The sequence below is a fragment of the Falco peregrinus genome, chromosome 1 (genome assembly GCF_023634155.1).
Source record: "Falco peregrinus isolate bFalPer1 chromosome 1, bFalPer1.pri, whole genome shotgun sequence".
Taxonomy (NCBI): Eukaryota; Metazoa; Chordata; class Aves; order Falconiformes; family Falconidae; genus Falco; species Falco peregrinus.
Genome location: NC_073721.1, coordinates 76,687,689 through 76,795,343, shown reverse-complemented (window position 1 = coordinate 76,795,343; position 107,655 = coordinate 76,687,689). Strand labels below are relative to the sequence as shown.

General features: G+C 40.9%; 3 protein-coding genes, 1 long non-coding RNA gene and 1 other non-coding gene across 9 annotated transcripts; 3 read left to right on the top strand and 2 right to left on the bottom strand.

Annotated features, from left to right (window-relative positions):
* Nucleotides 1-2,219: 2,219 nt before the first annotated feature.
* On the bottom strand, nucleotides 2,220-2,332 carry LOC114010299 (U6atac minor spliceosomal RNA). Its single transcript, XR_003551688.1, has one exon. It is a non-coding gene; the product is annotated as a U6atac minor spliceosomal RNA (small nuclear RNA).
* A 1,336-nt stretch (nucleotides 2,333-3,668) lies between these two features.
* LOC129785233 (uncharacterized) lies at nucleotides 3,669-7,301 on the top strand. The gene is made up of 3 exons (XR_008748985.1): nucleotides 3,669-3,770; nucleotides 5,013-5,086; nucleotides 5,631-7,301. It is a non-coding gene; the product is annotated as an uncharacterized LOC129785233 (long non-coding RNA).
* Nucleotides 7,302-22,113: 14,812 nt separating this feature from the next.
* Nucleotides 22,114-25,595, top strand: SRP14 (signal recognition particle 14). Its single transcript, XM_055794476.1, has 5 exons — nucleotides 22,114-22,254; nucleotides 22,587-22,659; nucleotides 23,030-23,142; nucleotides 24,302-24,334; nucleotides 24,703-25,595. Exons 1-5 carry the CDS (start codon nucleotides 22,231-22,233, stop codon nucleotides 24,790-24,792), a joined length of 333 nt encoding a protein of 110 aa, XP_055650451.1. The 5' UTR covers nucleotides 22,114-22,230; the 3' UTR covers nucleotides 24,793-25,595.
* A 695-nt stretch (nucleotides 25,596-26,290) lies between these two features.
* On the bottom strand, nucleotides 26,291-63,775 carry EIF2AK4 (eukaryotic translation initiation factor 2 alpha kinase 4). Its single transcript, XM_055794467.1, has 39 exons — nucleotides 63,531-63,775; nucleotides 61,620-61,735; nucleotides 60,474-60,576; nucleotides 58,949-59,122; nucleotides 58,075-58,155; nucleotides 57,419-57,567; nucleotides 55,581-55,696; nucleotides 54,451-54,608; nucleotides 53,505-54,040; nucleotides 53,032-53,141; nucleotides 52,299-52,456; nucleotides 51,546-51,958; nucleotides 50,717-50,786; nucleotides 49,552-49,632; nucleotides 48,205-48,327; nucleotides 47,611-47,715; nucleotides 47,338-47,395; nucleotides 46,543-46,622; nucleotides 45,722-45,823; nucleotides 45,085-45,135; nucleotides 44,041-44,277; nucleotides 43,341-43,416; nucleotides 41,670-41,791; nucleotides 40,390-40,439; nucleotides 40,128-40,296; nucleotides 39,517-39,633; nucleotides 38,734-38,799; nucleotides 38,017-38,187; nucleotides 37,297-37,431; nucleotides 37,044-37,151; nucleotides 36,159-36,287; nucleotides 34,482-34,568; nucleotides 33,051-33,163; nucleotides 31,500-31,558; nucleotides 30,274-30,371; nucleotides 29,846-29,914; nucleotides 29,241-29,285; nucleotides 28,019-28,143; nucleotides 26,291-26,810 (listed from the first exon to the last, which is right to left on the bottom strand). Exons 1-39 carry the CDS (start codon nucleotides 63,681-63,683, stop codon nucleotides 26,756-26,758), a joined length of 4,968 nt encoding a protein of 1,655 aa, XP_055650442.1. The 5' UTR covers nucleotides 63,684-63,775; the 3' UTR covers nucleotides 26,291-26,755.
* A 4,198-nt stretch (nucleotides 63,776-67,973) lies between these two features.
* GPR176 (G protein-coupled receptor 176) lies at nucleotides 67,974-104,403 on the top strand. Of its 5 annotated transcripts, none has more exons than XM_027777276.2 (4): nucleotides 68,828-68,963; nucleotides 96,348-96,419; nucleotides 99,460-99,712; nucleotides 101,386-104,403. In XM_027777276.2, exons 3-4 carry the CDS (start codon nucleotides 99,468-99,470, stop codon nucleotides 102,491-102,493), a joined length of 1,353 nt encoding a protein of 450 aa, XP_027633077.2. In that variant the 5' UTR covers nucleotides 68,828-68,963; nucleotides 96,348-96,419; nucleotides 99,460-99,467; the 3' UTR covers nucleotides 102,494-104,403. The 5 variants fall into 5 exon arrangements, with proteins under 5 accessions (XP_055672393.1, XP_005230777.2, XP_027633077.2 ...); XM_055816438.1 differs by lacking the exon at nucleotides 96,348-96,419 and adding an exon at nucleotides 74,685-74,776 and having other exon boundaries at nucleotides 68,855-68,963; XM_055816431.1 differs by lacking the exon at nucleotides 68,828-68,963 and adding an exon at nucleotides 93,320-95,892.
* The last annotated feature ends 3,252 nt before the right edge of the window (nucleotides 104,404-107,655 follow it).

The following is a 107,655-nucleotide window of genomic DNA, read 5'->3' as shown; positions in this document are numbered from 1 at the left end:
CACTCAGAGAGCGGTTTTGCTGCTTCGGCAGCAGCCCTTGAGGCTGCATTACCACTGAAGGGTAGCCTCACCAACTCTCCATTTACACTTTAAAACCTCTACACAGGCAGCAGCGGAGTCAGAGATGCAGCTGCAAGAAGAAACCACACACCACAGTTGTGCAGGTGCATGTGGGCCCCAGTAGGAAAGAATATTAACTATTTCCTGGTAATAGGGACACTGAGGTCCTTCAGGCAGATAAAATAATCTCAGCACAGTTCAGGACACACAGCCTGTGTAGGAAGCTACTATCCAAATGAATACACAACTGTGCTTAACAGATCCTAGCTTAAATGGCTACAGACTAAATATTCTGGATTCTCCTTCAGATTCAGCTAAATTTGTGCACTGCATGTCCCGTATTTTCCATGTGGCCTGGAAAGCTTTCATCCTACGACTTTTCATCCTACGACTGCCATTAGTGCTAGTTTAAAGCTTTGTGTCTGGAAGGCATAGTTGATATTTACCCCAGTATTCCAAGATCAGATCCATTTTTTGTAACAAGCTAATCATATTATTTGCATGTCTCCTTGACAAAAAGTTGCAGCAGGATCATTCTTTGGGTCCATTAGGTACCTGGGAATTAGAACAATAATTCACAACTTACGCTTTTTTAGGAGAGTTCTATCTTTTTGGAAGAAAATTGTCTGTTTTGTTTCTTCTAACATTATTTAATTACAATTATTGTCTGAAATGGAAACTGCATGATTATTTGCAAAACTAAGAAGGCATGTTTCCCTTCTCTGAAAAGACTGATGTGACAATCAGGCCTCCAGTATGAATGTATACATAAACTACTTTTAAAAATCATTTTCTATGAAACTGCTTCCAGTTATCTGGTTCACTAGAATACCAAGATGCAAATCTAGGCAAAGTAGATTATTTTTTTTTATATACAGTCAATATCTGTTAACCTATAGTAGGATTGGCTGAGCTGAAGCTGCTGCAGGAGATAATGAAGTTCTGCTGAAACACAGCAATGCTCCAATAAAGCCTGATAATGATAATGCATTAAAATAACAACATGTGGCATTGCAATCCACCCACACATCATCATGCATCACACCAAAAATGTCATGATGTGCTGACGGTTAAGTTTCTCTTCTAAAATCACAAAGCTGTCAGTTCTAGCTGCCACGCTCACAACAAACTGTGCTTTTTCATTTCATGTCTTTGGCTGGTCTTGACTGTACCCAGGATCTTTCTTACTTGAAATGGTGATGGTGGATGTTCTTTAAGCATTTAAAAATGGGATTCAGAAAAATACTTAGCCATCCAAGTTTCCACTCTTACAGAGCCCCACCTGAACAGTAGGAGGCTGTAAAACTAGGCAGAAAATCTAGTAAGAAAGAAGTCTGGCACCAGATTTCCATGCCTTCTGCTTTCAAGCAGAGCAGAAATTAGCCTCTGTCTTTCAATTCTACTTGAAATATAACTTCTGCAGGTTTTCCAAATGCCTTTGCACTTACAACCATTTGAAAGCTTACATTTGGCACAAGTGTCAGCAGTGGTTTAGGGTGGTAGCTGGAATGATGGCAGAAGTGGAATTTTATCTTCCCTCTATGTCATGATAATAAAATAGTTATGAAAACTTTTTTATATATTTGCTTTCTTGTCTGTTTGATAAATAAGATGAGACATTCACAATCACTTACCCTCAAGAGCTTCCACTTTTCCTGCCACTGGTGGAGCTAAAGTAAAGATGAAAAATTTTAGGAAAAATTGCTTGAATGGATCTAATCCATTGGCTAAATCCAAGGAAGGCCTGCCTGTATTAAGGTTGCGGCCTGGGTGGAGTTTTGTTTCCTATACCCTATATTTTAGCTTTGGTAACCTCAGCTACTACTTAACTCTGCAAATACCTACTTTCAATAGGTGCTTCAACTCCTAACACCAAAAAATCCCATTTAAACACTTACAGTTCTATATCTACACATGCTTACTAGCACTTCAGTGTTTGCAGGTCAGAGAAGTGTGACTTCTACTGCGTATCACAGGTCAATGGAGATACAGACAGAAAACATTTATTCTCTCCAGCCCTTCCTCCCTTTCCTGGTTGGGTTGGATGATGATACCTGCTGCCTTTCCCCACCACCGCCCTCTCAAAGCATCAGTGATGATGATGACAATGATCCTGTGCTTTCACACAAGAGCTTGGCAGTTGTGACAATCTTCCCAGGACATACATTAGATGCCACAAAGTAAGTGCCAGCCTTAAACATGGTTTAGTCCATTAGGACTTCTTCCATCCTAACCAAGGGGAGTGCTGTCCTGCTCTCATTTCGTATTTCTAAGGTACTGGGGAGATGCACATAATTCCTTTCTGAAGGGCCTGAAATTCACATTTCGCACCTCCCTATAAAATGTTATAATGATCAGGGGAGAGACTGGGGTAGGATGTTTCTCCTCTTGTAGGTCTTCTAGCAGGGAAGGGAAAGAAAATTGGACTCACTGTCAGAGAGAGTAACAGTGGTTATGGCTATCATGCCTTACTGGCTAGAGCACTTGCTGGCTTGGCTTCCTTGCCCGGCCTCAGAATTGCTTTTGCAATAAGCAGCTATTGCATGAAGTACCTAAACATCCCTGAGATCAACATGTAGAGCCCAGGACAGTTACATAATTTTCTTCTGGTCCAGCTAATTTCTAATTCTTTCCCAGAGCTGCCCTTCCAAGAAGAGTCCTTGGGAGTACCCCCAAATCTCTTGTCTAGTGGCCAAAGTACTCTAAGCAGTTGTGGCTTGGGGGGGGGGGGGGGGGGGGGGCGGGGCAGAGGGGTAGGAAAGGGCAACAGCAAGGCTTCATTGCATTTCACACTTTTGGCCAATTGCAGCTGCTCAGATTCCACACACGTGAATTACGTGATGTGACAGTGGCCATGCAACTGTGCACTACCTATTTCCCTCTGCACTTAGATCAGAGCTCTGTGTGTCTATCCCTGCCTCTTAGGCGGTCTGAACCTCCTCAATGTTCTGCTCCATTGGGGTGGAAATTTGGTATTGCAAAGCCTGGCCCTGTAGTGAAAAAGTTCCTTTTTTGGACCCAGCAGGTACAGTGTGGGAGTGTAGCCTGCTTATATTTCGGTACCATTCAGTCCTCAGTCTTCTAGGTGATACTTCCAGTAAGAACTGCAGTGATGGGCATTTAGTTATAGCAGCGATATTTTATTATTGGGACTCCTGTCCAGTGTCCACTGTGTGACCATTGTCCTCAGGTGTCACATCACAAAGGCAAGCGAGCACTTCCTCAGCAGTAGGAGGTTTGGATGGCTTTTGTACACAGACAGGTTTAAAAACAGGGAAAGGTCTTACAGACCCCATTACTGGTCCACAGAGCCACTGATTCCTGAAGCATGGCTGGTACACAAATATAGAAGTAGATGTGACGCAGTGCATGGTCTTCTTAGGGAAAGGACTTTGGGAACTTCCCATACAGATGTGGGCTGCGTCTCCTCCCTGTACGTAATGCAGGGGAAATGGAAGATGAGAAACACCAAGGGTGGGAATTAAGACTGTGTTTTCATTTCCTCTTTCTTGTTTGTTACTTGGTCCTTCTCTAGTAAAAGAGGAAAAAAAAAAAAGACAACAAAAAAACCAGCTGCACCTGGGTTTTTACATAAATATTCTCTTCCACTTCAACTCGTTCACCTCCTGGCAACACTAAACTCCAGAAAATGCAGCACACTGTCTCTTTAAGAAAGACTGCTCCCTGCCCAGCTGTTGACTTGCCTGAAGGTGAGACCTCTGCTTAAATTCATGGCTCCAGCTGTCAAAAGCAAAGAAAAGCAGCTTTTCCTTGGCGGCTCTCTGCTTTGGGTAGAATTTGACATCTTCCTCAGTCAGCAGAATTTAATCAGCATCAAGTGCCCACAGCCGCTCAGCTTCACCACCGCTGGGCTGGGGCTGGGGCTGGCGCTGGGGAGCCAGACCTGGGGAGGAGAGGAGGGGGAGTCCGCAACACAGCAGGCACAAACAGACACAGGCACAATCGCTTGTTTCTATAGGAAATCCAAAGCTTGTCACTGTCTAGGGAGAGCCTCATTATACTCGTTGACTTAAGAATTGCTGTTATCACGCAGTAACCTTACCCGACTTAGGCTCTGCTGTGTCCTTCCTCAGCAGCTGAGAGCAGTAAATGGAGTGAATTATTGACAGCTGACAATGATACTGATTTCCAAAAGAGGCTGGTGAAATGGGTTCAGGGATATGGTTTCCCAGACTTGAGTGAACAAGTAAAGCCAAGGGAGCGAGTCCTGAGATCACCATGCTGTGCTTGCCTTCCTCCTAGAGAAGATGAGTGCCTTTAGTTATTGTCACATGGATGTCAACAAATGGAATAATCTGGCCCATGTAGCAAAACTGTTAAGCGGAGCGCCTAGTCTATAAAGCCCAGCATCTGATGCAATCATGAACCTCTAATGGTCAGATCTGACTGGTGCATGCAGATGTAGGTACATGCAGACTTGTGTACGGACCCACCACAGCAGGAGGACATTTACTTTTCCCCAGTACTGCCACCTCCTTCCTGCAACCAAGCCCCAAAATCCCGCAGAGAGAAACACACTGAAGGGAGGTCAGGGTATGGCTGCAGCCAGGGCAGTGGTGGGGTGGCAGTTCCCATGCCAGGTGTCAGCTCTGCGATGCTGTGTGCTGGGGGGGCTGCGCCAGACCCCTGGGGCAGGGGGCTTGGTCAGTGCAAGGTGGCTGTTCTTAGAGTAGGAGTGTGCACAGGGTGTTTTCTCAAGGAGACGTTGTATTGGTGCTTACCCGTTGAAAATAACCTATTCACAGTAAATAGCTGCCTGTGTGTTTTCGACACGCAAACTCCAGGCGTTCCTATACATGTAGCTCGTTTCTAGCACCTGCAGCTGTTACCCATTTCCTGACAATATCGTCGTGCCCATTGAGGAGAGGAAGGACATGTTGGGTTGTTGGGTTTTTTTTTAATGTTTACCTCTTCCACCTGTTTGATATTAGCCTGCATAATGGCACACAGCTACAGCAAAGGAGGTGGCTGCTGGAAGCAAACAGGAAATGAAGCAATACCCGAGGTAAGGGGCAAGGGCAGCAGAGATGTCGAGAAACAAGGCGAGGGGTGTGTGTGTGTGTTAACTAGTGAATATCCACTTGCCTCTAAGTAGAGGGGTGATTCAGTTCTGCCCAGATCCAGGCTAGGTGTCAGGGGAACACTAAAGCACCCAGTGCCCCTAGCTAGAAAAGGAGAGGAGCTAGAAAGAAGGAGCTGTGTGTGTGGGGGTGCTGTGACCGGAGGAGGGAGTGCAGGTAAAGGCTTGTGCTCAGGGAGCGGGGGAGAGCTCGCAGGTGCATTGCAGCCCAGGAGCTTGACAGTGATCAATGTAGAGCTCAGGCTGTGAACTGTGTGCTCTCGCAGCCTGTAGCCATGAATGTGGTGGTGGGGGGTTCCCCCTGTTCCTTTGTATTTGGGGAATGAACTTCATAAAACCTGCATTCATCGTTTCTGCTCAGCCACATGACAAACTTCCACTGAACTGTGTCCTGGAGGGGTGATGCAGCCACAATAACAAGATCCCTCCTGCTCCAGTCACGAAAAACACTGCATTTCTCATTTCACAGTGCTGGGGGAGGGGACCGAGAGCGGCCAAGGAAGCAAATCCCACTGAGGATACTCTTACAATATGAAAGAGACCATTAACCCAGCGCATTTACCTGCAGAACTTATCAGCAAATGTCCTACCAGAATACTTACTTTTAATCGTACCCTAGCATTGCTCATTTTTCTCCCCTTCAAAAAAGCTGTTACTTGTTACTGAAGAAAAACTACCATCTTGCTTCCCTTCTTAAACCTCCCTATTTAAAACTCTGCAGTGCTAAAAGGCACAATGCTGATCTCTTATAGTGTCTGGAGTCTCTTCTCAAATTATATCTCTCTTATGTGAACAGCTAACTGAAGACATCTGTTGGATGCAATTATCTGAATGCTGCACATTTGTTTTATATATATTCTTTTCTATATTACTTGGGGATAAGGTATCTAATTATGTTTTTCTGGCATTGATATTATTTGTGAAGGTGGCTTTCTACTGTCAGCTGAAGTTCAGGGAGTGGTCAAATACTGTTTGTCAAATGTCTAGAAAAAGTTTGGTTTTGATTAACAATGTAGATGTGCATGTTTAATTATTTTAATAATTCTTCCCTGCCTCCTGTAACTAGAAGAGGTGAAATGGACACTTATGTACAGATCCTTAGCTTTCATTCACTATAATGCAGTTTCTTCATTCACTATAATACAGTTTCATGGCAAGTGGTGAACTCTGTTACAAGCTTAACGTCTGTAGGATTACCTGCCATACAGCACTCTGCCTGTGGGAGATGGGCCAACTAATAAAGTTGTATTAAAGAATAGGTGCAAATTACCAAAACATTTTCTTTTAGAGTCTAAAATATTGTTAGAAGTTCTAAAATTTTCATTACATTTTGTGACAACTCACACTATTTTATAAAGCACTAGGGAAAACACTTCCAGCAACTGTCTGCAGAAAGCTTTTCTGTACCAACTCCATCTTATCTATTTTCTAAAAAAAGGCCCTATAGACTCTGACACAGCCAAGTTGCTGTGGCTTGCTAAAATACCAGTGTTAGCTGAACCCTGGTAATTGTACAAACACGTGCTTTTAGCTGAGGCAAGAACGAGATAAATGACATTAACTTTTCTCTTGGGTATAAACTAACATGTTTCACCTCTTGGGAGGAGATGCGACTGCAGGTCAGGCATTGCAGCTCAGCTGGTGGGCAGTAACTTGCTAACTGAGGTTAGCCTGAAGGTGCGTCTCAGCTTGGTGTGAAGCCCTGGCCCTTCCCAACAAGGACAATAAGTGTCCCTCCCTCATGCCTGACCTGGTGAGCACAGAGGGAAAGCATATTATTAGTGTTATTTAATTTGCATTACTGTGACACTTAAGAGCTCCGGTTTGGATTAGGACTCTGTTGTGCTAGGCACTGCATAAACACTCATGAAAGCATGACACTGTCCTCAAGAGCTGCCTGCCTTATACAAACACACATGGGAGTTGGGTTAGGTTTCACACTGAGGTTGGGCTTTGTCTTCCTTAGTGCCTTGTGCTGTGCCAAGCATTTTGTCAGCTCTTGCAGTCCTCTGCATCTAGCAGCTCACACCTCAGCCTGCTCTTTGCTGAACTGATAGCTTGGCAAGTTCCTGTGTTTGTGTAGCATGCAGTAGGTCACCCAGTAGGATACTCGAGGCGAAGCCGGGACAGACTACATGAGTCTGTTTTAAGGGCAGCTACAAAAAGGCCCCACATATTGCAGTTCCGAGTGGAGAGAGCTTGAGCTGGCTGAGCGTGGAAAACAAATGCCTAGCAGCACTAGGCAGCCCGGGTGTCGGGAGGAGACAGCTGAGCTGGCATGGGCAATGCTACAAGGCTTGTTGAGTCTGCTGCATGCTTGATCTGTGCAGGAAGACTGAGCAGCCTGAAGGGCTGCAGGGCTTTCCATTGCATGGGAAGCATCTCCCCATCAGCTCTGAGACAGGCTGTTAATAAACAATAACAAAATTATCTTTGTGTGCCCTCGAGGTGGTGAATAAAGCAGGCCCAGCAAGAAGCAGTTAGTTTACCCTGTGAGAAATGTTTATTCATTTTCCCTGCAGGCTGTTAACGTGACTTCTGGCTTTAGCAGAAGTCCCACCTTGTTCCCTAAAACTTGCTCAACAGAGATGAGTCATAAGTAGTGTTTATGTTTTGAAGCAAGGATCCTTCCTTCACCCTACATAGGGATGGTTGGGTGATGTGACTCCTGAGAAGGAACTGCATAACCTGTTTGGGTAATACCCTGTGTTCAGTGGCCTGTAGTGATAGTCTTAAATGCATTCAAACAGAGCTTGGGAATTCTTGTTTTCCAAAAGTAAGTAAAAAGCTCTCTATGCAGTAATCTTCTAATTTCCCCTCTTCCTCTCAACATTAAAGATCTGACTACATTACTCCTTCAAAACTTATTTAGAAAAGCTACATCACTTTTTATAGATAGCCAGTTAGTTCAGTTGTGTTCCAGATGTTCTCTGCAGAGTGCCCTTCCAGTGTGACAGAGTTCACCAGCATGGCTACAGCATCACTGGCACGTGTGTTGTATGGATAAGTGGTGTGCTGCTTGCAACTGCAGCATCTTGTGGGTTAAATGAGTGATGTGGGCAGACTGAGTGAGGGAAAGCGTTTACATATCAAAAGACGTAAGAATTCTCAAAACCAGTATAAACCTAATAAACAAGTCTCATCAGGTGTTGCTGAAGGTGGTTTGGTTTTGTTCGGAAGTAAGAACACAATGCAGTCAAGGTGTTGCGGTCTGAGTGACAAACCAGCGCTGGTACAGATGGGGCAGAAAGCCTACACCATTTAGCTAACTGTACAGCAGAAGCGAAGCGCCTGGCCTTTGTTGTAATGTATTGCACTTTGGCTCGCCCATGTGATCAGTCACTCCCTATTAAAAATACACATTTTTACTTTTGTAGACAAAATGCATAAACATTTGACCCCTGGAAATATGATATGCAGCTAAAGACAGCCCTTGAAAAACCTGGAGTATGTACATGCATTATAAATTCCCCCTATCTCACAGGACCAGCATAGTAGGGAAAAAAGATAACTGGTTGTGTCTCTTGGTCTCCCTCTCCACCCGGCTCCTTCAGCTCCGTTGCACTCCTCCTCCCTCTCGCTGCGGGGTGTGCCAGCACTTGTCTTGGCAAAAGCCAGTCTTGGATCTTAAAACTGAAGGAAACTCCAGTGTGTTCGTGACTAGCTCAGCCTTCACCAGGCCTCCTCTCCACCCACCCCAGCCCGTACCATGAGAGGAGGAGGTGGCAGTGTGGTGGTGTGGTGGTGGTGTGCTCTGGGGAGATGCAAGCGAGGGGCATCCATACCCAGCACCACGTGGCTGCCTTGCAAGCACGTAGTTCATGCTTTCGTAAATCAGGGCCCTGCAATGGGAAGTGTTACTGTGTAAAGCATGCGCCCCACAGGCAGATCGCGGCTGACGCCACCAGCTGTGGGACAGTAAGAGGCCACTGCTATTCAGTCTGGTCTTCATCTGTGTTTTCAGTGGGGAAATCAAATGAGCAAGTGTTTTGCTGGAAGTTGTAGGGTCCTGGGTCCTTCCCTGTACTCAGGCCAGGTAACACCAGCTGATGGCCATGTCATTCCACCCACCACCCTCCACTACACCGTACCCAGCTACTGGCTTGTTTGCTTTTCCTGTCCAGGCAATCTTTGGCATTTCTAGAAAGATTGCCTGCAAAACCTACCACTATCACTTCTGCCGGTGATGATCTTGTGACACAGAAACCCACCCACTAGGAGTTGCACAGCAGCTCACTTTGCAAAGAAGCCACCAGCCAAGTCAGGTGATAAAGCACTAATTCTCCTTCAGCCACACTCAGCCCAGTCCGGATTTCAACTGGGGACCAAGATATGACAGGTTTCAGTTCTTTCCCAGTACCTCACAGTGTCTTGTCCTGATCTTAAACATTAAATCACCGCATGAGTAAACCATCCATGCATACACGTCTATAAAGTCTACGCCAGGACTTCAGTTGGAAAGGGTCTGACTGGGCCTTCCACATCATAAAACGCTGTTAATAATTTCTGAAGCTTCATCCTAGGCTTGCTCTCTATTTTCCCCTTGTTAAATTTAACAGAAATATTTTTATATAAGCTTGTTCCCCATGTCATTATTTTATACCATCTTGTTCTTGTGTTAAGGTCATGGTTTAGTTTAAATAATTACTTTTCTTTGCCTGTTGTTTTCTCCTCTGACATATTTAAAGGCTTCTGTACTTGCTTATCCATTCTTGTTGGTTTGTTGCTGTGTAAGTCATTTTCTTTTAAAGTCTTCTAAGACAGACTCTTCATTGCCCTGATCATCAGTTGTTCTGGTCTGTCTTTTTTGGTAAATATGGGTGACAAATTCCATATATGTTGATCTGGATGACATTTTGATACTGCCTTAAGCAATGGCAGTAATGCTTTTCTAATCAGCTGAAGTATCTTGTCTAATACATCCTGTGACTGCATTTACCTCTTCCATGGCTGTGCCACACTGGTGGCTGTTAGCCTGTAATGGATGACTACATTTTGGTCTTCCTTCACCACTGTTTCTTCCAAATGCTGTGCCCCTTGTCTTTACAGCAGGAACTCTTGCTGCCTAGGTGTATGACCTTTGCACTGTGAATTTCTGAAGTCATCAGATTTTTTTCCTGATTATTTTACTCATCCTCTCTGTTAATGACACATCTCATCTTCAGTAAATTTCATTAGCACATTATTACTACTACTGCTACTACTACTTTTATGCCTCCATCAGCCCTGCTTAAGACAAATGGTAATAAAAGCTCCTTAACTTTCGCCTTATGCTATTTGTGGTGGGAACCTCATTCCTTAAGTTATAACACAAAACTTATGTTGCAACTCGTTTTCATCAGTGGCAGAAGCTATGCATGCACCTTTGCCCGTCTATTTCTGCCAGATGCTTTTTCTCCAGCACAAGGAAGGCAAGAGGAAAACAGATTTCTTAACCATGCAGCAGAGAACAGAAGCATGCCATGATGTGATCACCCCGGAGCAGAGCTGAAGGCAGGATCCCTACATGTACTTGGCAAAGCAGTAGACAAACCTATGGAGGGGACAGAAAAGGATTTCTGTTACTTGTGCATTCTTCCCATACGTGCCTTGGGAGCCACTGTGGAGGCATGTTTTACCAGGGTTCAGCAATATCTATCAGTGTCCCTTACTCCAAGCATGGAAGAGGCTAGGGAAAAGAAAAAAAAAAAGTCTCGAGCTTGTGTGGCAGTTCATCATCTTCAGTCTGGTCAACTCCACAGGGGAAGTCTCAGGGCTTTGAGTGCAGCATTTCCAAACATTGAGAACAAACCCTAAGCATTTGTAAAAACCGCAGAGCGTACAGTTAATACACCCAGATGTGCTGTCAGCCCCACAGCACTGCATCGGAGTGGATGGAGTATGTAAATCTTGGAAATGTTAAAGCTGAGAGACCAGTGATACGCATAAAGACTCATGTTCCTTCCAGGAGGAGGAGGGGGGTGAGGTGTTATCATTCTCCATTAATCACTTACATCTCCAACCTGCCTAAATCCCCTGAAAAGAACCAGCAAAGAAAACACCAGCTGCTGTAGCTCCTACTTTTTCCTTCATACCCACCAGTCTCCCTCCCTCCTCCCTGCCTTCCCCAGACTGTGTTTATTTTTACTGCTCGTGAATCAGCCAGGAACTTGCTCCCTGCAACAGGATCAGCTGAGAACAAGCTGCAGATTGAATGTTCCCTGCAATCCTGGGTTTGTTTTGTAGCTTACAAGTAGCAGCAAAACAGTGGAGAAAACGAGAGAAAGTGATATATGTCTTCTTCCTCACCTGGGGAGATGGGACTTTCATTCTGCGGAGCGTGGGACTTCCCCAGCTTGCTCTTTGAATGCACGGCAGCTTTCGCTAGAGATTTTGAGCACTCTTGGCTTATGAAAGTCACTTAAACTGAGTACTTTGGGAAGGGAACCTTTGTTATATATAGGCGTTGCTGGCTCCTGCCATAACCCAGGCCCACTGCACCACAACTCCATGCTGCACCGTAAGCAGCACAACAGCTCGCCCTTCAGCAACGGCTGCCTCTTCTCACGTCACTACCATGTAAGAACTGTCCCATCTTGGACAGCAAGAATATTCGCCTTCCAAGCTTAACTGCACCATGGCTATCCCAGCTCTGGCATTAGTGCTCGTGCTGGGGGGTAGTGGCAGGCGAGCCCCCATGTTGGTGAAGTCACTGCCCTGCTTAGCGAAAACCATCCCAGGTGACAGCCAGGTACATGGCAGGGGGGTAGCGAAGAATGGCAGCTGGTGACAGGGGAGTGACTGATGCGGAGGAGAGAGAGGAGGGAGAGGGGAACAAGAGGGGAAAAACTGAAGGAAATACTGAAGTGAAACACCCCACCACCACCCACCACCCCCCCAAAAAAAAATGTATATAGGAAAAGAAAAGGCAAAATCATTCTTGGGAGAACAAGCATCTTCCTCAGCTGGGGCAAGGCTGTCTCTCTGGTGCCCCTCTGAACCCACGCCATCTAACCAAAGCACCCGCGAGCGCAAGACCTGTCGCAGATGCATTCTCCTGTCATGCTGCAGTCCCAGTCCCCAGGAGGATCATACTATTGAACCCCAAGCAGTAAGAATTTGGGGAACTGGTCTGGGAGTCCTGTCTTCCACAGAGCAGGAAAATCCTTATTTATGGAGCCACCAAAACACTCGCTTTCTCCAGGCTCTTGTGTTCAAACAGTCCAAAGGCCACCCTGGCGTTTCCCATCTGACAAATCATGTAATCTGATTTAAATCCAGCATTTCAATTTGTACGCCTTTGAAAGGCATGAAGTGCTGCCCTTGTCACGAAGTCGAATGGAAAAGCACTTGACTTGTGGAGAGGGGTGCATACCCCATACAGCGCTCCACCACGGCACACACTGGGAGGCTGACTTGTCACTTTGGCGCTGGCCTGGTGCAGAGCTGCTAATCTCTGTCAGATTGAAGAGGCTGTTTGCTGCCAAGACTTCTCTGCCATGAGATAACTTCATAATAATGATAATCAGGTGCCCTGCGATGATAAAATGCCTGTTGCTTGCCTCTGTGTGAAGCATTTCTTGCTGACAAGCTGCTTATTATGGCAAACCATTTGTGTTATGGAAAAAGCAGAGCCTTCTATTGAAAAGCAACAAAAAAAATCTTATCTTAGTTTAGAAGTGGAGAAAGTGCAATTAATTAATTTGTTTCTGAGTCTGACCTCTAGACATAATAGATTTTATAGCATGGCTATATATTGTAATTACAGGATAGAGCAAGCCTATACTGTAGCTTGTAGTTGAGTGCGTAATGAGGAGTGGAAGATTGATGTTCAGTGTGGTCAGATGACTAATACACTGGTAACAACTGAACTGGTCAAGCAAGAGTAACAGGCACCTGAGATAGCATTTGATGTCTTGCTGAATAATGATGTTGTTTCCTATGCTGATTACCTTCCTCTAACCTGGTAATTAACTTGTCCTAAAAGCACTGAGTGCAACACAACATTCAAGACAACGCTGCTCCCTGTGTAGCTAGTGTCATGCCACTGCTCATGCCTGTGCTCTTTAGCCTCCCTCAAGACCACTATGGGATTTTCCCAGACAGTAGGCACGGATATATAAACATGTATGACAGGTGACAGATGCCTTCTGAGGAACTTGTGTTAATGATACTCTTTGATCTTGTCTGGGAAAACAGACAAAGAAAAGATGACGATGAGAGAACATCATACCTTGATTGCAAAATAATGTTAGGTAAACCTTTAGCATAGATCCTAGGATTTGTGGGAGGGTTTTTTTGGTCTTAACATGTCCTTTTTGTGATGTTCTTCATAAAGACCTAGAGTACTCTTCCTCCAGTGGAGTTCAATGGAGTTTTAGCCCTCCTGCTGTGTTCAGATAATGATAAAACATCGCTGGGTCATTATAAGATTTAAGCATGATAGATGCTCTACATTACTATGTCTCACTGACTGAATTTTATGCAAAACTTCACTGTATGCTTGGCAGTTTAAGTCCTGGAAATTTTCCTGCTTTTTACTGGCACTATAATCCAATCATAACTTGTCTGAAAAAAATAACCCAAACCAAAATCAACAGGTGGGATTCTTATGTGCATTTTCTCTTAAAAAAAAAAAAAAAAAGAAAAAAAAGAAAAAAAAAGAGAAAAAAATTAACAAAGAAATCCTTCCTTGTGGAGGTTTCTGGCACACAATTCTGTAAACCTAGTGCAATACGTGGATGCCATATCTTCAAGCAATGCCACTCCTGAACTCTAAAAGCTGCAGAACTCAATTATCACAGGTTTTTAAGGCTACAGGCCATAACAGAGGAATTTCATTTATAATACCCGCGTTGCTTCTGAGAATTTCCTTGGCAGGATTGCATTTAAGGCTCTGTGAGCTTGATTGGCAATGGCTGAGTTACCTGCTACTGCAAGCAGGGGTGACTCACCTGGGATTTCTATAGCCTGAGCCCTAACAAAGAGTCTGTGACTTCCAATCTGCCTGGGGCTCCTGTCTGCTGCTCTGTGTGCCTTTGAAGACAACATGTATTCAGAAACAGAGAGGGGGTTGCAGAAATAAAGGGACAGGGATAGCAACAAACTCAGATTACAGTTTGGGTACCTGTGTTTCCTGTTTCTGAGTGACTCCAGTCACAGTTACAATGCTTAGTTTAATCTGCTTTACAGAGCTACCTCCTGCAATCCTTAATCTCAGAAGAAACTTCTGCAAAGCAAGGCCTGTAAGTGAGGTAGGATTTGGGTATGGACGGGGATCAGGAGAACCAAACTCTGGCATGTTTGCAAGGGACGCTGCCTGAGTGGGCAGGCAGTAGTAGGGGGAGTAGGAGAGTAAGAGCACTCTGTGAGCTGATAAGAGTGGATTAAGGATTTGGCACTGAGCAAACCATTAGCGGAGAAGGATGTTGCTCAGAAAGGCAGAGTAAGGAATCTCTGCCAGTGCTGTTCCTACCCTAATGAACTGACCACTGCTGGAAACGGTTATCTCAGGACAGTGCTGAAAACCATCTGCTAGGGCAGACGAGATGTTTTAGGTGTTGTAAGAAGGCATGAGTGACTCTTGCTGACACTGATGCTCCAGAAGTGCTGCACATGGATCTCATTTTCTCTCTCATGGGATGCAGAAGGAAAGATACAAACTAGTAATATTCAGCCTGCTGTTTCAGACCAGCTGCCAAGGGGTCGAGGCTGTTTATATGGCAGAGATGCCTTCAAGCCCTGCGTACCTCTGCCTTGACTGCCTCTGCCTCCCCTGCTGCCGCCCACCAGCCAGGGTGGGTGTGCAAGGTCGGGGGCAGCTGGGGCAGAGCAGAGAGGCAGGCGCACAGCTCATGTAGAAAACAGTTTTGCAATGCTTAGATCCTGCAGTTTTTTTCTTTCCCCCTATTGTTAAGTGGCATTGAGCACCAGCAAAACAGGAAACCGCTTCCTCCGGCCGCTGACCCAGCTGCTGGCTGTGCACCGTGGCCTCCCCACACCACCCTGTTCCTAGAAAGTGTCTGGACATTTGGAAGAGCATTAGGAAAGAGCAAGAAATACCAGTAAAGCTTGAATAAGCAGGTACACTTGGCAGCTTTTACAAGAAGGCAGTCATACTGGAAATATCTGGTGGTAACGGTCAAAGTTGTCTCTGTTTTTCCATAATTAGGGCTTATGGAAGGCAGAACAATAACGCCTAAGCCAATTTCTCTCACCTCACTCATCTGGTAACTAACTTCACTGACTCTTTGTTGTGCCGTGCTGCTCTTGTATCAGACATCCTCACTCGAGCTGCAAAGAAACCATTGTTTTACAGGCACTGCATCTTGTCTTGTGATCCTTAAACCTCAGAAGTCCAGCCAGGTCTCACTTCACTGGGCGGCCTCAGCAAAGGCAGGAAACTGTGCAAGTGAGGTGGTAGGTGACCCTTTTCTTCCTGAGACACCAGTACCCCACAATATCAAGAAAATATGTACTGCTTGGGATTCTGCCCTTCTGAGGAGACTGCAAATGGAGGATAGCAAAGACCTTGTGGCTCTTTTTCTAATCACACATTCCCTGGTGTGCTCTGGTATCAAGGACAGTGTTGTCCTCCCTGGTGGTTCTGCTGACCTAGAATTCCCATTGACTTGTTTTTTTAACGTGGTGTGATATTCTTCATTCTGCCTCTTCGATACATACGTAGAAAAAAAAAATAATCCTGTAACCTCACTGGGAGCGTCTGGTGGAAATCTTTCACAACTGCATTTCTGTCTTTCTGAAAGTAGGACACATCGATGTGAAAGAAATGATGCTCAACCCAATCTCTGTCACCTCATTACTCTTGAGCTCCAACTTAATTACCTCCCTGATGCTTTGCACAGCTCTTAACCAGACATTCTGTGTCTGCTTAGAAATCTACCATACAAAATGAAGTGATGACTATATACTCTTCCTGCTGGAAAGATGAGCTGTAAGGTTTGGTAAATATAATTTCTAGAGCACCCATAAGGTGCATTGTATTGTACAGGCCTGATTCTGTACCACTGGAGTTCACAGATGACTTACAAAGACCCAATGACACCACTCTGAACGCTCCTATCACAGAATTGGTTTAAAGATTTTAACCCAAATGAATTTGTGGTTTATAGTTTACAGCGCCAAAGACAGAGCTATGTTAACAGCTCCCATATTCTGACCTCCTGTATACCACTACGACTGTACTGATGCCAGTGGGGTTGCAAGGAAGAAGAATTTGATAGTTTATTTCCAGAAAGTCTTTGAGTCTCTTGTGTGAAAGTTCATACCCCAAAGTGGAGTGCCTGAATGCCTTGCAAAACTTACTCCTGGTTCAAACACAGACCAAGATCCACCATTTGAGGAGCCCTGTAACCCTCAAAAAATGTGAAGTGTACACCAAAAATTAATTTCACACCCCTAAAAATTTAAAATACTAAATAATTTAGTGTATATATATAGTGTATATATAGTATATATAATGTATTATAAATAATAAATATATTATTTTTAAAAGTAACAAATAATATGAGGTAGAACTACCAAGATATGATCATTTTGCCCATGGAGAAGATAAACTGGGAGTTCAACCACAGCAGACATCTCTGGGCTGTAAGGATATGAGGACGTTCTGATACATTTTGTTTGTTTCTGTATGAATGTCTCCTTTATCTGGACTCAAACCCGATGCTATTGCCAAGTCACTTCTAAAGACCTATTCTGCCGTGTGGTACAGCACTCTTGGCCACACAGTCTCTGGCTCATGTATGTGGTACAGTGCAGGCAGCCACGGACCAAGAACAGGCCGCCACAGGAGAGCAGCAGTGGGGACAGCTCAGCTGTGTCACCTCGCAGGTGCACCCCTTCAGAGTAAGAACAGGCTGTTCTCACACTTCCCTCTGCTGTGCTCGCAACTGAAAGTTATCAGGACAAATGTACCTTCGAAACACAGTGTGGGTGCCCACATTGCATCTCTCTCTCTTTTTTTTTTTTTTTGTCTGACCATTTTACTGCAGTGTTTTGCATTGGGTTTGGAGGTCTGTGAGACTGTTTTGTTTGCCCTGTCCTTCAAAAGTAAACACATCTGGTGACATGTTGCTGCCTCTCCCTAGGCCCTTCCTCATACTCTGGGAGTTAACTGAATTGACTCTTTAATTTCACTGTTCCCAGAAGTGTGTCATGCACTACAGCGTTAGTCACAGATTCATTACATACATGTCACTGGGGGGATGCACTCTCTCTGCTGCATCGTCCACAGGGTGAGCTGTGCCACAGGGTTTCCCTGGAGAGCACAGACGACACTGTCATTTCTATAGATGACCAGTTCCACATCTGGGCTGCCTTTCTTTTGGCCTTTTTTCCCATTTATTTGTGAGATGGGGGTTTGTCAGAAAGCCATTTTGAGTGTGTATGGGACACTTAACAATACAGCAAATATACATCCCTTATCTTTCCTGACAGAGAAGCTTTCTAAAATCTGGATGGTACTTCAAACCCATGAAGCCCTTTATCCAACAAACAATCTTTTTGTGCCTCACTCCAGATAGGCTTTGGTTTGCACCACAGTAATAATGTGGTGCATTAGAGTTTTAAGAAACATATCTACATCTATTTCCTGGTCTCCCTCACAAAATATAAATCGCTGTTAACATCGCTATTACACAATGCAAGTCAGCGCCTTTTGAACTCAAGGTTACACTTGACCTATCTTTGAAACTAATTTTGTGTAAATAAAAAATAATATTAAATAAAACCGGAGGAATTAATGAAGATTAACAGGAACATTTAGGAAAAGAGCTCAAGGTATGTGAACTGGTTCCTCAGACATGCGAGATGACCTCCTGCTTCTTGTAGAGCGCTTCTCTCTGGAATTTGGCCTTCTCACCAGGGGCTCAGCAGCTTTCTGGTGACGTATCCTGGTCTCATAGCAATCTTTCCAAAATGCCTTCTTTAGTTTTCTGTATGAATCTATAAAGTTTTCAGAATCTTTCTCTTTTTCATGGTTACCATGATCAGGCTGATCAGGCAAATAACACTGCTTTGTGGCACTGTATCTATCTTGTTCAACAGCTCTCTGACCATCGTCCCCTGACATGTCCTTCATCTCTTTTCACAAAGGCCACTTACAAAGAAGGTTAAGACTCGATTTTGGGACTGGCATTCACCTGTACCCATGTAACCTGCTGACTGCTTTGTTGGAAATCCACCTAGCACTAGAAAAAAAAAGAAAACTCTTCATTGCTCTTGTTAAAACTTTTCTTCATCGCTTCCCTGGCACAGAGCTCCGGGGTGTTTTGGTAGCTGTTCCGGGGTTAATAGTCTTTATGCCCAACCTGCCGCTGTTAAATGTTGGCTCTTGAAGGCTTTTCCTTTGCCCATTAATCTCAGATCTGGTGAGGCCAGTGAGGCAGTGAGGTGCACATCTTTGGTTTTACAGTGCTAATGACAGACTCGTAAAGCGGGGGGAGGCTGTTACTGGGTTTTTGCTGTAACACTGGCTCTTTTTCCTGTGCATAGCTATACTTTGACGTGGTATGCTTGAACTTTCAGATCAAAGAGAATTACCAAAATGATGCACTTGTGAATTGTGGGCCATTATCTATTATTAACTCATCTTGAGCACTGTGGTGAGCAAACTGTAATTTTCAGTATGTTATTACATTTCTGCTCACTGTGGTGTGCAGCAGCTGAGTGTGTGTGTGTGTGTGGTAGTCCTTAACGAGAAGTAATCTTTGCTAGCTAATTCAAATAGATCTTTGCCAACATCTACCAAGGTTGATCTAGAATTTAATTTACTTCTAATAATTTTGTTTTTCTGCTTCCTGCCCCTCCCACCACATTTAGGAGAGGAGAAGGTTTCACCTTCTCTTTTTCTCTTCAGTACATGCTTGCTTCCAGGAAAACTTGGAAACGCAGCAACAACCTCCTCCAGTTCTCTGCCAGATTTCCTTCAGGATTTAATGATTCAGGTGGCTTCATTTGCTAAGTTTTTGCCAAAAAAAAGTAGTTCTCTACTGACACCATATAATAAAGTTGAGCAAACAGGAGGGCTGGTAGGAGACTTATTTTTATTGCCTGGCTCTAGTCACATGACAGATCAGGTTACAAAATACTAATACTCCTGCCAACTCTCAGGATCCACCAATTCCTCTTGCTACTGTTTTAATCGAACCTGTCTTTTCTTTTTTTTTCCTTTTATTTTTTCTTCCCCTTTTTCCCCCTTTTTGCCTGAGGGCAGGGGGTGAGGGGGAAGGCATTAGACCAGGGCAGGAGATACAGTGAAAAGCAAGTATATCATGATTGGGAGTATCCCTTTTAGCTCCTTCAGTGTTTGATCAGCACTTTTTCACCAGCTGAATAGCTTATTCCCCCTGAGTGTTGGCAGCCTCTGGCAAAAGTAAAGCAATGTCAGCATTCCCCTGTTCCATCTATTTTTTGGAAAAGAATCGTTAAAAGTATTCCATTTTCACCTTGTTTGCAAGTTGTGATGAAGCCTTCTCCTCCAATTAAATTGTGACATTCTGGCTTGAAAAACAACTTCAAGATACGAAGATAAGCTAGCACACACACATACAGACACAAAAAAAATCCTCCTTCTTTCTCATGGAAATAAATTCAACAGTTCAGAGGAGCCACTTCTTTTATTAGCAGTGAGACAAATATATTTTGCAGAAAAATTGCTGATAAAACAACAGATTTGGAAAACGTAAACCTTATGCAACTCTCTGGAGTTCTTCACATTGGTTTCCCCTTTGTCTCTTCTTCCAGCATACAGCAGAACTAGAAGCTGGTTCCTGCAAGGAACCTACCCAGACAGGTAGACACCCAACATCTTTGTACAGTCTCTGATGCTATAGCTACACTGCTACTGCTACCTCAGGTACATTAAGGTGGGCATGACTATGTCCACAGCGTACCAAAGGCACACCTCAGCAAGAGAAGCAGCTTCTAATAGTGGGTTGAGAATTTTTTGCAAAAGGAGAAAAAAACTGCATGGTGCTCATCTTGCAGGCATTGATGCTTTTTGGTGTGTAAAAGGTACAGAGAATAACTACATATCTTTCTCCACGTTTATGAAAGAAGAGCAGTGCTATAGGGAAGTTATGAGACTGGCTCAAGGCAATATAAGACTTCTCTGGTGAATTCAAGAGCAAGAATTCAGGTGAGAGTCGTAGTCCCTGTGTTGCAGCTATGAGACCACCCATCATCTCTTTTGGCAGGCACGAGTGGAAATGCACTTCTTCTGCCTTCCAGTGTCTGTGACCATGGTGGTTTCCAAAGGAGGGTATGTTGCAATTGTTTCAGTTTTTCCATTTCTGCTCTTCTTTCACAAGTTGCCTATGAAAATCTGCAATGCTACTGCATCGTCCTAGTTCAGAGATCTCTTGAAAGCACAGCCCTACTCTGATCCCTGAGAAAACAACCTCTTGTAATTAGGAGTTTGTTATGACTGCTCCTGCAACCGGGCAGGGCTAGAGCAAGTATGTCAGCAACGACTCCTTACGTCCACCTGTCTTCGCTTGCAGTGGACACCGACTGACTGTAGGCTTTTAGGGGCAGGCACCATCACTTGCTACAATTGTACAAGGCTTTGGCCCATCAGTACTTCTGACCACGGCACTGATGATGTCCCCTTAGAATGCCCGTTTCAGAAGACTTTAATTACACGCATTTCTCACTTCAGTTTGTATGCGGTTTCTAATGCTATGAGAAACAATTAAATTTCTCTGAAGTTAGCCCTCCTCAACTGCAAATAATGTAAGTGCAAAAACATCGGAAGGATAATACCATCCACAGGTAGGGAAAGGCAGTGCTGGATCTCTGCACTTCCTTTGACTCCAACGTAATGGAGTTAATTTAATAAACTGATAAGACTTTGATAAACCTTGGCGGTGTTGTGGTGATCTGCTTCTCGGGTATTTTGTTTCCTCGTTCTTCAGGCAACTTCATGTCTGTGTGTGCAATCACAGCTCCCTCTACCGCCTCTCACTCAACCTGCAAAAGCACACCGACCGGTTGTAAACTCTTAAAAAGGACTTCGAGACTCTCCGATTATGAAGTGGTGTTTTACATATGAAACAGCCCCACCGCGAGAATGAAACCGCCAGAAGGTATTTCAGTTCTGTCTAGGACGCAGCCCCGAGCTCCTAAACCAGCAGTACGGACTCTTCAGGCGCTCAAGCACCTACGGGCCCGAGAGCAGCTTCTGCCTCTTATCTGCGTGTCAGGCGGCGTTACCTTCCGCTTTTGTTAGGTCCACGGAGGAAAAAGAAACGAATTTTCCTAGCGAGGCGCAGAGAAGGCGCTAGAGCAAGGGCTGCTGCTGCGTGTTCCCAGCCCAGCTGACCCGGGCCTGGCAGCCAACTGCCCCTTTCCCGGGCCCGCCCCTCAGGCGCGCCGAGCCCCGCGGGTGCTGCCCCCCCGGCCGCCTGTGCAGGCCCCGGGGCCCGGGGCCCTCTCCCCGCGCACGCCCCTCACCCGCCACCCGCCTGCGAGGCGCGCTGAGCGCGGACCCCCCCGCCCCAGCCACCCCGGGCACGGCGGCCGCCGCCGCCCCCCGCTGCCTCCCGGCGCCGGCGCGGCGGCTCCCGGTGCCTGCGGGCGCTGAGGCGCGCGGCTGGAGACACCCGCTCCGGGGACCGGGAAGCCGGGGCTCGGGCCGGCCCACGGCCTCCCGGCCCCGCTGCTGCGAGGCGGCCCGTGAGAGGGGCTGAGACCGCCGTTGCGCTCCCGCGTTTGCGCGGGGAACGCCCCGCACCACGCCCGCCACCGGGGGTGCGAGGCGGCAGGGAGGGGGAAGGGGCGTGTGACGGCGGCACCCAGGGCCGGCCCTTCTCGCCGGCCGGCCCCGCGCCCCGGATCGGGCACCGGCCGGGCCCCGAGGCCACGCCCCCACCCGCCTCGGGCCGCTGGCGGTGGCGGCGCGGGGCTGACGTGGCGCTCCCCCGCGGGGCGGAGCCTCGCCGCCGCGCCCCGCCCCCGCCGCGCGCCGTCCGCCCCGCCCTGCCCCTTGGCGCGTGCGCGGGCCCGCCTCGTGCCCTGGCGCGCGTGCGCGGTTGCCTGCGCGCGGCGCTTCCGGGCGGCGGGGCAGGATGGTGCTGCTGGAGAGCGAGCAGGTGCGGCCGCGCGGCCGGGCTCGGGGCCGCTCTCCCCCGCCGCCGGGACAGGGCGGCCCCGCAGAGCCGCGGGCCCCCTCGCCCGCCCCGGCGGCGAGCATCGCTGTACCCGGCGGGCGGAAGCGCTGGGGCCGTGGCGGGCCTGGGGGGTTCAGGCCGCGTTGTCCGGAGTCAGCAGCGCGGGCCGCCCGTGGGTGGGACCCGTGCCGTGCCGCCCCGGCCGGGGGAAGATGGGCGCTGCTGGCCGGAGGGGCCGGGGGAAGAACGGGGTGCCCCTGCGATGCCCCTGTGGCGGCCTCCGGCTCAGCACGGGGTCTCTCTCTCTCTTGCAGTTCCTGACGGAGCTTACCAGGCTTTTTCAGAAGTGCAGGACTTCGGGGAGCGTTTTCATAACGCTGAAGAAATGTAAGTTGTCAGCCCGTGACTGGGTTGAGGAGGCTGTGCCGCCAAACCGAGCTGGCGCGTTGCTGGCACGTACATTAAAAGCCAGGTGCCCTGTGCTGCAGCCTGGTGTGCATTTAAAACCGTGCCGTTGAAGCAAGTGGTTCGGGGCAAGGATTTACATTTTTTTTCCTGGCAGATGTAGTTTATGGAACTGGTCCTTTTGCGGTTACAGGGAAGGGGCTCTGGGAACAATGTGTGCAATGTCACATCAGGCAGCCTTGAATTTCAAGGTGTTTTACAGACCTCATAAGCAATTTTGAACATCTCATGTCAGGAGGCATCTGGTGGTTTTAGTGAAACACGAATACATGTTCTCTGTCTTTCCATACAGATGATGGCCGAACAAAACCAGTCCCGCGGAAAGGCCACGCAGAAAGTTTTGAACCAGCAGACAATAAGTGTCTTCTGAGAGCAACTGATGGAAAGAAGAAAATCAGCACAGTGGTAAGTGACAACTTTGGGTTAGAAAGATTAGTGGCCCTACTTATATTTTTATTTCATATCTTTATTTAATGTCCCATATTTTAAGTGAAATGTGTCTTTATATTAATTTCATGAGAACTGACCTTTTAATTCCAGAAAAACCATATGGTAGCTAAACACAGCTGAAGCTGGGATGCTGAAGTATTGCCCTTACCTGAAATCTTAACGCTCACACTCAGCATTACAGCTGGGACAATAGTTCATAGTTTTGCTCTGTAAGCTGGAATCCATTTCAGAATGGTGATGTGGGACAGCAGAAAGCAACTCTGCTTGTTTCAGCAACCTTGGCCGTTGTGTTTTGAGTCAGGTGAAATTGTTTGGAGGGAAAAGGGGAAACTGCTTCTATAGAGACATGGGCAGGAGGATGCAGGGCAAATAAGGAACCTGCAGTATGAGGACAAATGGTGTGGCTTGAGGAGAAGAAAGGTCTTGCACGTGTACACTTAAGACTCGGGTGACAAGTACTTTCCTGTAGACCTTGATGGAGTTATTGAATGTTCTTACAACCCAGGGAAGAACTGAATGTTCCCAGACTCTGAAACAGTAGGAACAGGATCCTCGTTTGCTGGCAAGAATGTGTAGGTGCGGGTAGACTCTTTTAAGCCTTGATTTTGCTTAGCATACCTATTTTTTTCTCTACAGAGCTGTTAGTATTTCAGGAAATGTTAAGTAGAAGTTGAAAACCTGATGTGTATTTATTTGGAATGAGAGATTGGGAAAGGCTTTAGCTGACTTCAGCTGTCCTCTGTGATGTAACCCAAGGAAAAACGTTTCTTTGAGAAATAGTTGAAGAGAATCTGGGCTGCAACATTTTTATGGCCCTACAAGTAAATAAAACCTTCCTTAGAATGTTTCTTGCCATTCTTCCCATTGGAAAACACAGAGTTAGGACAAACGGCCTCCAGAGGATTTTGTTAAATACGGAATGTTTTCAGTTTTCTGAATCAGTGAAGTCCTATGACATGTCAGTACAGCCTACCTACCACTTCATGTGATTGAGTTGATCCAGCTGCTGTTAAAACTTAGACTTGATGGTCACTGGTGGGTAAACACATACTGATACTTGGTCTGTAATAGAAACCAGTGTTTCCTTGGTTAACCTCCAGTATTATTTTTGTAGGTGAGCTCAAAGGAAGTAAATAAATTCCAGATGGTAAGTTTTGTGTGCCTTCTATCTTCCTTTTCTGGAGGTACTGGGGAGTGGTCAGTGGTCAGTAGGAAGCACTGGACAGCTGTGAATGGGTTGATTCAGTACTGAACTGCCATACAGATTAACCTTAAACTATCCATCTATCTCTATTTGTGGGGGGAAATAAATAAATAAATAAATCCCACTGTATTTTATCTGACTTTTTGTGTTGATTTAGAAACACTAGTTACAGCCTACACTTGGAAAGAGCATGATTCATTCTCTAACTGAGAAAATGCGGGTATCTATCCATAAGCAATATGCAAAATGTTATCTCTAGTATATCATTACTTAAGTATGTGTTCTTTTAATGGTTCCAATTGTTGTTTCAGGCATATTCAAATTTGCTGAGAGCTAACATGGATGGTTTGAAGAAAAAAGACAAGAAAAGCAAAAACAAGAAGAGTAAAGCAACACAGTGACAGAACGTGTCCTGCCATCACTGTAACAGACTTTGACCCTTGCTCAAAGCAAAGTCCATTTCTTTTTGAGTTACCACTTGTCTTTGGCTTTCCTTCCAGCAGGATACTGGGATGTGATCAGTACTTGTGTTTAAACTGAGAGCAGAAGATGCTTTCTGTGGATTCTTACATGGCAGGAGTATTTACAGGGTTATACCGAAATAGCTTTACACTCAGCTGCCAACTAGTTTTGTACTTTTACTGATGTTTGTTTTGTATTATACAAGTGGGCAGTGTAAAACCTGTTTGGGGGGTAACACAAGGTGAAGAGAAATGCACTATACCAGGAGCAAACCAAGACTGGAGCAGGAGTCTGGTGACAGGTGTTCAGTTTTACAGATAAGCCGCAGTAGTGCTAGGGAAAATGGGTGCCAATGTATTATCAGGAACAGCAGCTTTCCTGTTTCTTAGTTTGAGGGAGGTGTCTATGTGATGCAGTGCAGATACCCCTAAGGCAGCCAGCACAGCATGTGAGCTTTTGCAGAGCTAGGCAGCTGTGTCCTTGTTCCACTGGCTGCTCCAGCTGCGCTGACCCTGGCTCAGGATGGGGGGAGGGCAGGACTCTGCATCATGTTCCCTTCAGACAGGGCTTGAAAATTTTTAGCTTGTGTTACCTAAACTTTTTTTTTTTTTAAAGCTTCATCCTTCAGTATATTCAGGGATCTGAATTTCCCTATACTTCACATCTTAAAGTAGCTCCTTTGTATGAGCAGATGTAAAAGGTGAATACTTAATTGTTCCTATTAAACACAATAAGAAATGCATTTGGTTGCAATGACTGATGTGACTTGTCTTGGTGAACTGCTAGCAATGGTGTGGTTATTTGTGCCTTTGCTTCCCCTGATGCTGCTTCCTGTGGTGGTGGAACAATTCACAGTTCAGAGAAGTTACTGAGTTTGTTTTTAGTTACCTCTTTACATATTTTAACTTTTCTCATAGTAAAGAGGGGGGCAAAGGGCAGAATAGAAGTAGGTATTAATGCAGTAAGCCTGCAGCACTAAAGGCAGTCATTTGAGTTGAAGAAACAGAAGGTACCCAGGAGGGAGGGAGGGTAAACACCAGTGTATTTTCTGCATATTCACTTGAGTATTTTGATTAGGTTGATGTGAAATAACTATGGCTGCTGGAACTTACCTTCAGATTTGCTCAGCTTTTCCTGATTAGCTTCAAGAAGATCATGGGAATTTTACCATTATTACTATGGCTTTAAGTTCAAACTTAAGCCAACAATGCATGTGAGGAGAGCAGTCTTAGGTTTAGGTCCTTTCCTGTACCAGTCTTACTTCATCTCCCAGGAAGCCTCTGCTTGACTTGAATGCAAAAGCAGAGGCAGGACAAGCACAGGCAGGCAGCCAGGCTTGCAGCGACTGTCTCAGCTTGAAATCTACCATCTTTTAATCACTGTATAAAACAGTAGGTTTAAAAAAGCAAAGCAAACCAAACACAAACCACAAAAAGCTTGTAACAGGTATTTCAAGAAGGCGCAGTAGCCAAACCTTTTATTACACAAAACCCCTTCTTCAAAAAAGTTTAAAACTGTGTTACAGTTGAAGATAAATTATCCTCTAATCCTTGAGCTGAGTTTCTCATTTCAGTACTACTGTTGCATGTTGACGTAAAAGGCATTCTGAAACTATTTTTAAAAAAAAGTTTTACACCTGCACAGCTGGTAATCTCTTTCTTGGCATAAGGGAAAGAATTACATTATAATACATATCTGTGGCGGTAGTCAGACATTCCTGAATTGTCTATAAAACACATTTCCACTTTGACATAAATTTACAGTTTCATATTACACATAAAATTCAATATGGACATGTAAAAAGGCATTAGTTGCCTGTCTTGCATTGCAGCTCTTTGAAATTCCTTTTGACAAAAACACTGTTCCTATTATACAAGCATTCCATAAAAGCTGCTTTAAGCACTAAAACAAAACCTTGTATTCATCTGGGTAACTGTACAGGATAAGTGCAGGAACCCTGCAGAAGGAAGGAAAAGAGAATTTTTAAACTTTGAAACTAGGTTCAAAAGCTACAATGTCTGTCGCAAATCTTGGCAACAAGCTAACTGCAAAGATTAAGCAGAAAAGCAGGAAGTTTTAGTGCCTTTGGCTGTGACTGCAGTTTTCCCCTTTACCTAGCCTGTTCAGTTTTTATTCAGTGATCTGAAGGCTTACGGCTAAGCAGTGCTCTGTGTGCAGGTGTCAAACGGGAAAGGAAGACGCTGTCAGGGACTGCATCATGCTCACACCCAACATTGTATGGAATATTATCTGTATGTAGTAATGGGTTCTGTCGCTCAGAGCCTTGCAAGCCACAGGAAGAAAAAACCCACTTCGCTTGCTATTTAGTTGTGTTAGTAAACATAACTGAAACTGAAGCAATTTTGCTGCATCTCTAAGAAAAAGGAATCGGTCAATTTTTAGACTCATTTAAATGCTAAGTACCTTCAAGCTGAACATAGGTTTTAGAAAACATACTACCAATGAAACCCACAATAGGACATAAATATCCAGCTCTCACTTAACTGTACCAGTACATGCAACAGCTGAAAATCTGAGGCTTAAAACTGGATGTGCCCAGACTCTGTGTTTCAGCCTTGCCAGAATCCAATAAGGACACTACAAGCCAAACAAATGTTTTTGTTTAGAAAGTAGAAATGGGCTTCACTGTACATGTTGAGAGAGCATACACTGTGTCTGCTTAAAGCTGGGTAGTCTGTCAGCTGTGCCAGATTCCCATCAAATTCCTTCAGAGCAGGAGGAATTAAATGCATCTGAGTTTTACAATGCAAGCTGAGTCCCTCCCATGAGAAAAGAGGGTTGTTCTTCTCTATATAGCATATATAGAATAGCAGTATACCTCAATATATGTAGTTGTTTGCTATTCAGTGTTATGAACAAAGCAGCAAGTGAGCACAGTGGGAGTACATTTTAGAATTTTTTGTAAAGGCTTGTAAAAATGAAGAATTTACATGGCCAAGAATTTACGATTTACTACAAGTGATGATTACACGACCAGTAATCTCTTCCCATAGTACTCAGGGAACTATATACATTTCCTGAGTATTTCTGTTTTCCTCAGGGAGAGGGAAAGGGGAGGACAAATTAAAACCAGCTTATTTAGTCAAGTTTGAAAGCATAACTGAGATGTTTTATGTACCACTTGTAAGAGCTTAACAAATTTACCTCTTTTCCATTTTGATACTGTAAATTTCATCACAAATTGCTTGCAAGTATGAACATCTCTGTTTTGGCCATCGTGACATCAGTTGTCTCACGGTAGCATCAAAGGCTTGTCTATCTCCATCAAACTAAGGAAAAAAAAAATGACAAGAGGCTATGATACAGTCTTACATTCTCTCATGAAGGAAATACTTCTCCCAATTGGATTCAGTTTTCTGAACACTGTGTAATGTTCATGTTCCTTTAATTAAAAAGGTTTCAAACAAAATTCACGTAACATGCAACTTGATTTTATTAGAATTTTTTAAAGAAAATGTATTAACAATTTAGTGATCAGTTTCTTAACACAGGTGATTTAACGATAAAAAGGTGTAAGCAACAAAGAGGACTCTACCCGGTTTGCAATGCTGAACAGAATATGAGAACCGTGGTATAACGGTGGTCAAAAAGCTGATTGTGTGTCTTAGTTTATCACCTTTAATAAATAAATAATCTCTGTCATTTGGATAGACTGGATAAACTTAAATATTTTGGAAATATCTTCAAATGTTTCACTGGGGTCTGACTACCAGACTAGCACTGCTTCAGAGCAGCAAATGAAAGGTATGGAAGTGCTAAACCCACTTTCAGGGAGGATGCCATTCCTCTTCTTTTGTGGGGTGGGGAGATAACCCTCTCACTAGTAAAATATCCGGACTTTACAGCTACTACTGTCACTGGAAGAAAGAAGAGACCTTTGTCTTTGGTGGGTTTTTCCCCCTCACATCTAGCAGTTTGAGTTGGTAAAGGTGTCATACCCCTTTTTATCTTGGCTTCGCTAGGAGACGTTTCAGCTACTGTACTTGAAACAACTGCCTCTGTATTTTGGGTCTTCCTTCATTAACAGCTTCAAGAAACAACTTCATTGAAACCACTGTTAATGCTTACTGGTTTCTGAAAGCGAGCAGTAAGACAATTTCAGTTAACTGCTCTTGGGAAAAAGCACAGAGCTTTGTATTAGGAGTTTCTAATCGTGTCTTGTGTAACTTGGGCTTTTGACAAAAAGATTTTTCTAGCCTCAGTCAAGCTTCTTGGGTAAAAAAATCCTTTCAAGTTTTAACACCTAATTCAAACTCCTTGAAGGACAAAACCTACGATGGGTGAATTTTAAATTCCACTTCATTAGGAACAGAATTTATCATCTATTGTTCAATTAAAGTTTCAGTGACAATACTGAATTGCTTACCTCTAATGATAAGAAGTGTATCACAGTTGCTTTTGGCAGATCTACCTGTAAAAACATAATCAAGAAATCAATACTTAACAGTTCTTCAGTTCGCCAACTGGGTATTTGCTATACTGAAGGGAGACGGACTTTTTTATTTCCAAAGAAGCACTTGTGCTGACAGAACTGGGAATTTACCAAGGTTTTAAACAAACTGTTCATGACAGATTCCATTACGGAAAGTTCCAAATGGACGTAGGCAAATAGCCAGTATGTTTCCTGAAAAGCATCCACCATTTTAAAAGTCCTTTGTGACATGGTCAGTGAAGTCTAAAAGCTATGTACAAACAAAAGCTGTGTTAGTTGAAATGTAAGAGCAAGTCTAGCAGGAAAAAGTTATTAAGTCTACCATAGTAGTTAGCATAAGTACAGCTTAAGAATTTACACAATTCGAGATACTTTTCAAGTATTAAAGAAACATGCCATGGGTCTTATTTAACCAGAAGTCTGGTTCACTTGGTATCTCTAAAGCGATTCTATTGCCAGTAGCTTGTTCTAGATAGCAACTGCATCTTCCAATTTAATTAAGAATTTGAAATTTATTCAGGCTTCTGCCAAATACTTACTGCTAAAATCTCAATCTCATTTGTTTTCTGTTGCAGGCTAGAAACAAATGTCTGAAGTCTTGTTTGTACCTGGCAACAAAAGATGAGCGAAAGTAAACTACACTGCTTCTGTGACACAGGTTGGGAACACTTATTTTGTATTTCATAGATGATGAGAACAGAAGAGGCTGTTTACACACTTCACCTAATAAAATAAGACTCTAATATGTATGTACAATGACAGCTCAGCCACAATGTCACAGATAATCCCCAAGATCTAAAAAAAAGGTGGTCTTTGCCTTCAACCTTTTGTGTTGTTCATAGTCTATTCTATGAATAAAGAACAAACAGGATATATTTGTTTAAGTTAGGAGACAGGGAAAATATGATTTCTACCATTCCTTAACTTTTAAGAATCACTTCTTAATACTTATTTGATGTGTGTATACCTGAATTTCTTGACGACGCCTAGCACTGGCAGATAATTTTTCAGGAGTCATAACACTAACATTAGGCACTACAAGAGGTCCATGGGATTCAAATACACCTAAAATGCAAATATACAGTTTTAGATTATATTCTTTCCTTATAGAAAAAGCAGGAAGAAACAGAAAATTCATAGATATTAATAAGCTAAGATCTGTATAGTACAGGGTTCAAAAAGCTGCTAACAAACTCTGAAGTCAATCAAATCGATAGGACAGTGAAAACATGTTCATGTAAATTCTCAAATGCTCACTTATGGCTATGAAAGACTGGTTGGTAAGACAAAGAAATCTGGTATTTTATATCAACATTCCCTGAAACTAATAAAAGGTTCCAAACGGCTTGCAGAATTTTAGAGGAATGCAGCATACCTAGTATCAAAACAAGAAAAAGTGATTACAAGAATGAGGGAACTGTTTAATGCACAGTCCCACAGCAGAGTCAATGACAAAACAAACAATAAACCCCAGTCCTCAGCTTCCCCAAATAACAATAATTAAAGTGTGAAATGGCTTGTTTTGAAATCTGGATTGCCACTTCTGTTATCACACACACAAGAACAACCCCCCCAAACCCCCAGTTAAGCACGGCCACCTCACTCACCGATCACCACACACTCTATCAGTACTTCAAATAATTATCCAAAAAGCCAAACTTTATCCACACAACAAGTACTTAATATTATTCTTTATATACAAACTTCTATTATCAGATTAAGGAGTGGAAATCTGTAGCTAGAAATGTAAAGGCATTTTCATGTGAAGAAAAAAAATAATCTTAGTAGAACAGTAGGTCAATGTACATGGGTCTCAACACTGTAACAATCACAGACCACGTCACTTTGATGAAAAATTACATTTAGTTTCTCCTCAGTTAGGAAATCTTCATGGTTTTTTCCTTTTCCACCCTCCTGAATCACTACAGTGCATTAAAGCTTGAATGTGAATATTCTGTCTATAGATCCGACCACTTGTTTCGTTAGTTTGGAAAAAATGTCATGTTCAGATTGCTTAGAATAACATTTGAGATTAGGAGGAAGTGTCTCTAACGAGAGGCACTGCTAGAAAACATTTTCTTGCTCTGTCTTTGGTAATACTTCTAAAGTTTATGTTCCAGCAATATTTTCTTATAAAGTAGTTTCTAAGCAGAAAGAGAAACAGTTTTTGTGCTGTAACTAGAGACTACATACCTGAAATATTAGTAAATGATCCCTTCTGATTTGGTACTGAAAGATTATCTGAGGTTTCTCTAAAAATAAACGAAGACAGTTAGGGAAACATATTTACAATAACAAAGAGATACTGTAATAAGACACAGTTTCAGATTATTATACAAACATACTTATTTTATTCCAACAGAGAAATTTATGGATACTTCCCAGCACCTATCTGCAGATTAAGTTCTTTTCTGGAACAGACAGGAAACCCTGCAAAATTACATTACAAAATCAGATCTAGAAGCAATCTTTATGCTTCCTATGGATACAAAAAAATGTACTCCCTCATCACGCAAGCGTGATTCAGATCCTAATACTAGAATACATTATGAGAATATTCTCTCTATATTATTAATCTGCAACTTCTTACAGGTTTCAGTGAGATAATACTAAAGTACCACAGTAATATTTATACTTCAGATCACACAGATTCAAAGAATCTTTCAATAGCAAGTTTGGAACCCTTTCCATATTCAGGATTAATTAACAAAGAAATCAGGATCTAGAAATAAGGTTAACTGTTAGAAAGAATGATTTTCTTTCACAGCTTCTAATAGATCCTGTAGGTCTGTCATAAAACATATGAGAATCAGGTTAGTTGCCAAGTTAAATGCCAAGACTGGCTGAGGCCAGAAAAAGGAGAAGGAAGAGGCGGATCACAGCAGATGTTAACCACCTGCACAAACTACTGCTCAAGTTAAGCATTTCCCAGCTTAACAGTTTCCTTTGTTGTTAAGTCTATTCAGAAGTACTATGGATGTCAAATATGTCAGGTTTCTGAATTCTGGATTGTGTGACCAGACCATACTTGTTCCTGCTGCCAGTACATGCGTACACATATACGTACACACGTATTATTTATAGATGTGTGTACAATTATGTATTTACAGAGGGATACGTGTGAGTAACAGCTATCCTGCTTATGCACACAGGTGGCACTGTGGCCTCTCCTATGATTTCCATACTAGTTTCTGTTGGTGACAATAAATAGTAATTTCAAAGACAGGATGATTGGGTGTTGCTGTGTACCTGAAGTCTTTGCCAGGTGTTACTTTCACTTGTGACAGCCAAAGTGTACCGGTGTGCTGCAGTTACGTCTTCATTTCTGCCATATCAACAATGCCTCAGAATGAAAGGGATCTGCCGCTTTAGTTCTTTGATTACACATGAGTGTAATAGACTTCTGGTCAGTAACAGGGACTTTGCAGGCAGTCCTGCCACGCAAACAGTACTGGTGTTTTAGTAGCATTTGAGCCGAATAACTGCATGGCCTTTTAATCTATGAAGCACTATGGATATTTGAATATAACAACAGCTAGGGAAATCACTCCGTCTTAATCTCAGTAAAATTCTATAACCAAGCCTTTTGCTTTCTTTTCCCCTCCAAAGAAATTCAGCAAAGCTCTTACTCTTTATAAAATAAAATTGAGGTTTAACTAGGCATATCTTAAAATTACTTCATTAAACCAAATACACATTCACTTCTGACTTTGACTATTCAGGTTGACATGTTATGCTACTTACCTACTACACCTTTCGTCACAGATTTTAGTTTTCAATTTCTGGATCAGGTGATCTACTAAGTCAGATTCTAAAATCCTTTTCTCCGTCTGTCTGTCTTTCTCAAAGGATTTCACCTATGATGTAGTTCAGTGGTTCTTGTTAATTCTTAAAATGGCATATGAATAAACTTATCAAATTTAATCAAAACCAAACTGGATCATACCCATTAACAGTGAAACAGTCAAAGGTTTCTATCATTATTCTTCCTTCTTCAAAGGAAGCTATCATCATTACCAATCAATCACTACCAATTAAATATCAAATATTTTTTTCCCCAACTGATTTTCTCTGCATTCCCAAAGCTTAAACTAGCTTGGCTACTTGTATTTAATATGTGATAATTATTTTTTTTAACAGAACGGTTTGTAGATGCAAATACCATATTAGTAATAGCATATATGGGTTTGGGCTTTGTTTCTTTTAGTGAGTAGGAATTTTGTTAGAATAAGGCTTGCCTTTCAGTTTGCAGGAGTTAGATTCAAACATTGAAAACTTAAAAGTATCTGCTCCATCTTTACTGGCAAGAGATTAGTCACTAACAATACCATTTGCCTCATTGGCATGTTCTTTGTTTGTTTCGCTTCAATAAAGCCATATTTAAAAGAACACTCTGTAAAGTCTTATGGAAGACATTGATATATTGTATTCTCATAATCAAAATCTACTTGTTCATACAGTTATTAGCCAACTCTGTTACAATGACAAGGAGAGTGAAAAAACAAAGCAAAAAATATTTTATATACATTGGCTAGGTAAGTAACATGGCCACGCCAGATGCTGTCATATGGTTAGGGTTTTTTCAGTCAAATGATGACTCTTTATTCAAAGAACAACGATCTTTTTCCTAATGATCCAGAATGAAGTTTTAACTTCTAAAAGGGCACCAGAACCACAGGCTGTGGAGCACAGACGGCATTGTGACACAGTCCAGTCTTTCCACCCTAGCTTAGAGAGATGAGGAGTGTGGTTCAGACTCTGCCTGTTTGAACTACATTGATTGTTTTAGATTTAGGTTTTAATTATACTTGTTTTGTAACATGGAAAGCTGCCAACTGGAAAGATCACCAAGTCAACTAATTAATTTTGTAGGTTCAAAGAAATCAGAAACAAGAGAAACCTTTTTCTATGTAAAGACATCAATGACAAAGTTAAGCATTGTTTGCACTAATTTTTGGACTGTGCTAGAAGAAGGGAGGCCTGTGAATAAGTGTTACAGAGGAATAAAAAGCAGGCTTCTCCAGAAGAACTTTCTATGACAGCAACTGAATTCAATTACCTAAATTTATTTAATTGAAAACAACCATGGTCTTTTTTTTTTTTTTTAAAAAAAAAGGTAGAACAACAGATTATGAATCTGAAACATCATCAAGTATCCTCTGGTCCCACACTTACCTTCACGTGACTTCCTTCTTTATCAGACACAAGAGCCACATATGTAATCCCAGAGCATCTGCAGTATTCCTGCAGTTCTTCCTGGGACTAAAATGGGAACAGGGGAAGGGGAATGGGACAGACATTTGACAGATTATGAAATGATCACTTAAGTAATCAAAGTCTCCTATCCTTAAACTAACTTGAAATACAGCAATTAAACTGATTATATAAGCTTCCAAGAAGAAAGCTTTAAGTAGTCCAGGTGGTGAAATTTTGTTATGCATCCACCTAATGCTCCTTAAAATCTGAGATCTGTCTAAGTCTACACGAGACAGAGAATGCCTAGTCCTGCAGTCCTGGATCCAGCTAGCCCTTCCATGTGCCAACTAGAAGAGCAACATCTAGATAACTGTGAAAACGTGCCGTGTAACATCAAACAAACAGTTAACACCCCACTGTCTGCAACTTTCAGCAATAGCTCGGTTCTGCATGACTGGTACCCATCATGAAAGCTGACTGCAGCTAGGTTTCACGTAAACCTGAGGCTGACTTACGTCACTCTCAGTGCTGAGCTTGCTATGGGGCTCTTAGCTTGCTATGGGATCTCAGCAGTGGGTTGCAGGACAGCATTAGACAGAGGCAAGAGCTACCCAAATCTTCATTCTTTAGGAATCGCAAGAAGAGAACCCAGGGTGATCATAGGAAAAGCATAATCTGGATTTTTTTAAATTCTGAGCAACTGAAACTGTTGGAAAAGTTATTGCAAAGGATTACAAAAAAGTTGGGGCAATTAAGTAAGCGAGCTCAAAATGTCCTGCAGCACAACTCAGAATGAGCAACTGCACAGTGTTTCTTTTTGTTAGTCACCAGCTGGCATACTTAAAAGGTGAACCGGTCACACTCCTCAGGTAACTGTTACCACTATGAAGAGGGACTTCAGCATTGCTGTGTGGCTCACTACTCCAGTCAAATGATTGCAGCTCAAGCTCTGCTTGGTTTCAACTGGAGAAAAAAGGGCACAACTTATCTTGCCACTTTCCCTCTTATCACACATCTCACCAGGGACTACATGGGGACCCCACAGCCCATCTAGTAGCTCAGTTGACTAAACTGTTTTTCTAACAATAGAATGATGTCAGTATTCCCTCTGTATCTGATAGCCTTCAGCTATCTAGATACATTTAAAAGTTGGTGCTACTGTTCCATTCCAGATGTGCCCCTTATTAAGGCCTGAATCATTAATTCAGGAATCCTACTTGCAGCCCTCACCGAAAGAAAAATATATTGCCTTACTGGTAGAAAATATGCTTCTGCTTTGAAGCATCCTCACTTCACTTAATTGGAGCTAACTGGCCTTGTTTTAAACTCATTATGTGACTTCCCCCTTGATTTCAATAGGCCTTGGACTCCACACTCCGCGTACAACTGGGGATGGTCACTTAATTCCTCTGTGCTCTGAGGAATGCATAAAGATCCTCCATCACACTAAAATACTCTGGGAAGTAGAGAGGAAGAGTGCTGCAAGGCCAGTGAGACTTTCTTAACATTGCAGGTGCTGAACGGCACCCTACATGCTCAGTTCTGTAAGTCTGTAACTCAGTAAAAAATAGAAAAAAATTTAAAAAAGGATGGTCTCAGGTTGCACTAATCTTAGCAAGCAGTAATATAGTTAACACCCAGAGACGGAAATTCTACCTGGGACCAGTCATACATTATTTCGGCTGGAATTCCTGCAGTCCAGAGTTTCTGAACAATATTGATAGCTCTACCCATTGACATCTGACCAACACTTACAACCAGCAGGTCACATGAGCTGACAGAAACCTGAAGGGAAAGTAAAAACAAGGGGGACAGCATTAGCCACAAGACCACCTTTTCCCCCTTCAGAAGGCAGTTACAGTAACAAAGAAGGATGAATATACCACTGTCTTTCAAAATTCATCAAGCTGGAAAAAGGGGTTAGATCCACATCTTTTTAGAGCTAGAATCTACCTAAGCATGTTTCAAAGTCACTAAAGCTTAACCTTTGGCAAAAAGCATCTGTACTGTCTCAGCCTGCAAAGTATCCTAGCCTATTCTGTTCTTTCCTTCCCACGCTGCTTTGCATTGCTAATTCTTATAAAGCAAAGTTAATAAAATACACATGCCACAACCAAGTGAAACTGTGTCACACTGTACAAAGTAGTCCATTTTCTTAAGCTTCCTTCCATCCCCATCTTCTATTTATAAAGGGAGAAATGGCAGCAGCAAAGTAACACTCACTAAATATCTACAGTTGTACTCTTCCATCTGAAACAATCCACAGGCTGAGAAAAATGTCCCATTTAAATTAAAAATAAAACAGTATAAGCCTGAAGATCCTCTCTTCCCCTAATTCTTACTCTACTAAATAATTCTGTGTAGAGAAACACAGAAGCAAACAGGTCATCCTGACATTTGCGGTCTATTTCAGTATGGTATTATTTTGGAACACATCTGACCATCTTATTTTTTGCCCATCTGTGGCTATTGTTAGGTTACTGAACTGTCTGGAGTAAACAAACAAACAAAACCTCCCACCTCCCAAAACCCCAGACTTACAAAATCCTCCACACTGGAAACAGCAGCAGTTATTTTATCTATAGCTATGCTGACTCCAACAGCTGAAGGAACCGGTCCTACCGTCTGTGGCCCTCTGAATTGTGGAATCTCAAAACAAAACAAAAAGAAAGTAGAAGACCCATATAGTTATCTCTGCAAAATGTCAAAAAGGTTTTTAATTTTTTCATGATTTAAAAAAAACCCCAACAAACAAAACCACACCTAAATGCATGGAAAAGATATGGGCACATACCAGATGATCATATCTGCCCCCTGCAGCAAGAATTTCAGGTACAGTTCTTTGCCTTCTTTTGATGTATGCTATAAACTGAAAGATAACACCATTGTGCTGCTGTATTTTGTAAACTAGCCCCAGATTTATAGAAACCTGTAAAATAAAAATGAATATGTGTACAAGACTGTTGCCAGTACTACTGGTTAATGTAATTAATTTCCTATTAGCAATATGGATGGAAAACACTGTTCTCACATAAGGAAGACATATGGAAACACCCCCTTACCTCCAAAAATCTAAAACAGAAATGATACTTTAATCTTAAAGCATCTCAACAGACCTACAGCACAAGACCCAAACAGCAAGCCTCAAAGAAGGTAGAGCAGGGGAGGCTTTTAGTAGTCACCAGTTTTCTGCATTTTTAAAGTACTTCTAGTTTGTTTCAAAATTTTACAAATTGTTTATGCTTTAGGTAATGCCTTCAATCCTGGTTGTGGGGGAAAGTCTGTGTGTCATTAGACATTAATTAAGCCAGAGACTTCTGACTGGAAAAGGTCTTATTCTTAAAATGAGTCTTCAAACAAATAAAACCAAACATCAATGCCAGTATTATTATCTGCCATCAAAAGACATTCTGATGTGCTTTTTCTATTCTAAAATATTACTTTGTTGCCCAGCAAATTATAAGGCCCAGAAGTCTATAAATCCATTAAGTTATTCACAGAGTATTTTACAAACCTGAAGTTTTATTCCAAGTTGCTTTAACAGACCAATGATTTCCTCCAAATCCTTCATGCCATGCTTCAACAGCTGAGTGACACCTGGCTTCTGTTTTATTGTTGTGTTTAAAAATGCAAATACATTACTTGCTTCTCCTTTCTGCTCAATGAATCTGTACAATCGAGAAAGCTAAAACCAAAAAAAATATCTGTAAGTAGCACCACTGACAGTGGTCATAAATAGGTCACATCTAAAAAAATGAAAAAGATTTGACTTGGTGTGAGTAAAATACCTGCTTTTTTCCGCTTGTTTTGCCTAGCGGCCTTTTTTTACCTAGTGAGCTGAGCAAAGGAATGGCCAGGTAAGAGTATGATCAGGGTGTCCAAATGTTAACCTGAACTCCTTATGCGCATTCATCAATATTTGTAGACAATTTTTTAAAGAAGTTTCTCTCAGTTTGTTTTACTAAATACCACTGTGCAGTATTCTACTTACCCTTTGTTTCTATAGTCTGAAAAATACGTTTAAAAGAAAGAAACTTGGACAATTGCAATTCTGACTCCCAGAAAGAACAAAGAACAAAATCAGACCACTTCCAGGCAGACTGATCTATTTCTAACAGTAGATGTAACAATTTATTTTTCTTACTCTGGTTGATTAAATCACAAAGTAAATAAAGTATTACTGACTTATGGCAAGTTACAGGGAAATTAACACTGAATTAAAATTACTTACACAATTTGATGAGAGAGAAAGATTACAGAATTTGGCTTCTACTTCTCTTTTAGTTAGCTTTTCAGTCTACAAGAGAAAGATTCAAATGTATTCAACAATTCAAGTTACCAAAAAAAATAAATTACTATTGCCGAGAAGAATTAAAACACAACTTTCCAATACCTTTAATTAAAGGCTGCATTTACAAACTGCAATAATACTGTAAAAGAACAAAAACAATAAATAACACATTTTCCACCAATCTTGTAGGAAGGCCATATTTGGCTTGGTTTCATGACACAACAAAATCTATAAAAATACTAACTTTGTTAAAAAGCACTTCATAAATACTGAAACGTTTAATTTTTTGTTTATTAATTTACATAAAGGAAATAAAAAAGACATTTTGTTGGGATTTAAGTACTACCTTAATTATTCAAATTGATTTCATCTATTTTCTCTGCTTATAAGGTATAAAAGATGAACATGATATTAAGATTTTAAAGTTTTTATTGAATAGCCTAGCAGTTCTTAATTATGCATGTGAATAATTCTCTCATAAACACACATTTAAGAATAATCTTAAAACATCCCAATCCAGAAGTAACAGAAAAGTAATTCATCTAAGTTTACAGTCCAAAGATAGCCAGCTTTTTTTATATATCAACAGGATATTCCTGGCTATGCTGGCAATGAGACAGCATCTTTGCCCACTGCTGTATTTGCACATATGGAGATGGCTCCATAAAATAAGATACTTTACAGTGACGATTACAGAGATCAGATTAATAACTAACATCTTACCACAGCATCACACAGAATGACATAGACTTGATTGAGTTTATCCTCTGGTATCCCACAGTGCAGAAGTATAGCTTTCAGTAAGGCAGTATGGTTCAAGTAAATACTGTAATTTCTTTCCTAATGAAGGGTAAAGAAAAAAGGAAGGAAATAAGGAAAGAAGGAAGAAAAGAAAAAAAGAAAAAAAAAAGTTTTACTTGGATGCCATTTTGCTTTAAAAAGAAAAAGTTTCCTAAACATTTAATAGTTCAAAGGTAGCTTCAGACCTCTCCTTCCACCACTTACCTTCTATCTACAACTAAAGAATGGTAAGGCCTGTCCCATTCTACAATCATCACTTGCCCGACAGAAGACAGATATCATTTCAATGGCACTGGAAGGATTCAATTAATATTTCCTTTGCCCACAAACCTATGCTTCGTTTGAAGTTTAACTACAGAATGTATTTTTGATTTAAATGACAGTGTTCTATAACTGACTGTCACTAAAACGTTAAAACAGTTCTGTACTTGTTAAGGTTAAAGGAACTATCCTCTTTAAACACATCAGACTAAATACTTAGATTAAAATTTTAGGACTGAAGAGAGAACAAAGGGGATGATTAGCAAATCTACCTGCAGCACTGAAAACTCTTGAATGATTTCTGAAATGGCATAAATTGTTTCTGCTATAGGCAAAAAGCTATTTCCAGTAGACGTAATGATGTCAAATGCACATTCTAGGAGTTCTTTGGGATGACAGCGGTCTAATTTCCGAGGTCTGAAAACTCGCTCTATACAGTATCTAAAGGAAACATTGAAGAACATATCAGCATCTTCAGTGGTCACCGTCATAAAGCATGGCATCTGTGCAAAACATTATCTCCATGTCCCTTACCTTTTCAAATTTGATATGTTATTTCTAGCTACAAATCTTGCAAAAGGAATCTGAAAAACAAAAATCCATGAACACTGTTGAAACAAAACATTCACTTTAACTATGCTCTGAAACTGGAGATTAGTAACTATCATGCAGTAACATCTGTACTCTCACATATGTAATGGTGCCTTAAATATCTGCCATACCCAAGCAGCATTAATCCAATCACCCTTGCTGCACGCTTTCACTAAAAACATCCCCCTGCCAAGTTCTTAGAAAGGCTTGGAGAGGGACACAAGGACCTTTCATAATTGCCCTAACACATCCAAAATGCATCATAAATTGACTATGAGTGTATTAAAATGTACAAGCAGGTATTTTGCTGTTTACATAAAGATAATAAAGGAGTATTTTTAAAAACAAATCTTTGGTCAACACATTTTTCCAAAACAAGTAATTCCAAAAGAAAGATCAATTTTGTAAATCCTGCACAAGTCCTCAATTGTGAATCATATTGTATAGCTTGATGTTATAAATGCAAAGGAAAAATAAGTCAAACTGACCTTAAATTAGTGAAATGGAATACAAAACATCAGGTTCTCTAACCATCAATAATTAAAAAAAACCAACAATCAAACCCAAAAAACTTAAAGCATTTAGATGTTAAATTTAAGTGCAAGGTAATTTAATTAGGCCAACTTTGCACACAATTGGGTATTATAGAGGAATCCCAGACAGTAAAATGTTAACTGTGCAAACAGCAATTCCTTTCACGAGTACAATGACCCTTGATACCTGTTTGAGAAACATAAAACTGGACCGACCGTTACCCACATACTCTATAAAATAGACATATAAATATGAAAGGGGTAGGAATGTTAGAATTTTCACTGGTTATTGAAAAAGTCCTATCTCTTATATAAGCAAGAAAAAAGCCCACCAACAAACCAAAAAAACCCCAACCCCAAACCCCTGCAGTGAGATCTATCACATTTACAATATGGCATTATTGTCATCTATGTTAAAAAAAAAAAGGGGGTGGGGGGGCAGGAGGTAAAAAAAAACAAAACAAAAAAAAAAAGAGAGAAAAAATAAAGAGGATAAAAAAGTCTGTTTCCGCCCTGAGACCAGGAGTACAGCCCTAAGGAACAAAGGAACAGCCACTGAAAGATACACTACTTCAGCAATCAGAAGTAGTACAAAGCTAAACCAAATTTGTGACCACTGAATCAAAAGTTATCTACAAACACCACAGCACTCTTCAAACCCAGCTTTGCCTGTGAGATGATACTACTTACTCTGAGGTCATAAGGAAGCATTACTAGCATCCCACTGTGATCCATGAAATATGAAGCTTCATTATGTTCATATAACTTTTTATTTCTGGGCATTAGCAGTGGAGTATGCAGCTTGATAGCTCCTGCACAAAACCAGTAAATACTGTTATCTCCCATTTCAGAAGTAACATCTGCTTTTTACAAGCTCATGAACAACTTTGCAGGGCATGATCATCTCAATCAATACCTTTTAAAAATTATGTTACTTTAAGTGTCCTCAACAGACTTTCTTCTTCCACCATTTAGAGAAAGCCATCAAACAAACTTTTATGTTCTGTCTTGCACTCTTGGGCTCAGTAGGCAGCCCACAGAGAAACAGAGTGTCTTTCACAACAGCATGCATACAAAACTAAGGTAAGAAACTCTGCACATACCAGTAGTACTGTTTTGGTCTAGAGGCACTTCCATAGAGAACAAGTATTGCTGAGATTAGCAGAATCTTGAAACAGAGGATGCAGCCTGAAACGTTCATGGCTCACTTTGAAACCTCATAAATACCTCTTTTCCAGCTATATTTTGCAACCATTCATCCGTATGAATCCAATCTTCATTGAAGCCTTACTATTAACAATAGCATCACTGAAATACACTTTCCTGTTTAAAATTCTCTACTGATTCTCCAATAGTTATTTCATTATAGTTTTACTCACATCTTCTATTAGATTTCAACAGAAACCCTTTTAAATCGGGGAGAAAAAAAAGTCCCAAATACAGGGACATGCTTCAATCTAATAGAAAAAAATATATAACTAAACACCCCCTTTTCTTCCAAAAAAATGAAAATATTTCTATCTCCGAAATGATGACGCATTCCAAAGTCTGTCATGCTTTAAATGGGGGTAGGGTGTGTAACTTCTCCTTACTTGACTTCACATTGCTCACTTCCTCATTCTTTTGTATTGCCAAACCCTGATCATGCTTAATCAGATTATATTAGGAAATCTCCCACTTTATATTTTAAAATTGTCTATTTTTACATAAAATAGTATCCTGAACACCTATAAAACAATACAATTTATAACATTTCAAATGTGATTGTGGATGTATAAATTTTCTTCCTCTCTTAATAACTCATTTTAAGCAAATACTATTACTAATGACTGGACAGAGTCCTGGAAAGAAAAAACATCAAAGAATAGCCACCATGACACCTGCTCTGGCTCAAGAAGTTCCTTAACAGCAAATCATTGCCATGAGCAGTACCACTGAAAATACCACTATACACTTGCTCTGTTTCCATGCTCGCTCTTAGGCTATTCCCATTCTGGCTGTGTCCAAAGATAGGTTACCGTACTACATGGATGCTTGGTCTTTCACTATAGAGCCACCCTTATATTCAGATCTAGATTCTACATAACACTCCCTCTAAAAGCTCATACAGAATTATCATAAAAAGCAAATACATTTGGAGGTGTAATTAAGATTTTCACTTTTTTTTCTGTAGAAAACGTAAATAATTTTGATTTGCAGTTATCAGCTATTACTGGAATGATGAAATAACAGCAAAAAAACAACGTAAAACTTCAAGTGACATGTAACTACTGAATGTACTTTCTAACTCATGTGATAGCAGTAAAACTATTCCATTCAATCATGAAAAATGAAACAAATTACTTTTGTAAACACACCCACCGTGTCTTTTAAATATCCGGCTGACAATCTCACATACATGCTGCTGTATCTTGGCTGCCCAAATAGAAAAACTACCCTGAAACCATCACAAATAAAAAGTACATATATAATTCATATGCGACGAACACTCCATGTAATATAGGCGATCATTCCCTGTAATATAGGCAATAAGCATTCTCCTATCTCGTCCAAATATAATAAATTGTAACACTTACAGAGCAAAAAAGTAACTACAGCTACAAAAAGCATTATTGTACTGTGTTATCTTGTATTTCTTTAGCTTTAGAAAGATTTAAGAGTTCAGAAACTGAGAAGGATTACTTCGATTGCCATGATAAGAAAGGGGAAAAAAATGGCTTGAGGCAACACATTCTGCTGGCAATCAGATGCAAGTAACATTAGTTTGACAGAAATTCAGGGTAAAGAAACTGATCATCTGGACACAAGCTTAAAGTTTTAGCTGCCACAATCAAACACTGCTTGTTTCTTCACTGAAGAATGAATTTAAGGCTCATATGGGAAGTGGTTATTCAAGCCCACGCAGTACAGGTTGTAGCTTTAAATGGGAACTAATGTGAAGGTTAATCTTAAGAGGTAATGCAATTCTCTCAAACATGTTAAAGAGTTTACCCCTATAAACATCTTTTTAACATGAAAACAGGATAAAAAAACCCCACACATCCCTTAAACACCTACAAACCTTCAGCATATCACTGTCATAGGTATAGTCTATAGCTGGAGAGATACGCTGTGAAAATATCTGACTCATCATAGTCCGGTAGGCCTTTCCATCCACATTTGCTAAGGTATGGTGGAGTACTTCATGGAGTTCAGACTCTTCCATTTGTGGTGGTGGAAGGTGTTCACTTTTTAACAGCTCCACAGCTGTTGGTCGTGCTGCGGGATCATGATTCAGGAGCCATGTAATAACCGATCTCTACAAATTAAATCAAAATTTTACAGTTTATAGAAAAATTTTATGTATTAACAATGCTTACAAACTTCATAGTCATATCACATTAATAAAAAAACTATGAGACTCTACAGGGTACATAATACGCAGGATCTGAACCTTTGGGTTAGATATTCTTTGCTTACTAAATTCTAAATAACTTTCATTGTGTTATTACCTGAATTAATTGTACTAAAGCACAAAAAATATTAGCAGTGTGCCTCCTGGGATGACAAAATACGTAGTATCCCTTTTTGTTCCATGTTATGCTAGTTCTGGCATCTCTTCATCCAAGTTAAGAGAAAGCAGAATCACATGCACAACAGCAAAGAATTGAGAGTTACAGATATTAAAGAAGTGGGAATCTTCCTGGCATGCTCAAGTAAACAGAACAAGATGGAAACATTTTTATGGTACTAGTAACAGGTAAATTACAGTCAATTTAGCTTGCACATTCTGTTCTGTGACAGATTTCTTTCAGAAGTTTAAGTTAAGATTTAAACAACATAGCTGCCATTTGTCTCAGCCTTCAGTAGTCAAAATTGTCCCTCAGACCTTAAGAGGTATGCCAGTTCTGCACTTCTTCATGACAGTGCACAGGGAATTTTGTGAGTAAGTGTATTTCCATGTCAACTTAGTATATTCTTCCGAGATTATTTTTTTCCTTATTACATGACATTACAACAAAGTAAGAACTTGGCAGAGATTGTATTTTTTGCTCACTTAATTTTAAATTAGTAATTAATGTTTTTGACAGGGAATACCTAATAGTTAAAATGTCTTCAAAATTACCTGCTTCGCATGCTTGACTTCATCAAAGTCTTTAGGAAACACAATAGTGGGCTATTAAAGACAAACAAAAAACACATTTGAATTATAACAGGCAGTCCAGCTGGCTCAGGCTAGTCTTATTTTTAAGTTCTGAAACAAAGCATTTTTACTGCCCACTGGAAAAAAAACCACAAACAAACAAGCAAAAAAACCCCAAGAGCTAAAAGGAAAAGGATGTCACCAAAATGCTTTTATGATGTTTTGTACAATGAAGACACAACCCCTAATCACAAGCATTTACCAACTACAAATACCAACTGGTTCCTGAGAAAGACCCACCAGGTCTAAACCTAGATGTACACTAAAGCCATGATGCCTTTATCTGACAGTTACACCAATAATATTTTCTATTCTAAAAATTAATTTCACAGATAGAACACTGATGGATGGCAATACCATTAAGGGAATCCACAGTGCATTAAGGGAATGTCAGTACCAGCTCCAATTTTATTCTTCACTTTTCATTATGTATTTTATAAACATTTTTTTTTTAAAATACTCCCTGGGGAAACATTTTTGCTAAGTTTTGCATCCTTGTACTTCCCTTAACAAACTAATCGATGCACAGAATTAGTATCTTTTTTATCTGTGTACTTACCAGTCTTAACTGACTAAGAACAAAGATCCTTTCTGATGCAGTACTCATGGGATGGTAAGACATTTCAAAAAATATTATACCCAGACTGAACAGGTCCACTTTCTAAAGGAAAAAAAAAAATAAATGGAAACTTAAATGTAATACCTGTGAATTCTCTGCAGAAGATGACAGCAGAGAAAAAAATATTTTCGCTAAGTTTTAGAGTGTATTACAGCTGGAGAGAAGGGTGTTTTTTTTGTGAGTCTGGTTTTTGGCTTTTGTTTTTTTCATTTAATTTTCTGTTAAATGACTCCATTACGATTTGTTAGACTTCAACACTTTCTATCATCACAGCACTGCCATGACATAAAACTCCCACTTTGAAAACATTCTTACTTTGAAAACATTCTTGCTTTGAAATTCAGCTTGTCTCTGCAGGTAAACAGGTTCCTCTTTGATGAAGAAGTGCACCCCCACCTCCCAAAAATCACCGTATAGGAATCCAGGAGAACAACATATACTTCCAATGATGACATTTTACCTTAACTAAAGCCTGTAAGATTTCTGTCTAAATAATTTATAAAGGTCTTCTATGATTACCTACTTTCAACTCATTTGCACCTAGTCTTGGTCATAGCACAGGCAGAAAAATTCACCTACCCACATCCTTCTAACCATTGGTCTCCTCTCAAAGGAGAATTTCTCATTCCCTTGCTTATCACAGCAGTTCCACCACATCCTGTTCCACTTTGAATTCACCTTTGTTGAGCAGGAATGACCTAAATTGTATGTGGTATCTTAGATTCCATGCTACCTCTTTATTAAGTCTACTGTAATCGTACCTGATTGTATGTGGACTTAGTGCTTCCTTGGACCTCTGGGCTGACGTACAACGCGGTGCCAACCATCCCTGTCAAATTACCTGTGTGGCAAAAGTGGAGAGTACCAATTTCAAGAAAGCAGGAGAAAAATGCAGCAAAGTCAAGAAAAATCTCACTCATCTTCTGTCCTCATTTCTTCCAGGTGGGAATGCAGTCCTTATTAAGAGGGACACAGTTGGGAACAAAAACAGTCGAGTACGCAAAACAGACAGTTCTTACCTTCACATGTCAAGTACCTGTGTCTATCTGTAGTGGCTAAACCTATTACCTTACAGAATTGTAGTAGGTCAGCAGACAAATGATACAACTAAATTTCACTTCCATTACACCCATCTTAAGACAGACAATGTAGTAAAATCTTCTCAGAACACAAAATTCAGCCTGTTACAGAAAATGTCAAAAAAACCCCAAACTCACCCAACCAAAAATCCCTGAAGTCTTGAAATTGTCCTGTACAGGCAAGAGAACAGTGCAGATGGAACAGATATACAGGATCTCTATATACCTCACCATGGGAAAATCATGATCTGTGGCAGAAGGCTAGCAGTGGAAGCAACCTGATTTTTAGGGAACAGTCAAAACTGCCAGATTACATGTAACATATCTACCCAAATGTTGTTGGCTGGTTTGTTCCCACCCCCCTGCAAAAAAAGATTTTATTTTCAAAGAATGAATGGAAGTTCTAAGAGTATACAAGACCGCAGAACACAAGCCTTTACTTAAAATCATTTAGAATAAGCTACTATATAAACTAACCTGATGGGTCAGACATAGAACAACCATCAGAGTGATTTCCTTCTTGTTTAGAGACCACCTGAAATCAGGAAAACAGACATACTGTAAGTGGCACTTGAAATGCTTTGGTTGGCAGTACATGGTGTATTTCTAGAACCTTAGAAAATAAAAAAAAATTATGGCATTCACAATATTCAGTCCCATAAGCACTATGCTTTTATGTTTTATTTTCATCTTTCATGTTACTACAACACCAAATTCAAGTTTTTTTCATTCACTTTCAGCTGTACTTACTGCATTTGCTGGATGATCTGTAGCTAAACCAAAATCACCAATTTTGACATGATCATCTGAATCTAAAAAAATGTTTACAGGTTTCAAGTCTCTGTGGATCATTCCCTGTTACACCAGAACAAAGAAAAGAAAAAGAAAAAACCCCACATACATTAAATAATTATATATAAATAAATATTAAACAATAGACACAATTCAAAATAGAACTCTATAATAGACTAATCCATTGTATTACGTACTTTTATTATGGTAGGAAGTCTATGCATTAAGTATTATGTGTAAACATTACTGATGATTATTCTGAATTAAGACTATAGTATGTAGCCCAGGATCTAGAAACAGTTTCCAGTGCTACCAGATACCTAACAAAGCACTTTTAGAAGGTGGCCAGATTTTAGTGACAAAGGCAAAAATGTGAAGTGGTTCATTATAAAATTCAAGTTTATGATAAAACATTTTAAACCCCTAGAAAGGATTAATATTGGAAAGGGCAAGGAACAAACCTTGCTAATAAAACACCCCAAAATGAATAGAATATTAAGAAACCCATAGAGAAAGAGGTGTAATACAGGTATAACTGTCATATTTACTAACCTTTTCATGGATGTAAGCTAAGCCATCTAAAATCTCTCGGAAAAGCCTCCAAAGCCGACTGGTGTCTTCATATAACCCTTGGTCAATAGTATCCCTTAATGTGCTCTTTTCACAGTACTCCATCTTCAGTTGTGCATATGTATAGGGGACAGGGGGGAGGAATGAGCAGTTTTGTCAAGAAAACAGACCATCAGAAATATGCATCTGTGTGCATACTAATGCCTGGTTCTGTAATACTCAGTTCAGGAGCAAATAGTATCATGAAAACATGCAGTTATTTCGAATTTTCCCCAAGAGCTGTCTTTTAGTGAGAAAGCACACACTCACTTATGAGTCCTATCCCATTTTCTGGAACAATGGTACAAGCCTGTAGAGTAATATATTCTCTAACATAAATGTCAAAACCAAGGTGAAACCAGTCAAGCCGTAATATATGTTTAACTTAAACTTTAAAGAATCTCAGGCTTTATTTCACTTGGTGTCTTAACTGCTTATGAGTACACATAACACATGCAAACAAGCTTATTAAAATCCAATTCCATCTAATTGTATCTTCCTTCCAGACAAGATTTAGCATTAAGTGCACTCTAAATAAACCGCAGATCACCACGGTGCCGTTAGCTATGACAGCTGACTTCTCCCAGAAACAGTCTAACTCCTAATACAAAGGAGATATTGTCAGTAGTAAAGCCTGAAGTTGCAAACCTGCAGGAATTTTATTTATATAACAGTGTCTGCTGTTAGGGCCATACAATGGCTTTGCAGGTAACTGTTTTCCATTAAAAGAAAGTGCATACACAGTCTATCATCTTTGAAGAGAACGAGGAAGTTTCCACATCTGCGAAATACAACTTCATACAGTACAATTCAACTCCACCCTGGGAATTAACACAACAACCAAACCCAAGAACACCAGCTACAGCATTAGGGGGTTGGAACGAATATTCTAAACAAATGACAAGCACAAGGCAAGACAGCAGTTTGGAAGCCATGCATCCAAAAAGGTTAGTTGGTTGGATTGTTCTAAGGTTAGGTCAGGAGTTGCCAACTTTCACTGATACACAAGCAGCAACAATGGTCCCATTTCACATTATGGCACTACAAAACTTTGTAGTTCTCTCCAGGAACAACTACAGATGCTTGGAAAGCATAACGAGCCGTGTGCACTGCACAGTGCCTTCCACCAGCCAAGCCTTTCAGAAAACCAGTCCACTGCAAAAACAACATCGAACTTAGTCCATCTGCACTTTTTAAAGGTCATTAGTTTTCTCATGAAAACCAGCAATTAACCTCTGCAGACTGGAATGAACAGTATCATTTCAGCTGAAATTGCAAGCATGTTTGTACCTGAATATACAGGTAATGCACTGTCTGGATGACTGGTGCCCTGTCTTCTCCGTGGCTATTCTTTTCATTGCCTTCTTCATCCTTTGTCACAATAAAAGTCATAGAGCAGTTACAGGAAGCTGTTCAGAGGGGTTTTTTATGCATATAACTATTTTTTAACAGCTGCAACACATTGATGAAAACTCGCCTTCTATGGCTAGATTTGAATAACAGCAAAATAATATATTGCCACTTCTTTAATGCCACTGCTTCTAAAGAAACTATAAAAACAGGTGTAACCTGACTCTCATTTTCTAAGCGGGAATGAGTAACATTTTGCCACAATTAGACACTGAAGGAAAAACATTCCAGATCTGGATGAAACCTAAATATCAAAGCTTATCACATTTTAAAAAATTTGAAATGAAAATATACAAAGCTTACTCAGTAGAATTAATAATGCAAGCCCTGCCCCCAACAAACAATTCTGATATGGTGTATATATTGTGACAAAAATGCACCGCCCTATTATTAAATCATATATTGAAAGCTTTTTCATGCCACTGCACATTACAACAGAAAGAGGAAGAAGATGAAGCTTTAGTAAGAGCATTTTACAGACCATCAGGATTGGCACTAACAGATTCTAGATGCTGTAGAAAACTGTGCATTAACTTTTTAGTGATACAGTGCAAGTGCTGTGATACAAAAAACTTAAAATCAACTAAAACCTTACACATTATTCTGACTTCCTGTCTCTGACTGCTAGCAATATGCACTGTCACCACTTTGAAGAAGTGGCTAGGATGAGCAAATATATTGTTTTATATCATCTAAAAGCAGAACAGAATTTCAGCTTTCAGAGGCTATTAGGCAATCCATATGGTTAACTGATAAATCATGTACATAAAGTGTTAAACTTGCAATAACCACGCTCATGACTAAAAAGTGCAACTCACACTTAGCTCAATAAACACTATGGGAAACAGAATCCAGGTTAGCTGTATCAGATCTGTTTCTATGGAATGCAGTTCATGATGGCACAATATTTGCTCTGATGGAACGTAAGGTTATATGGTTCTGTACTTACATCTGAAGTGAAACAAAACTTCCCAGCTGACCTGTTTGCTTTTCAAAGACTATTTTACAATCTTTTCATTTTCACTAGCTTTATCTTTATACTTACTACAGGATGACCTTTACTGTTTTCATCCTCGTTATCAAAAATTATTTCACTGTCAGAATCTGTGGTTGGCCTGTTTAAAAAGAGAGAAAGAAAAAAAAAATACAAAAGTTTTGGGTACCAAGAAATATTTATTAAGAAATCTGGAAACTATTTGTGGAAAAAAAGAAAATCTAAGTTTCTGCTGAAGACCTTCCATACGCCTTAAACAAAAAAACCAAACCAAAATCAAACTCAAAAAAGTATCCTGCTTGCAAAGCAACACTTCCTTTGACAGCCCAGTCTCTTAAAGGGAAGGTACATATGTGCATTAATAAAATTTAATTTCTATATTCAATAAGCAAATCAGAGATAAGTTGACTTACTTGCTTAAACAAACAAACAAACAAACATGAGTGCAAGCACCACTCCACACAGAGGCAGGTAGGTGAGTATGCTAATACAAATCAAACAAACAAACAAACAAAAAAAAAAAGAGGACAACTAAGGTATTTTCCAGGATTTGTAGTATTCCTGTTAGTGTTTATTAAAAACTTCACTCTCAAAGTTGGAAAAGGCAGTCCAACATAAACAGTCACACATTCAGACACAAATGGGAATAAACTTCTAGAAGCCTAAACCAAAATTTTCCTCTTACTCTGACAGTTTTTAAGCTACACGTTTTGTTCTCCCTGGCTTTCTGGCTGCTGGCAAATACACTGTTTTTGAACCAGGGGACAGAACAAAAATATGGTAAACTACTTCTGACAAAGGAAGAGAGAATGATAGAGCACAGTTGGAAAAAACCACTATGCTCATGGTTCCTTTAGTGCCAATCCTGAAGCCTACTTACAAAATTGAATGCGAGAACACCCCATCAACATCATCGTCGTCATCACTGGACTCCTGATCAGCTCCACTGAATTTGTTGCTGGAGGATCTTTCACATGAAGTACTCCACTCAACTGAACTTGTCAAAACCGGAGGAGGAGCATTAGCTTCCACATCATTTGTCTCCTCTGTGGTAAGGATGAAGACACTGGCTTTGGCGGACAACCTTTTCTCTTCGGTTGTTTCAGATGATGACACAGTGGGAACAGGACTTTCATGTTTTTCTATCCAAGCATTGTAATACCTCACAATGTTCTCATGGTTCAAGCGGGAAAGTAATGTTACTTCCCCCTTAATCCTCCGAAATTGCTTGCTGGCAGGGTTTATGCGGATACGTTTCACAGCATAATAGCAACCATCAAGCTTATTTCTCACCTGCAAAATTCAAATAAATCTAAAGTCAAATGCTTATAAATGCCTTATCAAGTACTGCCAGTATAATTTCATAGAAGAGAAAGTTTTCCTTCCACCTGGGAAATGACTACAACTGAAATGCAAGCTTCCCCATACTGATAGCCTTCTCCTCAGGCTCCCAGCAGCCTCTCACAAAACTTCCCAGCCTATTCAATTCCAGATAAAACCCACAACACAGGCACAGAACACTAGAATTTAACAAGTAAAACCACACATACACCGAATATATTGTTTTGCTTCAGAGAACACAAACACATCCCCAAAAATGATTCCACAGAGGGAAATAATTTTTATACCATACCTTGATAACCGCTCCAAAAGCCCCTTTTCCAAGTAATTTTAGCTCTTCAAACTCATTGTAGTAGCGTGAAAATTGTCTTTGTGTTTCTGTGAAGAATGATGCGCTGGATATCTGACTGCTGGGTACAACTGTCTCGATGCAATCTATACCTGCCAAATCTGTAACAGGGATACCAGTTACCACAGATGGCAGCATGGGGTTATGGGGACAAAGCACAAGGGACTGTCAAATAAGCATCAGGAAGAAGATAAAACCTAAATAACTTCAAGCACAACTAAAACCTAAAATACACAAGTGCTCTGCTGCGTAGAGTTAAGGTGTAGAGTTCAGCTCTGGTACAAGCATAAACCTCAATATAGTTTTAATAACTGACATCAATTATGCTGGGCAAAGGAACTCATTCTAATGAGAATGTAAGGGGGGAAGAAGTCTCATTGGAACAGTATCTTCCACAGACCAAGTTAAGTCTGACATTTACACGATGCAGGAAGGGACTGAGTTTACAGGTTTAATTAAAGCATCAGCTGCTTCTACTGAAGAGACAACAGCTCCACTGAAGAGTCAGTCCACCCCAGCTAGTCATGGATATAGAAGTTAAAGACCATGCTAGCTTTTAAGTTAGTTAATATAAAACACTCATGCAGTCTTATGAAGCTCTAGCACTGCTCCATTCTTCTGTTACTGCAGGCACATATTCCACTTAGCAGAGTACAGAAAGAACCAAATTTCTTACCATCTAAATTTTCTTCAGCTACAGGTGTTTTAATTCGTGGAATGTTTATAAAACTATGTTGTAACAATTGCTGAGGAGTCCACCTTTCCTTATCTTCCAAGCAAATGCATCTGTTAGCAAACCAAGAACAGGACTGTTCAAAGATCTATTCTGTATCAGGCTTAAATGCACAGAGAGGTCTCCTTATAGTCAAGAAACTACCACCTTTATCATTCAGATGGGAACCGGAAGCAAAACACAGACTAGACATCCACAGTAACACACAGTTTGCAGCAGGGCAGAGAAGAGAGCACCAGACCTGTCCTCTTGAACCCCAGATTAGCAGCCTGAGCTGTGAGGAAGCAACCACCTCTTTTCTAAAAACTAACTAGCGACACGGGGGATCTAGAGTTCTTTCAAAAAACTGTTCAAGACTTTAAAAACAAAAAAAAGAACATAAAAGAGAAAAATATACAGGAACACAACAAACATACTTTTCCAGAAAGTCTTGGAAGTCAGCAGGTAAATTGGTAGGAACAGCAACTGGATATTCCTTGGTTACTTGGCCCTGGCTGAGTGAAAGCAGAAGCAAGCCCAGACTCCATACATCTCCTTTTTTTCCAGGTTTGCTGGGAAGACCATCCTCACTAAAACGAACTTTGGTTTGCTCAAAAACATCTGCTTTGCAGATATCAGCTAAGCGCTTGGAAATACTGTAATCTGTCACCTTAATGTTACCTTCAGCATCTACCAGGATACTGGAAGCACAAAGAACTTTGTGTACTACTGAATTATTGTGCAAGTAGTCGAGAGCTGACAAGATCTGGGTCACATAATGGCGTAACTGCTCAACTGGAATTGGAGTCTCTTTGTGTAAGTATGTAGAAAGGCTGCAACCACTTATGTGCTCCACTAAGATGTCCACCACAATTGAATCATCTCCTTCTTTAAGGTTCATACATTTATAATGCACTATGTTTGGGTGACTTAGCTTCGTCAGTGAGCTGAACTCTGTTTCTGCACCCTGAAGCTGTTAAGAGAAACACAACATAACATGCATTGTGTCATATCTCATGAACACACCACTACTAAAATATGCAACACATACAAAATATATAACATTTTTGTTCTTCGCTAAAAAGGAAGTATTGTACACAAGAACAATTTTGGTCTCTGCCAGGTAAGCATGATTCCCTCTTTCTTCAGAATTTAAGTATTTTGTTTATGCATACTTGCAAATGCACTTTCTTGCATTTGTATTATTGTAAATGAACTCCTGAATACTCCAACACACCCATCTTCTGTGGTGCAGATACTCAAAACACCGGTCTTTTCTAGCTCATCACCACCCTCCCAAGCTTAATATAAACTAGCAGCCTCAGGGAAAACACTGAGCTTCACCTAACCTTCATTATGCTAAATGCAAAATAAGGGCATTACCTGTTTCTTACACTTCTCAACTTTTTCCATTTCATGCGTGGTAAGAAACCTTCCCATCTTCTTTTGCCAGTGTAGTACCCACTCATATATTAAAACAAAGTCTCCACTGCGAATTTCCAAGGCATTGTAGACTGATTTACCAAGCTGTTCATCCTTGCCTGTATACAGAGAAGAGGAACAGAGCTTCTTTTGTTTCCTAATGATTTGACAAGAGCTCCTGCAAATTCTAAGAACACCAGTAAGCCTGCTTTCTACAATTTCAGAAATACAAACCTACTTACAACTCAACAAGATCCACACCTACATGACAGATACGGAAATTATCAAGTCTGATGAGACTGAATGCTATGTAGCAGCAAATAAAAGCAACAGCACATTGGCAAAAAATTGCTGCACATTTTAAAGAATTTCAGGTTTTAATAAACAGTCTTCCTCCGGAGCAAATGCTGAGCTCTACACACAGTAACATAATTGTTTTTCCTCAATAAAATTCTCTTTGCTCCAGAGACTTTCAGGCTGTTCACCCTTCCACTGAGGAAGTGCTCTGTTGAAAATTAACAATACAAACATTTGATGGCCCATACATATGGGCACATCCTGGAGGCCTTTCAGCTCTGAACGTCTCCTATAGTTGCCTGTATTGTTCTCTCCAAACCCACTGCTTTTATGCCACTGCTATCAGCAGCAATGGAAGGAGACTAAGTATGCATTTCTAACCCCGTGCTTATTACCGGTTTCAGATTTCACTGAAAGCTAAATGACTTCTTGTTTGGTAGCCTGCATAGCTGACAAGCTAGCTATTTAAATTTGAAAGCATACAGTTTTCAGTATTATTTTAGTTATGTAGAGAACACAGTGTTGAGAAGGTGGGGTGGGTTATTTTTTTATGGCTACTCAGTTATGCAATTGTAGCAGGAGCAAACTTTTACTTAAAACAGTCCTAAGAAAATATAAAATATTTATCACAAAGTAACTTTTTATATTACTCTCTCCCACTCTTGACTGTGCTATTTCATGATTCACAGTATTCTCTCCACCCTTGCTGCTTGTTAACATTGCTTCAGTTCCCCCTCTCAAAAAAAAAAAACAAACCACCCAGTATTTCAAGCAACAATTGTTATTTTTCTTACCTAGACATTTCCCTTTATGGACAGTAAGTTGTCCAGCACCACTTGTGCTGAAGTTCAAAACTTCGTGATTCCTAGAGGACTCTTCATTATTACTAACAGAAAGCTGGCGTTCTCGTCTGCAATGTGAACAGAACATTTTTCCCCAACAAAAAGGTAGTATTGTTGCAGTCCCCAGTCCCTAAAGATACCAATTCTGCAACAGCATTAGCTTTCAGAGACTTGTATCCAATGATAATAACCATGTTTCAAAAATACTGAGTTAGTGCAGATACACATCTGATTAGAAATCCAGCATTTCAGTAGCAACATCATACTGCACTTGGTCTCTTTTATTTAAAGCCAGGAACCTTAGAAGTTCTGCATCTTAGGATGGCATGCTGAGGCGGTGGGGTGGGGGGTGGATAGAAAAAAAAAACAACAGTCAACATACTACAGCTCTGAAAAATATGTCAGTTTGACTTGATTAGCGTTCTCTTTCAAAACATTACAAAAAGCAAATATATGCAATTCTGGAAGTTTATTCCAGCATTAACTTAGTTATTTTTCCTAACTTAAAATGTGTTTCCCCATTTGCCTCCTTTACTTCTCTAAACTCCTCCTTCAAGAAAAGGCAAGTTTTGCAAAAAATTTTCAAAGTCAGTATGCTTACATATAAGCAAGTAAGATACACATATGTATATATCTTGCATAAAGAGACCTCAGAGAGCTAAACACATCTAGCTTTTGTTTAGCTCTACAAACATGGCACCACAAGAAGTTTCAATGTTTCAAAATCCTTTTTGATTATTTCACCACTGCTAACTGACCTTTTTTTAAATAATAATAACACAGAATGTTAAGAATTTGCGTGGAAAATTACTAAGTCCATTGTACGTGTTCCACGTTAAAACACAGTAAACAAACTTGGGAGACACTTACCTTGTTCAACACACAGAGTCCCTCTTTGTGTTATATTACAATTAGCAAGAGATAGATTTACAGACTACAAACGCTATTCAGAAACAACTGCCAATATGACTCGCAATAGGCAAATGGAAGAGATGACAGCAAGGGTCACGTATCTAGCGTTGCTGATAAATAATGTGAAAATAAATTTTAACTCTACAGACAACAAAAAACCCAGGAATACACTATTTCCATTAAAACAACAGTCAAAAAAAGAAGTCATTGGCACAATCTGAACCAGGACATCTCCACTGTCCTTGACAGTTATATCAGCTATGAACACAGGAAACAGGGGTGAGGGTAGTAGTGGTTACAAAAAACCCCAAAACAACCACCCTAAAAAACCCCCAACCTACCTGTATATCACCAATCCTAACCCAAATGAGTTATATACCAGCAAAAGAACCCTCCAATAATTCTTATTTTCCCTCCAGTAAGTTGCTCTGCAAATGCAATCAGCATTATCTGACTCTGCAACAGGGAATTTTACACTGGTGCGTCTTTACAGAAAACATTTTGACATGAATGTGAGCTTTAATCTATTGTGCTATTCCAAAACATTCATCAACTCATTTTTTTTCCTGCAGCTTCCAACATACTTTTAAGAAACTAAGTAAGCCCTGAATATACCTTCCAATGATTGCCAAATACTTTCTAAGTTAAACTAAGGGCCAAGCTGACTCTTCTAATGGGAAAGTTATGGATAATTTGAGAACACATGGATTACTTGGACCATGCCAAATGAAAGCGGGGAAGTGGAGGGACAGGACCAAAACACTCAGCTGAGCAACACAGCACACTGCTCTCTCGCCTTCAAATTTCACTTTGAGATGTAATGGGGTGGGCAGGTGTGTGTGTGTGCGGGAATCCACACACAAACCTGACATGCTTACTTTGAACGTCCAGCTGAATTTGGTCGGTGTTTACTAGTCACTCCATGTTCCAAACACCTCCCATTTACACTGGAAACAACTTTACATCCTGCAGTATCTTTCCTGTGAGAATTATCTTGACTTCTCAGAGCAGCTATTTCCAAACGTTCCTATGAGTGATGAAAAACACCAAATAAGTATGGCAACAGCTCCTATCCTAAAATTTGCGAGTATTTAACTACTATTCTACAAAATCACCCAGACCACAGAAGAAACAGGTTTTCACAAGAAATCTACATATGAGGCTGAGGAAGAAGTGCTGAGATTAGAAAGTACAGTTCACTGCTGTCCCTGGGCAAGAGTGTAAAGCTTCTTTACAGTGGAACAAGGAACATTAACATACTAGCTTTTTTCTATGTCTCTTTGAAAATACCCATCTCAGTACACTTACGATGATAATATATTGAACTACTTTCCCTTACAGTTGATTTTATTCCAGAAATAAACCCCATATAATCAAGAACCTATTGTAACCCAGATCTATTAGAAGCACTGGATGAGAAAAGATGTCCAGGACAATTCAGTCATGTAAACCTCTCAAATTTTCAGAAGCATATGCTACCGTACTGGGAATAAGCTATTGTGATGGGTTTGGTACACCTGCTTAGAAAGAATACCTGCTTGGCAATCTCTTTCTTTTTTCTTTCTTCTCTTTTCTCTTCTTCCCTTCTTTGAATCTCATTAAGGATTTCACGTTGCTGAAATGAATTTTGGTGTTGTTAGAGATGCAACAGTACACAGAATACAACTGTTAACATTACCCTGGTTTAGGGAAAAAAAAAAGCTATGATGATTTCAAAAGTGTTAAAGAGGACCTTTGGATCTCACAAGAATCAAAAAATACGAGTCACATTAGCTCTCCTGAGGAAATTAAAAGCATCAGTTGTATGATACAGGAGTACAGAGCTGTTGACAACAGAAAATTACTCCTACTGACAAGACGCAACAATGAAGTTTCATACACAGAAAAGACAGAGAAATAAGCTAAACCGTTCCTTGTTTTAAAGAATTTTTTTTTTATTCTATCCACATTCCCACAGTGTGGAGACTCCACACTTCTAGTCTCCACAAGACACAGATGAATCCCCTCGTTTCCAATGAAGAATGTATGTGGCTCCAAGGTCTCTTTAGACTAAATTTATTGTGCTCTGGAGAAGTCTGTCATAGCGAACGTTCCAGTCACTAAGATGGAATGCACTTCATATATACATTTGCTTACACTTTTGTATAAGGACGTATTTGTAAGTGATCCTTATAGGATCAGGAATCAAAATTTGTTTCAATCATAAGTAATTCTCAGGGTCAAAATCACATTATTAAAATATTACAACTGCAGCAGCAGATCATGTACTACATACTGATCAACTCATACTGACAGGCCTGACGAGTTAATAATTCATAAAAACCCACTGCTATGCAGAACTACTTACAAAATAATGATTGTTTAGTTTATTAAGAATACAGGGTTATTCATATTTTAACTTCTCTTACCTCCTGCTCCTCTCTTCTCTTAACTTCTTGTGCTCTACGCAATTCCTCCTGAGCCAGTCTTTCTTTTTCTTTTTGATGGTTTTTCAGCATTTCTTCATGGAAAGACTTGGAAGGTGGTTTATTGTACTCACTGAGAAATGACTGCACATGGTCAGCAAGTTCAAATATCATCACCTGAAAGAAAATAAATGTGAATGACACGCGAAGTTCAAAGAACAAGTAGATTGCATAGTAAAATAATACCCAACTTGAAAAAGCAATACAGCAGCACAGTAACTGCTGATTTTGTTACTTATCAGGGAGAATTTACCGTATTTCACTAATTTTTTGTCAGAATTATTTATTAATAAACTGTAACATAAAAATCCCTGACCACAGTAACAAAGGTGGCAAGTATTACTGAAAGACAGCCAACTTCAAACATAATCTTTTTCTATTTAAAAAAACCCTAAACCACGTTCCTTTTCTCATCTTCTTTTAGGCATATTTTTCTGTTCACAAAGATACGTGTTTATGACACATGAGCTACAACAGAATAAATCCTTTGCAATTGTCTATTACTGTATCTGCAGGAAATGGAAAAAAAAGGCTTGATGCAGCAAAACTGAACAACAGGCAACCCCTTCCAAACATGTAAAGTTGACAGGCTTAGGAAACTGAAAGCAGAGTATTTATGATTCCATTTCAGCATATAACAGCTTCCACAGCTGTGCACTTCTTTCTTTTTAAAAGAGAAATGGAGCGGATCAAATGCGTACACATGTAACATTTCCAAATAGTCACAAAAAACATACCATAAAACCTGCTTTCACCAAGAATTCAATATTTGCCAGTAATTCTTTGAATTGTTTCAGCCCTCAGCAACAATGGAAAAGTATCTTTAATACCAAACATGCCTGCAGACTTATAAAATCCCTTAAAATAGATCAAAGTTCTAAGTTTCTTGTGTTTCCCCATCTTTCTCTTTCTATCCTATTTGGGGAGGAAGTCAAGTATCGCTAGTCCTAAACACAGCAGGAGAAAAGGCACAGTGGCATTGAGTGACAGTGCTACAGCCACACAAGTCAACTGTTCAGCTGGTGTTATAATTAAGGTCTCTTGCCCATCAATTCAGCATTAAATGAACAAGATTACACAGAAAACCTCCCCGTGTTAATCACTGTCTGCCCAAACAGGTATAGCCACTTGTAACATTCAAATTAATCTGTAAGGTGCAGAAAGCTTTCAGTTTTAGTGCTAGTATTGCTTTTCATACTGTGAAGTAACTCTAAGAATAACATGAACTTTTAAATCTGCCTATAAACAGGGATAAAGCTTGCACTATTTATACATGCACTGTATTACGAGCATGCATATTGCAAACTTTCATTAATTAAAACATTCTTAAGCAAGAAAGTCTCTCCTTCCTTAAGAGAACGGCAACTTACACTTCTAATGTCCATGTGTTCCATTATGTTACACCACACACATTTCTAGAACTACTTGGGTCCAGAGTATATTTCTCACAGAAGTGAAAAGCTCTTACCTCTCCGCAGCGCTGTTTTGCCAGTTCAGCTAGTCTGGATTTTAATTCATTTATTTTCTCATTTGACAAGCCTTTTGAATTCTTTAGTTGTATTTCAGGAACACTGGGGGACAGCAACAAAAACATTTGAATGTCCTCTTTAGAAAAATTGAGTGTAAAAAGCAACACAATGTTGATAAAAACAGTGGGTGAGGGAAAAGGAATGGAGTTCATAGTTACTTGGCAATTAGTCAATGCTTAATAAGCAGTACATAAATATTACATATACAATATAGAATAAAGCCAGAAATACTGTTTTATATTCCCTACCAGCAAACCTTCTGGCTGCAGATTACCTGTCAGTTATACTTAACAGAAGAACTATGAAAGAAACCCTGCAGACTCATAATTCAGCTCTTAACCAGTAATTTACTTAACAATCCTTTAAAAATATTACTAGCATAACATTTAGGTATTTAAGATTTACTTATCACTACAGAAGTTACACAAACCTAAAGAAATATATGCAATAAATAACAGCTATATTTTTAAAATGTTTAACATCAAAGTAAACAATTTAAATGTCTGTAGCTATGTTACCTTAAATCAGAAAAAATCAGAGTGGCTGTTAACATCCTGTGTTACAGGTTATAACTGAGCTATCACTTGGTAAGGAATAGCACTTCCCTCATACACTGCTTGTGCCATAGCACAAATGGATCATCTGCAATCCTTTTCACATTCCCTGTGGCGAACTCTTTCAAAAGGCTAATCCAGGAGAAAACGGGAACAGCAGATACAACCGAGACAGCATATCGCTTTAAAAATGAAGATTCAGTCCCTCTCTCAGCAAGTCATGAGCTGAAGAAGTTTAAAAAGGGCACCAAGATGCTAGCAGGTACACCTGTGTTTATGTCTCTCCAAGCAACAAACTGGGGCTGCAGTCCTGAACTGACAAATGCATCCCCATTATTCTCCATTGCACAAAAGACTACATCCAATTCAGGTGCCAAATATTACAGTTGCCTATTATAAAATACCACAGGCTTAACAAATACTGACATGCAGAAAGCAACAATAAGAGTGACGAATAACACTAAACATTTATTCAACTTATACTTACTATGGAAAACAGAGAAAAATGGTTAGATTTTAATGTTCACTCACGTATCGGGGTAAGTATGTGGACACCTGACCCACAGATCAACTTTGGCATATACTTCATTATCACCAGTCAATCCCTGAGGACGCAGAACTAAATTAATTTCAGGAGGTTGTCGTACCTAAAATGGAAAACAAAACTTTTGATTTAAAAGGGGTTTTTTTGTTTTGTTTTAATGGAAGCACGCAACTCTCACAACCTATATTATGGCAGAATTCAGGTTAGACCATCCAAACTGTGGAAAAAAAAATCTATTAAGGTATTGACGCTGCTCAATGAGTGTGAACTGGTTCGCTGATTATCACAGTTTATCCAGTGTATTTTTAGAAAGTCTTCAGATAAGTGTAGTTACAGTTGTTAGAAAGATGATTCAGGATGAGCAAAAATGAGGTTTTATAATAAAACCCATGTATTCTGCTTATTGTAGGCTAGTAGTAGGAAAAAAACCCAACAGATTATTTATGATATCACAAATTAAAGCATTATAAGAACAATACTGTTTATTTCGTGGGTTTTTTAGATCACCAACACACACCAGTCAGTATTTTATTTTCTGACATGGCAATAGACTATAACATCACATCCATATACACACCTTGTGTGGCCAAGCAAATGGATAGTAATTTTTCGGTATTACATTTTTGGTTTTGGCATTAAAAAATAATTTTATCAATTGCCCTTCCTCCTTATCCTGTTCAAATTGCCTACTCAAAATCAGAATAAAGAAAAACATGCCCATATAAACATTTTAAACTTTTTCTTTTCAATTAGAAAATTGATTTTTTTGGAAAAAACCCAACACAAGACCTTGACATGACAAACAAGTAGGGAAATAAGACAAGGAATAATAAATACAGGAACAGGTTAAAAGATGGTCACTGCCCCCTCTATTTTCCCTTTGCATTTCCAGCAGGGGCAAGAACAGGTTAAGTCACAAGAATGTCAGGTATGATTTAATAGGGAGTGAGGTCTGGAACACTGCTGAGAACCCAGCCAAGTTACACAGTGGTCACACCAACCCCTGGGCGGGGAGGAAGTTATAGGTTGCTGCAAGAATTTGAAATTCAGGTTTATCGCAGCAAAATGACAGCAGGGGGGCTATGATACGTTTTGTAGAAACTCAAGACGAAAGAATTTTAGAAGAAACGACAGTAGAGGGAAGGTGGGGAATGGAAAAGAGTGACCAGTACCTCCAGGTACAGGACAACAGTGCCACGGACGCAGATGGAAGAGAATTATTAATTAGACATTGTGGACACAAAAGAGAAATGGGGAAAAAAAAAAAAAAAGGAGTACTACATCTGAGCACTAATTAGCTGTAATTAATACTATATTAATACTATAAATCCGAAAATTAAAGTATTACGTTATTACGGAAACAGCCACAGTTCGAGTAAACCACAACATATAATGAACATGCGAAGATCAGCAACATGTATACTGACGAGATGAATAAATTAAGCAGGTAACATAATTAGCCGGTTAAGGGTTGAATTATAATTAAGAGGCCATTTTACAAAAATCTGACAGTTAATTGCAATGTAAGTTACAGGCACAGCTGTAATTACAGCGCACACACCTCGGCCCAGCGCGTTAGCTGCGCGGGCGGCGGGTCACCGGGCCGGCGGGTCACCGGGCCGCCGCGGGGCGGGGCGGGCCATGGGCGCGCAGCAACAGCCGCGCCGGGACTCGGCACCCGCGTTCCCACCGCCCGGCCCCGCTCTGCCGCCTGCTGCTCCCGCCCGCCCGGGGCCGGCCTGCGAGCGGCTCTGCCCCGCTGGCGCCTGCGGGCCGCGCCAACGGGGGAGCGGCCGCCGGGCGAGGGGGTCGCGCCGTGCCTGCGGGCCGCGCCGCCCCTAGGCCGCCCCACGGGCTCCGCGCAGGAACCGGCCGGCTGCGGCAGCCCCACTCGCTACCTTCCAGGCCTGGCTCTGCCGCAGATCCTGGAAGTCCTGCCCGTAAATGGACTCCAGCACCTGGAGCTCGTTCTCCTGCCGCAGCTGGTAGCTCTCCGGCGGCTCCGCGGCCGCCTCCGCCGGCAGCTGCTGCGCGCCGCTCGCCCGGGCCATGTCAGCTCCCCGGGCGGGGGCGGGCGGCAGCCATGGCGGGCAGCCCCGCGGCACTTACCACCGTGGAAGCGGCGCCGGCCCAGAGGGGGCCGCGCTCCGCTGCGCCCCGGCACCGCCTCCGCGGCGACGAGAGGAGGAGCCGGGCGGCCAGGGTCGACCAGCCCCGCCTGGGGCCTAGTGGGGAGCTTAGCGGCGGCGGCAAGAGGCGGGGACGGTCCCGCAGCCCTCGCCTCCGCCCCGCGCCGTGCAGGGCTGTGGGCCCGGCAGCCTCGCAGGGCCGCTGCCGCCGTGTGAGGGACCGCAGCATACCGCCCGCTGCTGCCGGCGTGCCCGCTCAGCCCCTGCGGCCACTCACGGTGCCCCCCGCCTTGTCCCCGGCGCCCCGGCCTCGCAGCTGTACCTCATGGAACCATAGTGTAGCGCCACTGGAAGGGACCCACAAGGATCACCGAGTCCTACTCCCTGCTCCTTGCAGGACTCCCTAAAACTAGACCATGGGACCAAGAGCATTGTCCAGATGCTCCTCAAACTCTTGACAGGCTTGGTGCCATGACCGCTTCCCTGGGGAGCTGGTACTGCTTGACCAACCATCCTCTCAGTGAGGAATGTTTTCCTAATGTCCAGTCTGACCTTTCCCAAGACATGCCTCCAGGTACACCTGCAAATGCAGAGATACGCACCACATGCAAGTATAGATTTTTTCAATAGACCTTGAGAAAGATTTGTAAAGGGGAAAAAGAGCCACAAGATTCAGAATGGATTTCATGTAGAGCTGGGGGAGATTGCAAATTCATGTGGAAACTAAAAAGTGCTTCCACCAGTGATCGCTTTAATAACTGCCAGGAGGTGGAGCACAAGCAGCCCCTTAGTCCTTGGCTGGTTGAACCGCCAACACTGAGTGAGGCCAGACCCCGTGAGTGCTCCATCAGCCCCTGGGTGCCCCCGGCGGGACTTGCCGGGGAGAGGCAGCTGGGGGCTGTGAGGCGAGTACAGGTGAGCAGGGCAAAAACGTGCTTTTCTTCAGTCACTTCGTGTGGTATCTACTGGACAGAAGGATTGTCACAGGATGACGTAGCCTTCAAAGTTTTGGGATCATTCATACATACATGCTTATCTAATTAGGTGTGTAACCTCCAGGCAAAGAAAAATGTTCCAGTAGTCTGCAGCTTGTTGTCATGCACCCATATACTATACTTAGGTGATTTCATTTGTTATAAAATGTAGGAAACCAGTGTGAACTGCTGAAACGGAATGAAATTAATCTTGGAGTTTTCCTTCTGCCTTAGACCTAGTCATGTCCATACCAGGATCCCCATTAGTTACCTTTTCCCTAAAGATCAAGTTCCATCATCTTAATTGATAACAAATAAAATAGGTTTCACAGCCATACTTGCATTATTTTAAATCTCTACTGTTACAGTATAATGGACTCAGTTTTTCTTTACTTTTGCAACTGCATGAAAAATCTTCTGATGCTTCTCTTTATTTTACGGACAGGTCTGTTGATCATTGGAGTTCTGGTGATCTTTACTATACTCCCTGACCTTCGGAAACTGACTTTTTGTTATAAATAGACCACTTAAGGAGGGACTTAGTCTAATGAATAGTTTCTATAGACCTCTCTTTGATCTTCTGAAATTGAAAGCTTCTTACATGCATACTTTTGTTTATTTTTCAGCTTCAGTTAAACTGAATTTTTATGGTCCCATCTGGGATTATAATTTATTTAATAACTGGTAGTTTCATAATGTCATTAGTATCTAACAAAACCCAAATCTTAAATTGTATCGCTGTTCTGATTCTGTTCTCTGTTCCTTACCATGCCTGGGACCTGGAATGTACCTTCAGCAGCAGCACTTTTCTGTCTTATCTTTTTTTGTGTTGAGTGTGTGTGGGAAACATGTGACCAAAGCTGTGTAGTGTTTATCTAGCAACAAGAGAGATCTCCTTCTACGCAGTCAAATGTGATGTCCACTAGAGTTTCTTGCACCTTCTTAGAAGTAACTGCTACAGTTGATCCACTGGTGCAGTTGGGTATGCTCATCTATCAATTTGTATAAATAGTCTCTCTGTGTTAAAGACTAGAAAGAAAAGTTTCTAGGTCACAGACTCATCTTCTCTCCCACACAAAGACACAGCAAGGATGGCTAATTTTGAGATAATGATGCAGTAAGTAATTAAGAAACTTCAGTAAAATTTTCTTTAACAGAATTGATGGGTTTATGCTTTCCAAGCACTCTGCGTAAGGCACACAGCCCAGCACATGGGAAACTATTCCCCTGTTACATTGTGTGACAATGGGTGGGTCAGGTAACTCTGCCTTGTTATAGCTGCCCAACTGTTCTGGTTCTTCGTTGACTTGGCAAAATTTTAACGAGTTGGGATTAAATGTTCTAGACCAGATGTCTACCTCAGGCTGTTTTATTTTTTCTCTTAATTTCTTCTACAATGATGTTTCTAAGAAGAAAGCCAGAGAAAAATAACATCATCATAAAAACATTCTGAGAATTTCTTTTAAGAAGTCTTGCACGCTAGCAGAAGTGTGAAAATCTGATGGGTGAGGGGGAAGAGATAACTTTTTTCAGTGCTGTGGCTTTGCTTAGCTAGCCTTGTGAAAACCTGCATAAAGTAAACCAAGTATTATTTGGGGTGGGGGTGGGAGTGAATATTCACATGTTCTGCACAGATTTATGGGACTACAGTGAACAATTACCGGAGAGCCACCTGCCTTAAACATGTGCCAGACTGCATCGGGACAGAAGCTACCCTGCCAAAATTTAAGAGAAAATTTCAAACCCTCATATCCCACAACATTAAAATGTAATTCTAGTTATTAAAATTTAACGATGTGAGAGCATGCTTTCACTTCCCCCCGTGCACAGCTGAGGGGAGGTGAGTCTCTCTAGGGGAAGTGCAGAAGAGAGGGGAAGGGTCCCAGAGGGAGGAGCTGCAGAAAGGGGTGGCCCTGTGAAGAAAAGTGCCTTGCAGGTGGCTGGGAGAAGGTCAGTCTGGTCATGGAGATTGGCCAAAATGGCCACAGGAACGTTGGGGGAACCAAAAGGAGGAAGAAGCCAGTTCAGGAGTCCCAGGAAACGAAGATGAGGGAAATGCACAGTGGAAGCTGATGAATGTTGCCTGGGAAATGTGGGAAAAACTGAGACTGGGTGGACAAGGTGAATGGGTTGGGAGTAGGGGCAAGAGGGAAGGGTAGGCGGGTGAGTAAGCCTGGGGCCAGGCTGGGAGTGGGGAATACATGAGTTACTGGAGAAGAGCCTGGAGCAAAGACCTGAGACACTTGCACACCCACAGAGGAAGCTGCAAAGCGCAGGGCCCAAGCACACGGAGGTGCAGGTGGAGGTTTGTTTGGCCAACGGCCTCCAGGGCCTGTGGTGGGATGGGGCAGTGGCAGTCCCCATTCCCCTGAGGTCAGCACTGAACCTGTGGCAGAATACACAGCCCTTCCCCGTTATCATCCCAGTTCACATCTCAGGAAACAAGACACCTCACAGAAGTATGTTTTGTCAGGTCGGGGTCTTGCTGTGCAGGGGCGATGCTCGCGGGCAGCCGTTCTTCGGGGGGGCGCTCCCAGATTCGCCGGCCAAAAGCTGAAAACCCCTTTCTGGCTCAATTTTTAACTAGCCATCCTCCTAAAATCTTCAGGTTAAAGGCGAATGTGCACCCACTATACGGATGCACACGTTTTACACAATTAAAGCCCAAACCCATTATGCATACGAAGGCGTTTTTCCGACGCATTATGTATTTTAAAAAATCTCAATTTTAACAAATAATACATATATCTAGAAGCTAGCACGGTCTTTTGAAATTCTGTCCTCAGAATTACGGACCCGTTTTACAATACCGGTTTAGAAACTCGAGACTTCCAGACACCACCCGCCCACCGACGCCAAGCTGCGGCCGCCCTGCCCACCCAGCCGCGACCACCCCACCGCTCCCCAGTAAAATGGCGGCCCCGCCGGCCCCTCCGAGTGCCGCGCCCACGTGATGGCGGCCCCCCCGCCCCTGGGGAGCGCGGCGGAGGCGGGAGCTCAGCGCCCCGCCCCGCCCCGCTGGGCCACCGCCTCCCGCGGGCGGCGGGGCTTGGCGGCGGGCCGCAGTGTGGAGCGGCGGGGCTGCGGGCGGCGGCGGCGGCGCGGCGGCGCGCGGTTGTGCGGCCGGGCCGCGATGTTGTCTCACGTACGAGCGGGGCTGCCACCGCCAGCCGCGCTCGGTGCCGGGCGCGCGCAGAGCGGGTCACGCGGGATCGTACGGAGGCTTTTTGGTTGACTGGGGGCTCGAGTGCCCCCCGCCTTGGGATTCCAAACCAAATTAATTTTCCCCGAGAAATAGCTGGAGTGCAGTGGAAGCCATTGAGCGGTCATTTACTTCCTTGGACGCTGTGTAAGGGTCTTCTGGGCGTCCAGCGTCGCGCAGAGCAAGGAGGGACGCGGGACGGAGCCATGTCTCACCACAGGAGTGGGCAGGAGGGAGGAGAGCGCTAGGAGATGTACAGCGGGGAAAGAGGTGTCTGTCCTCTGCCAGGGCTGTGAGAACGGCTAGCGCCAAGGCTGAGAGTGGCGTGGGGGGGACACAGCTTGCGGTCCATCAACTTTTCCAAAATGGATTTAACGTATAGTAAGTCCGTGAGCGCGCGAGCGTGTGCGCGGCGGGCGTGAGGTGACCTTCTGGTGGGGTTGGGAAGACGAGCTGCCGTGGGGACTGTAATGTCCTCGTTCACCCTTATCGCAGTAAAACGTGCAAAGGAAACGCTGTGGTGTGGTGAAGTGAGAAATATGGGACAGCTAATTGCAAGGAGGAGCCTGCTTTATTTTCTGCTTTTCTGTACCGGCTGTCACGATTTGTAAGGTAGAAATGTGAAAAGCCAGCCCTGCCTTCTGGGACACAGAAATGTGAAGGTGCCACGGAGTGTCAGAGATGGGGCTTTATCCTTAGAAGAACCTTTTTGCCGGTTGGCTCCACTGAGTCATTAAAGGCAAGGGCTCCATAACCTGTGGTTATTAGGTGGCAGCAGGGAAGGCAGGAACTTGGCCATGGGGTACGACAAAAGCTGGATCTCGAGGAACGGAAGCGAGCACGCCCCATACCAGGCTGTCACTAGAGCTCTGGAGTTGAGGAACACCTCGGCTGGGCAAATGGTGTGGCAGGGTGGGAATGGCAGCGAGGCTGGCGCCGTGGAGCGTGAGGAGCACGGTGAAGAGCAGACCTACAGGCTTTTCACTACCACGGTGCAAATTGTCATCTTCGTAGGCTCTTTGCTGGGTGAGTGTGTGTCACCGGAGTTTTTTGTTCATGTGGTTTGTTTATCCTTGTGGTCAGGGACTGCAGACCAAACTAACTAGCATGATTTTCTGTCTGTCTTAATGACTCTTCTTTTTGCATCTTAGGTCCTCAGGTGTATGATTTCAAGTTCCTTGTGGGTTTTTGATGTGTAAAAAGCTATTACTGTGAAATGTTATTCATCACAGATGAGAACTGGTACATTACATGCATATGTTACTTAGCAAACTTTTCTACCAGAACTTAAATAAGCAAAAATTAAGTGGGTTGCTTACCTCCTTATTTTCAGCTGTAACGGGATCTGTTCTCTTTACTATAGAAAAGGGTGTGGAGTGTTTTAAACAAGTTTTACTGAATTTCTGTTTCACACTGCACTAGTTCTGTGTGTCCTGCAGATTTAAATTAATTCTTTAGAAGTACTTTATGCTGTAAATATGCGTAACCATATCCAATCTTGTCTACTTGTTAGCCTTAAAGTAGAAATCATTGACTTTAAGTATGTTGTAGTAAACTAGCAATATATTGCCATATAACTTTAGAAATGCGTGTGTGCATTTGCTTTCAAGGTGCTTATAGTATGTAGTTTTGTTATGAATACATGTGCATTTCTTACAAAAAAAAAAATGCAAAATAAGCCTTATGGTGATTCCAGTTAGCACTGTTTGGGAGATCAATGAGCAGATTTCAGTAACATGCCACTACTATCTAAATCATTCAAAGCTGGTTACTGGAAATGATGAGGCTTTCCACACAAGGCTTGACTGGGAAAGCCTCCAGCTCTCTCAGGAGAGTTCAGTAGGACTTTGCTGATGGTCACTGGCTGTTATTATCAAGGATTTGTTTCTGCTTTCCCTGATCTTGAGTAATGCTAGAATCCGTTTCTGTAGTCATGGTAATTAATTCTAATACCCATTTCTTCTTGGTAATATTTATTATCACTTAAATTGTTGCTAAGAAGATGGTAAACCTAGTTTTGGGACAGCATTGAGCTCTGGGCTCAGTCAGCGAAACTGATTATTCCTGTAAATCACTGAGACTTTTGGCCTCAGCTGTTCTTCTGTACAGTGGGAGTAATCCTCATGGTTCTTGCTTTTTTTCTATTTAGCACGTAGGTAGTGTGGGGAAATGACTCTTGTTTTCTGTATGTTGGGTAGTGCTTGACGCAAAATGATAGCCAGCAAATAGTGTCCTAAAAATAACAATTTGGATGAGAAAAGTCAGAATTGTAGTTCTTTACTTTTTGGGTTTTGAGCTTTAAGAGTCATTTGGGTCATATGTCCAGTATTACTTTCATGAGCATGGATCCTCCAACTTTATTTGAAGAAGAAAGCACACACTCTTGTGTAGTCATGCCTTCAGCAGCTAGGAGTTCTTAAAAAACAACCAACCAAAAAATACCATAGCTATAAATTTTGCAAGACTACTGTAAGTCATGGTTTGGCACTCCAGCAATTTGCTTTTGAGAGGTGGACTCTGGGAAAAGATTTGGACCTGTTACAGGGGGATTATCAGCAGATTGGATGCTGGGAGGCTGATCAAGCTTCCAGATCAGTAATTTCTTCAGGCCTATCAAAGAGCAAAACAGGAGAGAAATCATGTTGTTTTTTAAATATGAAAACGCAGCAGATCAATGACAGATGTTAGCAGTGTTTCCATGAATTTACATGTGATGGAAAAATCATGAATTTACAGTGATGGAAAGCAACTATTTTTTTCAAACTACCTTCTTTTCCAGTCTCCCTGCTGCCCCGAAACACTTATTTTAAGAACATTTATGATATGCTATTGTAACAGCTGAAAATTTGAGGTCTTTAAAAATGTCTTCCCATATCACCCCTATGAATGTATGGCTGTTCCCTCTTTACTGAATGGAAACAGAGCCACAAAGAAGCTGAAGCCCCCTTCTTCAGAAGGTCTTAGGGTTTTGGTACCTGCATGCTCAACCCTTATATGTGCCAGAAGTTTTGCTTGTGGGCATGCTGCACACTATCTCTGCATCAGTAGGGGAGAATAACTTGATATTTACCTCACACTTAGGCTTACACAAAGGCCATTAATTAAAGTTTTCCTCTTCATTTGTTCTACTGCCATGGTCCTTAGAGCCGTGGGTGGCATCCAGCTCTTCTCCATCAGGTGAGCCCTGCAGTTGAGTGGAGGAATAGCAGTTCTTTGGTCCAGGAAGTCTCAGATTTCTTTTTGCAGAGGGGAAACCCTTCAAGGGGAATTAGGACTCTCCTTCCCCCTGAAGCACAGATAGGGGAGGCAGGATGTGTGGGTATATGCCTCAGTCTGGATAATGTTTATGTCAGACCCCAGTACTCAGCAGTGTATGGCATGGAGAGTTCCAGGTCCTACAAGAGGGAAGAGTCACAGTCAGGGTTGTGAATTTAATTAGGGTTTCTGCTGCGCAGAAGAATGTGATAGTGATAGTTGTAAGAGAGATGGACACTCTGTTTTTTTTCCTCCTGTTTAAGACCATTATTAGAGACTTTTAGGGAGGCTTGTAACAGTAGGAGAAATTTTGTGTTAATTTTCACTAAGTTGTGAAAGGACAGTGCTATGGTGAGTGTTTCATGATACCTGCTGGAGGCAAGAAAGAGTCAAACTGTTCTGTATGGTTACCTTACAATATATTGAAAGCACATCCTCAATTTATTTATTTATTTTAGCTAGCAATAACGATAACACTAGATTCTAGAATTTTTGTCTTTGAAAGGGGTTATGCAGTTGTTACAAGCTTGCCAGAGCTTGAACCAGGGTGTGACCTTAACACCTGCCTCAGAGGATCTGACTGGTAGAACCAACCAGAAGTATCAAGAAGAGGCTTCTAACCGGCAGATTTTTTTCTATTGTTTTTTGTCCTAATTTGTAGAAATTATTCATTGTTAAAAATTGCTGATTTTGTAAAGAATCAGATTATTCCATGTTTGGAATGGACAAAACATAATTATGAGTGTAAAAATCTCTTATAATTGAGGGCAGTTAGGGATGAGAGTTCTTCATATAACTTGGTCGTGAGTTACGGAATTAATGAGGCTATAAAGTGCTTAAATGCTACAGTTTTAAATAGCTGTTCATGTGACTTTGAGTCTGCACAAACTTCCTGCTGTTGCTCTTCCACTGCTTCTGTGGAAGTTCTCGCTTGGCAGACCACTTATGATTTTAATCTTGAAAGGCTGAAAAATAAAAGAGGGTAAATCTGCATCTCTGTACTTTGAACCCAACTAGTACTACCTGTTGCATGCTCCTTTGGCTGTAGCCTACTGTGAGGTTTCTGCACAAGACGAGGCATTGGAGAGAGGAATTTGGTCAATGCAGTTATCCTGATCAGCAGCTCCGTTTGCCTCTGTGAAGGAAAAGTTAGCAGTTTATTCAGGATTTGCAATCCATTTCTGTCTGTGGTGCTTAGCTGAGCGCATGAATTGGGGAATCGATTCGGGGACCTTCGTAATTGCTTCGCACAGGTTGGTGAACTTATTTCGCAAATGCACAAGGTGAGGTACCAAGTATGTTTGAGGCTAGAAGGCCTTGTAATAGCAGAGTGCCATCAGTGATACAACTTCATAAGAAAAGCATATGTTTCTGTGCAGTTTCTGAAGTTGCTCCTCTTAAAGCAGGAGTGAAGTTCTGCTTGTTTTTTTTTCTTCTTTTTTTTTTCCTTTAAATCAAAGAAAGAGTTTTGATGGGTTTTGCTGACTGTGTAGGGTTTTATTTGGAAGAGGACTGACAAGTACCATTGGAATGGTAGAGAAGGAAAATTTGTGGTGTTCTCATGCCCATGGGAAGTTGGTTCGTCTTGCTGGAGAATAGTTAAACTTCAGCTTTTGATGATTTGTTGTTACCATAATGGTCAGCATGTCCCAGAGCAATGCAGGCTGCTGATGGTTGTGCCCATGACGCTCTTGTGCTAGGTTTTCTGTATGGGTAGGGCTTGTTGCTTGTTCTCACAGGGCAAGCACAGAAACCAGGAAGTTCAGGATCCATTCAAGGGGAAACCAGTTTTTGTTGCCTGCTACTGGGGTGAAGAGAAGACTGATTTGGCTGACTGAGATCCATGGGCCAGAGAAGTGAGGCTCTGCTAGCTTCTCCCATAGTGACTAATAGACTGGGAGCTACATTGGGCTGTGTGGATGTATCTGCATTAGCTTTACAGATAAGAGGACCCTAAGGCAAAGAAATTTCCACCATTTGAGAAGCATGCGGCACAGAAATTGCTATATTACCCTAGGAAACTGTTTCTTGGGTTTTAATTCCGTTCTTCCCCTCCTGAGACCTGTGTAAACTGGGTGCATTCTAAATTTTCTCTGGTTCGTTCTTTTATCATGATGACCATATAGTGAGATGGAGCTCATGCAGTGGTTTCAATTCCATTTTTGGGGGCATATCTCAAGCTGTTTGGGCTTCTAGTATAGAAAACATGCTGTGTGGATTAACTACAGTATGGTAGGACTGCAACTAGCACTGCAGTGTGTTTCAGTAATGCACAGTAGAGCAGCCAGGCTGCAAAGGGGGATCACTAATGCTGTTGGTGTTACTCATCACAGTCAGAAGAAATAGAGGCTTCAGATCTTTCAGTCTGAGGTCAAAGGGGTAGAGCAAAGCTTACAGGTTGTTTTTCATTGGATTTAACCTGAAACAGTATTTTTTAATTCAAATAATTTCTTCCCTCTACCCCCTCCTCCAGCATGAAAAGAAAACAGCAGAAAGCTCTAGTATATTCTTGGCTGCTATTCAAAAATAAATAAACAGTTTATGAAAATAGACTATTTGAACATGGTAACTGTGAAAAAAATGAGCTATTTGATTCAGAAGAATACGAGTTACTGCTTTTACTTGTGTGGCTGTCACTAGTTTGAAATAGGATATACGTGGACAATGACTTTTAAATAGGTGACAGACTGATGAATGGCAAATCGAAGATGCTTTTTTGTTTTTTTAAAGCTGGGGATGACATAGGGCTCCTTGTCAAAAGTGAGTAAATTTTTAATAGCATTGTTTTTATCAAAGAAGATTTTTGAGATCAGATTAGCAGTGAATATAGGAATAGAACAATATTGCTCCACAAAGGATATTTTTCTCTTGCCATTAGAGGTAATCAATCTGCAGAGACTAATTACTATGTTAGCACAGCAACCAAACCTTTGACGGAAGGAAGAGGGAGTATTACTTCTGAGCTTTGGTGGGGAAAGGTTGCTAGAGGTGACTGCAGCTGCTTTCAATTGAGTGCAAGCAGTGGGAGGGCATCCTGGAAATGAAGGAGAGGATCTCCCAAGGATTTATAGCCAGTGTGCACAGTGAGCTTAGCTTGAAAGGGGGATAAAATTGCAAAATGCAATGGACAATAGCACCTCCTGTTATTCTCAGGAGAAGGGGAAGGAAGACCAGGAATAAGAGTTTTGAGGGCAATCAGAATGTTAGCTGTCACTCTTGACATGGATTTTTCCACAGTTCATTTATTTACATACCGTTGACTGTAGTTAAATGGCAGAGCTTATATGAGCTGTGCTTTTACTGATGTATATGTGCTACCATGTAGTTCATGTCATGTTAGGCTTAGGTGAGATTATATCCTGTTACCGTGAGTTGTAGTTTCTATTCTTTTCGTATTTTGTATTTCCCAGGTCTGAGAGTCTGTATGTGCTCCTGTTAGCCATGTAGATAAAAATGAATGAATTTCTTCTTTTAAAAAATCATTCTTTTCAGGCTTCTAGGAAGAAGTCCCCACACTAGACACCTGATGAAAATTACAATTACAGTGCCAGTGCCTACTTGCTAAACTGAATATGCTTCTTACAGTGAGTAAAAAATGCACAGAAAGTTTCCCAAATAACCCCAAATCCAGGAAATTTTCCCAGACCTTGTAGATCAGCACCTCAAAGAGCCTCATTCCCCAAACCCCAATTATTTATTACTTGCTCTTTGGTCTTCCCAAATCTGTCTTACACAGAAATTTTACTGGAAAGGCTGAGGATGCTCTGATACAGTTGAACTCTATTCTAGTGGTTATAGTACTTTTTTGGAAGCTGTGGGTTAGATTGGTCACCTCCTGGTTTCTAACCATGCTGTGATGATATCAAAGGGAGATGTCCTTTGAAAGAAAACAGTGCGCTTTTAAACAGGTACCAGACTTCCAAGTGAAAAGTGAACTCGTGCTGGCTTCCCAGTGGCCTGCAGGACAAGAAGAGGAAAGGCTTCAGGCTTACCCCTTTTCCTGAGGATTTCGCATGAGCTGTTTGTCTCCCTGCCCTTGAAACTGATTTTTCAGCTCCCTGCCTTGACACCTGTGCACAGAGATGTAAAATGGAATTGTTACAGCACCTCATTTATAAAGGGATAGGTCCCTTCTAAGATACAATCCTAAAGTAACTGGCAGTCTAGGTAATGTGTTTGTAAAGATAAATGTATACTAGCATAAGGAATAAATATTTGTAGCTTGGAATAGCTACCAGTGAGGTTTGCCACAGGCATCTTCTATAAAGAATGAAGCAGGAGATCTTGCAGTAAAAAATACTGCAGGTACATGATTAAAGACTGGACTGAGAGAATTTTTAAAGAATGAGGGGCATGTCTGCAACAGCTCCAGCAAAAATTTGTAGCTCTGCCCCCAAAAAGGGTAGAACCATCTTGGGGGGGGGGGGGGAGGGGGGGAAGGTCTGGGGATGGGGAGGATGATGTTTTGTTTCTGCTGGTGTCATCCTTGGAAAAATTTGGGTTGTTTTAGATGAAATCTTCTAAACCAGGCACTTTGCATAGATTAACTTTGTTGCTGATTAGCTGGAATAGTTACAGTTTGGCAAAGCAAAAAGTGACTGAAAAACAAGTCTAATAAAAAGCATCAGACAAATTTAATTATATGAGTGGTAATATTTGCATGTAATGATTGCATAGTAATAACATATTACAGTATAATAACATTATGGAAATAATTTCCTCCTGCATTTTTGTGTGTGTGGTTCCAAGCCTCAGGAATAATGGACCCTTCAGCAGTAAACCCAGTTCAGGTTGCAGTCTTGATGAAGTCTGTCTGGAATAGGTCTTATGTGTTTTCAGGTGAACTACTAAGCAATTCTCTTTGGAAGAAAAATTGAGTTTGGGGAGTGGGTGCAGAAGAGGGGTTGTGAGAGCCCCCGTGGCCCCTGTTGCTATGGAGACCTCTCTTCTTCCTGTGCTTCTGCAGAGGCGCCTTGTCTGGCATCGGCTGAGGGGCTGCTCGGATATCGCCATCATGTTTTAAAAGAGAGGCGCTGGGAAAATAATGCAGTGATTTATACCTGAAATACAAGAGCCTGATGCTCTGGGGATACTGCATGCTAGAGCGTTCCTCATACACGTGCTTGGGCATTAACCAGTGTCTTTAGACATTGTGTATGTTGAGGATGTTAAAACTGATGGCTATTTAGGATGAAACTGATGGGTACCAGTCATTTTACTGTCTGTTGTCTCTGTGTGGACACTTTAATGACAGCTGGGAACCAGAGCTGTTTAACTAAGTGACTGGATGTCTGATTTGCCTTTTCTATTTTTTTGTATTAAGCTGTTTATTTCCCTTAGCCTTTTCAGAGGAGCATTAGCTGTAACCGCTTTGGGACTGTGTCAGTCTGAATCAGGTGCTCCTTTGTGCCTTTTGGCTTTCCCTAGTTTTTAGTTTAAATGTTTTCCTGTAATTTTCAGCCTGACTCCAGTTTGGTGAAGGTACAGCCAGCCTGTCCTCCTTTTACAGATCTGTCTTATCCCGAAAGGTACCCCATTTCTTAATTCTTAATTTCTTAATTAAACCCCCCTTTTCAGCATCACCATCTTATTCATATGTTGAGACTCCAGATTTCTGCCTGCTCTTAGCATATACAGCTCTTAATAAGTCTCTTAATGACAGTGGTTATGAAGATCCTGGTCCTCAGTATCCTAGTTGGTCATCTGAACTGAGCCTCCAGAACATCCCTCTGACACTTCCCTGTGTGGCCAGTGCTGATACAGACTGACTATTGACCCTGTTCTTCCTCGTGAGCTATTGGGAGATCCCAGGTCTGCTTCCTTCACATCTTACACGTAAGTTACTGCGCAGTTCTTCTCCAGTGTCTCAAAGCTGGCTAGCTCTGTGCCTAGTAAAGCAACCTCCTGCCACTGCTGCTTTCTGTCCTTGGAGTCCTTTCTACTGCAGATGCATCCAGTCTGCAAGAGCATGTTCTTGCCCAGATGGATGCTGTCCTTCCCTGAGACTTGCATCCCCAGCACAAGAGCTGCTGCGGTGGAGGTGAGACTATGCAAAAGTGTTCCTATAGGCCTCATCTGGGACCTTTTAATTTCTCTTTGCTGTTCCTGTTTGGCCATTCCCACCTGAAGAGTATGAGGACCAGGAACTCCTTGTACTATACACATACCTCTACCCCCAGAAAACTGGTCCCTGAATAGATAGTCACATGTGCTGTGCTGTGGCCAGTAGCACTGTCTGTCTGTTCCTGAACTTTGACTGCATGTTGAGCTAAACATGTTAATTTTTTAAAAAATTATTAGTTTAGCTTGTCTTTTTTTCCAGTGTGGTACTGTACCCTTTGTAAGATGCTTAGCAGTGAAGTAAAATGTAGCCTATACGAGGTAAACTGAGTGAGTGTGTGCACATGTGAGTGTGTGTGTAGAAGCAAACTCCTCTGTATCTTTGTCGGTGCAGGCTTCCAGTGCACTCTTCCATCTTGGCTGCCTCTGTTCGCTACACTCCTCTGGTTATTTAGCTTCTGCTTTTTGTCTTCTTGTTGCCTCCATCCCAGGTACACTCAGCCCCCTTGTCAGGATCAAGGGACTACCTTGCAGACCTCTTTGCATCACACCCTCTCACATCGTCTGCAGCAGTCGCCTGGCAAACACTCAGAGCAGCCTCAGCAAACTTCCACTTAGCCAAAGCATGTGGCCACCAAAGGAAACAGACCAGCCCCAGACTCGCCAATCTTGCTTGCCTTCCTGGTGTTCCTGTCTTTCCTGGGCAAAACAGCTGTGCCACCTGTCCTATTCAGTCGCCTTTTGCTATATGTACTCCCACCACAGAGAGATAAGCATCCTATTTTGTTTGGAGTGCACAGATACCCTGTGATGGCTGGATGTAACATCCATCTGGTTTTTGCTGATACATCGTGTCTCCATCTTGTGTGGGTTAAGTCTAGGAAACCACACGTATGTGTACAGTGACACTGTGTATGGTATGTGACTACGAATCATCAGGAAATTATAGTGGGATGTTGTGACTTATACTGTTGTTTAACATGTCCATATTTTTTTTTGAGCATGTTTTAAAAGATACAGTTGTTATGTTGCCCACTCCACCTAAACATTGATGCATTAATACAAAAATGGAACATTGCAAAGAACATAATGTACAGGTCAGCAGAATTACTATAATACTTACAGAAAAAGCTGCAGAACTCAAAGGTGTATTACAGAATGCTATTTTACTTCACTTAGAATTTTTTTTGTCTATTATCCTTATTTTCATCCAGTACAGTTCTCTGGTGTTCATGCTAGCTTTGGCTAAGTTCAGTATTCTATGTCTGCAGTTTAATTCGAACAAAGAAATAAATTGCCACCACACTAAAATTTTTCTGACTGTAAAGGACAGCAAAGACATCTTTTGTTTTACTCAGTTTTTAAAATACCGTCAGCAGAAGAGAAGAGTATGGTTAAAGGAGATACTAAAACACCCATGCAGTTGGCAAAGGCTGATACTGCATGATGTGGTACCAGCCTCTGGAGACTTATATTGATTATTTTAAGCATTTAAGAATGTAAAATTGTACTTCAGGTTCCAAAGGAGCTGAAAAACACTGAACTACTCTTTGGATTCTGTTTCTCCAGAATTTCTTAGAGCATAATGTGGACAGATCTGAATAAGTAGCTGTCTCAGAATACCTTAATATTTGCTGAGGCTAATCCGATGGTTAGAGGTGATTACTTTCTGACCAAAAACGCAGGTTACATGGTCAAAGATATCTCTGTGGGATAGGGCCTAAACCAAAGAAATTATATGTGGAAATGTCTAGGAATGGCAAATAGAGTCCTACAACCTCGTATCTATATACGCTTGTGGTGGTTTGACCCTGGCTGAATGCCAGTGCCCACAAAAGCCGCTCTGTCACTCCCCTCCTCAGCTAGACAGGGGAGAGAACATAAAAGGCTCATGGGTTGAGATAAGGACAGGGAGATCACTCAGCAATTACTGTCATGGGCAAAACAGGCTCAACTTGAGGAAAATTAGTTTAATTTGTTACCAGTCAAATCAGAAAAAACATCTTCCTGCCATTCCCCCTTCTTCCTGGGCTTAACTTCACTCCTGATTTCTCTACCTCCTTAATGGGGGTTACAGTCAGGTCATGACGTTGTCTCTGCCGCTCCTTCCTCCTCACACTTTTCCCCTGCTCCAGTGTGGGGTTCCCTCCCATGGGAGGCAGTCCTCCATGAACTTCTCCAACATGAGTCCTTGCCAAGGGCTGCAGTTCTTCACATGCTGCTCCAGAATGGGTCCATCTCACGGGGTGCAGCCCTTCTGGAACAGACTGCTCCAGCATGGGTCCCCTGTGGGGTCACCTGTCCTGCCAGCAAACCTGCTCCAGCCTGGGCTCCTCTCTCCATGGGTCCACAAGTCCTGCTAGCAAACCTGCTTCAGTGTGGGCTGCCCATGGGGTCACAGCTTCCCTCGGGCACCCACCTGCTCTGGTATGAGGTCCTTCATGGGCTGCCGCTGGATATCTGCTCCACTGTTAACCTGCATGGGCTGCGGGAGGATAACCTGCCTCACCATTGTCTTTACCATGGGCTGCAGGGGAGTCTCTGCTCTGGTGCCTGGATCACCTCCTTCCCCCTTCTTCTTCACTGACCTTGAGGTCTGCAGAGTTGTTTCTGTCACATAGTCCCACTCCTTTCTTCCAGAGCAGTTTTTTTGTGCAATTTCCCCTCCCCCCCTTTCTTAAATATATTATCACAGAGGTGCTACCATTGTCACTGGTTGGCTTGGCCTTGGCCAGTGGTGGGTCTGTGGTGGAGCTGGCTGGCATTGGCTCTGTTGGATGTGGGGGAAGCTTCTGGCTTCTTCTCACAGAAGCCACCCCTGTAGCCCCCTGGCTACCAAAACCTTGCCATGCAAACGCACTACAATGTCGCTACCAAGTGATCTTTTCTTCATTTAATACAATGTAGAGAGCTAACAAAGGTGCTAGCTATTTGCATAGTAGGCTGTTAATAATGTTACAATTACGTATCTTTGCATCATTGATGAACTCTTGTTACATTCTGCTATGTTGAGAGAGCAGATAATTTCACAGTTCTGAGACTGATGTCTGAAAGATAGTTTCTTTGATTTTTGTTTGGAGGGGTGGAGGGAGACCTGGTTCAAGTCTGTCCCTGGGTGAATTAGGGTGGGTTAGGCTGCTTGCAGGCTGTCTGCAAGGCTTCTCTGTGGACTGGAAGACAGGTGGTCTTTGAGTTTGCTTCAGTCTTCAGTCAAGGCCATCTTCATATGTTGTGTGGAAGTCTAATATATATAATTATATATATATATATCATAATACTAGTCTGGAAGAATGAGACCACTCCTTTTTTTAATTGTTGAAAACTGACTCTGTGGGCTTTCTGACCCGTATATCCAGCTACAGTCTGAAAGCAGGTTATCTCTGAGACTGGTGTGGCAGCCTGGGTTGAGATGGCTTTGGGTCTTACATTGCTGCAGGGTAGAAAGAATGGGTAAACCCAAGCAATAAGAATAGCCTGAACATAAACTGATACTGCACATATCATACTGCAAATAAATGGCTCTATGCAGTCTGTGTTGGAGCCTCAGGTGGCAAAAACGGTATTGCATTTCCATATATTCTCAGTTACTAGCATAAAGTACAGCATGATCTGTATAAGGTAGCAGCAGCTCTTCAAATGAAGTATGTTTTATTTTATTTAAGGAATAGAATTTATCAAATTATTTTATTTTAGACATGGACTTGATGTGTTGGGCTCTACCACTGACTTATCCAGGCACACTAAAGAAGAACCTACTTTTGCTGTGCAGCAAATGAAATCTGTTTATCTACTCGTCTTTTAAAGATGTGTTTTCTGGGAGATAGGAAGGTTGGCCTTTTGGGATAATTTGCTGTTTAAAGAAAGAAAGAAAAAAAAGCAGTATCCATCTTTGTACACATTTTTGCTTTGCGAAGTAATAGTTGAGATTATTTACCTAATACATTACCTGTCATATCTAAGAGCAAAGCTTTTATCTGGTGTCTCTTATTCAGGCAATATGCTAGGTAATTTGTATGTTCTCATTTGTAAGCCCATGTTTACTTGCATTCGTTTACATAAACCTGCTTTAAATGATCACTCTTACTCAGTGTCAGGACCTCTCTTCAGATTAAAATGAAATTAATGTTCAAATGGTCTTTCACACCTGATGAAGTACCAACCATCCTGTGGTGGGGAGGCACTTGAGCTACGAAACTACCACACCTTGGATACAAGCATATTGGCATAGTGTGCTGAGTTTTTTTGGTGCCTGGCTTTATTAAGTGACAGGTGCTTTAATCAGTTTAATCTCATAGCACAATCATTGCTCTTGAACTTTGATACCTTTATCATTAAACTTGTTTAACATCTTCAATTTCACACACACAAGTGATTGCCACCAACAGAAAAAAATCTCCCCTTCTTTCCTCTGCCTTCTCCAACCTCTTGTTTTGTAACCTTTAGTTTAAACACTGAGAAAAGAACAAGACTTGGTGAATATCCAAGTAGGCAATAGCTATTTAAATATCTGATAAGAATCTCTCAATTGTTTATGTAGACAAAGTGTGGCAATGAGTGTTGTGCAGCTCTTACACCTGATGAGGTATGCTCCAGGCAGCACTGAGTGTTGTATGTGTGGGAAACAGGGCATTTGAGTTGGTCCTGATTAAAAGTACTATTTTTACTAGGGAAGAGCATGGTGAAAGTCATTATCAGCCTTATCATCTTCACCATTACCACCCGCTGCACTGGCAAGGGCAACAAGTGGAGGACATTTGTCTTGAGACCCCATTGCTTCCCCTCCATGTCACCACAGGGCAGAGTTTTTTGTATTACCCTTCTCTCTCTTTTTCTCGCCTTTGTTTTTTTAATCTCCAAATTAACTTTGAAGTCCATGTATGTCATCAGCTGTGGACACCATGAATAAAGTTTTGTGCACTTAAGCCAGTGTCAACATCCTTGGGGCAGTGAATGGAAACTGCTCAGACACCACAAAATTTCCAAACCTATTTCTGGTCTCTCATTCTAGACATGGCCAGGCTCAGTCTAGTCAAGACTATGTAACTTTGCTTTTTGCTGTAACGGTCTGCTTCATGTCTCTAAAGCTTCTGATTTCTAGAGTGGTTTCCTTAGCTATGTCTTGAGCTAATTTACTGTTCTTTTGGTTTTCCTTGACTTAATAATTTTAGTTAAGTTTTAAACTCAAGGTGAGCTTGTATTATTCATTATAGATCAGTATTTGGAATTGTGCTTCCTCTACATTTGGAAGCCTTCAACATGTCTGTATAAGTTACTTTTCATTTTGCCTGAAGTTGTCTGAAGAACTTGTAATTTAGATTTCTAAAGTCCAAAGAGCAAAGGAAGCAGGAAAAGAAGCTAGAACATGTGATGGTTATAGCAGAAGGAGCAATGGTTGTGATGTGCATATATGTGCATACAACTGAAATGGTCAGAAATTGTGAGTCTTGGCTGTCTGCCCTGAGAAGCCATACAGATGTGTGTTCACCATCTCCTGAATATCAGGCTTAGGATGTGAAGCAGCAGAATCATTATCTGCTCTTGCAAAATTGGGCCATAAGTGAATTCCAAAGGTAACGTGGCTACTTAAGGAACCCTGTGATCTTAATTTCATTTCTGGTCTCTCACTAGACAGTGGCCAGGCTGTACTTTTGGAATCTCTGGAAATCAAATTTTCTTGTACTCTTGATTTAAAAAACCCCGAACCACACACAAAAAACTCCCCACTTCTATATTGCTTCAGCTAAGTTATTTTTAAAATCAATTTCGATTTGCAAAATGATTCACTACATGGAAGAGTCTTAATTAGAAAATCCGTGCTGGCTGTTGAGTACTTTCAGTTGTTCTGATTAATTGGATACTACCACTGTGTGGAATAATTCTGCCACGACTGGGGGAGTCTTTTGAACAATTTGCTGCTGCTCAGGGGTTCCCAAAAGATTGATTATGAACTGAGACCATCACAGGAGCATGCAATAACAAAAATTATGCAATGCGTTTTGAACTCTGACAGTTAAAGCCTATAAAAAATGGAATAAAGACTGAAATCTGACTGTTGTTATGGACGTAAGTTATAGGCTATTACTCTGTTCTATGGAGAGGACAGCAGTCAGACTGAAGAGTTTCCTCACGTCTCCTTTTCCCTGTAACCTTTTGACTCTGTTTTGTTGCTAAACCCTCTGAGTACAATCAGAGATATTTTTTTGATAATTATCTTTTTGGCATGGTAACTACTGCAATAGCAGCATGTAATAGCAGTCACAGATACTAGTACTGTGTTAGCAGTCAGCAGGGAATATGAAATTATAGACCTGTACTGCAGCAATACTTACCCAAGAAACATGTGTTAGAAAGTGCTATATATTTCAGTGAAGCAGCGGGGAACCTGGGTTTGATCTTCAATATAAATGAGGAGTTTTGATTTATTGTATTTAGCTTTCTTTCACGTTAGGAAACCTGCCATAGAGACAGCTACCCCAGCTGGAATAGAGAGGGAGCTTGTCTGGTCAAACCAAAAAATTAAGCTATGTACAGGTTAAGAGTAGATCCTGTGTGAGATAGTTGCCATCTTTTTAATGTTCTCTTTCTTAAGGAGGAGGAAAGTGGCAGCATGCAATGTTTTATTTTTTTAACTGGAAGATGAAGTGATGTAGGTCTGAGATCCACCGAGAGACAGGGCAAGAGATGGGAGACAGGTGCACCTGTAGCATAGCTGATAGCAGGACTCTGTGCCCAGGTCAAAGCTTGAATACAGCTGCTGGAGCCATGGGCAGGGGTTTGGGGGTCCCATATGAGGCCAGTTGGGGCCACTAAAGGCCCTCATTGTCGGTGAAATTTACTTTTACAGTTATGTGCAAAAAGCACATAAGCAAGGTTAATGTTAATATATGACATTATGTCTGTATGAAGGTATGTGTAACCCTACTATGAGTGTTAATGGCAGTGGTTAGTGCTTCTCAGAACACCTTTTTGGCTGGTAGAGGATGGCCTTCTGTTTGCCTTTCTTGCCCAATCTTTCCCAGACTCTGTCCCTACTTAAAAAGTTAAGAAAAGTGATAGGTGCAGTAGCTTGCTGAAAACTCATCAGGCAGTGCACCCAGATCTGTAACATGCTTGCCTCTCCCTGCTCTGGTCACTCAGGCCCGATAAGGAAAAAAGTGTTCTCCACTCTCTGCAACATCTTGTACCTTCTAGTAGCTGGTAAAAGAAAGCAACTGAAATCTCAGTGCAGCGGTTAGCACAAGCTGCACTGCTGAGCCGGGGCTGGCACGGCTCAAGAGGTGATGTGGGTGCTGAATCCCCCGTGCATGGGTGAGGAAACCAGCGCCTGCCACATGGCTTGCTTTCTCACTATTTATCACGGTGAGGGCTGAGAGAGATTTCTGTGCTCTGTTACCTAAGAAGAGAAGTCTTACACTGGGTAACAAGTGACACAGAAAGAGCAGTGTTATGGTGAGGTGCAGAGAGAAAGGGTGTTGAAGTAGGAGAGGCTCCTTCTGCAATAGAAGTATGTGCAGAAGACCGGATGGGGTTGTTATTTGGAGCTGGAATGTATTGGTGATGTTTCAGTAGGAATGAGGGAGATCCCTGTATTTTTGTTATGTCTGGAAAAGAAACATTTTGCTGATTTACTACCAGCTATTACCACAAATCAATGTCTTAGGAAAATAAAGTTGCTGGCCACCCTATTTTATGGGATGTTATACCAGGTTCTATGTTCTTGCATGTGTTTGTCTGGTTCATGTTAAAGGCCTTGGTTACTTTTCATGAAGGTTTTCATGGAATATTTATAGGGAAGTCAGTCATCAGAGCAAAATGTTTTCAGAACAGAATAGAACAGGTGCTCAAAAGTTATAAATGTGACTTTATAACTGGCTAACCTTTTATTTGTTTACTGCTTCTAAAAAGGACAGCAGCTGATATTTTGTTGTAACATCTGAGCTCAGGAACTGTTGGCAGATCTGAGTTTTCCTTTATGGGTCCAACCTGGACCTCAGAACTGTAACGAAGTATGGGAGTTTGCTTTGGTTTGCCTTGCAAAAATGGGTAGGTGTCAAGAAACTCTGTCATGCCTAGAGCAATGGGACTGCTGTCCCCCATCTGTGTGGACTCAAAGAAGAGTGGAAGTATGCTGAAAGTGTTTTATCATCCTTTGCATCCAGAAGTATGAAGTCACAGATGTGATTTGTGCTTAAGAACCAAGCGTTTAGACTCCTCATGGCTGTTTCTTGCAAAAAAACCCCATCTTTGTATCATGTTGCAGTACTGAGAGGGCTTGTTTTGTAAGGATCTTATGTTCCAGCAGGTTAATGAAGTTTGGAGTGGCCTAAAGTTTCTAAAAAAAGCAATGTCAACCTGCCTTTCTAGCATTATTAGGACATTTTTCTGTGTTTGTATAGGTTTTTAATGATAAAGGAAATTTTGTTCTTAGAAAACATTGTTAAAGCTGTCAATTTGTGTATTTTCAACTTCTCAAGGGTAAAAAGGAGGTTAGAGGTTATCTTTAATCAAGTTAGTTTATTTTCAGTGTCTTATTCTTAATTCAGTTGAGTTAGCATGATCAGAACTAAGCCTTTCTTGGCCCAGTAAATATGGCAAGATTTTATTTTGAAAGGTGTGGAGTGAAGAATATGGGAGATTTCCCTAATAATTTGATTGTTATATGTTCTCTTGTGCTTTTTAAATGTGTTTTTTGCTAAAGATCATGAAAGTGTAAATCACTTTTTTCCACAAAAAGAAAAATAGAGGACTCCAGATGATCCTGCCACTGGTACTAAACAAAAATAATGCAATTGCACTGGAGTTTTACCTTCACCTGCTCTGATTGCATGCTGCGTAATACTGTGTGGAGCAAGTGCAATGATAATCCAAATAGATAAAATTAAGTTTAAAGGATTTTAAAGTAAAGGTTTTAAGTAAATATGCTGGAAAGTGCCTATGAAAATAGCTGAGTAATATTATTCCATGCAACACAGGTGAGCTGTGTACATGCTACAGTGTTAACACAGTATTTGTCTCAATAACAGCATCACAAAGAGTCACATTAGAGTCACAAAACTTAGCTTTGAAGATCACTTAGTATTCACATTTGTCATAAACTCTGCTTTATTTTGCAGTTTGTTTACTTGCATTTCAGTAAATGTAAGAAATATCCTTCCAGGTTTGTGCTAAACCAGATAAAAAAGAGCTCTTGTAAATAATAATAGAGATCAAAGAGTAATGAACAATTCTGATGTACAAGAGAGGTCTGTCTTCAGCCTGAAAGCTTCTTTTTCTATTCCCCCCCAACTTCTGCAGCTGGTTTAATATAAGATACTGCCTCCTGTACCGTCTTTGCCTCTCATTACTTTGCAGAGCTGTGGTTCTTGTGGGTGTTTGTAGTACCGAAATGGTAACGAAATGAGATTTTTTTTCTGCTTCATCCTCTGAAAAGAGACAAAGACTTCTCTTGTAGAACAATTCCATGAAATGTGCATGACTACTGGAATAAAATTTTAGCAATATTTCAAATGTATTTAAAAAAACGCAACAAACAACCATAAACAATTCAAATAGGGTAAAAATGGAAAATTAGTCAGTAAATTGAGTTAATAATGTTCAAAAAAGTAACACTTGGCAGAAAGAGGATACATTCAGAGAATGTCTAGTGGGTGAGAAGTAAGAAATGCAGAAGAAAACTGCTGAAATAATACATGCCTTGATTTGTAGCAATAGGTGGGTTGTATGTTTAATAAGCAGAGGTCAACAATAGAGCAACTAACATCTTGGTTATTTGTGGGTTTACTGGCTGTATCATAACAAGAAATGTTGGTTAACAGATGACTGCAGAGAACAGACATAAGAACCCTGTCAAGCTTTGCTAATGAGCATGTATTGGTATATGTGTATAGGAAAACACAGTAAGCTGTAGGTCATTTGATACAGACGCTGATTCGCCCCAATCAAGCAAGTCACTGCCTGGGTGCAGTTCTCTTTCGTGGAAGAGGTAGGATATACATACATGGTTCTTCTCTCTTGTTTCTGATGGTGACTGCTGCCTTTTAGTGGGGTTAGTTGTATGCTACATGTGTCTTATGTTCATTTAATTTTTGTATGTGCATGGTTAATCCATGGTAGACCTTATCAGGTTATATGTGTGTAGCAAGGCAATGAAATAACTTTTTAGTTTCAGAAAATAAACTTAAAACCTAATTGTAGGTTATGTTGTCCCAGCTTTGAACCAATTTTTTTCATATTGAAAAATCATACTGAATTTTTAATATGCTAATAGACCTGAAAATCCCATATATCAGCAAAAAGATTCTTTTTGGCGGCACCTATCAGCAAAATACAAGTTTAAAATTTTATGCGGCATATGGATGATTGATGAGGCACTTTGTGTCATCAGTGTGCAAGGAAACATATGGCAAAGTCTTAGCAGTGTTATGGCAGGTTTCAGGGTAGCGTATCTTCTGCTGTGCCCAGCAACTTATGAAGTCCAAATATGGATGGCCTAATTGTATGTCTAACACTAGGGAATTAACATGGTTGTTTTTCTGTAAGTTTCCTTTATCTTCCTTTTCTAGTAGGGCAGTCATCTGGATTCTTGGAAGGTTAAAAGAGAGCTTAAAAATTCTTTCCACACATTCAGGGGTATGTTTGGGGTGAATGCTGTGCAGTTTTATAGCTTGTCTTACCCTCTGAACTATGTTGTTGCTAGAGGGTGTTCAGACCTAGAATTTTTAAACCTTTTCTTATTGTTAAATGTCAGAAAAATGTCAGTATTTCTTCAGTTTGTGTAACTGAATCTGGCTTGCTTTACTTCAGTCAATCCTGGACACTTACATGTCTTTCTAGATTTTGAGTCATCAGTCTTGATTAGGTGATCATTGGCGTTGCTGAGGAGATACAAAACGTGGATCAAGCTGTATTTCCAACTTTTTTTAATAAAAGGGAAGGGGTGAGTAATAATACTAATTTTTCATAGTGTTTTCTGTAAAGGGATTCAAATGACAAACGATTGTGGCCCGTTTCACTAAGCCTAATGCTGTTCTGGGTTTAACAGTGCTTTCTTGCAGAAAATGGGCCTAGAAACAGCAGTGTTTCTTGCTGGGAGGATTTTTAGCAAAGAAAAGGGAACTGCAGTATTACAGGAGTAAAAGAAAGCAGATTGGAGAGTGGACACTACAAAAGACCTATACTGGAGTTCTGTTATAGGTTGGGGACTGTAGAAAAATGAGAGGAAATTTGGGGAGAGTCTTAATCAAGAACAGTTTTTGTAAGTCAAGTGCTTGATCAACAAAATCTCAAATTTTACTTCGGGGCTGGGTAAGTTTTAAGAAAAAATACCCAAACCAAAACACCACCCCTTGTATTCAGTAAGGCCAGAAATGTCAATGTGATCTTGACAGTGAAGCACCTTGCCTGCCCTGAGGTATCCCATGGGAACACATCTCTTCTTCCCTTTGGCAAGTTGGAATAAATCTGATTTGGCTCTGTAAATTCATATTTCTTCAGTAAAATGCATCACTCTGGTAACTAGACATTTTTTTTTAATTTTATTTTTTATAGTATTTGATTTACGGTCATACTGATTTTTTCAGGTTATAACTCATGGTGTTTCAGATGTGTGTCAGAGTCTCCAGCTCTACTTCCTTCTTCCTAGCAAGTATTGTTTCAGTCCATTCACAGGGCTGGGAGGAGTGGAGACAACCATTCATTACAGTGTCAGCTGTGGAGGGAGGGAGGGGAAAAAAGCTTATTTCCAAATATAATGTAAATTAATCTCACTGTGCAGGACATATTAAGCATATGTAATTTCTGTCTGAAGACATCTGTGTATAAAGAATCAAGAGCAAATATAGCCAGTAGGTGACCTGGTGAATGGCTACATGGCAAAATTGTATAAAGAATAAACTTTTATCTCTGATAACCTGGCACTTTGGAGAGAGGGAAGCACAGTCAAACTGATGCAGAAATGACATCAGCTATTTCTTACTTGTATAAAGCAAAAAGAGAAAAAGTGCCATAAGACTGTGGGGTAGGCCAGAAATAATTTCTGCTCTATGAAATAGCTGTTATTATGGTGGCTTTCAGCTACAAACTCTATAATTTCAGCTGCAACAGAGGATGAAAATTGATGTTAATGGAGAGGAATAATTTTTTTTAATCAAGTGTGCAAGATGGCCTCAATTACCAAGGGAAATAGAAAGTCTGTCTTCCAACTACTAGTAATTACCACAGGGTTTTAAAGTTGTGCTCCTCTGTTAAGTATCATTCGTTTTAAGTTGTGTGTATTTCTGCTTTTTTCCTGAGTAAATAAGCCAGGGAAAATCAGCTAACTAGTAATTTAGTCAAATTGTCCGGTTTGTTGTATACTATCAGACAGTACAGATCTTAAATATCCACTATAATACGATACAGCACAGCAACTAAATTATTTTATGTTTTGTCTTAATATCTTGAGTGAACAACTGGAAAAGTATTAGACACAGAAAAAACTTAATTTTGCACAACTACAATGTTATGGGCTATGTCTGTGTTGCATTCTGGTCTGGTAGCATTTTGTATGGGTATAGGTGTGAAGGCAGGAGGGAGTAGGACTCTTGAACAGCACAGGAGGTTGTCGGGACCAGAGTGGAAGGCAGAAAGTTATTCCTGTCTGCTGTGGATGCTGGAGCAGCTTACAGCTCAGGGCAGATGCTGGAGTGGCTGTAAAAGACCTAAGTTTTTCCACAGCCTCACAACTGCAAAACTGTCAAGTCTCCTCCTGGATCTGACCTTGGCATGTTGTGCAGAGAGGACAGGGGTCCTTCAGGTTTCTCCTGGAAGAACCTAGTAGGGACTGGGGCTGGCCTTCTAAATGAAGCAAAGCTGAGCCACATCTGTGATGTGAAAAGTCACATCTTAATAATCACATCTCCTTAACAGCACCAGCACGCCTGCGTATGAATTGCAGGTGCATGTGGGCAAAGTCAGACAAAACAGAAGCATTTGCCTGGACGTACATATGAGGCTACCAACAGAAGTGGCTACAGGCTTTTTACAAATAAACATTGCTACTTAAAAACGAATCTTGAACATACTTGTTCCTTGTGTTAAGACTGCTATTTACAATTAGATTCAGCACAGCAGTCAGGGAAGCTGAAGTCAGTTGCTGTGTTGCTTGACATCCCCTTGTGTAAGAAGTACCACTATTGCATCCCTTCAGTCATTTCTTGACATACAGGTTCAAAATGGCCCTTTTCTTTATAAAACAAATTACAAAAGCTGTTCCTCTTCTACTAAGGAAGATGAAGAACAGAGAGATGGGCTGTTCAGAAAAATTGCCTGCTTTGCTTGCATCACAGGCCCTGTAGTGTTTCAGTAATGACATCAGATTTGCTCTCTGAGGATTGTCATGGTTTAACCCTACCCAGTTAGCAACTAAGCACCTGTCTCTGTGTGATGGGGAGGAGAATCAGGGAAAAAAGTAAAACACGTGGTGTGCGATAAGAGCAATTTAATAATTGAAATAAATAAATAAAAAAAATAATGAAAAGGAGACAGGAGTAAGATCCAAGGGAAAAAACCCAGTGATGCATAATACAATTGCTCACCACCTGCTGACTGATGCCCAGCCAGTCCCTAAGCAGCCATTGGCAGGCCGTAGCCAAATTCCTCCAGTTTATATACAGAGCATGACATTCCATGGTATGGAATATCCCTTTGGCTAGTTTGGGTCAGCTGTCCTGGCTTCTTGTGCACCTCCTCACTGGCATAGCATGGGAAACCTGAAAAATCCTTGATTTAGAGTAAGCATTACTCAGCAACAACAAAAACATTAGTGTGTTGTCAACATTATTTTCATACTAAATCCAAAACACAGCATTGTACCAGCTACCAAGAATAAAATTAACTCTATCCCAGCTGAAACCTGGACAGGGGAACTGGCACAAAGCCTGGTGTAAGAAAGGCCACATGTTTTACCAGATGTGATACTTGGTTGGCAAAGGAGATGTAGGATCCAGTACTTCTGCTAATGATGATGTGGACATCCAGTGTTTTTACCTCTTCTGTATCTATTTCCTTAATTTCAATTTCCTGCATATAAAACCATCATGGGGGTCACGTAAAGTCCTTGGGTTTAAAAATTTTCGGTTATATTTTTTCAGTAAGTAAAACAAGCTGGTCCCATAGGCACTGTGATTTAAAAAGTTAATAACTGAAAAGATTTATATTCCTTTTATGATTACAGAAGTAAATGTGGACATTCCTAGCTTAGGTTCCAAAGGTAATGCTATACAGTGGTCACATTTTCTTGAAATGGGAACAGTCCAAGGTCCTGATGTTGCAGATGTAAATTCTTTAAACTTTTTTCCTTCCAAGGAGCTTAAAGAGTTTCAGGGTCTTTGAGGACATTGGTTTTAAATTAGAGGCAAGGAATTCAACAAGTCAAGTGTACTTCAAAATAAGCAGGTTTAGTTATTTCCTTGATTTGCTGAAATGATCATGGTGGCTGTTGGAAGGACTGTAGTTTATTGAAAGGGAGAAAATTATTGTTCGTGCCCAGAAATTCTGTCCGTTTAACAAGATAGTAACTACAAAAAGTGAGGTGGGAGAAAGTGGCAGTGGGTATGAAGAACTGGAGAATTATCAGCCCAGCACTTTCTTATCTCCATTCAGATAGGTATATCTGAGAGAAACAATATATCCAAGACTTTAGCATGGTGTTACTTTAGAATCTGCTTACAGACAGTAGATTTATAAAATACTGAGGACAAGAGTAAAAAACATCACAAATGGAATTACGTTAATGATCATTTCCCATAGTAATTTTGACATTACAAATACCATCATATCACACAAGTTAGGCTTGCTGTAAGAAAAGTTTTGTGTTTTATTTATGTTTTCTTATATTACATGATACATGTTTTCTAACTACACTCCATCTTCACAACTTCACTTCATGGTAGCTGCTGCCAGTGGATTGTGTAGGCAGGTGTTGGCCTTGGACTAGTCCTAGGCAATACTGCAACAGAAGTCAATGACTTACCTGTTCCTGCAAGGAAATCTTACGTTTACTTTCAGGGACTAAGCTGCTATGCATAACTAGCTTTTTCCCTAAAATGTTTTCTACGTTGTAACTGTACACTTTCTTGTGAACAGAAACATGTAGACAAGTATCACACTCTAAAGGACTTGCAATATAATTTACATCTATGCTGAAACGCTCTACAGGTAACTACTTTGTACTGGGCAAATTCATGCTTGATGTAGTTCAGTTGGGCTGAGTTTGGTGACCAGAGCTCCATACTTATAAATATTTTACATAATTATACTTCTAAATCAATACTTATGGTGTAAGTAGGAACGTGTGAATGAGAACTCTTAAGAATAGGAGTGAGAAACATTACCTTAAAATTAAGCTCACTTGTTTTATGAAGGAAAAAATTGTTCGGTATGTAGCAAACCTTGTTTCAAGGTAGTTCTCTTGCAGCAGACACTTCATCTTGGATATAAAATGTTTGGTTGCACATGTGCACAAACCAAAAATGAAAGAAATGTTAAAACAAAAAATGAAATTATTGCCCAGTCTTTTTTAACTGGAGTGCAGTTGTTATTTTATCACTGAATTCTGAAGTTGGTAGCTAGAATGTTAAGAAAGATTGGATTTGGTTTCAGGAAGTTTACTTCTTGTTTTTGTTTTGTGGCTTTTTTTTATCTATACAGGCAATTCTGTCAGTCTGATAACTATACTTTTTAAACTTAAGGGTACTTGATAGCTAGCTATCATAGGTTGCCAAAAATGTTTCCAGTGAACTGCTTTTTCAGTGAGGTTTTTCTTTTAAAAGTGTTAAGTTCTGCAGAAAACACCTTCTTCAAAATACCTCAGAAAATAATAAAAAAGAGAGAGTTTGAGGGTTAGGAATGTAATAATCCTGGTTTTTCAACAAGAGAAGTTTTTTCTGTTTACCGTATTGACAGAACCTGTGACTTTCAGTTGTTTTTAATGGAAAGTTTTAATGGCTAAAGCCCAGTTTCTAATCTTTTTCATTGCTTCCTGCTTTGTTTTTTTTGGTTGGTTTTTTTTTTTTTTTTTTTTTTTTTTTTTTTATGAAGAGGGCTGCCAGCTCCTTCCCTGTAACACTGTGTGAAGCGTGAGTGGGGTACGCAGAGGCTTTCTGCTGGGAAGGCTGGCTCGATCCTGAGAACCCCTGTCTGGATGGGAGGGAAACCAGCAAGCAAAGGAAGGCAGGCTGTGAGGAGGAGGGTTTTGCTAGAGTGTGGACCTTGTTTTGATTCAATTACATGCTAATTAGTGTTAACAAAAAGGTAAGATGAATGTCATGCCCAGCTAATGGATTGGGTTCCATGAGTTAATTGACAAAGAGCACTATTTCTTCTTTTTTTATTTTAATGACTGCATAGCACATGCATTCATTTTAGGTAACAGTCTCTGGTTTCTATGGGGATCGTCCTTCTGCTTGTTAAAGGTACTATTAAGAATCTTTCACGTTATTTGAGTTATTGCTAAGAGCTAGTATTTTAAAACTATCTCAGCTGTAGATGCCTACATCAATACTTTGTGTCTGGCAATGAAATCTGAGGAGGGTACAACTTGGAATAGGAGCAAAAATTTTTTTTGCTTGTTTGAATCAGGCTAATGCAGCCTGATAACATTTCATGCTCAGAGAGTGTTACTCCTTGCAGGTACAGTGAACTTGAAATACCATAAAGGCTAGAAGAACATCTGGGCAGCATGCAGTGTTGGACTGTTGTATTTACTTTCTCAATGTACTTCTGTGCAGCTTCATGTACTGTGTGGCTGCTTATCTGTGATATTTCTCTCAATTAAAAATAGTGTAGGGGATGACTGGAAACAGCTGTCCTTCCATCTGAGCACAGTGGAATTGCTATGTGGCAAGGAGGATAAAATGAACTCGGTTTGACCTTGTTTAGCAGGCTTTAAGCGTGTTTGTTTCTAACGTGAAAAGAGCTGCTACTCATGCAGCGGTTACCTTTAGTATTTCCTCTTCCTCATATTACTTGGAGAAATTTTCAGAGGCACAGACAAGCTGAATACTTATCTCCTGCTCGTTCAGTCTGTGTACTGAGAAGGTTGTCAACTAACGTCAGTTGTAGTAAGGGTTTTACATAAACATAGCTTGTTGTCTGAGAAGACCAAAGATACACTTCTTAAATGAAAAACAATTAATCTTTTGCTTTTAATGATGGAATTCTGTGCAGCCAGTATGGGATATGCTTTGTCACATGTGATTGTTTATATGTGACACTCATGTCCCAGGCAGTATTGACTTACAGGAAACTTTCCAGCTGCTAGTTCACTCCAACTTCCCTGGATGCCTCCTAGCTTCCCAGTCCTGTTACAAAGTTTGAATCCAAGGTTGTAGCCCAAGAGATGTTATCCAACAGAAACACCTCAGAACCTAACCCATGGTAGAAAGTGACAGCTTTGCCCCACCAGGAGGATGTGCAACAGCCTAGTACAGTTCTAAGCCAAGGAAGATACTGGTGTTAGACTAGTGTCTTTCACGGGTTGGACAGTGAATGACTAATACGTACAGAACATAAAAGTGCCTCTAGACATTGTGAAAAGACTCAGAGTGTAATTGCTATAATGCTTGTTGAATTACTTTGTTGCCTGGAATGTTGTTATCCTTTTCCAAGGAAAGGAGATGCTGGGGAAAGGTGAGTAGCAATGAAATGGGAAATGTATACAGTTTTGTTCTGAAGCTTCTTAATATTTAATGCTGTGCAAAGTTTCTGGTGTAATTTTTCTCTGAGTGGGTAACTTTGAGATGTATGAAGGGAAATACTTGATTTGAAGGCATCAGTAGAAAGATCTACCAGTCTATGTTGAAGCTGATCTGGTTCATCAGAGTAGCTCATTAATACACAAGTTACTGATAGTTGCAAGTGGAAAAAGAATGTTTCCCTGAGGGATATCCACTCACTAATTTTCCGCTGTTCCAAGTGGATATTTCTGTCTGCTTATCCTTTTTTTCCCCCTTCAGGCTCTGACTTTGTCTCTCTAAAGAGTTCTTCCTTATCTTAGAACCTTTCGGGTTTTTTTTTTTTTAATGCTTCATTCTTTCCACTTGCATGTAGTATCAGTCAGCTGATGTATAAATGACAATATGACATAATTTGTAGAAGCAATTCAACAGCTGAGAGCCTGGAGTCTTGAATGAAGTTCCTCTGTAGGACCCTGAAGAATAGTTCAGAAGTTCTCTAGCAGCTTCTCTTCTGAAGTATTTATGAAAAACCCTCTGATTTATTTTATTTTTACATTCTTCATTTATATTAGTTCTAATGGAGGTGAAACTTGCTTTGGAAGTAAGGTTATAAAATCAATGCAATTCAAACCAGATGAAAGATTTAAATTAGACAAAGCCAAACCCAACCAAACAAAACGTCCCAGCTTCTCCCCTACTCCAGGGCATTGTAATAATGTATCATTACTATGTGAGAAATACTTTAATAACTGGAGAGTTAGAGATATTTTTGAAAGCAAGTGGTTTGACTGAGTATCTCCTAGCAACTTAGGAAGCTTTAAATACAACTGATTGAATACTGCCTGTGGAAAATATCATCAAGCCCAAAGCACCTGCCAAAACCAGATGATGATTCCATTCTTCAAAACACATCAGATAGTAAATAGGTAACTCAATATTTTTTCACCTACCTAAAAGGAATTTGCATAAGACACATGACACAATATATAGAAAATTGAATTCCAGGTGACATTCAAGTACCACAGACCTAAGTAGTACATCTGTGAGGTAGATTTTAAAGTTAATGCTGCATTATTACAGACAGTGCACTGTTTTATCAAGAAGCTAAACTTGACTTTCTAGTATTTCTTGGTACTTGCCATTTGGTATACATGTTGGCCATATGATCAATAATACGATCTTGCTAGCATTTTATGTGGGCAGCCTTGGGAAAACACTACTTGGCAAATAAAAGTTTAGGTTTTTTTAATTGGTTAGAGGAAAAATCAAGCTGAAGACTGGTAGTGTCAACAGAGGAAAGTGGCAGGGACTGCAGGTGATTTTTTCGTAACTCTTATCAGGAGCTTAAGATGCTGTTTTCTCTCACTGTGTATATTTGTAGGTACCCTACAAAAACACTAACAGATCTGACTGGCTCACAAATCAATTACACTTCAACTCAAAAGAGCTTCTGGTAAGTGTCAACAATATATAGTATCAACAACATGTGGTTGTTGATATAGTCTGCAGTAACAACAACATAACATTTTTTGGAGGCAGGAAGCTGAACTCTACTTTGCATGCTGTCCAGCTGCAGCAGAGTAAATGGAGTGGTCTTGTCAAGAAATATTTTTATGTTGGTAGCTATGCTTTGGTTGATCTGGAGGTACTGCACAGTATGTCTTCAGAAGAAATAAAATAAAGGAGAATGACATTTTATTAAGATCATACTGGCCTTTACCATGTAGTTAATGCTAGTGCAAAACAACTAGCTCACACACGAGTTAGGCACCCAGCACAGCTGCGTAATTTGGTTAATGCTGAGAATTTTATTAATTCACTAATACCTGTTATTCAGGGCAATTTTTGTGTGGTGCACAGTGAACTGGATAACAAAGAATGATGGTGGTATCTCTTCAGTATGAAAATTTAAATATAGTTTAATCAAGTCTCATGCACTGAGCTCTTACATTTTATTCTTATCTTGATTTGCTGTCTGGTAAGATGATTTAATGACTGTCTATCGCTTAGTGTCTTATGGAAAGAGAGGTATTTAATAAATGACATTAGAATTGATTAGCTAGGGCAGGGGTCCTCGAACTTTTTAAACAGGGGCCAGTGCGCGGATGCAGTGGCAGGCAGCCATCTGCGGCTGCTTGGTTTTCCCCCCCAACCCCCGGCGGGGGGTGGCGGGGGGTTCTGTAAATACCGGGGGCTGGATTGAGGACCCTGGGGGGCCGTATCCGGCCTGCAGGCTGTAGTTTGAGGACTCCTGAGCTAGGGGATAGTATAATCAAGAGATATGTGCTTCACTAGAATTTTTTCTCCATTAAAACCCCTGTGAAGAACTACTAGGGGAAGTTTGTAATGTATGTTCGCTTTCATTTCTTTGTCAGATCATTTCATAAAAGAATGAATGCTTTCTGAAAATAACTCTGATGCCTTGTAAGTCTAAAAAGAATACTCGTGAAACCTCCAAGAAAACTTTTCATGTTTTTGTGCTGGTTTTATTTTTATGCGACAAACATTTAGCTGAAACATTAGGAATGTTTCAGTTTCAGTTGGGCAGCTTGCTTAGAAATAGATGATCTGTGTGTATCTTTAAAAAGTGTGCTTCTAACTTGCTCTGGTTGCCTTGAACATTCATCTGCTGCCTTCCAGTTTTAACACACTTTGAAAGTTTATATTTCCTATCGCTTTCAGTGTCCAAAGGTGGTGCTAAAATGTTCCAGTGTTAGGTGCTGGAGCCTGAGCCAAAAGGGTGCCTGCGGAGACACGGGTGGAAAGCCAGGACCGGGTTACGTGATGTAGAATGTGTGTGCTAGCAGAGATCCTCCTGCCTTCTTAGCTCTGCACTGTCTCCATGTGCTTGGGTGCCACAGCAAGTGTCTGCCACAGTGTTTGATCGGTGTAAGTCTGTTGCCTCTTGGGCATCACCTGCCCTGGGAGGGTGAAGCCAGAGCCAAGAAGATGGAACAGGGAAGCCTCAATGGGCTGTCTGCTTCTCAGTGCCCTCTCCCTCCTTAAGATCACTCCCCTTTGCCCATGCAGACACAGGGGAAAGGGATTTTCAGTTTGAGCAGACCAAGGCAGACCAACAAAGAGCTGTTGCTGAGATAGCCTGTGGTGTACTTCCACGTATGTCAGGTCCATGGAGCTCACTATACTCCAGGCAGTTTGCAGTAAGTGATTAAGTAGAGGTGTGATTTTCACTGCCAGCTGTTGTGGGCAGACCTGTCTTTGGGAGGGACTTGCACTTGGACAAGGAAGCATTTCTGCGGTCATAAAGTGAATGCCTACATTTCCCTCACCTATAGTATTGTCTTTAACTAGTATTAATTGGAAGTGGCAAAAGTTCTGACAATTGTGGGTGTTTTATGACTTTCAAGATAAGACTTTAATATTCAGTTAACCTTCATTTTTGCTCAGTTCTGTTAAGCCTTTTTTTCCCTACTAGCACTTTCTTTTTTAAAAAAAAAATATAAACCCCAAACATTTTGCTAAAGACAGTTTTTTAAAGAGAAAAAGAATCCTATATTCTGAGTGTGAGTTTTCTGGCACCTTGGTATACATTAGAAGGGGCCCAGACCTGCATGCAGTAAAAACAGATGGCTGCATTTACTCTTGTGCTGTTGCTGTGTGAGTTAAAATCATAGGGAAATTTGTGATTGAAAATTTGTTTCTGTGATAGGATATTTCTTTCTGAGATCTGGCTAGAATAAGCTACAACAATAGAGGAAAAATACTGTCGTAGCTAATGCTGGTTTCTCTCTGTACTTCTGTTTCACTGCCATCCATTCACCCTATTTGTAACATGTGTTTAGGGCTTGAATATCCAAAACAGTGGGTTGCATTCTGTGTGTACTTTTGTGAAGTTATGTGAATAGAGTCTTTTTTTTTTCCTGTCCCATTTGTTTAATTACATGTTATTATGTATATATAGAATCTCTTGGGGAAAAAAAACCTAAAACCAAAAGACAAATTTCTTCTGGATGTGGCTTCACACAGGCCTGTCTGTGCCAATGAAGTGGCCAGTGGAAAGAAGAGCAAGCTGTTGTGATTCATGTACACACAAAGACAAACAGATTAAACCCATTTATTTATATTTATGTTTTATTTACACTTATATTTGCCTACAGTATTTTTTAAACTTTAAAAAAAGTTACACAGGAGCCAACATAAGCATCTAAAGACATTGTTTGGATATCCTGCTTAGGCATTTGCCTCTGAAATTCCCGAATTCATTCATTCCTCTAAGCTGGGAGGAGGTAGTTGGGAAGTAGTTGTTTCCAGTCATCTGATTTATAAAGCCACTAGCTATTACAGACTTTTTGAGTAGTGTGATGGTTCAAATCAGTGACTTCTGGCACAAAGAAGTATTTGAATTGCAGTCCTAGGGAACATTCAGATCTGTTAAAATTGTTGTTGTGTTTTGGGGCTGGTTGTTTCTTTGTTTGTTTGGGGTTTTTTGTTTATTTTTTTGCTTTGTTTAGCCTTCCTATCTCTGTTTGCAGGTAACATCATGGTGCTATGGTCAACTTGCAGAACATCGGTACTTAAATCTGTAACAAACCGATTCATTAAGAATTTGGCCTGCTCGGGGATCTGTGCCAGCCTAGTCTGTGTGCCTTTTGACATTGCTCTTAGTGCCAGTCCACACTGCTGCTGGTGGATCTATACGATGCTGTTCTGCAGAATTGCCAAGTTCCTGCACAAAGTCTTCTGCTCAGTGACCATCCTTAGTTTTCCAGCCATTGCTCTTGACAGGTAAGAGAGCAAATGTGCCTATATCCCTGGTTTTTCTTTCTTCTTTCTCCCTTTGAAACCGTTTTCTCCCTTTCATATTGGTCTTGCTCTTGTTCCAGTGCTCTGCTCACAATGTACAGAATTCTTTCTAGAATTTATTGGGATTTATATTCTTCTCTAACATTAAAAGCCTTTATTTTTCAGTTTACTCTGGTATCTCTGGACATTTAAAGGACTTTGAGTCAATAGATCTGTCTTCAGAGAAGTTTTTGTCCTTTCTTTCTTCCCATTAGTAATTTTTGTTGAGTAATGGAATTTGAAAGCAGACAACTTTAGACTGCAGACAACTTTAGACTACAAACAAGGTGCGCTTTTTTAACTGTGGAAGTTTAACTGTGGAAGCCATTGCCTGTTAGAAGAATTTACCAATGCCTGAGGTAGATTGTCTGTCAGTTTCAAATTTCAAATGTAGATTTGTTTAAAAAAACCCCAAACAATATTTATACAGCCAGAATGAATTCAGAGAGGTTTTGTACATAGATAAGTCTAAACCAAAAGTGGCCCTTTGGACTGTCTTAAGTTTTTGGATTCCATTAATTTTGCTTATTGTCATTAGTGGTCACTGATCCCACCTAAATGCACAGCTCTATCATCTGGACAGTAACTAAGTCAGATCTTTTTAGAGAAGTGTACATACTGGTTTAATACAGTAAAACAGTGGATTTATACAAGTTAGATAAAATTGTTAGTCTGTTATTGTGTCTCACCACAGAATAATTATCTCTACAAAAAGAAACTGTATACCTAATAAAGTGATATGTCCCTTACTTTAGTGTTAACGTCTCGATAAATGCAGTATCACCATCTGTAATGCATGCCAGTGTTGCTGCTGGAACAGCATATAATTTCCCCTTCACCAGTAAAATTTGTGATTTTCCTCACAAAAAGTGCAAATGGTTACTGATAATAATGATAAGTGTAAAAGGATAGGTCTCTCGTGAAAATTCGGTGAGCTTAAGTCTATACTAGTAAGCAGACAATGAATCAGTGCCTGAAATTTGAAGTGCATGTCAGAGATGCACTTTTTTTTTTGGTGCTCACAGAATGTTCAGTGTTTGACTACTCTTTTGCTTAGGGCCCTGCCAACCAGAACTTGTACAAAACAAAACCCCATTGTACTTCCAGTAGATGCATACATGTAATTTGTGACCAACAGCTTTTTCCAAATATCCAGAGAAAAAAAATCTATCATAAAGCAGCTTTTCAAATTAACTATGGGTCTGGCCTTTCAATGTGACATACCTATACCTCCATCATGTTTTGTGAAATGTTGTGCTGTGTGCAGTATACTGTCCAGTTTACAAGAAAATGATGAAATCTTCAAAATAGTGTTCATACACATCAGCCAAAGTGATATAGTCCCAGTTACTGAAAGAATTGTTCACCACTAATAATATGATCCTGAAGTTTGAATAGTCAGCTTTTTTTCTACAGACAGACCTGCAAAGGCAGGCCGTTGGGTGGGGTTTTTTCTCTCATAAGCAGGTAGTCATTTGGCAACCCAGTTAGAAATTTGGGGCGTTATGCTCAGACAGCTCCTGAGAGGCTTCTCATAAGCAGTATGCTCATTGTAGACTTCACCCTTTGCATTGTATCAGTTGCAATTTTGTAATTTTTTTTTTTTTTTTTGACAGGTACTATTCTGTTTTGTACCCTCTGGAAAGAAAAATATCTGATGCAAAATCCCGAGACCTAGTTATCTATATCTGGGCCCACGCAATAGTGGCCAGCATTCCAGTATTTGCTGTGACCAATGTTTCTGATATTTATGCCATGTCCACATGTTCTGAATCCTGGAGTTACTCCCTTGGCCACCTGATATACGTCATTATCTATAACATCACCACTGTGATTGTACCAGTGGCTGTGGTATTCCTCTTTATGATCCTTATTCGCAGGGCACTGAGTGCCAGCCAGAAGAAAAAGGTCATCATAGCTGCATTAAGGACCCCTCAGAATACAATTTCTATTCCTTATGCCTCCCAGCGAGAAGCTGAGCTTCATGCCATGCTGCTTTCCATGGTTATGATATTTATTTTCTGCAGTGTTCCCTATGTGACTTTGGTGATTTATCGCACCATACTCAATATTTCAGATATTTCAGTCTTCTTGCTTCTCACTGCCATTTGGTTGCCCAAGGTCTCTTTGCTGGCCAATCCTTTGTTATTTTTAACTGTTAACAAATCGGTACGGAAGTGCTTAGTGGGGACAATAGTACAGCTGCACCGAAGGTATAGCAGGAGAAACATTGTCAACTCGGGTGGTGTTACAGATACTAATCTGGAGCCCAGTGTCCGTTCAGGGAGCCAGCTTCTGGAGATGTTTCATATCGGGCAACAACAGATCTTCAAGCCAATGGAAGATGAGGAGAATGAGACCAAATCCATTGGCTCTGGTGACTTTCAACGGAAAGAAATTCCCACCACCAGTTTAGAGGTAGGAGAGACTTTGGTTCACAAATTTATACCACAGATGACTGCAGACTCCACAGCACAGGTGGTGCCAGTAGTGCCCACAGAAGCTGATATGTTAAATGACAAGTATTCCATGCAGTTTGGTTTTGGGCCCTTTGAGCTGCCTCCACAGTGGCTCTCAGAAAACCGAAACAGTAAGAAGCGACTCCTGCCTCCTTTGGGGAATACCCCCGAAGAGCTAATCCAGACAAAACAGCCTAAGTGTAAAGCAGAAAGAAAAATCAGCAGAAACAATAAAGTCAGTATCTTTCCCAAGGTGGATTCCTAGTAAGAGCAGGAGCTTTAAGTGACAGAGGAAGGTCCCCTTCTATTATTTGTGTGATCCCATGGATCTTTGTTACAGGCTGATTTTTTTTGTCCCAAATATAATTTAAACAAACAAAAGGGAAGCGTATATACAAGTGTTCCTTATTAATATGTTTTCATGAAAATAATGTATCAAAAGATGGTGTTTCCTAGTTTTATGTGTGCAGTTCCTACAATGATACCTGCCTGATTAACTTTCAAAAAGTATATATGGCTTTGGGGACACTTTTTATGGCTGAAATATGGAAATATGGCAGTCAGTTTGCTGGGCAGCCTCAAGTTATATTAAAACACACTGTGGGTATCAAAGTAACTTTAGTTAGTGGGGACAAGTGTAGGGCTGTAGGGGAGTAGAAGACATGCAAAATGGGTAAGTCCTGACCACTTTTAGATAGACACAGCAGGGTTCTGCACATTTCATTAATGAAGTAAGATGGACTATTTATTAAGTACATCTATTTTCTGTTAAGATCATTTCTTAAATCAGTGTTAAAAATAAAACTTGCTGGGCTTTTTACACAAATTAGTTACCAAGTATCTGCCAAACATCTAAAGTTTTTTAAAAGCTAAAACCACTGGTTTTTGGCTTAAACTTCCACAAAGCCAAGGATACCCAAATCATCGTGTGTCAAACACAAGAAAGATGTTTTTTTAAAAAAACATATATTCTTGTAGTTTTAAGTAAAAACTGGATTGGAGACCATACAGGACAAATCCTGACTCCAGTAAACAAGTATGTATGTGCCAAGGGCATAAATAGAACACTTTGATCCTGTGATAAAGAGCATATACAAATGTCTCCACAGTGTAATGTGTGTATTGTGTAACTAACCAAGCAGTCAACCTTAAAATAGACTCATCTGCTGGTGCACTTTGCTGTTTTCTTATGGGAAAGCTAGCAAAAGAAAGAAATGGGTCAGAAATCCTGGTAGCCTTGTACTGAACTGCTGAGTGAGAAACCTGATAACAGACCCCAAAAGGCAAGATTTATTAATGCTGTTGCTCACTATTGTCAGAGGTAGGGTTTCCCTTCTACCGTCACAGATGTAGATACCAACCATCCTACTTCACTTTTCTCACAGAGTAGACCAGCCAGTATATGAACATGAGACTTTCAAATCTGGTGCCTGACTCCTGAGTGAATCAGTGATGCCGTCCCTGGTATGAGCACACCAGCCTTTCTATGAGTTCAGGCATTGTGCTGCAGCTTGCTCCTCTGCGTCATCATGGGCATATTGTCTCGTTTGTCCTGAGTGTGAATTTTAAATTACATTGGTCTGTTAGATGACCTGAAGCTACTGTAACCCTGGCATTTTAATCCTTGTTCAGTTAGTTGCAAGTAGTCTTTCCTTCTTCCTTATCTGCATTCACTGTAGTCTCTGTGGGTAGTTTCTTAAAAGCACCATCTAGTAACATCTATGTACTCCTTGTGGTTCCGCCTGTGCTTTAGCCCTTTGGTATATGCTGAACCTGTATCTGTAGTTAACTTCTGTGTATGAAAGTAGTTTTCTCTGAAGCATACTTTTAAAAGGACAAGGAGAAGAATCTTGCCAAGTTGCCAGTAACTTACTGAATCCAACTGGTTAATGTTCAAAGTGAGAAAAAATTCTTCTGAAGCAGAATTTGGAGATGTACCTGTTCTTCCTTTGTCATGTTTGGATGTGGCTTTGAGCAACGTGGTCTAGTGGAAGGTGTCCCTGCCCATGGCAGGGGGTTGGTACTAGATGATCTTTAAGGTCCCTACCAACCCAAACCATCCTATGATTCTATGTTTGAAGAACATCAGCAGCTTCTGATGGCTCCAAGGTGGTAGATTTCTACAAGGCATTAAAAGCAAATGTTTTAATAAAAATGTATTTAAAAGTTTATAAATTACTGTGTAAACTATGTTTTTATCCATTTCCTCTTTAGTTTAAGTGTACTTGGTGCTAGTTCAAGAACTTCTCAGCTTGGGAGTGAGGAGCAGTCTTCAGTGGGTCCACACGGGTGGTGGGAACCCCAGCCACCATGGTCCTTAGATACAAAGATGAGAAGGCAGACATAGCTTGCCTGAAATCAGAGAGAAGAAATATTCCAGGAAAAGATGTTCCTTCTGTGGCAGAGGCAGAGTAGTACCATAGCAGACACGTTACGTGTTGATAAAAAATAATGGTTTTTTTCCCAAAGTTACTGAAAGAACAGATGTTATTCATAAATTCTGAAAACCTCAAAAACAAAGTAGGAGCTAGAGTTTCCTTAAGAATTTTGATTAAATTTAATATTTATGGCCCACTTACATGTGGATAGTGGTCAAAGTCTCTGTGATTAATGAATGTGGATAAATGGTGACTCGGATCTGAACTCCTTTGAGGAAAGCAAACTTAGTTTTGTCCTTTTCAAATCTCATGTTGAATGAAATGCCAATGATAAATTCAAAAAGCCAGATCTCATAGAATTTAGTTCTATCATGTCTGGAAAGCAAAGGGTTTGTAATGTTTTTTGACTGTTGAGGCAAGTATTTTTTTTTAAAGAGGACACATGTAAAAACTTGCTTTTTTTTTTTTTTAGCAGATTGTATCTGAAGACATTGAAACCTTTCACCAAGAAATTAACTAAGGTGGTTTTCCATATATGAACAATTATTTGGGAGTGTTTATTTTAGTCCCTCTTCCAACACTTTATCCGTGTGAATGTTTGAGGGAAATAAGAAAAAAAAACAACCACAAAAGCCCATCTTTGCATAGCAAAAATAATCTGTGTAAAATTCATAGTACAGGCTCTGTGCTAGAACTGTCATCAGAAAACACTAATTCAGGAATCTCTTTATGCAAAATGGAATATTTGACTTCATCTAAGACAGTGGTAACTTCCATTACTGCTGTCTGTTGACTTGTTCAAATGATTTCTACTGGGCAAACTGTTCTCCAGCATCCAATATGAAAAAAAAAAATCTCAAGACTTTTCTTCTTTATCATCACCTTAAACATCAGCAAAAGTGGTGTGTGTTTGGGTTTTTTTAGATGGTTGTTTTTAACCACCACAGGTGTTGGTAAGATAATTTTTTCTTTCCAGATTATTGATAAAAGAAAGTAAAAGTACAAAGCAAAGCTATGGGAAATGAAGAAGTGAAAGCCTGGGGTAATTCAGCCTGTGCAAATAGATTTAAAAGCTAAATCTTACTATTGGAGGAAAACTTGCAGGAAAGTTAAAACTCATTATTCAGGCACTTACGGGAGAAAAATAGAAAATGGAGCTCCTATTAAAGGAAGAAATCCTTTAAAAAGGATGAAAATACTATTATGGAGACAATGCCAATTTACTGTTCCTAGACATCCTCAAGAAATCATGTAAAAAATATACAAAAATTAAAAGAAGAAAAAACCCCACAGTCCTTCAGCACCAAATAATGCTTTATTTGTTGGCTACTTGGCAACAGTATATTTTGCACAATAGGATAAGCTTCCAGACAAAAGCAGTTGTTTTCTACAAACTCTCCAAGTATTCTACCGTGTAACAGATCTAATTGTTATGAAGCTGCGGTAATTTAATGAATGCATTTGTTCTGGTTTTAAAAATACACATACAGATAATACTTTGCAGAAAAGGCTGGCGGGATTTCTGTAGTGAGTTTTCTTCTATTCTGCTCCCTGTTTCCTGGGAAAATATTCCTGTATCAGTGGTGAGGAAGGTCAGGCTGTCTTTCCAGATCCATAGAACTGGGACTTGGCAGCTCATTCCAGCTAAACAGGAGCTGTCCCATAAGTTGCTGTGAAGGTAACCAGCTCTGGAAGTGATTATACATCCGACAGAACTCAGGTAGTTCCTCTCATTCTTGTCACCTGACCTTGCATTGCATAACTTGATAAAGAATGTAAACATAAAAAAAGCAAAATCCCTGCCTTCTAATCTTATTTGATATGTTACTGTGTCATTGTGTTAACCTACGTAGGAGTCTGTATGAGATTATGGTTTTAGGATTTTTTTCTTTTTTGGGGCCATAAAGGACTCGCCCCTTGAAAAAGATATGGTTGAAGTCATTGCTTTCAAACTTAAAACATGCTTACCTCTTCAAAAGACTGCTTATTTTAGTTGAAGTGACTTTCTATGTGCAACATAGGGATATTAGCAGGATTTCTAAATGAGTTATAATGGTGTCTTTAACCAACAAACTGGGACCACAAGGTTAGTCACTGCAATCTTTAGTAATCTGTAATTCAAGGACAGTTTAGGAAAACACAATGCAACACAAAAAAACACATCTTGCAGAAAATTGCAGAACTCCAGATGCAAATGCTTGCACTCATGAGCAAGTTGATTCCTCCCATCCCATGGAGGACTCAGAGTGGTAACAGTAGGAACCAGTCCAAAGTGATCTTTGTTCCACATCTGTTTTTAAGCTGCTAAACCAGCCAAAGGTGGTGAAGAGTATGTAGAGGCTGATTTTTCTGATTGCTTTCTTCAGGGACAACAATACAAAAGTGTGAGGTAGAAGCATTCTTCATGTCAGTGAAAGCCTCTCTGCATGTGCATAGGAGCAGTTCTCTTGTTTCTTCTCTGTGAGGAAAAAGTGGGCATTTTTTTAAAGAAAGCACAAGAAATATCAGGTTAGATGCAATTTCTGAATACACATTTGTTAATGCAAACTAGGGCTTCCCTACACTGCTGCTGTTCTGCGTTATGAGGTTCCCTGTGGCTAAAACAATGCACTGAGATGGTGATTTACTCCAAAAAGATTTTTTGTGCACAGTACTTCCCTAAGCAGCATTTTATCTTCTTTGCCTTCATCTTCTGTAAAACTAAACCCTCTACTTTTGCCTGTATCATATCCTAAGCCACAGCAGGTCCTTAGACACTTGTAGGATCTCATTCTTCTGGTCGCCTTGCACGTGTCCAGTAGCAAACTCCCAACACACTACTGCACAGCACTGAGACATTTCAGCACAGCACAATCCATTTTGAGCTCATGCTTCCTGAACTCTGGTGTTCTTCAGCAGAAGGAGGTGGTGGCAGCATTGAAGATGGTCTTGTCTAGGCAGGACCTTTCCCAATGCAAGTCAAAGAATGAAAACCTGGCTTTTATTAAACACAGTGGAAGTTTTACCATTGACTCTGGACTTTGCATTTTAGTTCAGCGTTTCTTCCTCA

Bases quoted from the DNA above. Each gene is read 5' to 3' on its own strand.
- SRP14 (XM_055794476.1), top strand. From the start codon at position 22,231: ATGGTGCTGCTGGAGAGCGAGCAG. The intron at 22,660-23,029 runs GTAAGTTGTCAG...CTTTCCATACAG, and splicing joins TTTCATAACGCTGAAGAAAT to ATGATGGCCGAACAAAACCA. The intron at 24,335-24,702 runs GTAAGTTTTGTG...TTGTTGTTTCAG, and splicing joins AAGTAAATAAATTCCAGATG to GCATATTCAAATTTGCTGAG.
- EIF2AK4 (XM_055794467.1), bottom strand. From the start codon at position 63,683: ATGGCCCGGGCGAGCGGCGCGCAGCAGCTGCCGGCGGAGGCGGCCGCG. The intron at 43,417-44,040 runs GTTTGTAGGTGT...TGATGGTTTCAG, and splicing joins ATGACAGTGATATGCTGAAG to GGTAGTTTTTCTATTTGGGC. The intron at 38,800-39,516 runs GTAAGATGTTAG...TTTCTCTTGTAG, and splicing joins TCATTCTGTGTGATGCTGTG to ACTGAAAAGCTAACTAAAAG.
- GPR176 (XM_005230720.4), top strand. From the start codon at position 68,735: ATGGGGTACGACAAAAGCTGGATCTCGAGGAACGGAAGCGAGCACGCC. The intron at 68,964-99,459 runs GTGAGTGTGTGT...CTCTGTTTGCAG, and splicing joins CTTCGTAGGCTCTTTGCTGG to GTAACATCATGGTGCTATGG. The intron at 99,713-101,385 runs GTAAGAGAGCAA...TTTTTTTGACAG, and splicing joins CCAGCCATTGCTCTTGACAG to GTACTATTCTGTTTTGTACC.